This window comes from Thermobia domestica, chromosome 7, assembly GCF_964235325.1.
Source record: "Thermobia domestica chromosome 7, izTheDome1.hap1.1, whole genome shotgun sequence".
NCBI lineage: Eukaryota > Metazoa > Arthropoda > Insecta > Zygentoma > Lepismatidae > Thermobia > Thermobia domestica.
In genome coordinates this window covers 256,694,749-256,838,927 of record NC_137460.1, presented here as the reverse complement: position 1 = coordinate 256,838,927, position 144,179 = coordinate 256,694,749, and the positions used below count along the sequence as shown (strand labels likewise).

Here is a 144,179-nt window from a genome sequence, read left to right as displayed (position 1 = left end):
CTGAGACAAAATCGTAAATACGCCACTGACAGACGCACACAAGCGCTTTACAACATTACTTAGAGAAAAATGGCAATATGTTGCTTATTGTGACCAACCAGACAATAACAAGTCGCAAGTTTTTTTTTTTCTTTCTTCGACAGATTCCTGCTGCTCCATTGCAATCTAGAACAGAGTACCCCCTCAAATTATTTATGAGATCTCGAAAACCACAAGTGCTAGAAACGTGACGTTTTCACTGGTCGATTCCAAATTTTGTGTAGATTGTAAAGTTCTAATTCAAATTTTCAAAAACCGTGTCGTTATCGTTCTATTCAACATTTTAGGAACCGATTTGAGCACATAAAATTAACATTGTTGCAGGCCGAAACTATGGTGTTAGGCAACCAGTAGAGAAGTTACGTATGGCGGGTTGACAGACATTGTAGGCGCTTTGCTTCAACCTGAATGGCAAAACCTATTGCATGCTGGCAACTTCAAAAGCCTCAAAAGATGAAATGAGACGTACTCGGGCGGATATGGATTTATTAGGAAAAAAAATTTCCACTGGGTATCGTGTTACTTATACAAATTTGTTAGAAATTCACTCGAGCATCTATACATAGCAATTCCCTTCCTTTGTGAGTCTCCTTTCCTTTACTTGTGTGAGTAAGGAGATATGCACAGTGGGAAGGAGATTCATGGTCATAACAGAACGATGCGCTGAGTAGACAGTCCAGGCTCAGCTAGTAATATGTAATACTTTTTAAAGAATTTCTGTTTAATTTTGTTTCAATATTGTAATTTTTCATGTTTTCCTTTCTATCCTGCTGACTTTTAAGTTTTCTCTTTAAAATTTTCATATACTTTAGTTTATCTTAAATGTTTTACGACTTATTATAACTTTATAACAATCATTTACACAACTTCTAATTGTTTCTCTTTTAATCCTGTGTTGCTTTTGTATAAGGAATAGGTAACATATCTTCATAAACTGCCTCCTGATTAATAAAGAAAATATAATATTAATTTCTACAATTTCTTTCAATGTTCGAAATTCTTTTTATTCAAAATGTCTACTTCAAATGTCAATGAAGTATTACCATAAATGTCTCCGTGATTCTAACATTGTTTTCAAATAGTTAGTCCGCTGACCTAAAGATAGTGACAATGGCTCACTAAATCAGAGTGGCACCATCTTTGGTTCAGTGGACAAACTATTTGAAGACAACGCTGAAATTGCGAAGAGAGCTATATAATATGTATGTTATATCTACAGTAGTACCTAATGATTTTGTTACCTACTATATAATTTACAACACAATGTATGTGCTACTTACAGGAAAAGAGAAAACTAAATTTATTTACGACCAAAAATATCCACACTCCAACCAGAGAACTCAGCATCTCACTGAAATAAAAGACAGGAAAGAAGACGATAAATAGTGTTGCAAATAAAATTAATCAAACTTCAACCACATATATTTTTATTTTTTTTAATAAAAGCCACAATTCTGCCATAAAATATATCGCGATTTGAACATATCGCTAAATTCTTTCTATTACTACAAAATTGCCTAATATTATTATTACTTATAGGTCAGTGCTTTTCTTATGGCGATAATCAGCGGCATGCAGTTCTGATACTTTTACAGAAGTACTCGAAAACTTAAGATGTCTCTACTTATTGTTATATATCTTTTAAACGTTTGTTATGGAAATCTTAAAGCAGATGTTAGAAAACATCTGTTTAAAGAACACGATATTAATTTACCTCCATGTGTTAATATTTTAGATTCAAACTAGTAGCCGGAAAATCCCAGGCTGACATTTGGGAAAGCCAAAATTAGAAAGTTAGCACCAAGCCCGTATCCACGGGGGTGAGGGCTAGGGGAACGCCCCCCTAAATTTTTATTGGGATCCTAAAATTTTCACGGTAAGCTTGAAAATGAACTATGTATAATAACGTGATGAACTATAATATGCTTGGATTGGACCCCCCCTAACCTCTAAAGGCACCCCTACATTTTTGGGCTAGCTACCGGCCTGATTAGCATGGAAATTTTACATAAACACTAGGGGATCTGTTAGTGGTTTTCCTGAGTATATTGAAGAAAATGAAGTGCTTGACACGCTACATCCTCTAAATCAAACTTTGAGCTAAATTACAATATCTTATAGTAAATCAAAGAAGGATTCTCTCGGATGAATCTCAAAGTTTAACTATGATATTTCTCTGATTATACGGACAACTTTTGCACTGTTGTTTAGCAGGATAATATATTTAGTACAATATATATAAGGTTGCTAGATCTTACGTTACAAGTAAGTTTTACATTCCTGTAACATATTTTGCGTAATGTGCTTTAATTTCCCGCCTAAACAATTTCTACGATTTCTTTTAACAATAAAACAAATTATAATGCTAGACACTTTTAAAATATTTGTATAAGTTTGTGCGATTTTTCTGTTTCTTCTTCTTTTTTTAATTAGAAGAACTAATTTCTCGCACTAAAACGCATCAATTATCTAACTTTGTATTCAGATTGCCTTTTCACCTCAGTACTAATATGTTCCTTTTTATCTCGTATTTAACCGGCACTGTAATCTTATATTTAGGAATAATTTGGCCTTAGCCTCTTAACCTTTATCTGTCAACACCGTCTATATCATATCACAGCTTCGATCTTCTCAATATAATGATATCAGGAACTGAAACTACTATGAGCTAATAAAAGCAGAAAATATCGATGTCAGGAACACAAACTACTATGTGCTAATAAAAGCAGAACATAAACCACTATGAAGTAATAACAGAAGGAAGTACTGATGTCAGCAACAGAAACTACTATGAACTAATGAACAGAAACTACTATGAACTAATAAAAACAAAACTCTTAGTAGTTTTGAGTTTAGACATGTCTAGCAAGAATATTTTAGACCATTGTTTCTCAACTGCTGTGTTGCGACATATTGGTGTAACGTGAATACATGTCATATCTGTCGCGAGATTTTTAATATCTTGTAAGATCTTAAGCAAAGAAATTATCTTTAGCAGAAAATTAAAGTGTATCGCTTATCGATTCAATTTCACACTTGTCTTCCAAGTTTAGAAAATATTTGTGCACGAGCTTTCACGATAAGAATGATTTGAAACAATGAGATGCGTTCTCGCCATTATTGTTCAATTTTGTTCTGAAGTACGCTATAAGGAAAAATGAAAGACAGCAATGATCCGCGTCACGAGAGGCCCACGAAAAATGTATATAACATTTAAACCATGTTTATTATTGGGTCAATCAATGCGAAGCGATCGACAAAAAAGAAAAATTGCCACTCGACCATCTCCAAAAAATCTATTTTTTTCATAAATGTTTATCCTATATCAGAGTACTTCAAAACCACAATTAATTAGTTTTTACAACATCCCATGGCGATGCAACGGCTGCCGCCATTTTGTGTTTTCTTCGATTTTAGGCGTTTACGTTGTTTTGAACATCTCAGCATGCATTTGTCCTACGAAATTGAAAATTGTTGGACGTCTCCAACTCGTGCAGAGCTAAAACTTTGATCTCCTAACATTTTTGCCTAAAACCATTTGAAGGGGATGAAATCAGTGCCTACAATAGCAACATTTTTGGACATTAAAGACATGTTTGGGAAGAGGAAATAACTGACGTACAGGTCTAAATTTGTGTGTGCATGTAGTCCGGGGTCATAAATTAATACACAAAAATTTACAGACTGTAGCTGCTCCCAAAGGCCTGAAAAAAATCGTAAAGTTGGGGAATTATGCCAAATTAGCATATTTCAATGTCCAGTATCTCCAATGGGCCTGGATAAAAAAATCTGAAATTTTGTGACTAGTTAGTCCTTTAGTATACCATAACATACAACAAAGCGCGTTGTGCGTATTTGATCAGAAGGGGGTTAAAGTATTAAGTAATGACGTCATACTCTAGGAGGTGTTTTGTTCATAAATTCTACTGGAAATTTGTTGTGAAGTAAAATAAAGTAGGATGAATGGTTAGTCCAGTCAAGGCTTTCAAGCTCGTTTCTTTCCTCTAGCTGTGACACTTTCTCACACCCACAGCAGCACTGGTGAAGAATGTCGCTATCAGCAGAAAGCGAGAAAAGTCAAAAGACACCCTTGACAAAAAGTCCGTAAGTACTCCTTGCTCTTGTTGTTTGCTATATCAATGATACTCAATCACGTTTATTCTTGTTTTTTACTGTCAACTCATGCAGAAGACTGTTGTCCTTTCGTTTGATCTACATTCTCAAGTTAGTGAACATTTACTCGCTGTAAACACAGGCTGAGGAATGTAAACGTCATTACTTAATACTTTGACCCCCTTCTGCTCAAAAACACGAAACGCTCTTCGTTCTGTGTTATGATATACTAAAGGACTAACTAGTCACAAAATTTCAGATTTTTTATTCAGGCCCATTGGAGATATTGGACATTGAAATATGCTAATTTGACATAATTCCTCAACTTTACGATTTTTTCAGGCCTTTGGGAGAAGCTACGGGTCTGTAAATTTTTGCATATTAACTTATGACCCCGGACTACATGCACACACAAATTTAGACCTGTACGTCAGTTGTTTCCTATTCCCAAGCATGTCTTCAATGTCCAAAAATGTTGCTACTGCAGACCCTGATTTCACCCCCTTCAAATGGTTTTAGGCGAAAATGTTAGGAGATCAAAGTTTTAGCTATGCATGAGTTAGAGACGTCCAGCAATTTTCAATTTCGTAGCACAAATGCATGCTGAGATATTCAAAACAACGTAAACGCCTAAAATCGAAAAAACGCAAAGTGACGCCAGCCCCTATGTTGCTATGGGATGTTGTGAAAATTAATTAATTGTGGTTTTGAAGTACCTTGATATAGGATAAATATTCATTAAAAAATTAGATTTTTTGGAGATGGTCGAGCGGCACATGCTTGATCACTTAGAATGGATTGACTCTATTCCAGTGCATTGTGTAATGATTTGTAAAATGTAATGAAACCTTTCAGTTTTACATCCCACGGTTATGCCGGTTAGGCTAAAGAGACGGTGATTATGAGAAATGAATGAAATGGTGGAATGAAGAAACTAGGAGGAAACGGGAGAATCCCGAGAAAACCCACAAGTACGGTGTTTGTCCACCACAAAGTCCACATGGAGCGAGCTGGGATCAAACCAGGGACCCCAAGCACCGGAGGGGAACGCTTTACCACTGAGCCACCGCGCCCCCCGTGTAATAATTTGTGTATCTTCAAATGTTAATAAATGCTCTTTATTGTGTTCGCATAATCACTTTATCAATTTATAGTCTTTATGCTGTGAATCATACAATACTAAAACAGTGTTCGAAGTGTAAGAGTTCAGTGAACTAGTGTTGCCCACGGAATTAGAGAAATTAATCGTCTGGTCTCGGATTTGGAAATGTATTTCTTGCCTCGATTCTTGTCTCGTTCTTGAGAGGAGACGAGAAGGGCAGCACTATTAGCAATAAACTCAGCAAAACAAGTGTTTTCTCCTGTATAGCTGAAGTCACATATGAAACTTTTTTTTTTTTTTTTTTTTTGTGCTAAAATTCCATTCTAAGTGTCATAGTTATTGGTAACAAGTATGCAGTAAAAGTGCTTCTGTCGCCACCGTCGTTTTAGCAGCTGGTATGTAGATAATTGATGTGTGTTTGGTTAAATAATGGAAGCTGTCAGCAAATTGTTCTGTCGACACTCTGTCACCAGATTGTTTATAACAAAAGAACATTCCTAGTCTTATACCCATCTAAGGAAAGTAATTACGCTGCACAGTCGAACGAAAATTATTTTTAAAAATCCTAATTCCTTTATTTGTTTTACATCAGAAACGAAAATTCCCTAACAGGAAAATTAGATTTGTTATAAGAGTTATGACGTCATGACTAAGTAAACTTGGAGAATTAGTCGTGGAAATAACCTATACCTTTCCCTATAAAACCAAGAAGTTTGCTTAATTGCTTTCTTTACATATATTTCGAGGAAATTAAAAATTGATTTACTTGAATTGATCCCTAGGATTTACTTGAATTGATCCCTTGGATTTATTTGAATTGATCCCTTGGATTTACTTGAATTGATCCCTTGGATTTATTTGAATTGATCCCTTGGATTTACTTGAATTGATCCCTTGGATTTACTTGAATTGATCCTTAAAATATACGAGGCGTGTCCGGAAAGTAAGTACCACTGTTTATAAAATAACAATGTTTTGTTGATGCTAAATTTACTTTTACATGAAAGGGCTCACTTTTTTCGACATAGTTTCCACCAATGTTCAAACACTTGTTATAGCCGGTAACGAACTTGTACAAACCTAGGCCTACCTCAAAGAAAAACATCTCGCCAGTAAAGACAACCTGGTTTTGAATGCAAAAAACGTTACGTCGCCCGAAATTCATCGTGAAATTGTAGAGACTTTCGCTGAAAATTCAATGAGTGAGGGAATGATGTGAAAGTCGGTGAGGCTGATCATTGAAGAGCGGATAAATGTTCACGACAAACCACGAAGTGGGCGGCGTTCTGTTGTGACTAATGAGTTGGCGAGGAAAGTGGATGAGAAACTTCGTGAGAATAGACGGTGCACAATCACAATGCTTTCAGATAAGTGTATTATATTTGAGTCATTGAATGAAGAGTTAGAAAGGACACAAATGTTGAGTATTATATTGAGAAGAGCAGAAACATAAACACTGCGGATAACATCATGGAAAACGTACACTCATGTAGAAAATTATTGTCGCATGTCTGTAAATATGTTGTTGTAGGAAATAATTTGATAACGAATTCGACCTGTATTTCTTATAATTTTGTATGTGTATAATCGGTAAAGATATGTATGTGCCAAATTTCATGTGAAAAGAGCAGTAAATAAGAACAATAAAACGAAAATTAAACTTTCTTGTCCATTTAGCAACATTTTGTTTTAGTCATTCTAATTTTCGTATTCAGGGGCGGACTGGCAACCATAGGGCCCACCCTGCTAAACTGAAATGAGGACCCACTGTATAAAAATGTAAAAAATGTACTTGGCATTCTTCATATGCATTACATGTATATAAAAGTCTATCTTCGAATCCATAAATAGTATCCCATACAAAAGCATATATTCATACAAAAGCAAAACATTAATTACAAAAAATCTGAAGTAGGAACATTTTAATAGTAACTCATACAGTGTGTAATTGGCATTACCATTTTTATTGTAAACATCACTGGCGCAAATCCCGGGGGGACGAGGGGGACATGTCCCCCCAATTTTGGACCTGGGGGGACAGTCCCCCCAATAATCTGGCTTAAAAAGTGCTTTTTGGGATAGCTTGATGATTTGTCTCCGACTGCAACAAAGAAATGTGAGATGAAATTGATTTCTCTTGGCTTTTCCATTTTTAAAAAGAATCGTAATCTGTAGTATTTCAAATTGAACTTCGTGCTGTTGTGCGTTTAGTAGTCTCATCAATATGCATTAATTCCACTTCCGCTACTTGGGCACAAATTGGAATAAATGCCAGACACTAGCGTGCGCAGGACATTGGAAATGTGGGTGCCAGATCTAAAGTGCCACCATATGGAATGTCGTCCTCCCACCTTTTCCCCTAAGAAAAGATAGCATCATTACATCCGACGCTGCGCTGAGGCTCTCCCAATAATCTGATTTGAAAAGTGCTTCTTGCAGAAAAGTGTGATGATTTGTGTCCGATTGCCTCAAAGGAAAGTGAGATGAAATTTGTTTCTCTTGGCTTTTTCATTTTTAATAAAAATGAAGGCGTGCGACTGTGCGTAACGTAACCTGATATGAAATCTTCTCTTCTTTTCTCCCCTAGGCCCTAGCACACGAAGAATATACAGACTATCCAATGTCAGTAGAACCCATCTTTTCAGTAAATGGGAATTTTATCTATTTGTAGTATCAGCCTAGGCATCTACTCATGCTTCCTAAGCTAACTAACTCTATGGCCTATGGAACCCGGAGGTTCAATGCCCCGTTCACAAAAGCTCTCCACTGACTTCTATCCTTAGCCAACTGGATCGAGTTTCTACTTTGTATTCCTATTTTTGCGAGATCCATCTTAATATTGTCTTCCCATCTGAACCTAGGTCTTCCTAATGGTCGTTTTCCGATTGGTTTTACCGCTAACACTTTGAAAGCGATCCTACTTTCTTCTATCCTGGTTACATGACCTGCCCACCTAAGCCTCCTAGACTTGATGACCCTAACAATGTTTGGTAAACCGTATAAATTATGTAGTTCCTCGTTATAGTTCCGCCATTCTCCATTCCCATTCCTCTTGGGTCCGAATATTCGTCTCACGATCTTGTTCTCAAATACTTTCAGTCTATGTTCTTCCTTTAGAGTAAGCGACCCTGTTTCGCAACCATACAGAACAACAGGTATGATTATCGTTTTATATATTTTAGACTTCAAATTCCTAGACAGAATTTGCGACGACATGAGATTTGGACCGAATAGTAACACGAATTCCCTGCTTTTAGTCGACATTTAATTTCTTCGTGAATATGATTTTCGTCTGTTAATATTGATCCTAAATATTTGAAACTATCCACTTTATCAAAATAATTATTTAATATTTTAACGCATCCATAATTTATCGTATTACGGTCCCGACGCACTTCCATGTATTTAGTTTCCTCTGCATTTGCTTCTAAACTCATGCCCCTGCAAGCGTTTATTAAGATCTGTGCATTTTTTTCTATTATTCTCCTCTCATCCCCTATTAAATTTACATCAGCATATGCCGTAACCTGGTGAATACCGTTCAATTCTAGGCCCTGGTTGCTATCTTTGATTTTCCTTATAGAGTATTCCAGCACAAAATTAAATAATAATGGCGACAACGCATCTCCTTGTTTCAGGCCATTTTCGACGTGAAAGCTCGTGGCCAAAAATTTTACTACCCGGACTTTACTTTGGGATTCATTTAAACATGCCTTAATAGATCTAATTAGCTTTTTCGGTATTCCAAATTCTGTAAGAATGTTGTACAATGTTTCTCTCCTAATCGAGTCGTAAGCCTTTCTAAAATCAATAAATAGTTGATGTACCGGGGTATTGTATTCCCACTTCTTTTCGAGTATTTGACGAATGGTAAATATTTGGTCGATAGTTGATCGATTTCGTCTAAATCCACACTGATAATCTCCAATCATTTCATCTGCGTATGGGGTCAATCTTGCTAACAGAATGTTTGAAAGGATTTTATAGGATGTTGACAGAAGAGAGATGCCTCGATAATTATTACAGTCAGTTTTGTCGCTTTTCTTGTGGATTGGAACTGATTGATTCTTTCCACTCTTGTGGCAATTCTTCCTTGTTGTAGATAAGGAGAATAAGTTTGTGTATCTTGTTCCACAATTTTTCGCCTCCAGCTAATTAACTCAGACGGAATTTCGTTTACACCCGGATATTTGTGTTTCTTTAATTTCTTTATAGCAATTTCTACTTCTATTCGGTTGGGTTCTGGAATATACGTTTCTGTGGTGTGTATCTCCCTTTTTCCACGCACATTAGTTTTTGCTGCGTGTTAAGTAAATCGTTAAAGAAATCTTTTTATCTTTTTAAAATGCTATCTGTATCAGTGAGAACTGTTCCATCGGTTTTCTTTAATATAAGCACGAGGTTGATAGCCTTTCTTAAATTCGTTGATCCCTTTATACATGTCCAGAATGATTTTATTCTTAATACAGTGAAACCTGTCTTTAGCGGAATCGAACGGGACTTGCAAAAATTTCCGTTAAAGTCAGGTTTCCGCTTAGTGGAGGTAGACCTTTCCTCTTAAAAAAAAATACATGCTCTACGTACATTGTTCGATTGCAGTACTTCTTTCTTCTACGAATAAATACACAAAAAAATTAAAATGAATACAAAATATACTCTGCATACGTTTTCTTTATTTTTCTAATAGCCAAGCAGGATTTTCTGTGTACATTGCTGCTTGACTGCTTGACTTTCCGTATACACTTTAGCCTGAGAAATTATACTAAGTGAATCAGAATCATTTTTCCGTAAGGCAAATTTTTCAGTTCCTTTAAACTTTTGAGAGCATCTTGATATGTATTTATTCTACACTCTTCTTCGAACTCGGTATCGTATTCCTCTTCTTCCTCTATCTCGTTTTCTTCTTTCCGACATTCCGTATGATTTTTGATTAAGTTGCGGGGATTAAGGACAATTTGTGGGGGTGAATATGAGTAGTGGTTGGGGAAGGTAAACACTGTCCAGAAATGTTTAACAAAAGAACTAACATTTTATAGCAGACAGTGTATTGTATATGTCTCACAAAATGTCTAAACATCTTCTAAACGCTGTAGTCCGGAACTCAGAATTTTCCGTTAAATGTTTATTTTTCTTTCCGTTGTCCGCGTAACACAGTTTCCGCTTAATGAAGGTACTTTTTACACGTTTTGTTCTCCAAAATTCATGGGACCGTGAAATATTTCCGTTTAAGACAGTTTTCCGTTTAATAAAGGGTCCGTTGAAGACAGGTTTCACTGTATTATCTTCAAGTTCCTAAATTTTAGCTTTCAAAAAATTGCGTTTCTTTGTTCTAAAAGTTTTGGAAGTTTCCCGCCTGATGTCTACGAAATTTTGTGTGGTTATTTCATTCGGATTTTGTAGCCAACGTAATTTTGCTTATTTTCTCTTTCCTGCTCGTTCGAACCATGGTTTGTTCCTACGTATTTCCGCGTGTCCCAATTTTTCTTTTGAGAGAGGATGCTTCGTAAGCAAAGAATAGAATTTAATTACTGGAACATTTTTCTCCAGAATTTTAAAGTTATATCTGTTAAATAAAGAGTATATGACATGTGTTAGATTTCTGTAACGATTCCTTTAATATTATTGAGATCAAGGGGGCCGATCCTGGGAACTCGGAGGCCCCCAAAAGCTCACGTGGATTCCCTGTATTTTTATGAATATGAATTTTTATATGTATTTACTCTTGTTATATGTATTGTTTTATGCATTTTTTATGAATCCCCCCCCCCTAACGTTACTGAGAAATCGGCGTCCTTGATTGAGTTTTCATAATTTTGCTCAAAGAGTATTGTTGCGTCATACATAATTGATATTCTTTCTTCATAGTTTTGGGGAAGTCATTATTTATATTATTATAAAACAATTTTAACGTGGATCTTTGTGGATGCCTAATTAGAAACATACCAATTATAAATATGCATGTATTCAGATTTCAGAATGTGTTCACGGCAGTGATTTGTAATACTGATATGTACTACTACTTCATCTACATCACCTAATATATAATACATTCTACAACAGGTTCACCTCAGAAATCAGATTCATCTACCGTAATATGAGTTTCATCTCCCTTCTCTAGAATAAGCCTCAAATGTGCCCACCTCCCAATGTTGAAGACAACCAATGGCGTATTTAGGATTTTGTTTCGAGGGGCTATGCTCAACACAAGGAAGGAAGTGGGCAATTGCCAACCTGAGTTTGAGAATTTAATATAGTTTAATTTATGCATAAATTGAAGTTATAATGGCAAGAATTGCAGACCGATAAATCCTATGTGATATGATACAAAAATTTAGGAGTGAATCTAACCCTTTATTCTATTCATACAAGAAAAAGGAAGCATCCTCTTGGCCTTCCTTTCCCGGGCTAATTATTCCCCGTTTTGATTTTTTTTTTAATTCAAACATTTCCTTCTTTTAAAAATAACTAAACGATATAATTTTTCCTTTGTTGTAATAACTTAAGTCCTGTCATGTTGATATCCGCGCAAGTTGGTGTGGAACACCAGTTTCGCTTATCAATTCCTCTTAGTTTTGGGGTTACTGATGACGGCCGACTTAAATCAGAACTGACAATGGTCGATAAAATATGATAGACGAAATAAAAGAAACAGGAGTCATTTCAGATTTTGTTTGGAGGGGCAAGACCCCTTGATATAAGTAAAATTTCGCGTTTTTCACTGATTTACTATTATTCTATTGATAAAATCTATATACATCTCAAACTCAGGGGGGGCAAATGCTCCTTCCTGCCCCCACTAAATGACGCCCCTGGAAAGAAAGTAACGTCAAGAAAAAGAAACAGAAAAGTAGAAAGGACGAAAGAAAGAACAAAAGGACGCAGTTCTTACATGGAATGAAATTTGACAAATACAGTATTATTTCTGAACAAATAGCTTAAGAAAATGGAAAGTCAATGACATTCTTAGAAATGGTTAGAAGGATTATTGTTGTACGTGAAATGCGAAAAACTAACAAATTTATTTCAGTGGGAGCTTGAGCCCGATAGGCTCCTAAATACGCCACTGAAGACAATTCTGTCCATCGCTTACACATACACACACACACACACACATATATATATATATATATATGGGAACGGTCTTACTTGTCCCCCCCCCCCAATGTTGAAGACAGATTTGCGCCGATGGTAAACATACCCAATACCGGAATTGGTGCTTTCACTTATTTATATAGTGCTATTGTTTTTTTATGTAATGAATTTAAACCATTTATTTAAACAAATGAGTGTCATGTTTTAGAAAACTTGACCCGAGTCATTAGTCGGGTCGACGTTCAACTCGACCCGAGAAGGATTTACCCGAAACGGTGCATAAGAAAGTTGACCCGAGCGACTCGTGGCTAGAGCAGCCCTGACCCTAGAGAAGGTGACCTGACCCGACCCGTGTCTCAAGCAGGCTTGACTCGACCCCTGACCCACGAAAGCCTGATCTGACCCGTTTGAAAGCAGTACGCGGCAGCAAACAGTTCAGTTAATTTCGTGTTCGCCTCTTAAAGTTGTGTAATTTCAGGTAAAAATAGCCATAAAAGATAAGCTACAATTGACTGAAATCTCCAAAGACGTGGTGTATACATTATAATTTATAAACATCTTAGACAGAAAAAAAAAAAAAATACCTGGCAACTGCCCTGTAGTACTCGAATGAGTCACATCACGCTCATTTGTTTCTTGGGGCTTCACAGATTCAAATAGCCTACGTTGTTTTGGGTCAGATGCAGCTTTTTGTAAATCACATCTTCGTTTGTGTTCTCGCTTTTTAGCACCACTTTTATATATATGTATATAGTGTTGTAAATAGAAAAAAAAATTGTTCGTATTTTTTCAGAAATGTACGTTTTTTTTAGAAAAAAAAAACATTGCCTCTCGTTTTTTTTTCTAAATTTCGTTTTTTATCAAATAGGCATTTGTAATGCATCTTACGTCTATTTAAGTATGAAATATTTTTATGTAGATGTAATCACCGTAAAATGCAACATAAATGAAACGCTAGATACTGATACGCTACAAATATTTTACATTTTACATAAATACCATACCTATTAACAATTCGGGTTTCAGCAGTTTTCATCAATATCAACTAAGAGATAAAAGTAGAAATGAAATTTTGTTTTTTCGTGAAAGCAGGCCTTTAATAAGTACGAAAATAATGTCACGAACCGTATAAAATTCCAATAACTTGTCTAAGGATAAAAACTAATACTAATTTGCCTAGTAGAATTTTTCTAAATGTCATATATAAATAATTTGTCGACTAGATATATATATGATATGCAGAGCCGGCTATATATGCAACACGTGCATTTGCGTGGAGCGGCAAGCTTGGATGGTCCGGCAAAATCTGTCATAAGTATATTATTTAAATTAAATATTTCTTGTTGGAAACAGACTTCATGATGATGGTAGTTACATTTACTAAGCCGACCTTCTATTTGAATACTACATTCATAAATTATGTTAAGGTTGCATTAGTTTAAGGCCACATGGACAATGCTAAAGCAAATGGTCGAATAAATCCGAGAACAAATTGCTTGATTGTTGTCAAATGCAAGCATTCAGTTCTCGAATAGTAGTGAATATCTGTTCCATTTAGTAAGTTATCACAGTTTTGATATGAAACTAGTCTTGTTTTTGTCAGAAACAAGTTCGTTATCATTGAAGATAGAAACAAGTTTTTCTTTTTAAAAAATGTTAGAAGATGTAGAAGAAAAATCCAGAAATAAAGATAAAAGAGCTAGTTACACTGGAATTGCAAACTGATACATTAAAATTGAAGCCCGATAGTGAATTCTATAAAAAGGATTACCTCTGCAGGTGTGTTTGCTTTATCTTTCACTAACATAATAGATTAATATTTAAAGAAAAAAAACACAACGGGATTGCATTTTTAGTAAGTGTTTAAGCCTTTCTAAGTGCAACTGCACTTATCCTCACTTTTGTTGTTCATGCTGGAGTAGCATACCTAAAATCACGACTTTTAAGATTTGTTCTTTCTGGAGAAACGGGGAGGCGGCAAATTATGCCATTGCACGAGGCGACAAATTGACAAGGACCGGCCTTGATGATATGTATATAAAAGACATGAATATAGAATGACTCAATTTGAAGTAATACAGGGTGTTTAAAAATTAATAGTAGGGTTTTGAAACTTTGTAGTATCTATTACAATTAACTTACAATTATAAATATTATATCAAATGAAAGAGCAACTCAAACTGTTTTGTATGCATGCATGTACATGCATTGTTTCTTCCGTCTGCCGTTAGAAAGAGCAAGTAGCAAAGATGGAAACTAGAGAGCAGAAAGCTTTTTGTGTTTTAATAAAGACTGAATCTGTACAGTGCAACTGTCTGTGTGAAGAATATTAAGGAGACGCTTGCAACTACGTCTTTATCATTTGCAGTTGCTACAGGTCTAAAGCCTACAGACTACGGTTTACATGCCAATTTCGCAAGTGAAATATTCCTGCATAACAATGAAGATTTTCTGGATCGTGTCGTCTTCAGTGATAAATCGACCTTTCACCTAAGAGCTAATGTGAACACTCATAATGTTTACATCTGACCGTCAGCAAATCCTCAGGAGATGGTACAGTTGAAACGAGACTCCCCTAAATTGAATGTGTTTTGTGTCATATGGCGGAAAGTTTATGGGCCTTTCTTGCCTATCGACTAGATGTGTGCCGTGTGACGAATGAATCTCACATTGAACACTTGTAGCAAAGACTGTTTGAGGTGCTCTTTTACTTGATGCATTGCTTATAATTGTACGTAAAATGTAATAAGTACTACGAAGACTTAAAACCCAAAAATTTATTTGAAACACCCTGCATTTCTCACCAATAGTGTTTGAACTAAGATGAAAAAAGGAGAGAAAATTTTCCTTATAAAGTTATTGTTTACAACGATATTATTATTAGTCGAGACTATAACTCCAACACGAGTTAGTAGTCAAAAAAATGTAATCAAATGTATACTCGGTGGCTCAGGTGGCCAAAGTGGCACACACGGGTGTATCACTTGTTTAATCCGCTCCTGTGTGGACACTAATTAAGATATCGGGATATTATTCTTGCAAAATATGATTGGACTATAGTTTATCATATTAATTTATTTTTCTTCTGGTATCGAATTTCCTTCTTAAATTTCACCCCAGTCAAAAATTCGAGAATTTTCTAATTTCGAATTTCCTTTACTTCATTTTTCCCTGTAGCTTCCTTCGTTGTAGAAAGACATCCTTAAGAGTTGCCAGGTAGATACCTCGGATGGGTACCTGACTGTTGACATCAACTGGATGGGCCTGCACGCAGTATTGCCAATTAGGGAAATTAAAATTCTCCTATATTTGGGCAAAAAATTATAAATTTTTGTTTTTAAATCTGTACCTATACGTCCGAGTGCAAGTCAACTTACGCCAATCAAACATTTGTCCTTACTTAACAAACGCAAGTACAGATCGTTACAATGGGGTAATTAGGGGAACACATAAAATTCGTATTTAGCTTCTAACGCTTGATTTTCTAGTTTTTCCTTACTTTTCTGTTTACCGTAATATATGTTTGGTAATTACAAGCTTTGTTCCTTAAATATCGCCATAATACTTGTAGGATATATTAGTGGTGTACCAATGTTTAATTTAAGATAGTTTACGTCTGTCTGGTAGCAGTGTTGCCAGCTACAGAAAATTTTAATTCCAGATTTTAGGGGCAAATTTTGGAAAAAAAAAAAACCTTTTTATTTCTATTATTTTCTTCTTGTTGGCTACATTCGAACAAACGTACCAGTGCCTAACAGCCTCATCCTTAGCCTGCACAGCGCACCATAAAAAGTTTCACTAGAATGATTAGGGGAAGTACAGTTGAGGTTTATAATAAACCATGTTCTGGAAATGGTAAGAAAATGGTGAATTTACGAGGTAGAATGAGATTTTTTTTTTTTATTTTCATGCTTACTTTGTTATATATAGCCATGATACGTGTAGGATATATTCTTGAAGTACTACGGTTTATTTTCAGATAGTTTTCGTCTGTCTGGTGACAGCGTTTTCAGCCAAAACAACTAATTCCCGCTATTAGATGAAAAATTCGGAATATTTCCCTTTTCCCCTTTATTATTACCCTCTTACTGGCTACATTGAAACAAATGTACCACTACCTGAAATCTTCCTCTTTGCCCTACTGAACGCACCATAAAAAGTTTCAATAGGATAATTAGAGAAGCTGTAGCCCAAGCATATTTGATTTTTGCTTTTGAGGCTTAAAAAGTGTCAAAATTTCATGTGTATGACAGAATTTTTTCTTTCCAATCTTTGAATGGAAGCCAGCGACTTCAGGATTTCACTGTACCTTGTCAACGCACCAAAGATTTGTTTAGGTGACTTGAACCCATATAGCAGTAGTGGTGCTAGATACAAAAAAAAATTGAAATTCGGTTAGCGAACCTTTCATAAATTTTCACCCCTGCATTTCCCTCAATAATTTCCTACCCGTTGGCAACACTGCAATGCAAATTACAACACAAAGTAGCCACATCTATTTTCTAAAAAACAAGACCTTAACTATATCAATCGCATGAATAGTTTTTCAGCAATAAGTCCCTAACTGGAAATGTAGGAAAACGCCAAAAATGACCTGGGGACGAAAGGAATAATCACACAATTTTGCTCGTATAGGTACAAAGAAACAAACGATTTGTCAGTTACGAGGGCTTCGACTCAAGTTGTGTTGATTATTTCAATAATCTGGAAGATAAATCAATAAATAATAGGTGCCAGAAAAAAAAACTTCACAGAAAAAAACCGTTTTTTACAACACTATATATATATATATATATATATATATATATATATATATATATATATATATATATATATTTTTTACAGTAATCTTACAATCACCCCTACCATCCATACTGACACAACCACATTTGTCTTCCACGACAAACGACACGTAACTGGTGATCCAATAATTGAGTTGCTGCTATCGGATTTGCTCTTCGATGTAATATACAAATAAAACACGAGCCGAGGGCAGCAACTTCATAGTAATTGTTTGAGGTTTGTATAAAATAATCGTTGATAGTGGCGACTAATTTCTTTTTGCTTTACCGCACTGAAAAAAAAAACGAAGCCTGATCCGATTTCTTTCTTCGAAGCTTGGTCTGAGAACAATGCAGTTCAAAAGCGTTCCGGCTCCACCTCTACTTTCCACAATAACAATATCTACGAAACTATTGTTTCTTTAAAACATCGCCACTCGCCGGCTTGTAAAAGAACCGGAGTAGGCAATGGTATCCAAATCCAATAACAGCCTGAAATCTACTGTGTTTCTTATATTTAAAAAAGTAGTAGTTAACGTGCTCGTTTTTTAACAGCTGCTGTATCACAAACCCCGCAATGTTTTAGGGCCTGATTGTCTCGTAGACGGAACCTTTTCACGTCGATAAACGTGAAGAAGAATAAGGTTTGTTCATGAGTTTAACTTTACGTCTTTTTTATGCAAAACAGAAGTTTGCGGGAGTTACCCTGCCATATTTTTTATGCTGGTAGGTTTAATTGAGCACATCTTTTTAAAATTGGCCAGTCCACCCCTCTTCGTATTTATAATTTTTTTCCTATGATCTTTACCACAAATATACATTTCCCGATTCTACACATAGTATCAGTATTAAAAGTACCCTACAAAATCATTATCAAATTACATTCTTACAACAACATATTTATAGACATGTGACAATAATTTTGGACACGAGTGTACCTTATTCGAAATAATAAACCAAGGAGACTCATTGGAACTAATTAGTAGGAAAGAGAAATAATGTGATTACAAATAATTAATAAGATGTTAGACGGTATTGAAAAAGAAACTACTCGTGATTGACCAGGCAGAAAATATGATGGAAAGAAAATATCTCGAGAAAAACATTATATTAAAGGTTCATATTAAAAGTATAGTTAGTATGTCAAGACAAAGTTGTCTAAAGACCATTATGTACCGAAACTTTTAACCCATTTAGACCTAATGTCCCCAAATGGCAACATTTACACTTTGACTTGATTTACCAGTGAATAGTTCTCACTAAGTATAAAGTTCAATCTATTGCATTAGTGGAAAGGTATAGATAATTAAGCAACTAAGATGTGTGCATTGAACCGTCATTATCGTCTTCTACAATACATATATGGGAGGTTTTGCCCGAATGACGAAAACACTTCAAAGATGCGCTTAACCATGGGACAAAAGATGTTGCTTTTAGGTATACACTTACATTTGAATATCGTATTCCCAGGAAGGATCGTTTTCTCGATTGCACAAATAGAGCAAAAAGAAACGTCGCTGACAAACTAGGTCTACCTCGATTTAAATGAAAATTTGCCTACTTACTTGCAGATGTATATTGCATCGTGCATTACAAGGGCGTCAAGAAATGTGAAGAAACTTAACAGTAGAGTAATTGAAGAAGTTGGTCACGATGTCTGAGTCACACTATAATAAGAAATGACGATCAATTTTAGTGCAGTCAAATCTAAGAGGAAGGAAACGAACGGAAAAGTTGCTTTATATATTCACTATTTCCCATTGTCCTACATAAAGAACCACATCACAGCATTTCCCGAAGATTATTTTGAAATTTTATATTTTAATTAGCACTAATCTTCTCGAAGATATTTTTGAAATTTTATATTTTAATAAGCACTAATCCTCCCAAAGATAGTTTTGAAATTTTATATTTTAATGAGCACTAATCCTCCCGAGGATATTTTTGAAATTTTATATTTCAGTGAACACGAATCGTCCCGAAGATATTAATGAGCACTAATCATGCCAAAGATATTTTTTTAAATTTTATCCTTCCAAAGATATTTTTAGAATTTTATATTTCAATGAACACATATCTTATCGAAGATATTTTTCAAATTTTATGTTTCAAAGAGCAATAATATTAACAGTTATAGTGGTAAAAAAAAAAAAAAAAAAAAAAAAAACTAAAGTAGCGGACTTAACCTTAGCAGCATGTATACCATCCTTTAGCATGCTGCAAAGAAAAATGTATTATGCAATTTATATAGCCTTATGTATTGAAGCAAATAATTACTCCCACGTTTGACACTAAGGTATGTAACTGTAGAGGCTTGTGTAATATGTGATTTACTTAGATTTGCAAATCGTTCTCTTGCAAAAGACTTAACCATCCCTTTCGTGCTCACTCTTCCCAAATAGGAACATTTGCTGATCATACTTCAACACTCCTATGGAGTGCGTTGTTCCAAATGAGAACAAATGATTTCGCGCAAGCGAAATGTTTGCCAACATTAAAGACGTCAGAGAGTTATAGAATATATCGAAGATAAGATTGAAGTAAGAAAAAAGTAAATTTTAAAATTTAAAAAATAAGTTGTGGTTACATTTACGTATAGCAAGTGACTTACAATTGAATAAAGGAAATTGTAATGAATTGTATTAGTAACGGTAGAAACCGTAGACTGGTAATTCTAAAAATAAGTGGCTTCCCATTTACTTCAAGATTTTTACATAAATTTTGTTGGGACTACAAACATTCTATATTTTAGTCGTGTACTTCAAATTTTAATATTTCAGAGACGTCCATGTTTGATGGGATCAAGTTCCAATATTGTAGAACTACATTAAATTATAATGAAACGAACTCTTTCGCTCTGATGCCTTTATTTTCGATCAATCGTTTAGACTTCGTAGAACTTTGAGGACCGAACTGAGCAAACAAATTTGAGAAAGATCTAGGCAGAAAAGGTAACTCGAAATAAAAAAGTTAGGTAAAATTCCTGACTTTTACAATGTTTTAAATAGGTTTGGTACTTACATGTTAGCTAGAAACACGTGTATGATATGGTCAGGTTCTCAAGCAATCGCTTCTTCCTTGTTTTGCAGCAATTTCAGCTATTCAGCACCACTTTCAGAACATCATGCTCCAACTTTGTTTCATCGATACTTGCAAAATGTCGAACGGAGTAGATCCATCCTCTTTCTCCTCCTCTTGTTTATCCTAAAAGTTCAAAGTTCTTTCATCGACAAAACATATTATTTTTTATTTATAATTTTCTTTAAGTCTCTGATGAGGGTGGGTAGATTGATTTACATCAGACAATATTTTTAACATAAAGGCAGCTGATAAACACATGTCTTTTCCATCCATTTTGTTTATTTCGTCCTGTTTACGTCATCAGCAAGTTCAAATCATCTTCCACTTGTGTCAAAATCCACAGATTAAATTACAGTAGCTTCTTTTTCTCTCTGTAAATATGAAGGGTAAGAATTCCGTTCCTTATTTGCCCCACCGTACGCATATTTGAGCACAAGAAGCACCATTAGCAACCGCGGTCCTATAATTTAGTCACGAAGTCACGTGCCTTCCCAATTTATACAAAAAAAAAATAGTAATTAATTTAAAAAAATAACTTTGGACATTTATTCCTGTATAGCAATTAGGAACGATAAAACAGAAAATTTAGTTATTTAATATTGAATCTGCAACCCAGATTGATATCTGTAAGAGATTTAGCAACATAGTGAAAGTCACGATGCGCGATATTACCTTCTGTTCACGTGTTTTGGCTTGGATCTTTCTTACGCTACACAGCCTCACAGAACAATCTTTGCAGCGCCTGCCCTTACGTACGATATAATCACATTTTTAATGTGATTGGGAAAACGTGCTTTCTATCTACCTCCTTGCGGACAGAAGGAGTGAAGAGAACGTGGGCGGCGGATGAAGCTTCTGAGCTCTGTACTGGCTTTGGGCGTACAACAAATAAAGTGGGAGAAAAAAACTGCTTGTTGCCGAAATAAACTGACTCATATTGTTTCAAAGGCGAGATGATTCCGTAGTATGTTTTCGAAGTATTCTTTCGGATAATTATCTACAAATTATTATGAAAGGAGTGGTAAATTAGTTTCTTAATGCATTTTACAATTTCGAAATTTAGCAACATCTGATGTTGATTTACTTCTGAAATGTTACTATGTCATGCATGCGAAGTCACAGACATTTATGTAAATGTTAGACTTACAATTTAAATAAATAGTTATAAAACCAAGAGCGGGTAACGTTCATAAGTAGTAAAAAACACGTGTCACAAAAAAAAATATGGGCACAAGTCCTAAATTGTTGATCTTCTGCAATTTACGATTTGTGCCGTTTAGGACTTGTGTCGTTTCGAACTTGTGCCGTTCTATCCACTTGCATTACTTTTGAAATTTGCCACAGCCACACAAAACTCCGAGACAGTGCAGTAATAGCCATAGTCCCGTTACGAACGTAACTAATTCCAACAGTAACAGCTGTAATAATAATAATAATAATAATAATAATAATAATAATAATAATAATAATAATAATAATAATTATTATTATTATTATTATTATTATTATTATTATTATTATTATTATTATTATTATTATTATTCAGTTCTACATAAATTATGCCTCCCCGTACAGGCATAAACTTCGTCACTATCTCTTTCTATCAAATAAATGGTTATCCTACAGTATTATTTTATAAGGAGGTGATTTTGTGCCATTTCGTCCCACATGGGCAAACTGTAAATCCACTCTACTACTCCTGTAGTTTTCTACAATGACATTAAACGCTATTCGGGAGAAACGCCACGAGTGTCTACATAATGCGCTCATCCCTCATGACAACGCGACAGCACATACGGTAACGTATGCAGAATCTTCTGGCACTATGGGGATGGGAAGTACTCGAGCATGCACCCTATTCACCAGATTTATCATCTTACACTTTCGATCTCATACCAAACCTGAAGGAATAATGTCGTGGAATACTTTTTCGAACACGTGAGGAAATTTCCACAGCAGTGAAATCAGATTTGTTCATAGAAGGGCCGTGAGTATTCGACGTCTTCCGCACCTTCGGCAGTAGATGGCAGATTCTTTCGAAGACAAATTCGAAGATGTCACTAGTATTTGTTTATCCTCTTTACACATAATTGTAATTGGAATGGTATATAATATTGTAATTCGAGGTAAAATGTGTATAAATCGAACGATTCGTTTTTTCTCGTGCCATATCCTGATGGGGAAATGTATGTTCATCTAACTCCCCAAATATGACGTTTATATATGGACTAACATTCCATTTGCGTGTTTCAGAATTTATTGCTTTGTTCCAATTTTTCTGGGAAAAAAAAATAGTTGCTATGATTTTTGCGATAACCCTCGTAGCTAGGATGGAAGAGGTTGAGTTAGCATTGCTTGAACACGTGATTAAAGGAGAGAATAACTAGGTTACTTACACGCGATGTACTTGAACCTGGACCCACAAAGTGGGGGTGATGTATATATTTTCTGAAAACTTGGGTCAAGGTAAGATCAAAACCGGTTACCAAAATTGGGGAGGTCTCAAGCATTGCGGTTGAGGGCAACACGTTACTCATTTTTATTAACATCTTTAAGCGTGTTTTAAAGACCGTTGCAACCCCGAAAAATCGGAAACTGTGAGACAGATATGAAAACAAAAAACCATGTCTTTCATCATTTCAAAAGTATAACGTAGCAAAGTAAAATAAATTGTCCCAGGGTCCCCCGCAGAGTCCCAGACGGGGTCCAACTCAAAATTTTTAAATGGAAAGGGGAGTCAACTTTAATATCGTATGAAAGTTGGTGTTAAATAAAAGAAGATAAATCAAGTCGCGACTCTGTACGATAAGCCTGTGCAAAATAACGGTGGTTCAAAATATCAACACAATCTTCATTGCAAAGTCCATGGACACTAGTATGAATCTGGAATGGTGGAATAGGTATAGAAACAAAAACGCGGGTATGTCATTATTTCAAAAGTATAATGATTTAAAGTAAAAAGAAAAATGTTCCAGGGTCGCAAACGGGGTCCCAGACGGGGTCCAACTCAAAATGTTGATATGGAAAGGAGTTCAAATTGAGTATCGTATGAAAGCTTATGTTAGGTAAAGAAGAGAAAACAAGTCTCGGCTCTTGATGAAAAAGTCTATTGCCACTCCTATTAATCTGAAACGGTGAAACAAATACAAAAACAAAACAAAACAAGACAAAAACTGTAAGACAGTAATGTTACATACGTTTCAGATTAACCGTATCATTAATAACTCTTGAAATGAAATCTTTAAGTTTTGCGTCCCACGATTATGCCGGTTAGGCTGAAGGAGATGGTGATGATGAGAAATGAATGAAATGATGGGATGAATAAAGTGGAAGGAAACGAGAGAATCCGCAAAAACTCACGCACACGGTGTTTGTGCGCCACAAAACTCACTTTACGCGAGCTGGAATCCAACCAAGGACCTGCTGCACCAGAGGTGAACGCTCTACCACTGAGCTACCGCGGCCCTATTACTAACTCTTGTGCACTTACGTCTTATGTGCAATTTTTGTTGTGAAATTCTCTCTGAAATTACACATCACATTAACACTGTGAACTGAACAAAATTTCATCTATCATATTTTTACAGTACCTTGAGATTGATTCTCCGTTGCAAAAATTTCGTTGCGGAGACATGCACTTTAGAAGGTCGAACAGCGTTCCTGAAGTAATCCTTTCTGTTTTTCTCTTTCCTGGATACTAAGCAGCAGTTTCCAGGAGCTCGTAACTATTATTTTTAACTGAAAGAAGTAGTTGAAATACGAAAACGCAGAACCGGGCATCGAAGGCTGGATATTTGACATCTTGTAGAACCGTGTCTTCAAATCTAACTACATAAATTTAATCGATTTCATTGTTGAACGAATGGAGAAACAGTCTTATTAATTTGGTAGATCGTTAATCATCTGGTTTCTCATTAATTTGTTACGCGTCAAATGCTTTTGCTTAACTGAATCTATTTTTACGGCGTTAGGACACTGGGTGATCTTTAATTATTTTTGTCTATAGAACGAGTGAGTTTTCCATTGAGTTCATTTTAAGTTTAACGTCCCGTTCAGCAGCTAGGCTATATGAGACGTGGACCTACTAGGGTTGCCAACTGGTCGGTTTATCACAGGCCTGGCCGGAAATATTGCTATTATTTTAATTAAAGCCGGTGACCGTACAAACTTCTTACCACCCTTTTATGACTTTTTTTTTTTTCAAATTTGTATATAGTTCGAAGCAATTTCATCTAGTTCGAAGTAAGATTTAAACAGTAACTTTCATTCTGTAAATCGAAAATTCACCTTTCACCATCTATCAATGATTAATATATTTTGTTCATCTGTTTAGATAATTTTAAAGAGATGACAGGGACTGTATCAGGGAAAATTTGAAATTTACTTGTAAGAAATTTTATACTTTATTCAGAGTGAAAAAGGACTTCTTAAAGCAATTTCCTGTATAAGTTTAAAAAATAAATTTTCATTTTCCCAATCCAAAATTGAAGACCTGAATTGCAAAATATCCGAAGTCCACCGGAGTACTTTTTGTTTTTGTTTTTAGAAGACAAGAAGATTCTTGGCATGCTATTCTGTTTAGCTGAAATTATTTTGAAATAAACTAAATAATGTTCTCATGTTTGGGTCACGAATCGACCTTAAGAAGGGAATTTTATTCATTCTTACGAAAAAGTCAACAATGTAAAAGCGCAGTGATTTGATTGATAGTAGAATGCAAATTTCTGGTATACAAGTTCGTCGTGGATTCGATAGTTATGCGTTCAGGGGTGAGCCGGTGTGTGCCTGAGGAGTTAAACAAATATTGTAAGACAGTAATGATATCAAACTAGTTAGAATTGACTGATTACTGAATAAAATGAAACGACATTTCTATTTTTATGTTCCACGAATATGCCCCGTAGGCAAAGGGAGGCGGATGATTAATAAGAGTGAATGGTTATAATTGTTGTCACACCACAAACTCATATGGCCTGGGTTCGAACCAGGAACCCCTTGCATTAGAGGTGAGAGTTCCATTATTGATCCGCCGTGTCCTCTGATAATGAATGTTTGTGACATGTCATGACGAGTAATAAACACAATAATCTGCTCCAAGGAAACCAATCTATACGGATGAAACTTAACAAAGGGCTGAACTCTTTAAATGCTTTTTTTTTTTTTTTTTTTTTTTTTTTTTTGTGAACCTCCGAAAACATACAAAACTCAATCTTTTGCAAGTGTACTACCACATACCAAACATCATCTAGCTCTATTCTGTATTGAGAAAACGGATTATTCATAGCTTAATGTGATTCCAGCAAGATACGAAGTCAAATGCGTACAATGGGTATTTAGAAAATGGATTATTTACACTTTCACGTAATTGCAGCAAGATGCAAAATCGAATGCGAACACTATCAATTGAGAAAATGGATTACTCATAACTTCATGTAATTTACCAGGATCCAAAATGGAATGCGTACCCTGTGTACGGAGAAAATGGATTACTCACACAAGTTTCCAGGGATATGCAAAATTGAATGCACACTCTATGTATTGAGAAAATGGATTATTTATAACGCATGTGATTCTAGCAAGATGTGAAATCGAATACAAACACATATCAGACAACTCCTGTGAGCCATTTGTCAGCTACGGAAATGAACTTGCATGATAAAGCTTCGGAATAGATTTGTAAGATAGGAGAAATTTGTCTGGCTTTTGACCATAACTTGTAATACTAGCTGCGACTTTCATGCCACTGACAAGGCCCCCAGACAATTCTTACGGAAATTGGATTTCGGTAGAATTGCTTAACCCTTCAGAAGTCGCGTCCTAGTTTCGTAACTGAGAGCTCGCGCACGGTCTTTTGGACCGTGCTGCTAAAACTAAACTTAAATGAAAAAAATTAATGAAAATACTATATATATATTACCTTACATTATTTTTTAATGTATTCGAAGTTTATTAAATGATTTATTTTCCTTTCATACAAGAAAAAAATAGTAATTACAGTTTCCAATAATACGTGAAGAAAATCACCGGTATTTTCTAGCATTTGTAGTATGGAGCACAGAAATAAAATTCAGTACTTATGAAACGTTTGTATGCGAGTATTGTCTTAATTTTTGTTAGCATGTTGGACACTTGAGTGACCAATATTCTCAATAGTTATGAGAATATATTTCAAAATACACGCACTTAAAATGGATTAGGTAATTTGGAAAGAAAGTCAATGATATAATGATTCCATATTACTATTCCCTCAATAAACAAACAACAACTAAAGGAAAATGACAAGTCGTGGTGGCACAGTAGTAGAGTATTTAGATCTGGCAAGTGGGCTTCCTGGTTCCATCGCAGTTTCTGGCAAAATGGCTTTGTGGTTTCAAAAACCGTATGATCTAGCTTTCTCGAGCTTTTCTCGTTTCCTCGCACTTCTGTTATTCCACCATTATCATTCATCTCATCATTACCACCTTCCTAAATCTCGGTTCATAATTGTAACATGTTAAACTCAGAAAAAAAAAATAAAAAAAAATAATAGAAAGTTGTAACGTGTTTTTTTCGTTACACTCCCTAGTTCCGAATATAGTTTTAGTATTTATAAGCTACACACGATTATAATGAATCACACACCACGATTATGCACTTTAGGATATGTATATTTCACAATATATATCTATCGAATTTGACATATGAAAAATAATGAACATTCAATTCTTACAATATGGATCTTCGTTCTATTTTTTCTTCGTTACCGTATCAACGAGATAAACAGGTTGTCATAGCAACCAAAACAAGAAATATGTCGATAAAATACAAATACAGTACAACCCCTCAAATCCGATCTAATTGGGGCTGAAGCCTGTTCGGATTTCGGGGGGTTCGGATTACCCGGGAAATAATGTTAACCACTTATTTCGTCACTGAATTGGCGGTAAAACAACGACTGAGGTTAAACATGGTGGCCCAGTGGTCGAAAGGGCAGTGACCGTGACTGGCGGATGTACACTCATGTCCAAAATGATTGGAAAAACATCCGTCAGCCACTCCGAATGACGTGATGTTCATGCGACGCTGGCTTGGAATTGCCTTCGCGGGAAGATTTTCTAATCTTCGACAGTTAAAGAAAACTGACTTCAAGTGAAAAATCAGTGTTTGTTTAATCTTGTGTTGTTATTTTTCGTGTGAATCGTAATCCAGTTAACCTAAAATGATTTCATTGTTTTGGATTTTTTGAAATACGTAAGTAAACGTAAACTATTTCCTATTTTATCTAAATTTAACTGTATTTTATAACGTTTTGAATAAGCATTAAGTCTAAATATGTTAAAGCCTTAAAAAAAACTAAATTTGTGTGATTAAATCTTTTTTTTTTTTCATTTTCCAGCTGTAGTTTTTTTTTCCTGAGAACGTGTTCGGATTTGCCGGGTTTTCGGATTTCCGGGGTTCGGATTTGAGGGGTTGTGCTGTATTTAAATTATTTCCTTTTATATTTTCTTCTTCTTCTTCTTAACAGCTTGTGCCTTTCAAATAGCACTTTTGTCCCTAAATAGAAATAATATTGTGAAGAACATAAAAAATATACATTATCGTTGTAAAGTAAGTACAAAAAACAGTTAGTAGTTGTGAATATATACTGTATACTACATTTTGATCACAACTTTACATTTTGAATTTGGTTTTATTTCACTAGTGGTCAGTTTCAACTTCAGAATCAAGATTTTCAGACCTTTTACTCGTTGACAGTGATGATTTCCGGTGTTGGCATGACAGATAAAAGTCCCCAGGAGCAATGAAATTTACCCGAGATACGTTTACGATCGGATTGAAAATGGATCTTCAGTACTTTTGTAGTGTTACTTTCACCCCTTGTTTATTCCAAGTTACTACCTGCGTAAATATTTTGAAATTACAATTGCACGTGGAAGTTGTGTGCTCTCTACAGATATAGTCCAACATGCTATGCTAGGCACGGACGCATTATGGTGAAAATGTAATTGATGGGTCAATGAACATTTTTCCGGTTGCTGGATAGGTCGGCATGGACCAGTTGAGTGGCCAGCAAGGTCCCCCGACCTAACTCTACTGGATTTCTATCTTTGGAGGCACTTTAAAGCTACTGTCTATCAATGTAAAATTAATGACATTGGCTACCTCAAAAGGAGAATCGTTACGGCCTGTGAACAAATATCACCAGCTTTGCTTCGCAGAGTGCACAAGCACTGGTCTCACGGTTAAGGATACGCACAGAACAGAACGTTGGGCATGCTGAACATGCCATGTGATTGTAATTGTCTTATGTGTGTTAGCTCCCTCTTTTCCTGCATTAAAGAATATGTAATGTGAGATGTTACAAAGATTGTATTTCACTTTATTCTTTAATTTGAAACTTCGCACAGCACATTTCACACATAACATATCCTAAATCTATTTACAACTTTAAAACTGTTGCGGGTTTTGGAAAAATAACCTTACCGTTCAGTTTCTCTTTGAACGAGGATGTTGTTTAATATGTTACACGATCATGTTGCTACTTAAAATAAATAAGTTGATTTCAAGATGGCGGACGGCAACCTTAAACATGTCATAATGTTTCATCCCTCCCACCAGCATTGATCGCAATTGACTTCGGATCGACTGCAGTGACACTTTCTCGAATATTTAGCCCAGTCCAGATTTTGAATTTCACTTAACAAAATACACCCTGTTTCAAAAAGAATATACGTATTATGAAAAATTATTTTGTCGAAATTATCGATCGCTGCGCCTCGGCTCGGCTATTGGAGAAACGAATACATAGTCTAGTTTATATTAATAGCCGCTAGATGCAAAGCCGTTTCAGGTTGAGGTACCAAATTCATCCTCCGAATGGGTGGAACATTCGCAGATGGTATCGACAGTTTGTAGATACAGGATGTGTATGTAAAGGAAAGAGTCCTGGCTGTCCTCGTGTTCCTGAAGAAAATGTTGCATGAATTCAAACTGCTTTCCAACGTAGTCCTTCAAAATCAACTCGTCGTGCCAGTCGGGAATTACAAGTGCCGACAATAACAATTTGGCGTGTTTTGAGACGTCAATTGGTTATGAAGCCGTACAAGTTACAGCTATTACAAGCTCTTCGTCCTGATGAAAAACGCAAACGTGTGGCATTTGCAGTGCTTAAATTCGTGATGAAAAAGTACCGGGGCCCTTCCTGGCCACCTAGTATATATATATATATATATATATATATATATATATATATATATATATATATATATATATATATATATATATATATATATATATATATGTGTGTGTGTGTGTGTGTGTGGTTTAGTCAAATCTTGTAACTTAAATTCCAGGCACTTCCATATTGGGAAAAATTGTGCAAATACAAATCAAACAAATCTCATGACAACATAGTATTTTCACGTAATTTTTATGTAAATAATAATATCAAAATAGCTGAACTTACCTCTTATAAGACAATGGATGCAGTTAAGTCACAGTAGTTTCCAAAAAGCTTCCTTCGATTTGTCTTCCTCTGCCTCCTGTCTTTTCTTGCAACTTGAGAGGGCGGTGTTTCTTTTTAGGGATATCCAGCGCTTAACGTACGGGAGGGGATCCCAGTATGACAATGGCGGACCATTAATATTTGTTGTCATTAAAGATGACACATTTCCAACCGATAGCGCGTTTCTAATTGGCGTGACAACATTATTCATTACAGTCAGCATTGCTGACTAGTATCGTTTGCACACATTGCATTAGTACCTTCATTGCCTGGCTCCACTATCCTTAAAGTCGCGATAAGCTTCAATAGTTTCTCGAAACCACAAAGAAAACAATTCGCACAATTCTTTCAAGTGTTGTTCTCCATAATCGACATTAATATTTTCCGGCCAGTACTCAGGGTAAATAATCTTCATCATTTCGGAGTACACAATGTCCTTCTCAGTCAAGCACCTTCTGTTCAGGTTTGTAATTACACTCTCATAGAACTGCCCTTTGTTAATTTCCGAAGCGTTGTTTTGACTGCCACTCATTTTCAAGGGAACTCCTTTAAAATGTTTCTCTTTTATGGCTCTCTGTACTTCTCTCCAGTGTATGCCTCCTCTCTCTTTGTGGGCCTTAAACACCTCGATTGTTGTGTATATGAGTTTGTTTGCCTTCGGTAGGGCTATAGTCTTTTCTTGCAAGGACTCTGAAAAGGCTAGAAAGCTCACACAAGACATCCATCATTATTCCCAAACTTGTGATGAAGTGACTTTCTTCAAGCTTATTTGCTAGCCCTTGAAATGTTGATTTATCTCTCCGATCGCGATTTTCATCCTTAGCAGCATTGACAAAGAAATGATACAATGACGAATAGCCTTTCCACACGCGGACTCCACAGCTCGAAAACTTGATGCCACCCAGCGAATTGACAAAATTTTCCCCACTTTCGTTAGGTTGCTACATAATTGTTGAGCGCATTTATTTAACTCGTGCTGATTTTTTGGAGACATACTGAAGGTTGAATATATTTTATCAAGAAACGCTACAGAATGGTTTGTTGCTGTAACGTCATTCAATGCGTCGTGAACTGCAAGCTCAAGCCGATGATTTACGCAATGCCATGTTACAATACTGAGGCTCATAAATGACATGTTACAATAGCATTACTGAGGCTCCATCCGTACACAAACCAATCAAGATATCCTGGAGCAATTCTTTACTCAACCCTTGCTTCTCAAGACATTCCATGAGCTAGTTCTTAATATCAATCGCTTTGGTCCTTTCTAAAGGAATCAAATCGAAGAATATTGTTGTGACAGCTCCATCATTTATTGCACCTTGCAAATACACTATAAGCAAAGTTTGGTTAGCTACTGCGGTACTTTCGTCTAGAAGAATGGAAATTTTGGTTCTACGATCAATAATGCTATTTACAATTTTGTGTCTCATTTCTTTCGCGACATATGTACTATTTCCGTACAACTGACATTGCTCTGCAAAGTGCCCCCAATATCTAACCCGTTAAGCATTTGTAGATCGATCAATTTCGGATGATCTAAAAAAGCACGATTGTGTTTTGCAATGTGATAAGCAGTGCGAAACACGCGACACGTGACTTCCTGTGCGGCTGTATTCTTCTTCTCCATACCTTTCCGCAGTGGATCATCACTCCTTTTAAGAATTTCTTCCGCTTTTGTGTGTGCTTTTGAATCTCTACTCATAAATTTTCTTTCTGAGCTGTTTTTGCTGATCAGCTTTACAACGTCCCCCTCTAATACGAATCAAGGCTTTTGCCCACTCTGGTGCAACATGAATACCCTGCTCAGAAAAACACACGCCTAGAGTCTGCACTTCCTTACATGTCATGCATCCTAATGCCCCACTGTTATAAAATTACTAAGAGTATTTACCTTTAAATTGTAGCCATTGCTCATGTGTCCAACAAGCCGGTATGTCCTCCATTTTGTTTGATTCGTTATCTTTGTGTTCACTACAACTTTTTTGAATCTCCCCAACATTCTTATAAATATTTTCGGAAGTTTCAGAATTATTTTCACACACTACATGAACACTGTCATTACACTTTCGTTTCGCATCACTCACATCCGTGTTGTCCGAATTATTCTTACGTTTAAAAAATGTTCCAATGTACTTTTCCATTGTTGATGCGAGTAATTACACACACACACACACACATATATATATATATATATATATATATATATATATATATATATATATATATATATATATATATATATATATATATATATATATATATATATATATAAAACACTTGTCTTATACACAACAATGCGAGTACGAAGTCGACGAAACCTTTTTCACTTTGTTATTAAAATTAACTAGTTAAACTGTACTGTTGATCAGCTTCACGTCAGCACATGCGTCTTACGCCTATATTACCGAAATGTTACTTAACCAAATAACTACGGTAACGAAACCAAAATATCGCTAACAAACGCAAAACTATCGCACCGGACTAACTACCGTCGTCTTATCCTGCACTAAAGAGCGCAACTAACCAACTTTTCGGGTTGAAAAAAGAAAAGTTTCTAAATAAAGTTGTCAAATTATGGACATAGAACTCTGCATCCGTCAAAGACTAGCAGCCGCTTCTTTGTTACTTCAGAAAAGGACTTTATTTCGGGACAGAACGAATTTTTATTGGTTTCTATTTTTGCAGCTACGAACTCATGGAAATTTGGTGGCAATAGAGACAGGAAGTGCTGCATGGCCAATGATCCCTTCTCCACGGAAATGACCTGCCACCAAAACCAATATTGAAAATAAATATAAGGGATATCGGACCTTTCTTTTCGGTTTCTGTAAGGGACAATCTTCTCTCAATGAAGCCTACATTTGGCATCTATCAAGAAGGGGGTTTGTTATGAGGTTTTCATTTTCTACTTCTCTGTTTAGCTTTCTTTCTTGGACCTCTTGTTTATAAAAATTAAGTAGCCTCACATGGTTCAACCTTTCCATCCGACATGCTTTGATGTTAGTTTATAGAAACTTTTGCCAAAGCTGCCGTCACTTGTACACACACTACCATGCGAGAGGGGGAAAAAAGGTTACCACATAGCCCTCGGAAAATGTAAAATTGTAAATTGTCGGAGTGACCCCGCTTTCTTCTTCTCCCTTTTCAGTGTGTCCCAAAAGAAAAGAAAAAGAAAGGCATACATAAATTGACATAACCAAAAGAAACAAGAAGCTTCCTTGTATTCTGACTTCACGAAAACAACACCAGTGAAGCCAGAAAGGAGGTTTTTAAAAAGAGAAAAGAAAAAGAAGAATTAGCAAGCATTTGGCAAACCCTACGAATTACTTTATTGCCATAGAAATTATAGATAGTCAATTTTAAGTTTGCAAGATGAAATTTCCGCCTCTATAGCTTTCAGAAAAAGAGGAAAGGTAATGAGTACTCTTATTTCTTTTTTATTTTTATTTTGTAGTTCGTTTGAAGGCAGCAGAAGAAAGAACTTCTTAGTTTCTGTCTCTATCCTCCCCCAAGGATTTTATAGCTCAGCTATACCCCTGTTGAAAAACAAATAGAAAAAAGAAAACTACCAGCAGCGGCCGGAGAGAAAAGAAACTTGTTTCTGCTATTTTCTCACTCCCTGGTTGCCTCAATAATGCACTTGAATTTTACATTATGTGAGCCACCGAGCTACTGAAACAGTGACAAAGGAAAGTTAAAGTACGGATTTTATCAACATTATTTCAGATGCGGAGAAAGTTAAAAAAAAAAAGCAACGAGAAAAGATCCGGGGCTCAGCCCCGGAACCCCAAAAAGTAGCGGGGCTGAGCCCCGGTAAGCCCCGGCTGAATTTAACCACTGGGCATTTGTAACGAGATTCTGGATGCTATTGACAATGATAACACTTTTGCACAACGCATCGTGTTCAGTGATGAAGCGACTTCCCGTGTTAGTGGTCAGGTAAACAAACAAAATATTCTAATTTGGGGTCTACAGAACCCACATACAGTCATCGAACATGTACGAGATTCGCTTAAAGTCAATGTGTTTTGTGCGATATCCCATCTGTTTACGGCGTATTCTTCTTTAATGGAAACACGGTTAACAGTCAGCAGTATCTCGCTGTGTTACAAAACTGCTTGTTTCAGAGGCTGCACGAAGACAACTTCATTCTTCAACAAGACGGGGCACCTCGTCACTGTGTCGCCAAGTGCGTGAATGAAACTTTACCGAATTGTTGGATTGGTCGTCAAGGAGCTGGCGACTTACCATGTCTCAGCTGGCCTCCACGGTCACCGGAATTGACACCATTGACTTCTTCCTGTGGGGTTTCGTTAAAGACAACGTTTATGTACCACCACTCCCACAGAATCTGGAAGAGTTGAAGAACCGGATCCGTACTGCCATAACATCAGTGATGCAGAACATGCTTGCCCAAGTATGGGAGGAATTTGAGTATCGATATGATATTGTTCGTGTCGCTGATGGAGGACATATTGAACATCTGTACTGAAGTTTGAACTGTAATTTGAACTTCAGAGGTTCGTAAATATGTGTGTAAAATTTCAGATTCGTATGTCTTAAAGATTAATAAATATATGCATTCGAAATACGTTTATCTTTCAATTACTTCGGACATTTTCCAATACGGCGAACAAAGAAGTTGTAGGGTTTTAGTAGGTCATTTAAATAATCTTTACCAACATCTATGTCAAATTTTAACTTGTTAATAATTACTTCCTAAGTTGAATAAAACTGTAAATCAGTTTGACGGTAAATTTCGGAATTTCAGAATTTAGAGCTAAATATTTCTAATGTATGCGTTATTTCTGTATAAAAAATATTGTGTTATCGATGTTCTATAAAACGACACTAAGTTTATCTGTTTATGTTCAACCATAGCGAAGATATTGTTATTTTTATGTGGATATTGTTCATTTCGCACTTCCGGCGGCCATTTTCTAGTATGGCAGCTAAGGTCACGTGGGATTTCAGGGGACTTTTAGTATGTTGTTTAGAATATCATTCCCAACATCTGTGCCAATTTTCAGCTTATTACTAATTTGTTCCTTTCTTCATTAAAATTTCAGCTTCATTTACTCCACTATATGAGCTGTCTTTAAAGACATAGTAATAAAAGTATTGTAATAAATTAAGTACACTTTGCTCTCTAAAACGTTTATAAGTTTTAAAAACAATATTCTACTACGAAATTTTTTACAAAAAAATACACTTTTAAAAGACACTCTGTCTGGAATATTTTCAGCTATATTTTAAGATTAAATTACATGCGATCTATATATTTTAAGATTTCTTTCCTCGAATGTTGGGAAAGAATAAACATTACAAGAAGTTTTTATTTTACTTCCTACGATTCTAATACCGAAAAATGAATCTGTTTGTAGTTATATTATTAGTACAAACTTAGATTCGTTATTATTTTAACAAATTGTTTGCACAAAGAAATTTTAATATCCCACACATTGATACAGTTTTCTTTTCGACATATGGATGCAGTATTAGATCCCATTTAACTACAAAAATGCACTTAAAATATTTGCAGATGGAACCAAGCAGAGAAACACTGAGCTACTTGAGATGGAATTACTACTTCTTTATAAATTAGAAACGACTCGTAAGAAATATTCCATGAAAAAAAAAAAAAAAAAAAAAAACAAGTAAACATCGACAGGATCATTTCCATATTTTCATTTTTTGTTAATTGTCAACATTGTTTATACTTATTAGGATCACACAAACGCGGCGTAAAAAAGTAATACAGATCATCAACGGTTTTCAAAACTATTAAACTTTATACCAACACACTCTTGCTTGAAATGTTATTAGAATGCCAGACTTCCGTATTTTCAATAACTTGTGAGACAATGGAGCACGGTACCCGTTCTTGTTGTTCGAACTCCCTTTATGAAAGAACTAAAATTTCATGTTCCTTGAAGAACAAAAACATTAGTATCACAATGGTATTTTGAATTTTGGAGCTGCCTTCGTTTTGCTCCAAAGTGAATGAAAAGCTGCCTCGGTTTTCACGCAAACTCGGAGTACAGGCAGCTCCATCTGCCGCATTTCTTTGGAACTAGCGGGTGGAGCTGCTTCATTCTTATATCAAACGAAGCGCCTTTTTCTTTTGTATGTGACTGGATGTGCAACTCAATAGCGGCACAAAGTGGAGCTCAGGCACGTAGCCAGGATTTCGTAATAGGGGGGGTCCGTGACAAAATACTGTGGTTAGCAGACCACGGGCTCGATCATACTAAACTATTTTACTGGCAACATATGTTGGTCCGTTTAGTCTGTATTTGGTAATAGGGGCGGCGTGACATGAAGTACTGTGGTTACACACCAGGGGCACAATCCATCTAAACTATTTTACTGGCAACATACCCATATTGGTTTGTTAGGACACTAAAATGAGGATATGTCGGTAAGTATTTTAATAACAAACTATAAAAAAATCTCAAGTAAAAAAATATGTAAAACGTTTTGTAAAAGATATCATCTTCCGAGTGATTCGAACTCAGTTCTTGTCTTCTTTCTTTTTCTTTTCCTCATCTTCATTTAATGTCGTCAAGGATGACAATGAGATCTCTTTCGACAGTAAACACATCCTATAAAATGGATTAGTGTTGCCGAGAAACTGAAAATTTCTTCAACAAGTGTAACTGGAATCTATGTTGCCATGCTCATATTATTGGCGATTGGGAGCATTTTTTAAGTTCTACCTGAGAGTGTCTGTTCGAACCAGTTTATCGATCGTCATTTGTAGTCCATAGGATTAGCTTGGAACTAGATGGAATTCGAAATGCTCCATTACAATAATATACATTTTTAACTTGAATCCCCCCGTTTCCTCCACACATAGCTCCTCATAAGAAAGAGTAGCCAAACGCTTGCTGTGGCTTTTTATTTTAAATGCTGGTTCTTCTTTTTCTTTTTGTTTCATCCTTCCTTAATATTTTTTCGTTTCTGGTCTAAAGGGGGGGTCCGGACCCCCCGGACCCACCCCTTGGCTACGTGCCTGGTGGAGCTGCCTCCTTCTTGCACCAAACCCTTCAATTGTTATTTTCTGTCCATGCAATGTTAATATACAGTGATTACCAAGTCCCGTTACCCCTTATATTTTATATAGATAATGAATTGTTGTTTCTTATTGTTGCAGGTGCTCATATACATCTAAATCATGGCTGCTGAGTCCACTTACACCATGGAGAAACGGGTGGTAATAAGCACGTGGGCTTACGAACGACCCCATGCAGAAAATTAAATGTATATTCAACATGGTTTCTCTGTAAGATTTCAGAAATATTCCTCTCCAAAACCAACAATTTTACAGTGGGCAAAACAGCTCTTTGCAATTGGTTGCATAAAAGTTTACAACGATAACGTTGTTATGTTGTTGTATATAGTATTGACAATCTGTGCCAGCTTATAAAAAAACGATCAGAGGCGAATTAGTGAAACAGTATTGTGTGAAAAGAAAAGAAAGATACATAGAGATATCAAGAGATTATTCTTTTGTAATCAAAAATTAGAAAAAAAGAGTTGTTGCTATGGATGCATAATAAATAAGTGTATGTAGAGATAGACATCTTGTTATGTACGCTTCTCATGAGTGGATATTAAACTCAGTTAAGAAAGTGACAAAACGTATATGAGTTATATTATTTATGAAGTAATTTAAGTTTTATTCTTCTAAAATTGGTGCCTTAAACCCGGAAAATAAGTTTGTCGTTTAGAAGTACAGTAAAAACGGCCAACATTATAAGCGACCTTAGTGTGACCACTCTAAGAAGCGGAAAAGTGATACGCCGAAATATTATCATGAGTGTCGGATAGAAATACAACTGGAGAGCGGAGTACTCATCTAGAGATTAATCCCAACGAAAATCTTACTGACATTTTAAAAGATATAGCTCATCAAATTAGGAATCTTGACGAAAAGACTCAAGATCAAGCTCGAAAAAGTGAAGAAATCCCACAACAAATTAGGAATCTTGACGGAAAAGTGAAGAAATAGCACAACAAATTAGGAATCTTGACGAAAGAGAAGCTCGAAAATGTGAAGAAATCGCACAACAAATTAGGAATCTTGACGAAAAGACTCAAAACCAAGCTCAAAAAAGTGAAGAAATCGCACAACAAATTAGGAATCTTGACGAAAAAGAAGCTCAAAAAAATGAAGAAATAGCACAACAAATTAGGAATCTTGAAGAAAAACTAGACCGGAAAATAAGCCAACAAACGAAGGATTTTGAAGAAAAGCTAGAACAGTTAGAACAATGCAACGAAAACAAGTGGGAAGCTGTTCAGCGTCAACTTTCACAGATGAACCAGCATATTGTAGTCAAATTTGAGCAATATGACGAAAAGATGGAGAGAGTATCACAGAGAGTCACGGAATTTCAAAACTCTGTAGATCTCATAGAGGCAACATTAAACGCCCATGATACCCACATCCAGTTATTACAGGAGGAGGTTAATCTTATAAAAGAAAATTGTGTTTCCGAGAGTGCAACGCAAGACGGTGGATATAGGAACATGGTGGGTCCTGCATTTAATACTAGTGAACCTAGTCGCCATCCTAGGACGATGTTGGAAGTTAACGAACCTTCAAGTTGTGGAGAGGAAAGTATCGATAGGGAAAGAAGAGTGAGGCAGTCATCCCGGCGAAGCTCCAACAGGTATATGAAGACTATAACAGGTAAACCCATACGATTCAGTGAAGTTAAATCACTTACCAAATTCAGTGGCATACCGGAAGATGTACCCGCTAGGGAGTTTCTTGAAAAATTTGAGGATGAGTGCGAGCTTATAGGTGTAGATGAGTCGCAGTATTTAAAATTATTGCCGCATATATTGTTACCACCCTGTTTAACATGGTTCAAGGCTATCAGGGGTAGTCTTCATACATATTCTGATTTTAAGAATGCTCTATTATCTAATTACGAAAATGATTTCATGACAGCGAATAGGGATGCCATCTTGAGAACAAAACATTTTAATCCAAAATTGCATAGGAGTATTACGGAATTTGTAGCATCTACATATAATGAGTTGAGATCACTAAATCCAAATCATCCGGAATCTCGTATTATAGCTTCCATTTGAATCTTATTGCCATTCCGATTACAACAATTGTTAATGTCGGCACAATGCATCAACTTTAACCATTTAATTATGCTTATTCTAAGTTATGAAAGTCAGTCAGCAATACAGGATAATAGAATATAAGATAGAGGTCAGGGTAATTCTGGACGTAATCAGCCACAATATGCTTCTGTTCGTAATGTGAATGTACAACCTGAAAATTATTCCCATGTGCCTAGTTTTAATAATAGAATAAATACTTATAATCGTACCGGTAATCAAACACAAACCAATCACAGAAGTGATGTTAGGAATTTTAGAAACAGCAACAGAAATTTCAGTAGTAATAATAATTATCGCCGATTTTCATAAAATCAATTTGTAGATGGCAGGAATTCTATAAACAGGAATCAAAATATGGTAACAGTGCCTAATTGCCAAGAATGTACACAAGATTGTGCTATACAATGTTGTTTAAATGAACCCTTCGAACGTATAATTTGAACTATCAAAAAAGGCGTCTGATGGATTTGTATTAAATCGACCTTTGCTTACGTCTATGGTTATTATGTTCTTTATTCGAGTTATTATTAAAATGTATGTTAAGTAATGAAATTATGTTTTGGTAATTAAGGATTTTAAATTCGAACATCGAATCAAAATGTGTGTTCCATCAAAAGATCATAATTTTAATGTAAACGCATCAAGGTAATGACAGATATATAAAACAGATGCAACTTATTATATGGAAAGAATATGAATAATGAATATCGAATCTCTTAATTTTCCATGTTTATATGTTCTAATGCTTTCTGATCCTACTAATATTTAATATTTTAAAGATCTTTATTTGTGATTAATGTTGTTTGAACATGAAGGAAACTATTAGCTAGATTCAAATTTTGAATAGGCCCATTGATGATAATTGTAAATCGACGTATTAATAAATATGAAAAAAAATGTAATGTTATAATATATTGTATATTTGAAGAGTAAAATATTTGTATTAAAAATAATATTGAGTATATACGAGGGCTATTCAAAAGGTAGGTGTTTCATGATCTCCAACCCAGGGTTCTTTCCTTCATAGTGAAACTATTACAGAAGTCCCGTTCGAACGACATTCTACAACGATAACGTTGTTATGTTGTTGTATATAGTATTGGCAATCTGTACCAGCTTATAAAAAGGCGATCAGAGGCGAATTAGTGAAACAGTATTGTATGAAAAGAAAAGAAAGATACATAGAGATATCAAGAGATTATTCTTTTGTAATCGAAAATTAGAAAAAAAAAAAGAGTTGTTGCTATGCATGCATAATAAATAAGTGTATGTAGAGATAGACATCTTGTTATGTACGCTTCTCATGAGTGGATATTAAACTCAGTTAAGAAAGTAACGAAACGTATATGAGTTATATTATTTATGAAGTAATTTAAGTTTTATTCTTCTAAGTTAAGCCCCGCTCAGGACGACCACCAACACGACTGCATACGTTAGAGAATATCTCAATGAGTCATCTCCTGATAAATGGATTGGACCTGTCCTGTCCATTTACCTGCACCCTTGGAGTGGCCATCCCGAAGTCCTGATCTGTCACTTGCAACAATGCATTATGGGGGTTCATAAAACACAAGGTTATCATCACATGTTACGAGATAAGGGGGCGCGGTGGCTCAGTGGTAGAGCGTTCACCTCCGGTGATTGGGGTCCCTGGTTCGATCCCAGCTCGCGCCGTGTGGACTTTGTGGTGGACAAACACCGTGCTCGTGGGTTTTCCCGGGGTTCTCCCGTTTCCTCTCACTTTCTTCATTCCACCATTTTCATTCATTTCTCATAATCACCGTCTCCTTTAGCCTAACCGGCATAACCGTGGGACATAAAACTAAAGATTTCATTTCATTTCATGTTACGAGATAGGTGACGAACTTAAGGATGTTGTTCGACATGCATTTACTGCAATCACGCTAGCAATGTTAAGAATTTCACATCGTACATGGAGAAGAATTATACTCTGTTATGAAAACGATGGTGTAGATACAGACATTCTGGAATAAACGGTCACTACTGTAATAAACTACTTCAATTTTGTCCTCTACCATGATCCCACATTAATACAATGCGACCATCTATGAATATATGAACATGTGATAGAGGGTGACGGGAGTTTGTGATCATCTTATACATATCAAATCAAAAAAATGTGGTATTAGCCTTGAATGTTTTGTGCAAATATAATAACATACATCACTACTTTACCCTAATATTGACCACACATAAATAGAAAATTCATATTCTATAATCCACGTAAACACATATATTTTGTCAAGTCACAATCTAATAATCTTTTTCAGGCCACTAAGCATGCATCTGTACCAGAATCAAAATAGGAAGGTAATCAAACATAAATATTTGTGTAAATTAGTTCTATAAAGACCAGGAAAGAACAATTCTAAATAAAATAAAAGTATCCACTAAACTGTATTTGTTCTATTGATATTTGTCTCTTGTAGCCATGTTTACAAAAAATAAAATAAAATCAGTTTTACGTCCCACGCCTATGCCGGCTAGGCTAAAGGAGACGGTGATGATGAGTAATGAGTGTAATGGTGGAATGAAGAAAATGGGAGGAAACGGGAGAACCCCGAGGAAACCCACGCACACGGTGTTTGTCCACCACAAAGTTCACTTGGCGGGAGCAGGGTTTGAACCCGAGACTCCAAGAACCAGAGGTGAACGCTCTACCACTGAGCCACCGCGGCTCCTAGCCATGTTTACAGTAATAAGTGTTATTCTATATAACAAAACTAGTTTGAAGAATTTTTCAGTACTATAAATTTAAGGTCATTGAATTGAAAAAGCAGTTACTTTTTTTTTTTTTTTTTTTTTTTTTTTTTTACCAAGACTCTCATTCTGTCAAAATATTAATATTTTAGATATGAAGTAAAACATTGTGCAATGCTCAGAAATATGATCATTGAACTCTGTGGAAGGAGAGACTAAAAGAAAACTAGCCATGAATCATGTTCGTTGCCTTTTTCATTCTCTTAAAATGCACCTTCCACCTAATAAAATAATTTGAACTGCACTATTAGAACCTCCAAAACATTATAGTTAACTTTAATTTTGAAGAAACTCTGAAGCAAAATAATGTTACAGCTTACGGTACTGCCAAAGATTTACTGATCAACAAGCATATAAGCAAGTTATGTCGCTGATGAAATAATGGCCTCTCTGCTCAGAAAAATTTAAGAAATACTCTTGCAATTTATATATTTTTCCAATTGTTTTATTTAATAGATTTTTCTCTTTAATTTTATTTCAATACTTCCTTTTGGGCTTCATTAATTAAACTTCAGGTGAACAACATACCTTACTTTTGCTAAAACTAACAAAATTGTAAATATATATATACCAAGCTAACACGAAAGATTTTTTACCTCATGTGGTTGATGACGCACTAGTATCTGGTCATTAGTGCGTACCAGTGGTACCTAGACGTACCTGTCCAGGCGAGCTTTTTTCCATGCCTCGGAGACCTTGTCCGATGGCAATCGTTATGCCTTGTGACACGTGTAGAGCAGAGATACCTTTCTGGAACGTTTCTTGTATCTCATGGCGAAGAGATGGCTCTTGATGATATGACGACTTTCACGTCATTATTGTGAAGCAATGAATTGACGAATGATGTGCTTCATAGCCCATCCTATCCACCCTCATCATCCGTACAAGCGATAGCTACTCGTCATTAACGCGTTCTGCACCAGCACAGTTAACCCTGGCGACGGTAGTTTTGACTGAATTTACGTACTCATTGTACACTCTTAATACAATCCAGTGTCTGCACGATTTCAGAAATGAATGATCCATACGCCTGACAACGACTACCTAGCCGCAATCAAGTGGGATGAGGTCTCGTGTTTTACCCATCCTGAAGTCAACTGGTTCTCATAAACCCTGTACGAGATCTGAAGTCCTCGCTGTTACACACCACGCCCACCTAATACATTCATGAAGCTGAGCACAGCGCCATATCTTCAGAACGATAATTCAATCACTCATGAGTGTATATAAATCCTGGGATCTCCTTACAGAAAAAATGTCTTCCCACCGAACTCCAAATAATAGGTGGTCGGGGTATCAGACTAAGCGTAGAGTGATGGGTCAGAAATGGTCATATTGAATGAAAATCTTTGAATTTTATTACATAGAATTTGAAATGGGGCGAACACCTGATCAATGGCATCCAAATATTAAAGGATAATGAAAATGGATTGAGTGTAGTGGTCCAACTTTGAGACTTGGGTAGTTCAGACATCATCTGATTTCTATTGAGTCTTCTGGAGATATGTAAAAGATAATACTATAAAAGCATGCGCTTGCATTTGATTACAATATCAAAAAGACATGTACTCTCACATGTTACATCGTACTAGGAAATTTAAGTCCCACTTTCCATCCCCTAACAAACAAAAGCAGCTTTATTTTTTTCACTTCAATGAGATAAATGTACAATAAATATAACAAAAACTGTTTTGTTACAATTAATACGCTTTCAGCACATCATTAAAAAGAGAAAGAATCCATTAAGAACATACTCTACATTTCTAACTATACTCTATACAGTTCAAACACTTACACTACTATACACTAAAATGGTGAACGGAAATATTTTCTTACATATCACATGGTTCTATCTTATGTTCATGGTTTACTAGAAGACCATTCACGATATGACCGGCATTAGTTTCAGGTAAACTGCTAATCAAATACAACCATTGTAGAGTACACAAACGTCAGAGCACGGGGCACTGTCAAGTGTCCCGAACAATCTTAACAAATGGCCTTTAAACTAAAATATCCATTGAAGCTTTCGTGGCGACGTATTGCAAACAGGTTTTCTCGCGTTAGCAGCCAGGTAAATACTGTTGTATCTTGCAACGTTTCGAGGTCTAACATCGTTCTCATCTTCAGGCTAATATGTCGGCACAATAGAGTGCGTCGAATATATACTTCATGTGTGTGTGATTGGACTCTTCTGATTGGTGGTTGAAATGGCGGCTTCTGATTGGTACTTGAAATGGCGGGATATGTTTGGTATCCATATTTGACTCAGTTGGAATCTCGTGTCTCTGTTAAGGTCCGTTTCTTCTTGCGTGATTGCATCAGTTTCTTTTATTCTCCCATCTCTTGAACATGTTGCTATTATTTTAGTATGTGTAAATAAAATCACGCAAAAAAAAAAAAAAAAAAAAAAAAACGAATCTTAACAGAGACACAAGATTTCAACTGAGTCAAACATGGACACCACTCATACCCCGCCATTTTAAGTACGTCAGAAGCCGTCATTTCAACCATCAATCAGATGAGTAAAATCACACACACATGAAGTATATATTCCACGCATTCTATTGCCCTATCATATTTGCCTGAAGATGATTACAATGTCAGCCCTCAAAACGTTGCAAGATACAACAGTACTTACATGGCTGCTAACCCAAGAAGACCTGTTTGCGACCTTTAAACTACATGCCAAACAAAAGAACACATTACTGCTTCCATAGACACACACAAAATCTAATAGAAAGAAGAAGGAGTAAGTTGCACATTTGAAAAAATGTTCCTCCCTTTACATTTTTTGTAACTATTTTATCAGGCCTTGTTTCCATTTTGTACTAATACACAATAACACACTGAGCAAGGCTATGTGATAAAATGTAAAAAACACTATCACGTAACAGTTTCACTGTCTCTTCATCAGTCTTCCACTCCTTCTGGCTGGGAGTTGGTCCTCACTTATATACTCTCTATGTTTCCCGAGCCTTAAGAGAGAAGAAATATTGAGAATAATAAAAGAGGAAATGAGTGAAAAGAGGGGAATTGGGACAGTACGAAGGTAAGAAAAGGATTAGAGGCATTGTGGGAGAATGGATACTGCATAATCAGAGACAGGATTGTTAAAATGAAGGAAGTACTTAATATAGGATCTTGTTTGAGTCCGGTACTATCAGATATAATAATGAATCGATGGGAGAAGGAGACGATAGAAAGGAGGAGGAGAGAGACTGCTTCTTTTTTACCGTTATGTGGCAGCTGGAGAAATTCATAAGAGACGTGGAAGATGAAAAGAAAGGGATTAGACTACAAAATGAAAAATAAGTAGACAAGGAGATAAACTATTTAGATATGAAGATAAAGAAGTCGGAAGGAGGAGAGTTTATTACATCCTGGTAAAAAAAAAAAAAAAAAAGTATGCAGCGGGAGTGTATTGCCACAAACGAAGTGATGTGGATGAGGGTACAAAGAAGAATTTCATAAAAGGCATGGAAGAAAGAATAGGAGACCTAAACACAAATGAAGAACAAAAGAAAACAGATTTAAAGAAGTTCTGGACACAACTAAGGAGAAATGGATGCAACGAAGAGGATAGGGTCACAAGAAACATAGCAAGAGATAGAAAGAAAGAGGAAGAAGACAAGAACAAAAAATGGTTTGGAATAGAAAGCCTAGGCAAAGAAACAGAGAAAACAAAGAGAATGCATCGGAAAGCAGGAATTAGAACGTACAGGAAAGGAGGAAGCAGAATAATTGAACTAATCAGAAGAACCAGGAGAAAAGCAATGGTGGACAAAGATCAAAGGGGAAAAGTAGGATGCGCGGAGTGTAACAAAATTTACATAGGAGAAACAAAAAAGAAAATGCAAGAAAGGATAAAACAGCACCAGGATGATGTCAGATTGAAAAGGGACAACAATGCGATATACAAGCATCACAAAGAGAGAAACCACAGGATGGGGTGGGAAGGAGCAGAGGTCATAGAAGTAGAGAACAAAACTTTCGTGATAAAATGGAAGAAAGCCAGGGAGATTATGAAGGCAAGAGACAAGGTGATGAATTGGAATGCAGGATTCTCGATAAATAAAGAGTGGGAGAAGATTCTGCTTAAAGAAGAAGAAATGAATAGGAAGAAAACAGAAAGAGAAAAAAATTAACAAGGAAAATAAGGATGATTAGAAGACAGAATGTATTCAGCGAAAAAAGTAAACTTTCAATTGGACACGTGTGCAGCTAAAAAGTGAAAGTGAAAGCCGCACAAGAAGGGGCGGAGCCTAATTAAAAGCTGATCTCCGGAGAGTATATAAGTGAGGACCAACTCCCAAGCAGCCAGAAAGAGTGGAAGTCTGATGAAGACACAGTTATTGTGTTGAAACTGTTACGTTATATATATATATATATATATATATATATATATATATATATATATATATATATATATTACATATTATCACATAGCCTTGCTCAGTGTGTTATTGTGTATTAGTACATTTCTTGTACAAATATTCCAGTCACAGCTCTCAGTGTATAAAATTCATGTAAAATATGTTATTAATAACAACCTTGTAAATTTAGGAACTCTGAATTCCACAAACCCATGTATTTGTACATTAACCGGAAATTTCTTTTAAAACAAGTTTTCCTATACTTTAAACACTTACATCTCACTAGTCTGTTTTCACGTTCATCTTATAAACACATTTTGTTACACGAGAAGCATTGTCTGCTTTGACAATTTCCTTATTAATCAGTACTAGAAAAATATAGTTTGTTGTACTGTTTGCTCGAAATTCGTGTTAAACACACTTTCCAACCAGTCAGCTTCTTACATGATGAGCAATCACATTCGCAATTCCGATTTTTACTACTGTTTTCCTTGTGAGTATATATGTGTGCAAGAAAGGCGCATCTTTGACTGTATATGGCTTCACAAATATCACACACGTAATAGTTGGTCTGTACCACAGACCTTACACACCTATCCAGACATACTTTCCAACCAACGTTGTGATCACATTCAGCACATGTGCAGTAGCAGCAATACCTTCTCTTTTTTCTATGCCGACAAAGATGAATTAGCATCGGAGTTCTCTTTTTAAAGCCTAAATTACATTTTGGGCATTTGAATGGCCGCAGTTTAACGACATTCTCTCTATTAGATGGGTCAGCAGATTTAGTGACACTATCTCTACTAGATGGGTCAGCAGATTTAGCGACACTGACTCTAATAGATGAGTCACAAGCTCTAACGACATTCTCCCTACTAGACGAATCACCTCGTTTAACGACATTCTCTCTATTAGATGAGTCATTAGGTTTAACGCAGTTCTCCCTACTAGATGAATCACCTCGTTTAACGACATTCTCTCTACTAGATGGGTCAGCAGATTTAGTGACACCATCTCTACTAGATGAATCACCAGGTCTAACCACGTTCTCGCTATTAAATGGTAAACCATGTTTAAAATAAGCAATTTTTTCCTTAATACGCCTATATGAGTCATCAGATTTATGTACATCAGATTTATGTACATCAGATTTATGTAATTTTAAATGTACGTTCACACCGTAACTGTTGTCAAAAGCTAAATTGCATACAGCGCATAAGTATGCATTCTTAGAATGGATAGTTTGGAAGTGGAAAAGCAGAGCATTACGGTTTGCAAAATAATCTTTACAAGAATGACACTCGAATGTAGACATAATCTGGTCGTTTGATACACTCCCACACAAAGTTTTGTTGTGAACTATCAGCGCACATCGTTTCGTGAATGGTTTGCTACATGCTTTACAAACGTAATACGTGCTACAGAAGAGAGAATGCCGTTCGAACTGTTCCTTAGAAGCAAAGACACTCTTACAAATATTACAAAAATACAAACTTGAATTATCGAGAGGTTTGTAGATCATACAAGTAACACTACCATCTAACACGATGTCATTATTTGATTCATGTTGGTTATTCTTCTCCGAAAGTGATACAACAGGTGTAATACTCCTTGGGGTTACGGAGACATCGCCAACTTCATTATTCACTTCGGTTCTTGTATGCATCTGATTGTCCTCAGGATTACAAACTCTATTCGCATCTACCTGCGTAGTTTCGTTCCACAAAGAACTATTTGCTTTCCTCAATGCAGACCTGGAAAGTAAAAGCACAATATACAGTAACACACATATGAACCAGAGCGCAATTTATATATTATATACCAGTTGCTCTGTGGCTAAAATAATGGCATCTTTCAGGAGACCTAAAAAGAAGCAAAAATGTGTAGTAAACATAGGGCATAAAATGTCTATTTCCACAGTTATGAGTTGCCGAAAATGACGGAAAGTAAAATTTAAGGCCTGTTATACACTATGGAATAGATCCTAGGAAATCACTTACGATTTATCCTAGAGTCAAAATCTCAACGTGTATAGCATCAGATCGTATGTCATTTCCTATATCCTAAACGATTCTATGAGATTTTTCTTGTTTAGGGCACGCTCTATTCTGGAAAGAAAATTCGTAAGATTTTGATTTAAGTGACTTTTGTTAAGAGAAATCTTTTTTTTTTTTTTTTTTTTTTTTTTTTTTTTTTTTTGAGGTATGCAATTTAACAATATAGCGCCTGGTATTAATATCAGTAAAATTTTGAAAGAACATTTTACAGGAAATCCAAACATGTGGGCGCTGCACCCGTGAGTTTAATATTTCGTGAGAAATGCAGTATTAAAAGTTGCAACTCTCAAGCACGTAATCAGGTCAGACAGGAAAACTCTTCACGTGTTTGGCACAAAAGAGTAGGAATTTCAACGAGATATGTCGTAACATTTTTCCTAAGATATTTCCAGGGATTTTTCTCATAGTGTATAGCAAGATTATTGCTCCATAGCTCGAGAACTATGAAACTTATCGTGTTAAGGATTTACACAAGAACTAGTAGACTCTCTATCTAAATATTCATGTTTCAGAATCCTATGGTGAAGCGCATCGAATGTTATAGAGGAAGCTGGGTTACAGGAAGACAGTTTATGTACTAATTGAACATAACTAACTAATTAACTCTATGGCATATGGAACACGGAGGTTCAATGCTACGTTCACAAAAGCTCTCCATTGACTCTATCCTTAGCCAACTGGATCCAGTTTCAACTTTGTATTCCTATCTCTGAGAGATCCATCTTAATATTGTCCTCCCATCTGCGCCTAGGTCTTCCTAATGGTCGTTTTCCAATTGGTCTTCTAGTCAAGACTTTGAAAGCGTTTCTACTTTCTTCCATCCTAGCTACATGACTTGCCCACTTGACTTGATGACCCTAACAATGTTTGGTAAATCGAAAAAAAAAAAAAAAATATGTAGTTCCTCGTTATGAAGTTTACACCATACGCCATTCCCCATTCCCGTTCCCCTTGGGCCCGAATATTCGCCTCAGGATCTTGTTCTCAAATACTTTCAGTCTATGTTCTTCCCTCAAAGTAAGCGACCATGTTTCGCAACCAGTCTTATATGCAGATGATGTAAATGTTTTAGTGAAAGGAAGCACAATGTCGCAGCTAGAAAATAACTTCAAACTAACTGTAGAAAGATTGACAACATGGGCATCCAGTAACAACTTAGAGATAAATGTGGACCAATCTAAGGTACTATATTTTCATCTTTCAGCCAAACTGCTAAAAACTCCAGTAATAAAGAACGATTCTCTACTTTTAAGTTATTCCTCTTCAGTAAATCTTAGGGTTAATTATTCAAGAAAGTGTGGAAAGAAGATACTTTAAGCTTAAACAACACATTGTGCAGTCTAAATTTTGTTTTATATAAACTACAAGGCACTGTTTCTCGACACACTCTGCTTTTATTATACTATGGCACTTCTCAGTTTTGGAGTTATTTTGGGGGGAGCATCGCACCTTGCCCTAACCACCTTCCGCACACAGAAAAAAGTCATACGTATTATTTTTAACTTGAAACCAAGATCATCTTGTAGAGAAATATTTAAACTCCACAGAATTCTAACGCTCCCATCTCTGTACATATACAAAAGCATTATGTTTACTAAGACTAATTGGCATTCCTTTATAGTTACATCTTTTGAACATTTACATAAAACAAGGAAAGCTACGGATGTTTATGTCTCGCAACAAAATTATAGCTCAACTAGAAATAGTGTCTACAAAATGTGTGCTCTATGTGTACAAGGTTGTATAATCACTTACCCCAGCATTTTAAAAACATTAAGAACATAAAGGTGTTTAACAATGAGATGTTCAAATTTCTTGTGGATAAAGCTTATTATAGCGTTTCTGAATATCTAGATTGTAATTCTTAAGCTAAGTATATATTTAGGTATATTCTTTGGCACTGTTATTTTGTTATCGACTGTAATTTAATTTTCTTTTAGTGTTTTATTTTATCGTTTACTATTATCTTTGTAATTTGATGTATTATTTTCCGACGTGTCCTATGTGCTTAGTCTTCTGCAACCTCTATGTACAGAAAGGATGAAACTAAACTAAACTAAAGTAAGAAAAACAGGCATGATTATCATTTTGTATATTTTAGGCTTCAAATTCCTCGATAGAATTCGCGACAAGAGATTTTGAATTGAATAATAACACGAATTTCCCGCTTTTAAACGACGTTTAATTTCTTTGTGAATATGATTTTTGTCTGTTAATGTTGATCCTAGATATTTGAAATTACCCACTTTATCAAAAGTATTATTTAATATTTTAACGCATCCATAATTTGCCGTATTACGGTCTCGACACACTTCAATGTACTTAGTTTTCTCAGCATTTACTTCTAAACCCAAGTCACTGCAAGCGTTTAGCAGGACTCTGCACTTCTTTCTATTGTTCTCCTACCAACCCCTATTAAATTTACATCATCAGCATAAGCTATAACCTGGTGAACACCGTTCAACTCTAGGCCTTGGTTGGTATCTTTGATCTTCTTTATAGCATCTTCTTTATAGCGTTGAAAAATTTTGTGGCCCCTGATCCTAAAACTAACTAGGAACGTTCAAAAATTTTGTAGCCCCTGATCCAAAAACTAATTATTGGCAAAGATCGCATTCTTTTGATCCATTTTTCGATTTCCTAAAATTCTTATTATTGTTATTTAGATTCCCTATGCTAAACCCTTCACGGAGAGTTGATAGAATATCTTACCTCTGTAATATTTACCATACAGCACTAATAGAACACATTTTATTTTTTATCTCTGACAATTGTCTTTGCAACGGAATAGCTTTCGAATCTGCCAGTACGATCTGGACTCCCAAGAAGCTGCTCAAATGAAATGTACCTTAATTACTTTCGATGGTTTGTTTTCCTACCGCTACTGCTCGATCTAATAAAGTATTAGGCGAAAGAGTATGTAGTTTACTTCCTATTGTGAGGTACTTTTCCTAATCTTCTTTAATTTGTATCATATGTCGCTTCAGATTTTTGTTCTACATTTCTTGTATGTATCATACGAAAAACGTTAAGAAAGAAATGATTACTACTTTTTTTTTTTTTCTTTTGCCATACATCTTACATCCGGAAGAAATAGAGCTTTCGACAGAAAAGTGGAGAGCAACGTTTTTACCCTAGGATGAGTGACCAAAGCCAATAATAAGAGCCTTTCAGGCCTGCATTTGAAATAAACAGTTAATTTTTACTTGTACGGCCAGCTTATTATCGCTTTTAAATAGATGTTAAGACGCAGCAAAACACAAAATGCTCTTTTCTATAGTAATGTTGTCATATCGTTTTGCTCATGAGATACAAGGTGATTTTATAATCAACTAAGACCCTGACTCCTCTCGGATAGAATTTTTTCCAAAGCAACGTTAATTCTGAAGGAACTGGAAAAAATCCACCTGACTTATCCTGGGCTAGAAACCATGGCGGTGGGGGCGCTCGATCATTTACGAAGTTTACACGATTTCTTAGATCACCTCTAAGAAAATAATTGTGTCTATGCGGTCAAGATCATAGAAAGCGTATGCTAGGTATGAAAGTGACCACAATATAATAATCTTCGATATAATAAAAACAAAAACTCAAGAAATAGTCACAAACGAGGGAGAGGAAAGATTTCTATATATCCCAGATAAAATAAATTGGGAAAAATTTTGGAACGAAATGAAATTACCAAAAATAGAAGATTGGAGCAACCTAGATCAAATAGCCCAACAGATAGAGGAAGCAACAAAAAGTGCAATAAAAAAAATCAACTAAAACTAAAACAACAACCAGATTAGAAGTAAATAATAATACATTTTAGACAAACGAACTACAAAATTTAAACAGGAAGACACGAAAAGCGAGAAAATTATACCAAAATACTATAGATAATAATCTAAGAGAAAGAAGGTTAAACAAGTACAGAAATTAAAAAAAAAAAGAAAAAACTATCAAAATAAAATAACAGAAAGTAAGAAAAGAAGCTGGCAATCTTATATTGAAAAAATCTGAATATAGATCCGTGGGGAGAGCCTTATAAAATAATAAACAAAAAAAAAACCTATTACTCTTTCAACCTTCAGAAAACTAGACGGGACGTACACAAAAACTGGAAAGAAACAGTGGAATACCTGATGGACATCTTGCTGCCAAAAGACGATCAGCGAGAAGACAATGAAACACAGACACAACTACGAAATTTAATGACGGTGACTCCAATAAAAGATCAAAGTGAAGAAGTTAAGAATGAAGAAATAATAAATCACATTGAAAGATTAAAAAATAAAAAGACACCAGGTCCAGACTGCATAAAACCAGAAATTTATAAGAAAAACGCGGATAAGTGGGCACCATACTCGTCAAAGCTGTTTAATCTATGTTTCAAAAAAGGACAAATACCCAGAAGATGAAAACAGGCTAACTTAGTAATTTTTAAGAAATTTGGCGATAAAAAAGATGATCCGAAATCCTATAGACTTATATGTTTACTAAATATCATAAGCAAACTGTTTGAAAGAACAATAACGGAAAGGATTAATCGGACGAGAGTTTTAGAAAATGACTTATTACAATATGGTTTCAGAAAAGGAAAAAACACAGAAACAGCTATTAAAAGAATGATAGACCTGATAGAAGAGGGAAAAGTAGAAAAATATCAAGTAATGATTTATGCTGACATAAGTGGAGCATTTGATAATTTATGGTGGCCAGCTTTCTTCAACGAATTAAAGAAAAAGAACATCAGTAAAACACTGTATAATATAATGATAGATTATTGTAGCGGAAGACAAATACAAATACAAACACCGGGAGAAACCATTAAAACAATAAGCACAAAAGGCTGCCCACAAGGCTCGATACTCGGGCCCTTAATGTGGGATGTTACACTACAGCCATGTTTAAATCACTTAAATAATATGCAAGAAACAATCGGTGTTGTGGGTTATGCTGATGATCTGGCAGTTGTATTTTCAGCATCATCAAGAAATGAAATAGAAGCAAAAGGGAAAATAGTATTAACAGAATTAGATAATTGGTGCAAAGAAAATAAGCTAAATTTATCACCAAGTAAAACTAAATACACGGTCTTTGGTCAAATTTTAAAGAGGGATCCAATAATAAAAATTAATGACACAAAAATTGAACACGTAAATGAATTCAAATATCTTGGAGTATGGATTGATAAAAAATTAAACTTTCATAAACATATAACAGAAATAACAGAAAAAGCAAAAAAGGTAGCCAACAAATTACTAACAGTTGCAACAAAGGACTTCAGATTGGACAAGAAGATTTTCAAGTTATATAACAAGACAATATTAATGGCAATCTTACAGTACTGCGTGGGCATATGGGGACACCGAATTTTTATGAATATTAAACTAAAAGAAACATTGACAAGAGTACAGAGACTTATTTTAATAAGAATAAATAACATAATGAAGACAATCCCAGCCGAAGTACTGCAATTACTTACATATGAAGAACCGATACATCTCCAAATATTAAGAAAATGTATCAAGACTTGGATCCAAAATAAAGAAATGACGAAGATATTAGAGATCACAGGAGAAATACCAAGCTTCGATGAAGATATTGAAAGAATCATCCGAACAAAATGGGAAAAATAATGGAAAAATTCCAGGAAAGGTGCCAGGACTAGAAATATTATACCAGATTTAAAAACAAGAGAAAGGATGGGAAATATAAGTAAAGATGTGATAGAATATATATCAGGACATGGACCATTTAAAACACATTTTAAAAGACAAAACTTACGAAACGATGATAAAAGCTTTTGTGGCGATCTTCACACTCCGGAGCATATTTTCTGGTCTTGCGACAGATATATAACAAACAATACAATAAAAGAAATAAAGAATGAACTGAAACAAGATAGCATAAAAACGATCATAGAAGAAGAACAAAAACTAGAAAAATTTAGTACTCTGGTTAGGCATGTTTTGGAAAACCTTTGGAAAGAAAGACGAGAAGAAAGAAAAAGAAGATAAATTTTGTGTGATACACTAAAAATAAAAATAAAATTAAATAAATTTGATATCAAACAAAAAAAATCAGATCTGAGGAAGCCAAGAGCTAAAAACTTTATCTGTTTAGTGTTTTAATGTTAGTGTAGTGTTGTAGTGCAGAACGTGTAGTGTTTGTGTTCTGTCAAGAGGCAAAATTCAAGTCTAGATAAAAAGTAAATAAACAATAAAGATAAGTTAATATGAGAAAATTTTTGGGAAATCTGGAGTACCGATTTCCTAACAAACAAGAAGAAAAACTTTTAGGAAGTCTGGAGTACCGATTTCCTAATAAACAAGAAGGAAATTTTTGTGTTTTTACTATCATAACTATCATTTTTAATATCACTTTTATATATTATATTAATATTTTTTTTTATTTTTAGTCTCTTTTCAGCTCTGTCTCTTTTCAGGTTTTATGTCTGTGATCGTCTGTGTATGTACTTTTGTAAATAATAATAATAATAAATAGTAATCTTTTTTAAATAAAAGAAGAAAATAAGGCATGGTTTATATAATTAGGCACCATGCCCTAAAACAGAGCCTCACCTCAAATCTGTCGAGGACGAAAGCCGAATAGCAGAGAGAGAAAAAATGAAATAAAAGAGTATATGAGAGAGAAAAAAAAGGCAGAGGCAAGTTGCGACTGCCCTATAATAAGACCGTAAGAAATCGGCCAAGGCAGGGGGAAGTGGGGGCTTAAAAAAAATGCTAGGTTGCACCTATCAACATTCCCAGAGCAGTTCTCGACTAATAGAGTAATTATGAACAGTTTCCGTCAAGATCTTTTATGTACTATCAATAAGCTAGTGTTGCGTAAATAATGTAATATCGCACAGAAAGCTAGCGGAAGCATCTATCATCCAGGGAAAGGCTTCATGTTTTTCGAGTATGACGGCCGAAAAATCACTTGAAAGGTTTACTCGGAACCCTCAAAAAACTGTACGGATAGCTATAAAGGTATCCAAGAAAGTTCTGCCGCTTTTTGTGAAGGCCTATGTTCAATTGGCCCTCACACGGTAAGTTGAATGCGAATGGAGATAAGGTGAAGGTCAGTTGTTGGTGTGGGTATATCCAACATATTTCCTGATTGCGGCAGTTCAGTTACACCGTGAACTTGCGTAAGGACAGAGTCAACATGGGACTTCCACAAAGTGTCATAAGGGCGTGTATGCTGTACAAGTTCAAACTGGGGTCAAACGCTGCTACAGCGGAGCGGAGATATGCAGGCCTTTGCTGAGGGTGTCGTGACTATGCAGACAGTGAGTGCAGCGGTGGTTTAACAAGTTTCAGAACGGTGACGAAACACTCGAAAACGCACCACATGCCGGAAGACCAACACATGTACAAAATGAAGATGTTCAGGCAGCAATCGAGGTGAACAATGGCCAGACATGTTAGGAACTGAGACTACAACTCAGTGTGAGTGGAGAAACCATTCGGCAGCACCTCCATCAACCTGGGAAGCACTACAAGTTGGATCGATAGGTCCCACATGATTTGACCCCGGGTCAGAAGGCAACGCGAGCAGACACCTGTGTTTCTTTGTTGTCTCGTCTAAGGAGCCATTTCTGGACAGGCTGTTGGCATGTGATGAGAAGTGGGTCCTGTACGAAGCTCCACATCGCCGACATCATTGGTCAACATCCCATGAACAGGTTCCAAAACAGCCGAACACTGCACCAGAAGGTCCTCCTGTGTGTTTGGTGGACTTCTCGCAGCATCGTGCATCGGGAACTACTACCAGCAGGTCCAAGCATCAATGTAACTGTATACTGTCAGCAAGAGCCGTTTTCAAGAAAAACTCAAAACTCTGGAGCCAGCTCTTCTGAATCGAAAAGGGGCCCCTCCTGTTACAGGACAACGCTAAGCTCCACGTGCGTAGGATGACCCGGGACACCATTCTACGCCTTGGATGGGAAACTATTGCATCTGCCATACTCCCCGGACATTGCGCCGTCCGATTATCACCTGTTCCATTCATTGGACAATCATCTTAGAGGACGCCAGTTCAAATCCCTAGTAGAGGTTCAAAATGCATTTGATACCTTCTTCGCTTCACGGCCCACCAAGTTCCACCATGATGGAATCCATGAAATTCCAGAATGTTAGCAGAAGATCGTCGATGCTGATGAGGACAATTTTTGATCTTCCAGGTACCCCTTAGGTGACATATAAATGTTCGAAGGTGGTAGATGAAAAAGCGACAGAACTTTCGTTTACTTTTTTGGTTAAAAATTGAATATAACGGAGTCCTCAATAAACAGGCCTCTAGGAAACAATTGCAATTGTACCCGTTAAATTGCAACTGGTCTAACTGTAAAGTTTCATGACCTAACCAAGAGCCTGGCGCCCTGCGGTAGCTTATTGATTAAGTTTAATGGAGCTTTGTCGGAATAGATCATAGCATATGACCTTTCCTTTAAAACAGATGCATCCTCCCTGTTTGCAAATAATAATAGTTATATCTCTCCGCTTTCAGACATTACTGGAAGTACGAAGGTGGATAAAAACACATCATTCAAGACATGCTGCTGAAGACTTAGCAAGAGTGGACGTACTGATTAGGCATCCGTTTAGTAGCACGTTGGGACTCACATTGAATGTCACTGACTTCATTTCAGACATAAGTTCCAAAGTTTATTCATAATGTACCTTATTTTCACTTGTGGCAAATAAGTACCAGTCGAAAACAATATTTTGTGTACACCCTGTGTATTCAGAAAATGAATTATCCAGTTTCACGTGATTCCGGCAAGATACGAAATCGATGTGCAACCTGTCTATTGAGAAAATGGAATACTCAAAATTTCTAGTGATTCCAGTAAGGTGTGAAATAGAATGCTTACATTGTGTGTTGAGAAGATTGATTATACACACTTTCACGTGATTCAAACAAGATTCCAAACGAATGTGTACCCTGTGTATTAAGAAAATGAATTATTCATGATTCTACGTGATTCCAGCAAGTTGCGAAATCGAATTCAAACAAATTGTGCGTAACCATTGTGAATCATTTATCAGCCACAGAAATGAACTGCCACAATAAAGTTTTGGGAGAATTTATAGAATAGGAGAAATTGTGTGGGTTTTGACTGTAACTAGCGACTGACGACAGCTGCGAATTTTTTGATCTAGCTGAAATTTAATTTGCAAGAGGTGCTCTGTGGAATATATTTCATTGTGGGCCACAGGGACCAAAACGATCGTGGTAAGGCGGAAAAATATGCCTAAAATCAACCCTTACTTCCATTTAAATGAGCGAACACCAGCTACGCTATGTATATATATATATATATATATATATATATATATAGGGTGTAACTTAGCTAATCTAACAAACGTCGAGAAGTGATTCCTAACACTGAGATATGAACATACCAAAAAAGGACATATGAATATACCATATTCGGCATATTGACAGAGTTAACGAGTGTCGAAACCGTGGGAATAGTAAGTTCGAAGCAATAGATATCGAAAACCAATAAGTTTCGAAATGGCGGTCTATGAAGTCTAGGGGTGGCACTGGTGTTCAATACGTAGTTGCTCGGTTCACACACAGCTGGTGTTTATGTTCAAAACGCTACAGTACAAGAGTGTGGTCATTGTGTTGCGAGGGTTGAATAGGACAAGTGGCAGTGCTCGACTAAAACATGGTGCGTTATTCAAACCGCTAATAGGACATGTTATTCATGTACGATCGTGCAGATGGCAATGGGCGTGAAGGAACACGACTCTATCAGGAGCGTTTTTCAAACAAACTCAAACATTATGCAGTGTGTCTGCAGCAATTTATCGGCGCGTGTGTGAAGTAGAGACCATACTACCTGTTCATGTGGATGCTGATCAAATCGTCATGTAGGGACAGCTATTATGGACGAACATGTATTAGAAGGTGTGGACAATGAGCCAGAAACGAATACAAGGGAACAGCCATGACATGCAAATTAGTCACATTATTGCGTGGCGTGCGTTACATGAAAACGCCTTGTACCCATACCTCCTGCAATGGGTAGAAGGACTGACAAGCGGATTTCCAACCACGGTACGGTCTCCATGGTACGGTCGTCACTCATCATCAATTCCAATTTGGACTCAATTTATGATGTGGTATTGTCCATGATCAACTGATCAGCGCATACATGTTACCCGGAAGACTCAATGGAGCACAGTATTTGACTTTCCATCAGTATACACTGCCCGAATTAGTGGAAAATGTCCCCCTAGCGATTCGCCGCAGCATGTGCTGGTACATAAATGACGGGACTCCCGTGGATTTCAGTGTGGATGTCCGCCGATGGTTGAACAACTTTCCAAGACATTTGATCGCGCGTGGCGTCCAATGCAATGGCTTGCCCGTTCTCTGACCTGAATTCAATGGATTTTTATCTTTGGGGACACATTAAAAGTGTGGTGTATGCTACTCCTGTCAACGATGTCAAGAACTTGGAACAGCGTATCCATAACGCCTGTGTAACTGTCCAACATGACCAAAGTATCTTCGAACGGGTTCGCCAATCCATGATCCGGCGTTGCCATGCATGCATTGTTGTACCTGGCGGACACTGAATATTACATGCGATGTGCCTGACGAACGTACATTTGTCTCTCTCTGCACGTCGATTATCTACAGCTTCGAAGCTACTGTTCCTATGTTTTCGGCCCTTGCTAACTCTGTCAATATGCCCAATATGCTATTTATTTATATGACCTTTTGTTGCATATCTCTGTGTCAGGAAATCACATCCCCACAATTGTTACATTAATCAACTTATACTCTGCATATTTACAGTCATGAGAATCATGAAACTTTAGCAACTTACAGTTATAGCCAAAAAAGTCAATAGTTGACTAATTTTTTAACTTTCGAAAAATCTTAATTTCTTCTTTTCCAATTAAGATAAAACCGTCTCTTACGAGGTAAAACGAATTTACCCGGAGTTCGTCAACAGCTCCGTTGGTGCTAAAATAAATTGAATTCGATTACGTGTCAACTTTATGCAAAGTACGTCATTTAGCAAATAGTGTCCCATTCTAGCACCGTCAAATTTTGATCTCCCTTTACCTGGACAAGCATTTTTGGAACATTCTCTGAATCAAAATTTCCTGATATTTGATCAAGCGAAGATAGTATACAATTGTATGTCATACATGTGTCCCATGTTTTGTGACACCAGGTTATCAATAAATAAAACCTTAATAAATGGCCTGTTAACTATGTACAAATTTACAAAATTTAAAACTTCTATGTTATTTGACTTGTCAGATACACTTAGTGAGATAAAAATGAAATTACACTAGAACATGTATTTTTTCAACACAATGGCCTCTCAGCTAATTCAAACGTTAAATGGTTCGTTTGGAGTTTAACGTGCTTTATGGACACCGACCTTACACGAGATGTAGACCTAAAGCTACGCATAGAATTCTAACCACGTATATCACTTATTTAATATTAATACAAATGAAATACAATAATGTATAGTTTTATTATTTTATTACAAATTTACTGTACCATACAAATAACTATACACAAATATCTGCCAAAATATTGTAGAGGAACAATGATTGTTTGATATACGCGACACAAATACATATACATTACTTATATTCACAGGGAAGAAAATGAACATGTAATAGAGATTCAAAACTGACAACAAATTATACTTAACAAGTGTCTACTGTAATTAATACGAAACACTACATTCCTGTTATAAAAAATTATTGACAGTCAGTAACCTGTCCCTAATAACAAAGGAGCGTTTTGTTGTGACCAAAATTCATGAAGAGGTCTGTATTTTAAGGTCTCTGATACGGCGTAGGTAACGAACATGCCGCATAAGAACAAAGATACATGATTCAATCCAGAAAATTTATAGTGCATTAGGTAGCGTTATCAACCGTAACTGCCAATAAAGTTTCTAGAAAGATTTTACAGATTCGGCACGAAGGGATATAGCCTAATATTTTATGATTAATTAATAACTGAAACTTAATTTTTCACCCAGAGAGAGATCACAATTAGATACAGTTCTTTCCAGAGTTGAGAATAGAACGAAATGGTTCCACACCTTGACTACTATGCTTGCATCAGTACTTTCAATGAAGTTACATCATGAACACAGTGTATATATCTTTAGCAAGAAAATTTTCGTTTCATTTACTGACAGCTAGGATTCTCGTTGTTATATGAGGTACTGTCCTTTGTTATCAAGGAAACGCCTTACAGACACTAACTACCAGATAAAAATAATCGAAAGATCGCTTGTTTTCGGACAACATAATAACAAAAATGTAATAAATTAAATATATTTCGCTTTCAAAATATCGTTTATAAGTCTTTAAAAATATTATTCTACTACGAAATTTATGAATCACACTTTTAAAAGAAGCTCTCCCTGCCATTCAATCAAACTGGGATATACTCAGTTATATAAGATTAAATTATATGCGATCTATATATTAAAATCTTCCTCCCTCGAATGTTCGGAAAGAATAAACATTACACGAAGTTTTTATTTTACTTCCTACAATTCTAATACGGAAAAATAACTCTGTTTGTAGTTATATTATTAATACAAACTGGGATTCGTCATATTTTTAGCAAATTGTTTGCACAATGAAACTTCAATATCCTTCACATTGATAGTGTTCTTTTCAACATATGGATGAAGTGTTAGATCTCTCTTAACTACAGAAAGGCACTTAATGGAACCAAACAGAAAACACTAAAGTACTTAGGATAAAATTACTGCTTCTTCACTAGAAACAACTCCTGAGAAACACTCCATGAGAAAAATCAGGAAAAAGACCGATACGATCATTTCTATTTTTACTATTTTCTCTTAATACTCAACACTGTTTTTTTTTTTTTTTTTTTTATTTCTTAGCGTCACATAAAAACGCGGGGTAACAGAGCAACAATATACATCACGTTTTTAAAATTATTATTTTTTATACCACTACATTTTAGTTCGAGGCTCTGCGTATATTATTACAATCCCAAACCTGCTTATACTTGGTAACTTGATACACAATGCACTACAGTACCCGTTATTCTTGTTCTAACTACCTTTAATAAAGAAATTAATAATTCACCTTCTTCGTTCAGAAACAAAAATATTAGCTGTGTGGAACAAATTAATTTTCCAACGATTCAGCGCCATGTGAGTCCTATGCAAACTTATGACCTAGACATAATCGGTTCACTACAATGGGTAACTCGGTGTGAAGATTTTATTAGCCACGTAACTAAAAAGTGATACGTGAAAGCTTTTCTTTCCGTTTGTACTACATTAAATATCAAGGAAAACAGAATCATATTATCAGTTATAAACTTCACATGACACAATCACAGTATAAAAATAAGGTAAACTGCATTCAGTGAGAAGTAAACCACAACTGAGGGTGGCCGTACAAAAGTTTCCCTACTTTAAATAACCGACGAAAAGTGCATTACGAGTGAATAACATTAGAAAATTTACTGATCTCAATTTTTTACAATTTACCCGCATCAACTTTCAATGCAACCACGATAGTAAACATGGTATCATTGAGGAAGTACAAATTGGTTTCCTAACCTCACATTGATTCGCATTAAAAGGAATTTAATGATTTCTAAGTGTGTAATTTGTTACACCGTAACTATGTCGCCTTATAAGTTTGAAAAAATTAACGGAGCCGAAAGCTTATTAGACAGTTGAATCGCAGATGTCCAATGTGACGTGTTAACAATGTAAATGTCAGACCTTTCTCCTCTTAAAGTTTACCTTTACATGTCCTAGCAACCTTCTACCGGTGACAAATATCCATTCTGGGATCTTTCAAAAATGCGTCGTCCGCCGAGTTCCAACTTATACACTGTCGGGAAATTAAAACAAGTCTAGAACGCTGGGTTCGGCATAATCGTATTGCATGGGAATCTCTGAATTGTATTGGATGTTACTGAATTGGTAAATAATAACTGACCAATGACAGCTGAATAGTAAATGATGAAGATAATGCATTGAGTCCAGTTTTCAAGCTTCTATATCGTTCAGGCACCGTATGGTCTATCTTCTTTTGGAGATATGTGAAACTTAATACCATAAAAAGCTTGTGCTTGCGTCATATGATTTCAAATGCCAAAACGACACCTATTCTCGATTGCTATATCGTACTACAAAATTTCAGTTCGATCACTTATCTTGTAATACAAAGGTAGCTATCTCGTAACTAATTACCAACAACGTAAAATAAACCTAAAAGAAGGTGCTTTGTTACCACAGTTGCTCAATCAGTATTTCATTAAAAAGAGACAGATTAAATTAAGGACACACTGTACATTTTTAACTGTACTCTACAGACAGTTCAAATACTTGGCTACATACTAAAATAATGGTTAATGACAATCTTTTCTTCTACACAACATGGTTTTACGTTTCGATTTTCGCTGCAAGACGATTCACGATGTGCACCGGTATTAGTTTCAGGCAAACTGGTAATCAAATACAACCACTGTAGCAGTGTACAAACATCCGAGTACGGAACACTGTCACGTACTATCTGCACTTTGTTTTTAAAATGTCCCGAAAAATTTACAAAATTGAGCTTTTAAATTATTTGCCATAGAAAAGAACAGGTACTGTTGCTTACACAGACATACAACATACGATATAACAGAAAGAAGAGAGAGCAAGAACTTTTTAAAAAAAAAAATTCGTCTTCCTTTCACAATCCTTTACAGAAATATTCCAGTCATAATTAAGTGTATTAAATTCTTATAAAATGTCTGATACGACATAACCTTGCAAACTGACGAACTCTGAAATTCAGGAAATTACGGGTTTCTATATGTATCGGAACCTTCTTTGAATACAAAATTTTCTACACTTTAAACACTTACATTTGCATTGGCCTGTTTTCAGGTCCCTATTATGAATAACACACCTTGTTAACGGAGCTGCATCGTTTAATTTGACAATTTCTTTATTATCAGTACCAGAAAAAGACAATTTGTTGTACTGTTTGCTCGAAATTCGTATTAAACACACTTTCCAACCAGTCAGCTTCTTACATGATGAGCAATCACATTTGCAATTCCGATTTTTACTACTGTTTTCCTTGTGAGTATATATGTGTGCAAGAAAGGCGCATCTTTGACTGTATATGGCTTCACAAATATCACACACGTAATAGTTGGCCTGTACCACAGACCTTACACACCTATCTAGACATACTTTCCAACCAACGTTGTGATCACATTCAGCACATGTGCAGTAGCAGCGGTACCTTCTCTTTTTTCTATGCCGACAAAGATGAATTAGCATCGGAGTTCTCTTTTTAAAGCCTAAATTACATTTTGGGCATTTGAATGGCCGCAGTTTAACGACATTCTCTCTATTAGATGGGTCAGCAGATCTAGTGACACTATCTCTACTAGATGGGTCAGCAGATTTAGCGACACTGACTCTAATAGATGAGTCACAAGCTCTAACGACATTCTCCCTACTAGACGAATCACCTCGTTTAACGACATTCTCTCTATTAGATGAGTCATTAGGTTTAACGCAGTTCTCCCTACTAGATGAATCACTTTGTTTAACAACATTCTCTCTATTAGATGAGTCATCAGGTTTAACGACATTCTCTCTATTAGATGAGTCATCACGGTTAACATTATTCTCCTTACTTGATGGTTCATCAGGTTTATCTAATGTATGAATTTTTAGATGCTGTCTCAAAATATATCTACTATCAAAAGCTAAATTACACACTGCACATAAGTGAGGATTCGTTGAATGAATGTTTTTGTAATGCCACAGTAGAGTATTGCGGTTTGCAAAATACTCTTTACAAGATGAACACTCGAATGTAGACATAATCTGGTCCTTTGATACACTCCCACACAAAGTTTTGTTGTGAACTATTAGCGCACATCGTTTCGTGAATGCTTTGCAACATGTTTTACAAACGTAGTACGTGTAACGAAATAGAGAATGCCCTTCGAATTCTTCCTCAGAAGAAAAGATACTCCTACACTCATTACAGAAGTATGGACTTGAGCTATCGGGAGGTTCGTAGACCCTAACAGTAACACTACCATCTAATGCGACCTCATTATTTGATGTACGTTGGTTATTCTTTTCCGAAATGCTCCTTGAGATCACGCAAACATCATCTTGATTTTCCTCTGGGTTACGTATATTATTGGCATCTGGCTGCCTGGAAAAGAGAAGCACAATATATAATATCTCATATGAATTAGAACGCAACCTGAAATATTATATATATGAACCTGAACATGCATATTATTCTAATAGCAAATTCAATACGTAACACTAAAAAATTACAAATATACAACCTTGACTTCTATTACTCCTTCTACAAACGTTCATTGACATACGTATATTTAATCAGGATCGCAAACTAGGAGACGTCATTTGCTAAACGGCTCTTTCCACTCATTTGTTTCAGACATTCATGTTCTTGACAGACATGCATTTGTTTCAGACATGCATGCATTTCAGACATCTTTGAAGACGGCATGTCAAAGAGAAAAAAAAAATCTACGGAAGAGTACATTGTTAAATACTTAATGAATTCTTATTTATTGAGATGGACTTTCGAGGTCTATCAATTTCAAATGGTTCTGATTTTAGCCCTGAAATAGGTGAGTGAGAATGTACAATAAAACCTGTTAACTTGGCCACCTGCTCATCTTGGCCTGGTTTGTCTTGAACCTGCATTTCCCCATAAGACATTCGTTACTTATTACTCTGTAAGTTGGCCACCTGTCTATCATGGAAGTTGAACACATTGAAGCAGTTTACTATATGCTGCTGCTGATGATAAATTTACCTGTGTACCTTGGCCACGCAAAATACCGTTTTGTTATTTTGCTCAACTGCTTCATATTCCCATATGAGGGGCAGAAGTTCTATATTTGTGACTGGAGACAAAGAAGCGTGCATTCCCACGATTTGATCTTGGATGTCAATGACCAGAAAACTATCCTGATAAAGGGGTGAAGGAAATTATGAATAAGAAAAAGCACGTACAGGAATTCAGAAAATGGTTGTACGTATTTGTTTACCCCGTCTGTTTTGGTAAAGTCATTAGCTATATCGGCTTCTCTCATCAGTGGAGAGCTTTAGTAATTGCGGAAAATTCTCAAGGTTAAAGCTAACCATCTGAATTCTCAACTATTGGCATCTGACGGCTTGAAAGGTAGCGAAAATTTGAGGTATAAATTCCCGTAAGATTTTCCCAAAACATACATACATTAAACATTCTGTAGTATTTTTTCTTGTACTCTATATAGTTATGATTACTATATACATTACTTAAAAGTACCTGTCGTGCAATTCCTTATTAAAATTTTACAATTAAGCGATACTAGAAATCCTATTCTAAAAATACACCTATTACACTTATTTTCTGTAAGTTGGCCACTTTTCAACGGAACCAATGGTGGCCAACATAGACAGGTCTCACTGTAACAGCAATGCTAAGGTAAAGTCGGAGAGAACAGAATTTAAGACGGTTAAGCAACCAATTCGTGGAATTAATATTACTGTATTACACAACTGGCCTGATAGAACAATCTTTGAAATTAACACAACTGCATTATACACTTTACCTGATGCAATACGTATGTTTTAACTAATATTTTAAGCCAGAGAGGGAATGAGGAGCTTCCCCCTCTCAAATATTTAGCAAGAACAGGTTGTGAAAAGAGACAAAATCGATCACCATAAAAAGAAACGAGAAAAGATAAGACAAAAGAAGGAAAAACATATTTACGATCCTAATTAATACTTCCAAGCAATCATTTTTACTTGGATACATTTTTTTTTTTTTTTTTTTCGGAAAGCGGGTAACTAGGTCTTACCAACCGTGAAAACAGAATTTTAAAATTCGAACCGGAAGTGCTCGAAAAAAATTCGCAAACTTCAACTTTTCAGATAAATTAACGTTCATTTGTTAATTTATGTACAAAAAGATACGCATACGCAAACCAAACTATAATAAAATATAGTTATTTATATCCCTATGTACATAGCGCAACAAGAATTATAACTCTACCTGTCTCCATAGCTGAATGGTGGGGCTCCGAACTTAACCATTTCCCATGTCTTTTACAATTCATAAATTGTACTCCCCGTCTTTGATGGCCCATTACTTGGCGGGAAATTTTTTTTCGATAAAACAAAAAAAATATGGGTCTCTTAAAAATATGTCTAGTTGTTATAAAAAAAGTTTCAACAATATCTGAGATGGTGATGGTACATGCTCTGCCTGAATTGAGATGGAAGGCACCATAAACACTTTCAAAATGGTTTTGCCTATCAACGTCATACAGCGTGCTTGATGATGAGTTATTATGGACATGCAGTGGAAGATCCTCAAGATTGGAGGGAGAATCTTGATCTCATCAAACTGTGGAAACTGTGGAACTTATTTGGACCTTAATGCCATCAGTTAAGTAGAACTGGTGAGTGAAAATTCATTCTTCTTGCATGAACGGTATATTGACTCTGAACATCATCATTTTTTCATTGAATCTGAAACACATTTCTTAAACTTTTCAACCTAGAAGCCTAATTTTTATTGTAACATTTCTCAAGAAAAAGTTACTCCGGAAAATGAGATGGCAAAACTAAATATTCTATTGAATTTTGATATGGCTGCCATCCAGCTAGAAATTACATGTGCTGGTCTCGCGTTGACAGCAGCCTATTCAACGAAGGTAATGGTCATATAAAGAAGCTTTTTTGTGCTTCGTATAATGGAATAAGTTTGTGTTCAAATATTTATGGAAAGTAAAATTAAAAATAAGTTTTATAAAACGTGTGATGAACGAGTTTGTATGTAGACTGTAAATTGTGTACAAATGTACACATAATATTCAGTGAGTTTAGTTAAGGTAGTTTCAAAATTTGAACCTGTTATTTCTTTTCTTTAGACATACTAGCCATTTTAATTGAACTTACTGAGTGCTGGTGTGCATTTGAACACAAGGAACTGGCTCATTTGGCATGATTAATCTTGTTTTGGGGAAACTTCATTTCAAATTAATACCATAAAACTGATGGAAATTCTGTACTGTTGTTCCACAATTACTTTTCATAACTACTTTTCACTATCAAACCTGATAACTGATGCAGCGCGACCTTAAATTCACTTTTCGGAAACAATTAGGAAAATCTGACTTCTTAAAATTATACCTATGTTTTTACTTCCTGATACTTTACGCATGTTAAAATTTTATTATAATAAACTACGACTTCGAAAAATATCTCATATTCCAATTATTCTACAAGTTCACCTCAAACAAGTAATTTACGATAAACCCATTAATAGCACGATTAATTTGTATGCTTGCCTACGGGGAGCAAGTTATATTACAGCATATATACAGATTTAGCCAGGGCTGAAAGCGTTCGAACATTAAATTCGAAGTGGTAGATAATCGATGTGCAGAGAGAGAGAGCGTACGTTCCTCAGGCATTACAGATGTTTAAAGTGTCCGCCATGGACAGCAATGCATGCAATGACAGTGCTGGATCATGGATTAGCGAACCCATTCGAAGATACCTGGGTTATGGTGGAAAAATACACGGGCGTTACGCTGATCCAAGTTGCTGACAGGAGTAGCATACACCACACTTTTAATATGTTCCTACATATAAAAGGTCAGTGGATTTAGGTCGGGAAATTGGACAGGCCAACGCACTAGACCGCCACGCCCGATCCAACGACTCAGGAAGTTGTTCAACCACCGGCAGATATTCAAACTGAAGTGCGACGGAGCCCCACCCAAGCATATACCTCATTTTGCGGCGAATCGCTAGGGGAAGATTTTCCAGTAATTCGGGAAGCGTATCCTGCAGAAAAGTCAAATACTGTGCTCCGTTCAGTCTCCGGAATAGCATGTATGGACCGATCAGTTGATTATGGACAATACCACATCACCATAAATCGAGTCCAGAATGGTTGATGAGTGACAACCGTAACAAGGGTGTGTGCATCTGTCCACGTTTGTATGTGTGTTATGCATGTTGACGATACCATCCCTCCCAAACGTGGCCTCGTCAGTGGACAGTACTGATGCCTGAAACAACATGATGGTAATGATCTGTTGAACGACCATCGGAAGAATGCTTCACGTGGTTGGAAATCCGCTTGTGTGAGTCCTGTGCCCTTTGCAGATGGTATGTGTACAAAGCATTTTCAAGTAACGTACGTCACACATTCAAGTAACTAAAATACGTTTCACAGCTAAGTTCCTTTGTAGTCGTACCTGGCTCATTGTCCATAGTTTGTAACACACGTTCGTCCATAACAGGTGTTCAAACACGATGGGGCTGACCAGTATGCTCATGAGCAGATAGTACGGTCCCTATTTCACATACGCGCTGATAAATTGCTGCAAACATCCAGTACGATTATTGGTGTCTGTTAGGAAAACGTTCCTGATAGAATCATGTTGCTTCACACTCACTGCTATCTACGCAACTGTACATCAATAGTAGTTGACCTGTTCGCGGTTTGAATAACGCGTCATGTTTTAGTCGACCCATTCCAGTTTCCTATTCACAGCGCAATGACCGCACTCATGTATTGTAGCGTCTTGAACACAAGCGCCACCTGCGTGTATGATGCGAGCAACTACGTACCGAACACCAGTGTCACCTCTAGAATATCTAAACCGCCATCTCAATTTATTGGTTTCGACCGTTTTGAACTTGTTGTTCGCATGCTTTCGGCCCTCGCGCCCTACCAATACGCCCAATATTCTACATATTCATAGGACCTTTTGGTATCAGAAATCACGTCCCGAAGTTGGTTACATTAAGTTACACCTTACACATATATATTAGGGTGTCCCTTATGTACGGTAGTTTCATATTACAATACACACACCCCTGAAATGTAATTTATGTGACCGTAAATACGCATTAGTGAAATATCAGCGCCTTACGAGAACGTTAACCCATGCCGACTTGACAACTAATTCATGAAATATTTTCACATTATAATATAATTTAGAATGTCTAACCGTGATAACGAAGAAACGAAGGGAGAAAAAGAAACGAAACTTTGCACGAAGCAACTAGAGGAAAAAGGAGACGTGCCCGTGTATTGACGAACATCATCGGATGAAGTGTTACCAACCCAAGAGAAAGTTATGTTTTTTGTAAATCGAATGATTTAATTGGGTATCACCATTGGAAGCAACAATGAAAATAAAGAAAAAAGAGAAGGTAAACGCAGATCACTGTTGCAAACTTTTCGAGAAATAACGTGAAACATGTTAAACGCAAACTCTGTTAGTGCACGTAGTGTTGCCATCTTTTACAAACCATACTTCTCAGCTTTAAGAAGATACCGAATATCAGTCAGTACGTGACTTACGGATCTCGCGTAACTACAGTACTGTTCCTCATGCTCTACCGCCCTGCATTATAATTTTGAACCACACTGCACCAGTGATCTTTTTCGAACTTAATTTTTCTCTTTTGTGGCTGGCAACAATGTTCAACAGACCCTTCTAGACTTGAAGTCAGCGTAGACAGTTCTCGTCAATACTTAATTTAAGGTGTACAAAATGTTAGCACCTACCTCTCTCCCTATGTGCGCCAACGGGGTTTGCATTTAATATTTTACATTTCTTGGAAAGTTTGCAACAGTGATTTGCGTTTACCATTTCCTCTGTCTTTTTCCAATGATGATATCCGATTTAGGTCATTCGATCTAAAAAATAATTTTCTCTTAGCAACATTGTTCATCAGGTGATGTTCATTAATACACGGGCACGTGTCTTCCGTTCTCTAGTTCTTCGTGCAAAGTCTTGTTTCTCTGTCTATTTTGGTTTCTTCGTTATCACGGTTGGACATTAAAAATTAGATTATAATGTGGAACCGTCATTTGATGACTCGTCAAGTCGGCATGGGTTAACGCTCTCGTAGGGACCTGCTATTCCACTAATGTGTGTTTACGGTCACATAGAATACATTTCGCGGGTGTACGTATTCTAACACGAAATTACCTTATTTAAGGGACACCCTAATATATGTATATATTACATCACTGCAACGATTTTTTTATGGAATTGCAGAAAGGTAAATACTGTATAATGAAATCTCTGGATAATGGACACCAATGAAACGACTATGGGTCAACCAATTTTAAATTACCCAGCCAGTTGCCAACATTTATTTAATTTTCCTGACTTATTTTATCATGAGTTCCCTATAGGTAGATAGTCACAAAACACTGTTTGAAAAAAATTTGTATGCCATTTTTTTTTGGGGGGGGGGGTAGCCAGTTTTAAAATGGCAATTGGGCAAATTTTAATTTTAAAAAATCATGTTTCCGGAAAGTTTAATTGCCAAGCTAGTTTTAAAGATATCAGAATAATTCAAAAACCAGTGTGTTCAGTATGAAATGAACTTCAGGTATACATTATTTTAATATTTTTATCATGCAAGAGAGTCAATCAATCTCTTTACTGTAAAAACTAAGAAAAAGTCTATCAATCATTAATTTTGAAGACAGTTAGTTTTATGAAAGAAAGGAGACTCACTAATGATATGTTATTTTATGTTGAATACTTATATAACTACCAGTAGTATAAGTTTTAGTGTTGAGAATGCACTCCTTTTTCTTCTAGAGCTCTTCCAAAATGGTCGAAAGCTTTTAACGTCAATTTTCAGTATCTAAAAAGGACTGAATGAAAATAACTGAAATTCTTTATACCAGATTTTCTCAACATTCATGGAACCCTTTCACGTCCAAAATAAAATGGCGGAACCCACGAAAATAGTATTAAATTATTCGACAATTTATAATAGTAATGCCATTTATTATGAACAAAGTCTTTGAACAGAAAATCACTATTTTTTTAAGATTTGGTATTATTATGTAAGTTAGCATCATTCTATTTTAAAATGCAATAAATTTAAATTACTGTAAATATGATCACTTTTAAACTGTTTTATATGCACATGAAAATCTAGGTTTTCACAAACACTTCAAAAATAACAAATCACTGTAAATAGGAAATTTTGTATGCACACGAGAATCTAGTTTTTTTTATAAACACTTCAAAATATTACTGTAAATATGATCACTTTTACACTTATATGCACATGAGCTCATGTGCATATAAAAGTGTAAAATAATCATATTTAGAGTAATTTAATATTTTGAAGTGTTTTTGAAAACCTAATTTGTGAAATGTGACCTGAAACCTAATGTGACATGAGAATCATTTTTTGTACAAAACATACCACATGTGCTGTGACCTCAGTGGGGGGAGTGGGAGTGTTTCTTGCGCCTGCAGAGTTCTTTAATACCAAGTTTTATGGCGGAAAGCTGCAGTCTCACATCTAGTTTCGGTGTTTGATTTTAGTGGACGCATACGCAGAAAATACAGTTTCACATAAATAAGTGCTTACAAAAGAAAGTAGCACTTCAATAGTTTTCTTCGATAACCCGAGTATTGTTTTCTCAGCTGGCACCAGAAGTCTATTAACGGCAGCTTCTTGAACTGAAGTTGACGGGATGAAACGGACGTCAAGTCCATTAGCTCCTCGTATTCGTCAACGGCGAGGCGAGGACGCTTTTCTTGGAAATCATATGGATTTTTTACCCACTGGTATTGATGATATCCACTTTCTTTTTCTGGAAAATACTGATTTACAGTGTGCTGCAAATTCCCAAATGTTTCAATAAATTCTTTATTAATGTATCGAATTCTCCAAGATGCCGTTCGTTCTCCTCAAGGAAATCTTTCAACGCAGGAAACACGTCATATTCACACTCAGTGATCTTCTGCTCTTAAAAACCGTGATTTTGTCCTGTGCTGTAAATATATCTGCGTTCTTTTCTTGAAGGGACAAATTGAACTCATTTATTTTCACGAATATGTCAGCTAGACAGACAAGCATAAACAGACACTGTTGATCACTTAAACGTTCTTGCAGCTCGAAGTGGTGATTGATGAAGAATACTCTTACCTCATCTCTAATTACTCAGGTTCAGACTCCAAAAACAACTTCCGAAGGACCAAAAATTCAAACAAACTTTTAGACGAGATAGAGACTTGCCAATTTTTTATTCGCCTCCTCGAGGTCGGTTTATATGGAACCCTAGGAAATTGTGAGGAATCCCTGGGTCCCGCGGAACACACATTGAGAAACACTGCGTTATACAAATAGGAATATCTCACCAAAAAAAAAAAAAAAAATATGACAGACTCAACTACATTTAGAGTAATAGAGAAGTGAATTTCAGTAAAAGCGCTATCCTTCTACAAGCTCATGCAGTGCTAAGGTAGCAAACTAGGGCTTGAAATTATTACAATTGACATTGGTCGAATGACGTTTAAATCATTACAGACAATATATGATCAAATATTTCTATTTTTAAATAACAATGGGCAGTGTTAACAATAGATGAGAGTTCTAGTTCTTAAACGTAACGATACATTTTACTGTACTACACTTGCGTACAGTACACAAAATAATGTTTTTCTATGTATTTATATTCAAAACTTTAACATCCTGCCAGCTGCAATGTTCATTCGTGAGTTAAACAAACACCATATTTCATTGCATAGCTTATCAGTTACGTTGTGTGTTCTACCAGACACTGTTGTGAATTCCAATGAAGTCACTTTTCGTACTATTTCATTCGCAGGCACCCAAGCAGTATCATTTTTGGAAAGTTGAAAGGCAGTTCTTGGTCCAGAAGGGTGAAAGAAATGCTGCACCAAAACATCATTATCTTCACTTATGTCTTCAATTTTTCCAAACCACTACTTCTCATCATCAACGCTCACCTATTATTAGCACTGCCCATTGTTTAAAAATAAAAATATTTGATCATTTATTGTCTGTAATGATTTAAACGTCATTCGACCAATGTCAATTGTAATAATTTCAAGCCCTAGTTTGCTACCTTGGCACTGCACAAGCATGTAGAAAGGTAGCGTTTTTACTGAAATTCACTGTTCTATTACTCTAAATGCAGTTGAGTCTCAGTCATAATTATTTGTGACATATTCCTATTTATATAAAGAACATTCTGTAAAATTTTCAGTTGTTTTCATTCAGTTCTTTTTAGATATTGACCTGAGAAAATTGACCTTAAAAGGCTTTCGGCCATTTTGGAACAGCTCAAAAAAGAAAAAAAAAAAAAAATGCATTTTCAAGACTAAAACTTATATTGCAGGTAGTTATGTAAGTATTCAACCCAGAAATAAGATATCATTAGTGAGTCTCCTCTCCTTCATAAAACCAAAATTAATGATTGATACACTTTTCCCGAGTTTTTACAGTAAAGAGCTTGATTGACTCTCTTCCATGATAAAAATATTAAAATAATGTTTACCTGAAGTTCATTTCATGCTGAAGACACTGGTTTTTGAATTATTCTGATATCTTTAAAAATAGCTTGGCAATTAAACCTTCCGGTAATCACGTTTTTTATTAAAATTTGCCCAACTGCCATTTTAAAAATGGCTACCAGAAAAAAAAAAACCCTATGGCATATATTTTTTCTGTGACTGTCTAACTATACGGAACTCATGATAAAAAAAAAAAAAAAAAAAAAAAAAAAACAGGAAAATGAAAAATGTTAAGCAACAATTTTGATTCAAATTGGGTGATTTGAAATGAATTAACCCCTATTTGTCCGTAAGTGAGAGGTGTCCGTTAAAGGAAGGTTAAAGAAATTTAGATTAATCACAGCTTAATGGATAACTGTGTGCTGCAGTATGCAGTACATACTGTCATATAATAAATTTGCACATAATAACTTTAGTTTTTATATTAAAAAAAAAACTTATGCATTATTATGTGCAGAGAGCCATAAAATATTAAAATATGCAGACGCAATACATTGTAAATAAGTAAACTGTATTTTTTAAAAGTTAGGCTGTGCATTGCAACTTAAACCCATTTATATTAACTATTAGGGCTTGAAATGAAAACATGAAACCCCATTTAAACTACAATTTATTATGACTGAATTTACAATAATATAAAAATAAATTTTTAAAACTGTAATGTACAGTGGGTCACTTGTCACAGGAGACTTATATCCACAATGATGAATAGCTCTTTTTTTTTTTTTCATGCATGCCAGATGGCAGAGTTTTGCTGAAGCTCCTCCCCAAAGTTGGAAAAGGTATATTATAGGAAAAGAGAGGGTACTTACACGGCAAGCGTTCCAAACTCCATTGCGGTTATTGGTGATTTGATCCAGAGCGTATGATTCGTTGATGTGAATTGTCATCCTCCATGTCTCTTGCCCGTGCTTTTTATACTTTTTAATTTTTGTGACGTATTACCCAGAAAAATAAAAAAAAAAAATTGTTTTTCAATAAGTGTGCTGCTATATTTTTATCTGGGAAGTTCATACGTTTGTTATCAGATGTGTTTATGTTTTGAAAAAAAGTAACGGGCCGAGAAGCTTACGTAGAGGTCAACTGGCTGTTGTTGCTCTTGATGGGAAAGTTTGTTTTCCTATTTACATAACTAACCTTGACCATACGTTGTCACCTTCTATTACTATCTTTACCTTTTGTGTACGAAAATATACACTAAAAATACGTTTTTAATAATTTTAGTTTTTATATTAAAAAAAAAAAAAACAACCTTATGCATTATTATGTGCAGATTTATTATATGACAATACGTTACTTATAAATGTAAATGTAGGCTATTATCCAAATACTGCAGCCAATGTTCGAATTACTGGGGGAATGATGGTGAAATCCCCCGCTGTAAGGAAACAAAGTATTAGTGAGAATGTGTTTATATGGGCATGTTCTGTAACATATAATGCTTGTGATAATTTTCTTCTTAAGTATCATACTGCAAGTGAAGTCAGGCTGTGAAGCCCTGTAGAGTGACTAAGCTCTTTTGTGTCAACTGCAAGATCAAGTATTCTGTTTGGTCTCGGGATTATCTAAGCCTTTCATCTTGACAAATGCATGCAAGAGCTAATACAGGATGTCCACACAATTTGGCGGGAAAAAAAAATCCCTGACTTTCCACGAGCAAAGTTCCAGATTTCCCTGACCACTGAATAATTTAAAAATACACAAAAAACCCTAGCCTCCACCTTGTTCTGTTTCTTTCTTTTTATGATTTACTTTAATCCAAAAGAAAGTAAATTTACAATCATATGCATTAGGTCGATATTATACTTACTATTTCGTAAATTCAATAACTGAACAATGGACCTAAATCGATTTTCCCTGACTTTCCCTGATCAATCTGCAATTTCCCTGACTTTCCCTGATACATTTTTACTTCCCTGCATTTTCCTTGACTTTCCAGAATGTGGACACCCTGTAATAATTGTTGAGAGGATCTCTGCTGCCGATCCTAGGTGTTGCTTAAAGGAAAGCATACCCATTCCTTGCTGCTGCTGTTGCAGCTACTTCTTGTAAATCTATGGGAACCCAGACGTCAAACGTTTCCACCAATACGGATCTTGTTTCCGCTCGAAATCCAGAAATTCCGACCCCAGTTGCATCGACGAGCGAATCCCCCAAAATCCCAAATGTTTCTTTTAGTTGTGGTCTTTGGCGAACTCTAGTTCATTGCCACTCACCTTATATGCTGGCCTAAAATTAGCCAGTACATACGCCAGCTCCTCAATGATACGATTATTTCCCCGAAAAGAGCAAAATCTCCACCTGTTCATAAGCCGCCTAGAGTTTCTTTGAAATCTGACATGGTGGAAGAGGACCTGATGGATACTGAGCAGACGGTAGTCGGCCTACATGGTAAGGTTTGTCTCTTGTTATTATTAAATTTACCTATTTTCTTTATTGTTACCATAACTATTTATTGTTATATATTTGCTACTCTCATATATGTATTTTATCTCTTATGTTTTTATTTTTAATTTGCAGCATTTTCCCTCATATTTTACTGTATTCATTTTAAAATTTTATTTAAGGCAGTGCGTTTGAGAGGAGTCGTGTTGATTTTGACGGGCAAACAGCCTCGATGCTGACGTCCCCACTAAAAGTCAATCAATCAATTGATTACCTTAATGGCTGTATTAAAAGTAAAAGTAACTGAATATGAATATTCAACATTATTTTTAAATACTGATTAAATAATACTTTTGATAAAGTGGATACTTTCAAATATTTAGGATCAATATTAACAGACGAAAATCATATTCACGAAGAAATTAAATGTCGACTAAAAGCAGGGAATTCGTGTTACTATTCGGTTCAAAATCTCTTGTCGTCGCGAATTCTGTCGAGGAATTTGAAGCTTAAAATATATAAAACGATAATCATACCTGTTGTTCTGTATGGTTGCGAAACATGGTCGCTTACTCTGAGGGAAGAACATAGACTGAAAGTATTTGAGAACAGGATCCTGAGAAGAATATTCGGACCCAAGAGGAACGAGAATGGGGAATGGCGGAAGCTTCATAACGAGGAACTACATAGTTTATACGGTTTGCCGAACATTGTTAGGATCGTCAAGTCTAGGAGGCTCAGGTGGGCAGGTCATGTAGCTAGAATGGAAGAAAGTAGAAACGCTTTCAAAGTCTTGACTGGTAGACCCATAGGAAAACGACCATTAGGAAGACCTAGGCGCAGGTGGGAGGATAATATTAAGATGGATCTTGCAGAGATAGGAATACAAAGTAGAAACTGGATGCAATTAGCTAAGGATAGAAGTCAGTGGAGAGCTTTTGTGAACGCGGCACTGAACCTCCGGGTTCCATAGGCCATAGAGAGAGAGAGAAAGAGAGAGAGAGAGAGATTTTTAAATACTGAAAATGTACAGGGAGTTAATCAATCACGATGTTTGTGATTTCTTGGCGAAGAGCCTTCAATAGTTGTCTGCCGTGTTATCCTGCGACCGCTAGTTTCTGATGGAAATTCGTTTGTAACTCTTGAATCAACTAAAAAGATTTATTTTATAAATTGCAGAAAGCATTCTGTGTGCTAAATACGTGTGAGCTAAGAATAACTACTGTCCGTTATGAAAAGGTTACTCCAAGATGGTCCGTATTCGTACAAGAAAGAGGTTCTCCCTATAATAATACATGCCGGGACAAAAATGTCACTACTATGGTGTTTTTAAGGGACAAAAAATGTCCGTATTATGGAGGTGTTCATTAAGGGACAAAACTCTGTTTTATGGAGTTGTCCGTTAAAGGATAAAAACAGTCCGTATTATGGAGGTATCTGTTTGTATTATGGAGTTGTCTGTGAAGGGACAAAACTGTTCGTATTATGGAAGTGTTCGTTACGGAACAAAAAATTGTCCGTAATATGGAGGTGTTCATTAAGGAAGGTTTCACTATATTAATGGAGTAGGATTATTAAGTGTTTGATTGTTTTAGTGGCATAGTAAAATGTAAATTCGTCTGATAATGAAGTAAAGTCATGCTGCTTTACGAAATACGGTTTAGAAGCTATTAAGTACTTACTGCACGGAACATGGAACTACGTAAAATGATTTTTTAACACTTTTAAACTGTAGCATTTTTTAGGTAAATTATAGACTTTCAGTTAAGTAGCTACAGCATCCCTATTTATTCTAGGATTATGGTTCGTACCCCATTCTCTTCAGAATAGAACAGGATTCTAAACGGCATTATTCACATTTCCCTATCATGTCCCTGTGGCGGGAAATTTTGAGAAAAATCGGGAATTTTCTGATTTTAGCAAATTCTGAGTCCCCATGGACACCCCTGTGTTAACGCACAGATCTCAAAATCAACTAAAAAATAGTAAGGATGTACTAAATGTGTATACAAACTTTCAAGCTTCTATCTTGAATGGTAAGAGCAGAGAAATATTTACCAATGAGCTCCACAATGCCCCAGATTACTCAAAAAGATCTGGATGTATATAAAAATTTCCTGAGACAACAATATATATCCTAGGGTCATGGTTCGTACATCATTCTCTTCAGAATAGAACAGCCTTTCAAACGGTACCATCCAAATGGAATCATCATATAGCTCAGGCGGGAAAATCGCAATAAAAGGATTTTTTTTTTAAAAAAAAAAACCTTCCTTTTACCTTTTCACCGCTCTGGACCCCCCTGTTTTAACGCAAAGATCTGACAAAATCTGAAAAATACTAATGGGTGCACTAAATGTGTGTGCAAAATTTCAGTCCTCTAGGTGCAAAAGTAAGCCCGCCAAAAAATAATGAAAATAAGCCTAAAAATTTCCTTTGTTTCAAGTTATGACGTCATCACACCTTGAAACCATACACAACCTGTTCAACAATGCATTCATGCTTAAAAAAACAAAGAAGTCTGAAGTAAAAAGGTGTATTGGTACTTTTTTAATCGAATAATGAAGACACTACCCTCGTACCTAAAAGTAGGCACTAAAGCGTAGAAAGGTTAGTACTATAATGTCCGACGGAAAAAAAAAAAGAAAGAAAGAAAAAAAAAGTAAAGCAGTAATAATTTTTGAAATTTTAAAGAAATACTCCATTTTAAGCTGTACAGCAATCTCCACCCACGTTTATCGTATGTCAGAACGGTTTGAGACCAAACTGGTAAACGGCATTATGAGATTTACGTATACTAAACACCACTGAAGTAATTGGATGTAACACTTTTTCTACAGCACTTTTTCAAAATAAAACCTGTTTTGAAAAGAAGTGAGTTTTGTTTCATCGTGTGAAAATACGGGTAGACTTCCAAACTGAGAGAATTCAATACTCAAACTTGAGGTGGTACATCTATAACTACTAGTTTCAGTTGAGTTATAAGATCGAAGATAGAACTTCTTCCTCAGACGCTGAATCCATATCAGAAAGCCATTACTAGCCATGCTTTACTGTTTTTGTTCAATGGCATTAAAGGATGAAACTGGAAATGGTTAATTTGAACGACTTGCAGAGTCAATAGAGGGTTAAGGAGGAGACAAAATCTACTTTTGGTAAGCTGAATCGCTTGCAAGAAAACTGCATCTCGATATATTTTACAGCTTTTACTCTACGGAAATGAATATTGAATTCGAACGTACTAGTAAATTTCAACTACTTCCGGTTCTGCTGAAGTGTTGCGGTTTGTAATCATATTTATTGTTGAAGACTCTAAATCGTTCGCAGAACACTACTCGTCGCTATCTAATACCATCTTTGTTCTATGGCGGTAAATGTTGAAATCGTAAATGGTTAATGAACCACTTTCGGTTTGAATAGAGTGTTAATGAAGAAGATGAAACCTAGTCTTGGGACGCTGAATCAATCGCAAAAACTGCATCTCGATATCTTATATCGTTTTTGCCCTATAAAAATTAGAATTGAAACCGGAAGTAGTAGTGAATTTCAACCACTTCTGGTTTTAGTAAGTACTGCAAGTTGAGACGATATGCTCTCCTGAGACATTGAATGGATTGCAGAAAACATTTTCAATTGCCATTTTTGTTTTATGACGATGTGTTGAAACCGGAAATAGCTAATTTGAACTACTACTGGTTTGAATACAGTGTTAAAAGAAAATAGCTCGATTGCAGATAATCAAAGATGTTACTCATACATGTGGTTCTATGTGTTAATTCAGTATATTTGCCATATGAAATGAAATGAAATCTTTGAGTTTTACGTCCCACGGTTATGCCGGTTAGGCTAAAGGAGACGGTGATAATGAGAGATGAATGAAATGGTGGAATGAAGAAAGTGGGAGGAAACGGGAGAACCCCGAGAAAACCCACGAGCACGGTGTTTGTCCACCACAAAGTTCACTTGGCGGGGGCTGGGATCGAACCCGAGACCACAAGCACCAGAGGTGAACGCTCTACCACTGAGCCACCGCGCCCCCTATATTTGCCATAGTACGTGTGGCTTATTTATGTGCGAGTGACATAGTTTGTTTGCGATATTCTATTATGCAAATAAAATGCTCCCTTAAAGTAATGTCTACTGTATATTAGCTTTTCTAATGTGGGTACAGTAGATTTGTTCCCTTAATTTCACGTATCTAACAACGCATAATTTTGGATAATTCGAACTTTTCTTGTGTTCCTTTCGACTTTAAATTAAAAAGACTCCGTTGTATATGTATACACTCACTGTTATCAGAATAGTTGAAACATTACAGTTGGAAACACGTCAGATGTCTCAGTTGGCAAAATCAGGCGGCGAACACACTGCTTGGTTGTTAGTGGTGATGTGTTACGGCAAACTGTGCACTACGTGAGAAACAGCAGAACGGCAATCTGCAGTAAACTGTGCATATACTGTTTGTGTAAATTGAGCGAACTCTTATTTTCAGAAGGCAAATTCTTGGCGTTCAGTTATGTGGTGCAAGAGTACGAAAGTGGCAAATGTGCTGGGTGTGTCGTACGCAACACTGTCCAAGGTGATGAAGCTTATAAAACTCACAGCAGAAACACATTCACGGAGAGGAACAGTGGTCGAACGAAAACCTTCACTGACAGGCAGTAGTGGATTAAAGGGGGACTTTGGGCTGAAGTCCTTCCCCCCTTCCCAAAAAAAAATATCAGAGCAAGAGGAATTTGAGATCATTCTCACTAAAAATGCTGAGCATTTTGCTGAAGTGATAAATAAGTTTTCTTCTGAATTATGGAAATGATCGAGGTTCCTCTTGTGTTTGGCTCTAGGTATTAACTGCTGGTCTTTTCAATTACGACTCCGATGGCCTTAAGAGCCAAATCGCGAATTAAATTGTAAACAGACACCCACAGAGTAGCAGTGGAGAACTTTTGTTTAGTGATGCTAACTGAAGAATTTTTGTACTAATATCTCAAAAGTGATTCTGCGAACTTCCGTTCTGTAATAGGAATGGCCATACCCTAATATCCGAACCCCTCATGCAAAAGACATTTAAAGAAATCCTCTTCCATACGCTTTATTGGGTAGTCAAATAACAATTATTTCGATTTGTCTTCCTTTAATTTTGAAAAGACTGATGTAGTTCCTGTAGATATTTGATACAGTTGGACTTGTAAAAAGAGTTGTTTTCGTGAACCCAGAGCCAGCAAAACAAATTCACTCCTACGTGAAACGGGTTGTAGCCAGTATTCTTTCAATACATGTCAATGGTATAAAGTCGAGCGTCGCTTTCCGCCCATGCACACATTTCAGCCCGCCTTACCTTTGTCACTGTCACTTCACTTGTTACCAGCAGTTAATAAACACTAAGCATTACATTATTTTGTCTGTTAGTTGCAGTGTAATTATACTTTTTCGTGTAGTGTTATGTTAAAGACTTCAGCATTAAAATGTCAAATCCGAAGCGCAAGCAATTGCTGTTTTTTTTTTTTTTTTTTTTTTTTTTTTTTTTTTTTTTTTTTTTTTACAAAAACAAAGAAGCAGCAATGAAGATGTGTGTGAATAGTGACCAGTCGTGAAAATAAACTTTCCGGAAATGAATGAGTAGACAGAAATCAGTCACTGGCAATAATATCAGCTGACCTTGAAACTAAATCTATGAACGGAGTACGGTAGGTGATACAGATTCATTGCCCGATGCACCAGTGAAACTAATAGACAAAAATGATATTGGAAATTATGTTGGTACAAATTTATCTCCTGAAGACAGGTATGTGGCACTCACTAATTGATAGACATCTTTTTTTAAATTTTTTAGTTTTACGTCCCACGGTTATGCCTGTTAGGCTAAAGGAGACGGTGATGATGAGTAATGAATGAAATGGTGGAATGAAGAAAGTGGGAGGAAACGGGAGAACCCCGAGAAAACCCACGCACACGGTGTTTGTCCACCACAAAGTTCACTTGGCGGGAGCACGGTTTGAACCCGAGACCCCTAGCACCAGAGGTGAACGCTCTACCACTGAGCCACCGCGGCCCCTTTAGACATCTTTTATTTCATATTATTTCCCATTTATTTTTGAATCAGGGCAAAACCGCAGGTTCAACAGAAAATGGATCTCTGACTACCCGTGTTGTCTTACAGTAAAAATAGGTGTATTTTGTCGCGTCTGTGACTTGTTTAGTTCGCAGGAGGCTGGAATCAAACGGAAAACACCTTGGAGCTTTAGTAACAACCATCTTGAAGAAATATAGAAAATCTCTTGTATATTTTCGTGATCATGCAAATAATGAGTACCATAAAGTGATCTTTTGAAAAGTAGAAACTTTGTGGGAAATTACGAAAATTCCTGAATGCTCAGTGAACATTCAGTTATATTCTGAGTTATATATAAACTGTGAAAACCGTAATCGTCTCATACCTACTACAACGAAAATTATGCAGTGTGGCAGGGAAAACGTTCCACTGCAAGGACAACATGATGATGAGAACTTCTATCATCAGATGACGAAACTCATAAAATCGAGGAAAAATTTCGAGCTTTCCTGCGATTTACTGTTAATGCAGGAGATAAGACAGTTGGAAAATTATTTAAGCACAGCTCCTAAAAATGCACAATTTTTGAGCAAATCAATTTAAAATGATATTATACAACGTTGTCGGAAAATATCAGCGAAAATTGTCAATGATATAAAGAAATCAAAATTTTTCTCATTGATTGTAGACGAAACTCACGATTCAAGTACAACTGAGCAAATGAGTTTTTGTGTTAGATATTTAGATATCGAAGACTTTAAGATCAAAGAAATGTTCTTAGGGTTTATAGTAGCACACAATGTTACTGGTGAGTCTCACTAAAATTTTCTATTAAAAAATTAAATAGCTGAGTTTGGCAAATTTGAGAGGTCAAACATATTATGACGGAGCTGCACATGCAGTAAAGTTTAAAGGAGGTTAAATTTTTCGTTTGCATCGATTTTCTGTGATTTTATGGAGCGAATCGCAATGCGATACTGCTGTATATCTGAGTTGTTTCCAACTTGTTGCCACGTGCGTTTTGTGATGACGCAGTAGCGCATCCCCAGCAGTGGATAGCTGCGGAACCTAACTTACTAATTCTACTGAAAATTGAGGACAAAGACAGACCACTGCTTGAATATTCCAAACAAACCTGTTTATTAACGTTATTGGCATTTTTATTTAAAACCACTAGCGAACACAATTAATAAATATACATTGAACTTACAAGCTGTTATTTATAGAATAAATTTAGAAAACAAATTTATGGAAGATGCTACAGATTAGGAGAATTACTTATCAAGCATATGGAACACATTTTTAATACTTCAAATTACTCACCTAGTACTAGTGTTCCCTCCAATTTCTCTTCTTCCAATATTTCGAATGTAACCTTCTGCCATTCATCCTCAGGGGCACACAATGGCTTAAATCCTCTTCACATTGTCCTCTTGTGTGTCAACAGCGATAATTACATATATTAGGTAAATTTTATCGACACATTTGGTCGCTTACTTTTCACAACAGTAACGGTTCGCTCTTATTTTTTCAATAATATTTGTATGTAGTCTTAATGTTAGTGAACTAAGTAAATTTACTAACAACCTTTTACAGTTGTGTTTTAGGTGTCCGGATTCTTCTTAGTCAGCACGACGCCATAACCATTCAACAGATAATTCATATCGCTATGTACACACTATAGCCAGGTTAAGTTATTTTTCTAATTTTTGTAACCACATGTAAACCATATAAATTAGAGCGTTTTATACGCTCCTACCAATAAGTGTGTAATAAAGCTTTTATTCCTTATATATATAATTGTTAATACTACCATCCCAATCCCTATCAAGGCTTCCTTTGTCGGTTTTTTTGTTCTTTTGAATTATGTTTCAAATATATTTCTTGTAATATTGGAGGTAGCATTGTCCAAAACTTTCAAATTCTGTACCAAGTGTTTAGTAACTTGTAGATGCTTTGATAAACCTGATATAACTTCTCTGTCCTCTCGGGACTCTCTTATGTGTTCTTTTAGCCTAATTTCAAAATTTATTTTTGTCATTTCTATATAGTTGCCATCATATGCACAAAAAAAAAAAAAATCTCGTAAATACCGCTTGAAGTGCTTTCCTCTGTAGAATAACTTTTATATTGGGTTAATGACCGTTCCATTTTCCTAGGGGGGTTTAAGGCTAACTTTAAGGGTATGCTTTTTTGCTATTTCCTGTAATTTTGAACGATATACTTAGAGAAAGCGGGAAGGAAACCCATCGACAGGTCTTTTTTTTTTTTTCCTATTCTTTACATATTTGTAATTTGCTTAAGTTTCTCTAGAAGATTTTGAAATTTATGAAGGTATTTTCCTCTAGTTCGTACGCGAACTTCATTTCTGAATCTTTATGATCTTGATTTTGGAAAAGAAAGTGCAGTTGATCATTCTTGTACATCACAAACGAATCAACAGCATCACCAATATATTTAATATATTTCAATTCAGGATTATCTAGTTTCGCAATGAGTAATCACTATATTAGCCAATAAAAGAAATAACGGACTACTACTGAGAAGACCGTCCCTTTGCCAATAGTAAGCCATTGTGTGCCTCTAAGTATGAGTGACCGAGAGTTCCATTCAAAATTTTGGACGAAAATTTAGAGGGAATACTACAAGGTAAGTAACTTAAGAGATTACAAAAAAGCATACACACAAATATTAAATTTTTATAGATATACCTGGAGCATTCAACAATTTATAATTGCGTTTCCTTTCTTAAAATTTACAAGAATTGAAAATAGTACATTTTTACATTGTATACCTGTGCACAGAAAAACTTACGTTATGTACTGTAATTTATAAATTTTTCCTTCTGTTTTTGGTTAAAGTTGCGTGATTAGTAAATGGACATATTAGAAAGCATTTCCTGTATGTTCCCAAAATTAATACAATTTTAAACCAAAAATGAAATAAAGATCGGCTGACTCGTAGTCACGCTTTCGAGCTGCTTTTATAGTGCGGCAGCATATTTGCGAAGAAAATTCATCATTTCTAGTAAAAGAGCTGTTTAAGAAACGGAAATGGAGTAAAATGTTTAATTCATTGGTTTAATGTCTATATTGTCTGTCAAGCATATATTGACTTCTGTAATAAAATTTCGTGAGCAAATATATATATAAATTCTTTTGATGTTCGACGACGCGCTGAGGCTAGAAAAGCTATTGAAAAAAGTAAGAACTTCTTTCAACGGAGTCTCTATGGGTGAATCAGTCGTGATAAACTACAAATTCGCATAAAATTTTGACAACGGAACAAAACCCATTCCATTTTCTCTTTTCTTTCTTTTTTTATTATTATTTTTTAAAATAAAAAGTAGGATGCTTGTACTTTCACATTTATAAAAACTGAAACAACATAATAAGAAAATAACTCTAGTTCAGCAGTTTTTCCTTGAATCTATGTATTTTCTCAGAACCAGAGTACAATACATAACAGCTCTTGTAGCTTTGTTCTTCGATCTCCCATTTTGTACAGCAAATAAACTAACAGTTACCCAGCTCGAACTTGATCAAACGGAGAAGGACAAGGTTTTTGTTATCAATCTACCCGATGGTCAATTATTTTAGCTGGGCTTTTAAACTTTCTTCTTTGCGAAAGCATACTAACAATATATGTAATACTAAGCAGGAAGTGCGATCACACACAAGTTTGACTAGTGTGAAAGATAAATTCTATATTTTAGCTGCGTGAAACACGAGCACTTCGATAGGATAGCAATGAACCAAAATTACACCATTCTCAAACTGACGGTAGAGTAAAACACTGATATTAAAAAGTTAGAACAAAAAGGTGTACGCAACTTCCTTTTCCTAGCACGAGGATTCATTAAGAATATTTCATTAAAGTTCTTGCGTTATGGCCTATCACCTCTATCCGTGCACATTTTGTTTAAAATACATTACATATTTTTAAAGGTTACATCTATTATCAATATTCCTAGGGAAATCGAAACGAAAATACTGCGTGTCTCTTTTTGGCCAAGCAGCTGAAATGCATGGTCTTAGGCCTGATTCGTGCTGGGAGCTAATGCATTTTGATGATCTAGCGTTAAGTGTACATATCACGTCCGCGCAATAAAAACGAGTGTCAAACGAACCGAACGAAACTAATCAGTCAGGCAAACGACAAATACAGTATTACGCAGATGTAGAAGATATGTTATTAAAATGATGTTAATGTGACTGACATGTCGAACTGACATGTTATATCTTTTAAAAGAACGAAAAAAAAAAAAATGAAAATTATAATATGAGGTTAGTTAGTAGCGTCACGCTAAAGTTACTGCCACTGCTCAACCAATGGTTGGAATCCATGACGAAAGAAGTCTGCCTGCGATGCGAAAGAAGTCGCCAACCGCACGTTGCATCGCTAGGTCACATGGAAGTTCCCTGCCAAAAAGCGATTGAGATATCAGAGACGGGAGAAAGGAGTTCACAATGTTTATTATGGACAGTGAACCGTCCTTTTAGGCTATGCATTGAAATACATACGTAGGCGTGCATTAAATTGAACATTACACCACCGTGTCTATTGATCATCACTGCTGAATGCTGGCAGACAGGTTTGCAGTTAATTTCACGGAGTTCAACATTGTGCCGATTCGCACTGATACTTTGTCTTCAGTAGAGAAAGACGTGATGCTACCACAGATCACAATAGTAGCAACAAAACTTTCTGTGGTTGCAGGGATGGGTTTGGAAACCTTCCTGAACATTGATCGCGATCCAAAAACTGTTCTGACAGTTTATTTATTTATTTATTTTAAATCAGAAGTGACAGTTCGATAGAGGAAACCTTCCCAGCTATTCGATATACTCACGAGAATTGCACACCTCCAGACAGCGGTCCTTGTTGGCCAATGCAAACTCATGTGGCAACCGGAAGTCCAACTTTTTCACCTTACCGATTGTATAGATCCGCCATAAAACAGTAATATGCTGCATGCTTAACTTGTTTGTAATTGCACAAGTCCGTTTCTATTGGTCCTAAGAGCACACTGTCGCTCGGTGGCGTGGACCTAAGTTTTCAGTGTTGTCACGGGTACGAAATTTAACAAACCAACGGTGTATGGTGCGTTCATTGACTAACTGTCCCAAAGTCAGTTTGAGTTTTCTCGCGGTTACATGTCCAGAATATTTCAGTTTGAATTTCTAAAAGAAAACCACTCGTGACTATGTTTTCCATGGTGAATTTTCACATGATCCTTATCAACATTACAGTGCCTCCTATCTGACTGGGATCTCAGCCTGTTTTTTGAACGTATGAGGAGTTTGTGACGCAGTACATATGACCATTGGTTAAATTATAGAGTGATTTCCCACCAGACGTAAAAGTGAACCTTTCGATCGCACCAACCTAATTGATACGGGTTATTTTAACGACATTAGGAAGCTCATCTATGTCATGCTGGCGAGCTTTCCTGACATCATATTGTTCTGTTTCTAACGGCTTTCGTATAAAATGCACCTATACAAGTATTTAAGGAAGGTATGTATTCCATTAAGTGTAATGATATTTATCAAGCTCCTTCATGAAGAGAATATGACAACGCTTTACGTTTGGCTGGAATTATTTACTACTATTTTGTCTTCTCGTTTCAGACAATCTTTCATACAAGAAACTCTCCTTACGCAGCTGTTTCATTGTTTAAAAAAAAAATCAATTTCCAAATGTTTATATATATATATATATATATATATATATATATATATATATATATGTATATGTATGTATATATAGTCATGGAAAAATCAATAGCAGCTCTGCAATTTTACGCATTTATAAGTATTTCAAATAAGTTTCTACCTAAACATGCATAAACATACAATGGTATATACAACAAATTAAAGGAAATTTTATATAGAATCCAAATATACTCACAGAAGTTACGAATCTTTACAACAATTGATGATATTCAACAAAATATGACGTCAATTATTAAGTGAAGTGAAAGTAAGTGAAGTTAAGTGAAGTTATGTGAAGCCTACCCAATTGATTTTGGCTAACGCTAATACTGACTGGATGTCCACGCTTAGTAATAACGTCTTTGCATCGTTGTGACATGGAGTTTACTAAGTTTTGAAGTGTCTCTATTGAAATGCAGTGTTGCCAGACGTCGTTTATTGCTTGAATTAATTCAGCTCTCGTTGTAGGATGTCTTGCACGAACCTTATCCATTTGCCACGATGACAGGGGGCAGAATCGTCTTGAAAAACAAAGGAACCACCGTTGAATAAATCTCTATCCGTAGGTATTATTGTCGTTTCAAGAATATAAGTTTGTGCATTAGCAACACCATCACAAATGTGATTTTTACCAATTCCACTAAAAGAAAACCGTAACCAAATCATTACACTGGTAGAGTACCTGGAAGTTTTTTACAGTACACGCAGAATTAAGTGCTTTACCAGTCATGCGATAAACTCTAGCGCGTGAATTGTCATAAATGGTTATTTTCGTCTCATCACTAAACAGTACTTTGCGCCACTGGTCAGTTGTCCAATCCTTGTGAGTTTTGGCCCACTCTACGCGCCTTTTACGTTGTTCCGGTGTAAGATTTGGCTTCCTGACAGCTCCATGTGAACGCAAACTCATTGATTTTAACCTGTTTCTCATTGTTCGCGGACAAACGTCGACACCAGATGTTTCCCTTCAACTTCTAGCAAGATTTGCTGATTTCCTGAAATCCGTCTGCAAGACACAACCGTTACAGTGCACTGTTCTTCCTAGGCAAGGATTTCATTTTTCGACCACATTTGCCAATTCTTTCACTTTTTATGCACCCTGCTTCCCGAATTTTGGCCAGCTGCCTACCCACTGTACTTTTATACAGTTGCATAATCGGGCTATTTCAGCATTAGTTTTGCCACACTCACTAAATGTTTTAAATGTCACTGTTTTACCTATGTCGATGTCCGATATCAATAATTTAGAAACGGTAAATCAATATTTATGGGTAACACTACCACTTTCGAATTTGTCAGTAAAAGTACCACTACTAGAACACACAACTACGTAACCCAGGGCACCTACACAACGAGTAAGGAAGCAGAAACCATACTGCACGCTTGTAACGTGGATTACCTTAATGAGCGCGGACCTCATTGACAGCAACATCGAGTCATCCATTAAACGAACATTTAGCATGACGGATTTGTTTCCTTTTCCAAACATTTTGTTGAATATCATCAATTGTTGTAAAGATACGTAACTTCTGTGAGTAGATTTGGATTCTACATAGAATTTCCTTTAATTTGATGTATACGTCATTGTGTGTTTGTGCATATTCAGGTAGAAACTTCTTTGAATTCCTTATAAATGCGTAAAATTCTAAAGAGTTGTTATTAATTTTTCCATCACTGTATATATATATGCACAGTGTAATATAAATGCATGGGCAAAAGTGAGGAGGTGATTGCGGACATCCAAGTAAGTAAAAACGTTTCTATAAACATGGGTCCGATGCCACTTCGTTTCCTAGATACAGGGTGTTCAAATGTCGAGTCACAGTCACTTTTGGACATGCATTTATCTTACACCCTGTATATACATGTATGTATATATGTATAGCAAGAGTATGCTCCGTGGGTCACATTTCCATTTGCAACGATCTATCCGAGTGCTCCCTCTCTCTACAGAACGAGTGAAATTACACTTGGACCAGATGGCAGCTAATTTGCGCAAATACTGTGGTACTGATTATGTAAGTACGTCGATAACTATATAACTGCTGTATAATTACTCATATCTTACGTACTAAACGTCACTTATCTGCATGCCTATAATAAATAACTATCTAATGAGTAATTATATACTTACTTGATCACGCTTATCTAACATACTTATGGATATTCACCTCTACTTGCTACTACCGCTTATAGTCTTAACTTACCTGCACGTTTACGGATGTCTAAATTTCCCTACTACTATCAGCTACAATCTATAACAGTATCCTCTAACGTCGACGTACAACTGATATTCACAAATAAAAGACTGAACATAGCCTGCTATGTCGCCACTGGGGCTTGACCCCAGAAAAACTGTGCTTGCTATAAGATAGAAGTTTTCAAGCCCGAAGAAATGAATAAACATATGTATCGTAAGGATTTCAAAATCCGAATTTTTCCTATTATAAATTTCTAACACCGACTTGCTTTCCTATATAACATTAAAAGAAATAAATAAATGTTGAAATTGAATAGAATAGCGAAACAAATATATCCATTATAATTCATGCATGCGTAATTATCAATGAACAACTAATAAATGAAGTTTGTAAACAAGGTTAAGTATTACAGCTTATACCAGGTGACCAAAACAGTACGTGCCATTTTGCAAAACGTCTCTGCTTTTCCCCCTCCAGCAATCGGAGATGACGTAGATGGTAGGTGTGTGTACTCTTGTCTGAAAGCTTATTCAGCGGCACGTCTGCTACCGTAGAGAACACATTGCATTTAGTCGTGGGAATTGAGATATTCAGTGCGAACTACGGCTGTATCAAACCCAGTGGGCACAAAAGGCACTGAAGCAGCAAGAAAAATTTGCTCGGCATTCGGTGAGGCTAGAGTTAGCGAACGAACCGTACGTAACTGGTTTAAGACCTTTTCGACTGGTGATGAGAGCCTTGAAGATAAACCTCGATCTGAAAGACCAGAATCACTCCAGTTGAACGTAGCTATTGAAGAAGATTCGAGGCAGACATGTCAGGAACTCGCTGAACTGTTTGGGGTAAGTGATGAAATCATTCGTTTACGTTTACATGAGCTTGGACGATCGTGGAAAATGAGCAAGTGGGTCCCGCACGAGTTGATTGCCGCGAACAGACTCCAGCGGCTGAACACTTGCTCATCTTTGCTGAGTAGGAACAAAACTTATCCACTTTTGGACCGTATTTTGACGTGTGATAAAAAGTGAGTGATGTACGATAACAAGGAGCGCTCGTACCATTGGTTGCTACACAATGACTCAATGCCTCTGTCTCCTAAACCCAATATCCATCAGCACAAGATAATACTGTGTATATGGTGGACTACTGCTAGGATAATGCATTTTGAGTTTTTGTAAAGTGGTAAGACTATCACAAAAGATGTTTACTCAGCACAACTGCAAATGGTAACTACCAACTCGCCCAGAAACAGCCAGCACTCGTGAACAGAAAAGGGGTTCTGTACCACCAAAACAATGCGAAACCTCACACAGCAGGGATGACACTGGAAGCGATCTCGTAACTTGGGCGGGAACTTTCGGCTTACCCTCCTTATTCCCCAGACGTCTCTCCATCAGATTATCATCTCTTTTTGGCCATGGACAATTACATGCACAATAGGCAGTTCAAAACTCGGGAAGAAGTTGAAAACGCATTGCCGCTTTCTTTTTCTTTTTAGTTGCAGGATACAAATTTCTACAAAAATGGCATGTATGGATTTGTTCGTAGATGGGACAATGTTGTAGAAGCGGATGGAGGCTATTTTCCTGAATAAATGTTGTGTAAACCCCTTATATGCGCGTTTTCTTTTTTATGCTCAAACGACACAAACTTTCTTGATCACCTGATAATACAGGTAAGTATTGGCGCAGTTTTATTAGTATTACTTTTAGATATTATTAGTACAGGAAACTTAGTTTTAGTTTTAGATTATCTCTGAAAGTAACAGATAAACTTAGACATTTGTAGCGATACAGGTACGTAAAATTTAGTTTGTAAGCGAGCACGTAGTAACAGCAAGTAGAAGTGAATATATGTAAAGATGTAGTTAAATAAGCATGGTCAGGTAAGTATACAAGTACTCATTAGGTAGTTATTAATTGAAGACATGCAGGTAAGTGGTTTCGTAAGTAACAAGTTATAAACGTATATTATTATACATTAGTTATAAACGTAATTACATAATCAATAGACAGCATACTCCCAACCACAATATATATAGTTAGGAATTAGATTTCTGGGCTTCCGGCAGCTATGACCATCAGGGAAGACGTCCCTGGGTGACCATACTATCTGGGAAATTGGAGAGAAAAAAGGAAGGAAATGGCCTGGAACCATTATGTTAGGCACCACCCTAGCATTTGCCTGCTGTCAATGAGGAATATATACTCCCAACTACAATATATATAGTTACGAATTAGATTTCTGGGCTTCCGGCAGCTATGACCATAAGGGAAGACGTCCCTGAGTGATCATACTACCTGGGAAATTGGAGAGAAAAAAGGAAGGAAATGGCCTGGAGCCATTATGTTAGGCACCACCCTAGCATTTGCCTGCTGTCAATGAGGAATATATACTCCCAACCACAATAAATAGAGTTAGGAATTAGACTTCTGGGCTTCCGGCAGCTATGACCATCAGGGAAGACGTCCCTGGGTGACCATACTATCTGGGAAATTGGAGAGAAAAAAGGAAGGAAATGGCCTGGAGCCATTATGTTAGGCACCACCCTAGCATTTGCCTGCTGTCAATGAGGAATATATACTCCCAACTACAATATATATAGTTAGGAATTAGATTTCTGGGCTTCCGGCAGCTATGACCATAAGGGAAGACGTCTCTGAGTGATCATACTACCTGGGAAATTGGAGAGAAAAAAGGAAGGAAATGGCCTGGAGCCATTATGTTAGGCACCACCCTAGCATTTGCCTGCTGTCAATGAGGAATATATACTCCCAACCACAATAAATAGAGTTAGGAATTAGACTTCTGGGCTTCCGGCAGCTATGACCATCAGGGAAGACGTCCCTGGGTGATCATACTATCTGGGAAATTGGAGAGAAAAAAGGAAGGAAATGGCCTGGAGCCATTATGTTAGGCACCACCCTAGCATTTGCCTGCTGTCAATGAGGAATATATACTCCCAACTACAATATATATAGTTACGAATTAGATTTCTGGGCTTCCGGCAGCTATGACCATAAGGGAAGACGTCCCTGAGTGATCATACTATCTGGGAAATTGGAGAGAAAAAAGGAAGGAAATGGCCTGGAGCCATTATGTTAGGCACCACCCTAGCATTTGCCTGCTGTCAATGAGGAATATATACTCCTAACCACAATATATATAGTTAGGAATGAGATTTATGGGCTTCCGGCAGCTATGACCATAAGGGAAGACGTCCCTGGGCGATTATACTATTTGGGAAATTGAAGAGAGAAAAGGAAGGAAATGGCCTGGAGCCATTATGTTAGGCACCACCCTAGCATTTGCCTGCTGTCAATGAGGAATATATACTCCTAACCACAATATATATAGTTAGGAATGAGATTTCTGGGCTTCCGGCAGCTATGACCATAAGGGAAGACGTCCCTGAGTGATCATACTATCTGGGAAATTGGAGAGAAAGAAGGAAGGAAATGGCCTGGAGCCATTATGTTAGGCACCACCCTAGCATTTGCCTGCTGTCAATGAGGAATATATACTCCCAACTACAATATATATAGTTACGAATTAGATTTCTGGGCTTCCGGCAGCTATGACCATAAGGGAAGACGTCCCTGAGTGATCATACTATCTGGGAAATTGGAGAGAAAAAAGGAAGGAAATGGCCTGGAGCCATTATGTTAGGCACCACCCTAGCATTTGCCTGCTGTCAATGAGGAATATATACTCCCAACTACAATATATATAGTTACGAATTAGATTTCTGGGCTTCCGGCAGCTATGACCATAAGGGAAGACGTCCCTGGGCGATTATACTATTTGGGAAATTGAAGAGAAAAAAGGAAGGAAATGGCCTGGAGCCATTATGTTAGGCACCACCCTAGCATTTGCCTGCTGTCAATGAGGAATATATACTCCTAACCACAATATATATAGTTAGGAATGAGATTTATGGGCTTCCGGCAGCTATGACCATAAGGGAAGACGTCCCTGGGCGATTATACTATTTGGGAAATTGAAGAGAAAAAAGGAAGGAAATGGCCTGGAGCCATTATGTTAGGCACCACCCTAGCATTTGCCTGCTGTCAATGAGGAATATATACTCCTAACCACAATATATATAGTTAGGAATGAGATTTATGGGCTTCCGGCAGCTATGACCATAAGGGAAGACGTCCCTGAGTGATCATACTATCTGGGAAATTGGAGAGAAAAAAGGAAGGAAATGGCCTGGAGCCATTATGTTAGGCACCACCCTAGCATTTGCCTGCTGTCAATGAGGAATATATACTCCCAACTACAATATATATAGTTACGAATTAGATTTCTGGGCTTCCGGCAGCTATGACCATAAGGGAAGACGTCCCTGAGTGATCATACTATCTGGGAAATTGGAGAGAAAAAAGGAAGGAAATGGCCTGGAGCCATTATGTTAGGCACCATCCTAGCATTTGCCTGCTGTCAATGAGGAATATCTTACTCAGGATGGCTAGCCCAAAGTTTTTTTTCGACCAAATATCTCCTACGGGAATCGAATCCAGGACCGCTCACACGGAAGACGAGTCATAGTGAATGCGCAACGTGGAGCAACTACCACACTATTTAAAGTAACAATATTTTCATTGTAAATGGCGCAAATATATATAAAACTACATGAACTGACATAAATTAAAGGGGTACTTCCGGTTGATGTGGAAAGTTCGAATTTGGCATAATTGTAACTTTCCGGGACAAACCCACACCAAAATTGCCAAAAATGAATATTTTTAATTTTTAGGGGATATAAAAAGGAGATGACGAATTTCCCCATGTTATTAAAATGGGATTTTGTCGGATCTATTATCTCATGTTTTAGGTACTTGGAATTGAAATAAAAACTTGAAATTCGGTATGATTGTACGTTTTCGTTAGCATGACCTAAGTACAAATCAGTAAAAATAAAAATTTCCAACTTACGGGTGGTTTTATGGAGAACTGAAAAATCTTTCCCATGTTATTTATATGGGACACCTTTTACACCCCTGAATTATGACATTTGACATGATTGTAGCTTTTCGAGGCTAACCGATAGAAAAATTGCCAAAAGTGAATATTTTTAAATTTTAAAGGATCTAAAGGGGGATGAAGAAATTCTCATGTTATTTAAATGGGCATTTTCTTGGGATATAAAATCTTATCTTATAGATAGTTGAAATAGGAAAAGAAACTTTTGAAATTCGGTAGAATTGTGGGTTTAAGAGGTGCGAGGTCGTAGACCGAGGAATGGAGGAGGTTTGGGGGCGAAGCCCCCAGCTGGACAAATTTGGAAAATATGAAGAACAAATTCACGAAATTCACTGTTAATGTAAAGCCTGATAGATAAGAGATGCGAGACCGCAGGCCGAGCAAACGTGGGGTCTGGTGGCGGAGTCCCCAGCTAGCCGAACGCTAGTATATATATATATATATATATATATATATATATACACGTTGTAAAGTGGTGCTTTGTATAGGAAATTTGCTAATTAAACTTTGGAAAAGAAGTGCAAATTTCAAATGTAAATATTCATACAAAAGTACAAAACTAATTACATTATACACGTGGACTTAAATTCACTAGTATTACAAGGTTTGCCTAAAACTAAGTCTCAGAACATAGTGTTATTAAAGTTACAAGGTCAGAAAACTGTTAAAGCAAGTAACATTTAACATTTCAATTTTTTTGTCCCCAGTGAGGCATCTCCGTTCACTAACGTTCATGGTTATATAGTTAATGTACGCGACTCGGGTGCGAAAGACCTGGGTTCGATTCTGGTGAAAGCTCATGTAGTCTAGAATCCACATTAAGCTGTAGGTTGTAACCCCTCAAGGTTACATAAGTACTTTTGTCCCCGATTATACAAAGCAAGTGAAGGAAAATTTCATTGTAATATAATTTATTTTCTATTTATGCTCAAAAGACAACTTGATACATATCTTTTTCGGGATTAGTACTGAAACTGTTTCTGTGTGCTGGTGAATGTTAATGAGAAAGAATATATATCTTAAGAACACCACAGAACAAAGAATGTTTTTTTTTTTTTTTTCATTCCAATCGTATTTTTCATGGCACTAAAGAGAAGTAGGCGCCAGATAGCAATATTGCCAACAGAAAATTATTGGAACTGAATTATTGTATTTCATATGTACATCTAAAACTTTCAGTGATTTTTTTTTAACATTTCCACACAGTGAGTTAGCGACATTTTAACATACATGAGAAATCGTGGCAGTTTTTTAGGTAAGAGAAATCAAATATTTCAGTTTAATACCCAACGATTATGCCGTTTAGTCTAAGGGAGACGGATGATTAAGACAAGTGAATGATGGAAGAATTGGAATAACGAGAATGTGTGAAGAAATCGGAGTACCCCGAAAATCTCAATGACACGATGTTGTCCATCACATACTTACTTGGCTTAAATTCAACCAGGGAGCCCACGCACCAGAGGTGAGCGCTCTATTACTGAGCCAACGTGTCTCTACTTTTTAGACAAGTTATCAGGACTGAATACTTTAGCTGGAGCATATTTTACTTATCTTATGTATGGAATACTACATGGTTACTCTGACTATTTAAATAGTGTTGCCAACCGTTCGTGACTTTTTTATTCGGAATAGAGGCGCATAAGACACTCTGAGAAAACACTCTTTGCAGCAGTGCGCAGTTATACCTCGAATAAGCAACCTCGACTGGTTGTTCTTTCTTATTAAATGCGCACAGAAAACCTCGGCATATGATTGAGTTATAGTACATGTAAAACCACGCTCAGTAATTGGAACTACCATTTTACTTACAGATTTATGTAATTCCTGAATCTTTAGAGTTCCAAGCTTTCGACTCTTTCCTGGAGTTTTGGTCACGGAGGTTAAAAACAGGAAGAAGAAGAACAATCAAGAAATAAAAAAGAACGGACTTAACCACGGGGAAGAGCTGTGTTGTACAAAAGACATGTTGTCAAGTGCGTCACCGATCTGCACATAATGTTGAAGCAAACTAGAATATGGCGGAGTCAATTTGTGCGCCTTTCCTGCTTTTGTTGGAAGGTTGCCAACTCATTTTTATTATCATGCCAATGCTGTGAAAATTCTGTGATAACCGCCTCCCATTCGTCACTCAACCATCCTGTGTCTAAATTTAATTTCTTTTTTTTTTTTTAATGAATAAATAAGTTTTCAAAAATCAATTTCTCTACTTCATTTTTTACTTCCAAATAAAATTTTTGAATCTTCTACATTTCTTTTCGTTTTGCCTATATAACTCTCTTGGCAACTGCATTTTGTTTCGTAAGTACCCAATTCTTCGTTGGGATCCGTGATGTCTCTTAAGTTGGGTGATGTTCTTTTCTAAAGTTTTAAGTGGTATTAAAGATGTACGGAAACCGTATTGTGTATAGATTATATTTAATGCAGTTGTCAATCTCGGAAAAATAGGCAATCCAATCCATCTTTTATCCTTTATCGGATTCGGTTTATCGGAACGTTTTTTTTTTTTTTTTTTTTATACCAATTATTTAATAATGAGGCTGGGCACCCGTTCAGACTACCCAGTTTCATCAGGTATTCAACCTCTGTAAATCTGTTTTGAAGGAAGTAAGACGTATGGCACGCAAAAAGAAATTCTTTCAAATATTTGCTTTCGTACCTGCTGAATGTGCAGATTTATAATGAATGTGCTCTGTACCTGCTGTTGGTTTATGGTGCACACTGGTGCTGAATTTGTTGTTATGCCTTCTTATATTTCTAAGAACGTAAGACTGCCGTCCTTTTCTTTCTCAATCGTGAATCTCAAATTCTAATTAATATTATTTAATTCTTTTAATAAGTAATTCAGTTGTGAATCGTCCTTGATATGTTGACGGTGTACTTTTCTTGTACAAGGACGATTCACAACTGGATTACTTATTAAAAGAATTAAATTCCGGCATTCCAGTTACAAAATATTTTTACACGCCTTGTTTGAAAGAATCTTGTTTTATATTTGTAATACGTTAAATATTTCGTATTAGCACTGGAAATCCATACAAAAGTTTGGCTCAAAGAATGATTAGAGACAGAAAATGAAGACTTTAAACTACTGTATCATAAATATTGCTCACAAATTGCTGTATCAGTTTTAATGTCAGAATAATTTTAAAATAAAATGAATATTATATACAGTAAAACCTGTCTTCAACGGACCCTTTACTAAACGGAAAACTGTCTTAAACGGAAATATTTCACGGTCCCATGAATTTTGGAGAACAAATCGTGTAAAACTCCCTTCATTAAGCGGAAACTGTGTTACGCGGACAACGGAAAGAAAAATAAATATTTAACGGAAAATTCTGAGTTCCGGACTACAACGTTTAGATGTTTAGACATTCTGAGAGACATATACATTATACTGTCGTTCTTTTGTTAAATATTTCTGGACAGTGTTGACCTTTCCCAACCACTACTCATATTCACCCCCACAAATTGTCCTTAATCCCCGCAACTTAATCAAGAATCATACGGCATGTCGGAAAGAAGAAAACGAGATAGAGGAAGAAGAGGAATACGATACCGAGTTCCAAGAAGAGTGTAGAATAAATACATATCAAGGTTCTCTCAGAAGTTTAAAGGAACTGCAAAACTTTGCCTTACGAAAAAATTATTCTGATTCACTTAGTATAATTTCTCAGTCTAGTTTATGCGGAAAGTCAAGCACCCAAGCAGCAATGTATAGAAAACCCTGCTTAGCTATTAGAAAAATAAAGAAAACATGTGCATAGCATATTTTATATTCATTTTAATTTTTTTGTGTATTTATTCGTAGAAAAAAGAAGTATTGTAATCGAACAATGTACGTATAGCAATATATTTTCTCAGTATGCCCCTTTATAAGCATGTATTTTTTTAAGAAAGGAAAAGTCTACCTCCACTAAGCGGAAACCGGACTTTAACGGAAATTTTTGCAAGTCCCGTTCGATTCCGCTAAAGACAGGTTTCACTGTATATATATAAATATATATATATATATATATATATATATATATATATATATATATATATATATATATATGTATGTATTAACTTATAAGACATATCCTTATTAATATATCATTACAAATAGTTAACTACTGATGGCAAATGCTTAAATGTGTACCTATAAATGGATAACAATTAATAAATATTGCATTATAAGCACAAAGTAAACACTTTGGTATTGGAATTATTATATCTTCTTGATTACCTTGTTCACCTGGAAAGTCTACAAAAGTTAGACGATTAAGAGCGAGCAGGAGTGGATGCAGTGAGTATTGGATTAGCCCTTAAATGATCCTCGTTTCTTGAGGTAAATTTTAGACTTTCTGTCAAGCAGTCATTGCTATTTATCGTAAATTATGGCTCATACCTCCTTTTTTTTTTTCTTTCCACAATAGGGTCATTCACGTTACTTCAGCGAGGATTTGTCTCATTTGACACCCACCTGTTTCAGAATGTAATAAAATGTCATGTATTTATGTAGTTTATAATGCTGAATCCAAAACTGCAAACCGTTTAAAAATCAGTTCATTGGTTCTGGACTTATGGACCTTTGATATTGAAGCCTGTAACGTGAGAAATAGCAGTCGCGAGAGCGAACGTCACATGGAAAAGAGGGTGTAACTATTCAACGCTAACGTAGAAACATGATTTTTTTTTTTTTTTTTTTTTTTTGCTTGTTTGTTTTCTCTGTAAATGTACTTTACAGATACATAAAAGATATTCTCGCAACGGTGGAAGGAAAAAAGAAAATCATCAGTAAGTTAAAAAAAAAAAAAAAAAAAAAAAACTACAGATAAAAACGCCTAACACTGTGATTGCAAGAACGCATCAGCCCCCATTTCAATTTGCATGAAATTTTGTGTGAAGAACCGTACTAACATACTCATTAAAGAGTAAAGAAAAGGTGATGGGCAATTCATAACCATAAAAAAATAAATTTGTGATCAGTAGAAAATATGCCACATGATGCTAGGCGAGAATTATCCTATAACTGGTATTAGCGAAAGCATCCTTTAAATACCTCCTCAAGAGATTCGCAATATTACACTTGGTGACTTAGTTCTTTGTCTTTCTTTATTTGATTGAAAAGAATGTTCTTAGACTTTATGTAACATCCCAGATTAACTGTTGTTTGGAACATCTTCGAGTATAACGTTTATATGGAGTTTTGTAGATATAATGTGTGTTTACCTTGTTCAGAACTATCTAGAATGTTCTACCTTGGTCTTGAACATTCTATAATGTTCGTCCTTGTTTTTGGAACATTCGAGAATGTTCGTCCTTGGTAATGCAGACTTTATAACTGGAGGAACTGATTAAAACAATCACTGAAATAATGACCAAACTTTTTCCACTTGCATACATAGCAAAGCAGCAATCTCGTTACCTAAAATCTAGACAGGAGTATCTACCAGACAAAAGAAGCATTGATACTGATGAACTTTAGTGAAAATTATTCATTTGTCATTCAAGATGAAGCCCAGGAATTCCACTGGACCAATGGCTGTTGCACACTGCATGCTTGTGTTCTTTATTTCAAAGAAGATGGTGTTCTGCAAAACGGGAATTTTTGTATTTTAAGTGATGATTTAGATTACGATGTCCCAGTAGTATATTCAATACAGCAACTTTGACAAGTTTCATAAAAAGCAATATCCCACAAATGACAAATACTGAGTATTTTACTGACGATTGTGCATCACAGTATAAGAACTGAAAATCATTCTTTAATTTGTGTCATCATGAAGCAGATTTCGAATTAAAAGCCCGTTTTATTTTTTATTTATTTATTTATTTTTTTTTTTTCAAACGAGCCATGGCAAGTTACCCTGTGATTGTATTGGTGGAACCCTAAAGCGAACTGTAACTAAAGCAAACCTTCAGAGAACTGTCAGTGGACACATCATAAATGCACAAGCAATGTACAATGTACAGCTATTGCAGAGACTTCGTTGGTGGCATTCAGTTTTATTTTATAGTACAGGAAGACATGCTAACTATTCGAGAACAGTTAGCAGACAAGATTTTGGCTACAAAGACAGTTCCAGGTACGAGAAGTTTCCGTTGTTTGCAGACAACTCGAGATTCTTTTCAAATTCGTGACTGTGAACAAGGAATTCTGTCTGTCAACCAGATTTTCAAGGGATGGGCCAGTAACTCCAATACCGTGAAAAACATTACCAGTAATTTGGAGTACATAACTATATTGTAAAATTTCTTGGGTAGAGCAATATAATGTACTCGGGATTTGGACTTTCCCTTCACCTTTTTATTACAAAAAGTCTTTATGTACACAAATTATAATAAGTATTCCTCTAATATTTAGGTAAGATTAGATAGGAGCCCCGTGACCAAGCGTCGTGGGCTTTGAGGTGAGGTACTCTTGGTGACCAAGCGTCGTGAGAGGGGTGTAGATTAGGTATCTCTCGGTGACCGTGCGTCGTGAGAAAGAGCAAAGGAACCTGGTGACCAAGCGTCGTGGGTATAAGGATAGGTACCTCTCGGTGACCAAGCGTCGTGAGAGGGGTTTTAGGTGTTTCGTAATTTAGTGTGTCGAATTGATTCAGATTTTGTAATTGTAAGACAAAGTCGAGAGCTACGTCCTGCAGATACATAGACAGCCGTGGGGAATCAAAAATTGTCCGCTATAGAGAGGTTTCGATATTTTCTTACATAAATTAGGAAATAAGATAATATGTAATTACAAACTATTGAAGGTAATTTATCAAACCGTTCTATGACTGTGGGCATGTCGACATCTGCGGATTCTCCACAAATAGATTTGAAAGAAATTTTGTGTCTAATCCAAAACTTCTCTAACCACTCGTTCGAGACCTTGAAATCTGAAACATTCATTTCTGTTGCTACCTCCAAATTCTTAGCTTTTAGCATCGACCCTAACACAGGATTTTTTTTTTCATTCCGCACTCTATAAAAACATTCACTTGCACACCAACTTTGTAAAAAGCAATGAGACACTATTTTCATTGTCATTTTCACACCACAACTTATTAACTTGTCTTGGTTTTATATTATCTCAGGTGCTTGTGTTTTACCGATACAAAAATTTTCAGCTATCCTTTGCACACCTCAGTATTCTTCGAATATTCAATCAATTCGATTTTAACATTAGCGCTTCTCGTGGCATTTCGAAAGCTCACAGCAACTTACACCTTATTGCTTATTCGATGCAGAATGACTTAAAAAGATTTCCGTCTACAAATAGAGGCACTAAGACAATGTGCGAATACGCGGACAAAAAATACCAAACGTCTTCTGCTTGATTCCAGCGGAACAGTAGAATGACGGGTCATCCCAAATGGTAGGCAACTGTCAATCACTTTTGATCCTAAAACAGGTTGGGTGGGAGTGGAATGCAAGCAAAGGATATGAGGGTGTTGTTAAACAAAGACGCTTCATCTGAGTTTCTGAACAGCCCGTTGACGAGGAAAAATGTTATTACAATGCTTCCTTGGTGGTACATGTATGCATTTCTGAAAATGTATTTTTTCTGTACTTTTCAACTTTTTTCTAGAGAAAGTGTCCGTAATATGGAGGTAAATAATACCTATAAGAGACAGAAAAGACTATCCGTGTCCGTACTAGAGAGTGTCCGCTTTAGAGAGGTTTGTCAACATGTTTTTTTCCTATTACAGTGTTTGGGGATTACAAAATATGTCCGTTATGAGAGGTGTTCGCTTTACAGAGGTGTCCGTTAGTTGAGGTTTCACTGTACAGTACATAAAGGGAAAATCAGGGAAATTTTCCGAAAAAATCCCCTTTTGAAGCCTTTGAGCCCCTCGGACCCTGGGGTTGACGTAAAGATCTCAAAAAAGATAAATAGTTACAGGTATACACAACGCATATGAAAAATTTCATTATGATATCTTGAAAGCGAAGGACGGGAATTATTCTTCACAACTGCCTCAAGAAAAAAATCTGATAGCCCCCCACTCCGACCCATTTGGTGCCGCTGTGTTCTTTGGTCCATGTCTGACATGACCCATAAAATAAATAAATTAATTAATTAATTAACTAGCTGAACCTGCGCTCTCTACACAGCGCATCATTCACATATGAGCATAAATATCCTTCTCATTCCTCACAAAATCTGCACATGTTCCTTTACAAACACGAATAAAAGACATCTTGATTAAAAAAAAAAAAAAAAAAAAAATCGGCAAAGCGTATCATAAAGGGGAGATTTTATCGATTATTTGTTTCTCAATATCTCGCAACGTTTGCAAGATTTGAGCCAATTTCCTTTTGGAGTTTCTAATTCATGCATGACCAGTGTTTTCTTTCTTCTTGCATGTAGTATGTAACAAGCAAATACATTACATACACAATTAATTATAACGGCAGTTATATATGGTGTTCATTGGGCAAAACTCTCCAAAAATATTTATCTTAGACTGGAGAAAGGGTTATCCTTCCTTCTTCGTTATTATTTGGCCATGAAACAAACGCCTGAGACATATGCAACCCGTATATACAAGTGTGGTGTTGGAATGTATAACGCATAGGATATACTTTAGTTTTTTTTTAATTTTAACGCTTCCAGTGTACCCTAAAAAATGTAATAATAAAGAAATAATTGCCACGTTTTTTTATATATACCGTATATATATTCAATTAGAACTGGACAATCTACGCAAAATTTCTAATCGATCAATGAAAACGTAATCTTTCTAGAGCCTGTAGTTTCCGAGATCTCATTGTCGAAAGGATTGACCACAAACATATAAACGTCCACAGCATATAGTTTAAAAGAAGTAAGGAGATGGAAGCACAATTCACGTGCACTGATTTTACAGAAGGCTTATTAAAATACAAAGGCCTTAAACAATAATTTGATATCATAAACTGTATGAAAAAGATCTAGTTAACTAAGTTATTTAAAGTACACATACTTAAAATGTTTGTCTCTGTTAAACGTGAAATCACACAGAGCCGTAAATGAAAGATTTGAAAGCCGAAATTATAAGTTGGAGCTCAAGCGCTTTTAATTGCTATTGTGGCATTTTAATAGATATATTAACTAAAAAATTGCTTAAAGACCTATTATAAGACCTAAATAAGTGATTAAGGACAGCACTGCTATATGGATCGTATAAGAGTTAGGAATCATATTTCTGGGCATTAACCACCTATGGCCTTTTTAAGCCTGTCAGGTATGAGGGATGACAATATTCGGTGATGAAAGTGGGGAAGTAAGCAAGCAGCCTGGGGTCTTTATGTGAGGTGCCATGCCGGCGAAGTGTCGTCAGATTGAGCTACAAGTAGCGGAATGGTGTTTTTTTTTTTAGGTGCCCTTGCTATCAAAATTTTAAATTGGGCGACACGTTACTTTTGGACTACTTTTAATTATATGCGGGCTATAACTCTTAAGAATGAGCTACTTTCTTATTTTCATATATGAAATCACAAATTATTAGTTTTATATAATACAATAAAAGTTTTGTTTGCTGAATATTGTATTGATAATGAACAATAGTTTAGTAAAACTAACATGTTTGATGCTGGTTTAATTCTTGTTTTAGTACTTCTTAATCGCCAGATCTGACACTATATTTTTGTTTAGTTTATGCTGTTGCAGTATCATTGACCGTGTTGATGTCTCAGGATGGCTAATAATTGTACGGAGTTGTATAATCGCGAACATCGCAAGTTTAATTGTGTTCCTCTATTATCCATATTAACATAATGAATAAGTGGAGTGAAAATAAAATCTTCCAAAATTCATGGCTGCCAGATAAAGAATTCAGTAAAGACGTGAGAAATATCAGTGAAAAAGCGTATTGGGATTTGTAAACGTTGTAAAGTGTATTTAAGAGTCTTCATTCCGGTGAAATTAAAATACCGCTAATTTTACAGTACTTATGTGATATCTTCAAATAGATAAAAGATAATCGAAATATGGAACAAGAGCGCCCTAGACAATATTATTTTGCGTGAGTTACCGTTATCACAAGTCACCTAGTGGCTTTTCGTTTTCAGCTGTTTAGAAACGCGAAAATAAATGATGATTTTCAAAATGGTTCGAAATCGAAAGCAGATAAGAGAGTCGTGATAACAGTTTCTTATGTAAAATAATATTGTCTAGGGCGCTTTTGTTCCACATTTCGATTATCTTTTATCTATTTGAAGATATCACATAATTACTGTAAAATTAGCGGTATTTTAATTTCGCCTGGATGAAGACTCTTAAGAACCTACAAAACTGACCTAAACAAATATGTCTCCTTGAAAATCAAAAAAGTCGCCCATTATATATTATCGCCGTCCACCCAATCCACTCCACACTCCAGTTTTATTGCTCTTGATGTAGTATGGAGTTTTGTGTAGCACACCACAGCCAATTGTCTGAACTGCGGTCCCGTCCTGACAGTTGCCAACCCACATACCTGACGTATTTCCAACTCTAGCTGTTTCTATTAAATCGATGTATATGGCTAGTAAAAGTATATAGCTGCAAAATAATTTATATTTATGTTCGGGCTACAAATGGTTCAAATCCGCTACTTTTAGAGTACAATCTCGCTACTTTTTGATCTTCGGATCTGGCACCACTTTGCCGGCATTTGGCTAGTAGTGTGAATAAGGAAAAACCCAGGAAAATCCTGTGATGATGGCTCGCCTAAAAAGGCTTTTACATCTTTTAGACTGAGTGTTCCCAATGGGAATCGAACCGGAAACCGTTCGAAACAAAGACTAAAGCTACGCTAGAAGGGGCATTTTAGATTAAAGACTAACTAACTAACTAACTCTATGGCCTATGAAACCCGGAGGTTCAATGCCGCGTTCACAAAAGCTTTCCACTGACTTCTATCCTTAGCTAACTGCATCCAGTTTCTACTTGGTATTCCAATCTCTGCGAGATCCATCTTAATATTGTCCTCCCATCTGCGCCTAGGTCTTCCTAATGGTCGTTTTCCGATTGGTCTTCCAGTCAAGACTTTGAAAGCGTTTCTACTTTCTTCCATCCTAGCTACATGACCCGCCCACCTAAGCCTCCTAGACTTAACGACCCTAACAATGTTGGGTAGACCATATAAATTATGTAGTTCCTCGTTATGAAGTTTCCGCCATTCGCCATTCCCGTTCCTCTTGGGTCCGAATATTCGTCTCAGGATCTTGTTCTCAAATACTTTCAGTCTATGTTCTTCCCTCAGAGTAAGTGACCATGTTTCGCAGCCATACAGAACAACAGGCATAATTATCGTTTTGTATATTTTAAGCTTCAAATTCCTCAATAGAATTCGCGACGACAAGAGATTTTGAACCGAACAGTAACACGAATTCCCTGCTTTTAGTCGACATTTAATTTCTTCGTGAATACGATTTTCCTCTGTTAATATTGATCCTAGATATTTGAAACTATCCACTTTATCAAAAGTATTATTTAATATTTTAACGCATCCATAATTTGCTGTATTCCGGTCCCGACGCACTTCCATGTATTTAGTTTTCTCTGCATTTACTTCTAAACCCATGTCCCTGCAAGCGTTTAATAAGATCTCTGCATTTCTTTCTATTGTTCTCCTATCATCCCCTATTAAATTTACATCATCAGCATATGCCATAACCTGGTGAATACCGTTCAACTGTAGGCCCTGGTTGCTATCTTTGATTTCCCTTATAGGGTATTCCAGAACGAAGTTAAATAATAATGGCGACAACGCATCTCCTTGTTTCAGGCCATTTTCGACGTGAAAGCTCGTGGACAAATATTTTCCTACCCGGACTTTACTTTGAGATTCATTTAAACATATCTTAATTAATCTAATTAGCTTTCTCGGTATTCTAAGTTCTGTAAGGACGTTGTATAACGTTTCTCTCCTAACCGAGTCGTACGCCTTTCTAAAATCAATAAATAGTTGATGTACCGGGGTATTGTATTCCCACTTTTTTTCGAGTATTTGGCGAATGGTAAATATTTGGTCGATCGATTTCGTCTAAATCCGCACTGATAATCTCCAATAATTTCATCTGCGTATGGGGTCAGTCTTGCTAACAGAATATTTGGAAGGATTTTATAGGATGTTGACAGAAGAGAAATGCCTCGATAATTATTACAGTCAGTTTTGTCGCCTTTCTTGTGAATTGGAACAATGATTGATTCTTTCCACTCTTGTGGCAATTCTTCCTTGTTCCAGATAAGGAGAATGAGTTTGTGTATCTTGTTCCACAATTTTTCGCCTCCAGCTAAAATTAACTCAGCCGGAATTTCATCTACACCCGGAGATTTGTGTTTCTTTAATTTCTTTATAGCGGTTTCTACTTCTATTCGGTTGGGTTCTGGAATATACGGTTCTGCGATGTGTATCACCTTTTCTCCACGCACACTAGTTTTTGGTTGCGTGTTAAGCAAATCGTCAAAGAAATCTTTCCATCTATTTAAGATGCTATCCGTGTCAGTGAGAACTGTACCGTCTAATTTCTTTAATATATAAGCACGAAGTTGATAGCCTTTCTTAAATTCGTTGATTCCCTTATACATGTCCCGAATGCTTTTGTTTTTACTATTATCTTCAAGTTCCTTAATTTTAGCTTTCAGAAAATCGCGTTTCTTTGTTCTAAAAGTTTTGGAAGTTTCCCGCCTGATATCTGCGAAATTTTGTGTAGTTATTTCATTCGGATTTTGTAGCCAGCGTAATTTTGACTGTTATCTCTTCTCTGCTAGTTTTATGCATTCCTGGTCGAACCACGGTTTGTTCCTACGTATTTCCGCGTGTCTCAATTTTTCTTTTACTGAAATTTTAATGCTATCTCTAATTTCAATCCAGGTATCCTCAACACTAGTCCCCTCCGAATCTTCTAAGGCCGAGAATCTATTCGAAACTTCAATCTGATATTTCTCTCTTACCTAGCTCTCTTCCAATTTCTTTAAATTGAATCTCTCCGTTTTCGGACAGGACTTCCATTTAAAATGAGCCATTAACACACTATATGATACATTTCATTTGCAATAGTTGAACGTAAACAAAAGATACATTCAAGCATCTGAGTTCAGTTGATTTTGAGATTAATGTCCCGTTCAGCAGTGAGGCTATACGACACGTGGACTTACTGATTAACGTGGAATCCGAACCACATGAGCTCGCGCCGGGAATCGAACCCGGGTCTCCCACGTCATAGGCGCGTACGCTAATCGCTTAGCCACGAAGGAGCTCATTCAAGCATCTATTACTGATGGAAACTTCATACGCATATTGAAGTTGTAATTGAGAATATTCATAATTCATTTTCTAATGAAGTTTGCGATCACTAATACAAGCAAATCTCGTTAATTTGAACTTAGATAATTCGGACAGAAGTTTATTCTTCTTGAAAACTGGACTGAAACCACTAGAACCAGATGATAGTGCTCTAAGAGCACTGCCAAAACGATTTTTTTTTTTAATTAGTTTTTCTTATTAACTTCTACAGGCTTTATAGCAATTATTCTATATACTTTATTATTGTACTCATTAAACAGTTCTTGTAATATATCTATCCATTTATGATTTCCTTGAGTAACTCAATTTTTCCACATGTTTTGTTTAGTTCTGTCAAAACGTTCTACGATAGGTTGTTTTACGAAGACACATGCTCAAAATGGAGGCGATGAAGTAATGAAACTCCGTGAATGAATCTTCTGAATTTCCCAAAAGGGTTGAAAATTTCGGTTTATGAATGTCAACCAAATGTCTTTAACGGAAGTACTTCACACAATAAATGGAATTGCAGTTTTGTTCACCGTATAAAAGCAATTAAGTCGAAACAAACGAAGATCACAAACTTGTTTAAATGAGAATAGACAATGCATGTTCTGTGCGTTAATTCAGTGTATGTTGTACTTACTTAACCCTTCGTACACCAAGGTGAGTTAAAAAAATTGTCCACACTTTTACTAGAATAAGATCTTTTGTGGATATTTCTTTAATATAATGTCATATGTATCAAAAATAATATACATTTTATTTTCTGTCATTCAATACTTTTAATTTCTAGAAAATAAGCCAAATTAAAAAATATATATATATATATATATGTGGTAGGCCCTCTGTTAGTGTAACGTGTAACCGTGTTACCATAATGTGCATCCGGTTATTTCCAGTTAAAGTTGAAAATTCTGATTCCAGACATTGCTACAGGTACAGCTGACACAAAGCGTCGTACACATAAACGGAAGTGACCTGCTGGTTTCACATTGATGATATTAAAAGTAACAATGTCCACCACAAAAATCATCATTTTCTGTCCCAGACAACGTAACATTATTCTCTATTCTGCGCCTTCAGTTGTCTATGATTATAGTTAGTCCAAAAGAGAGAAGAATTAAATTTTCTGGGACACAAAATGAAGATTTATGTGGTCGACATTTCTTTAACCCTCTTTTGGTGTACGTACGCTTAAATGTGTTTTACAAGGTACGTGTGGCTTAAATATCATTTGTTTGTTTGCAATACTGAATCACGCAAATAATATGTTGTCTTAAGGGTAAAGTGTACTGCATATTAGTTACTTTTTAACTTTTTATGCTTGATATAGCATTCAGCTTTAATGTCTCCATGAAAATTCCATCGATACAGCTGCATTAAGGTGTCCGTCGTTCACATAGAAATATTGGGCTTTCTTTTGAAGAAAAAAAAAATAATAATAATAAGAAATCCGAGATAGATAATAATGTTTTTACGGCCCATATTAAATCGAAACCTTGAATCCATAACGGCACTAGCTATATCCACTCCTACTTGCTCTTAATATCAATTAATGTTTTTCACTGTTATCGCGTTTACATGAATACTGACTAAATATTGGTAAGGAAAGTTAAAGAAATGTAGAGAATAGACCTACCTTCCATCGCGTCTCCTCGGTCGAGTTCCTAGCACTTCAATATCTCCATCGTCATCGGAGTTCCCATCTTCCACCAGATCAACGGTCTCGGGTTCTTCTGGAGGCGGTGGTTCAACCTCTGGGGATGGGGCATCGAAATCTTCTAGTTTAGCATTCACATTAATCAGCTCACTGATGGCTACACCATTTGGAGAGAAGATATCTTGACGAACACGGATCTTCTTCTCCCCTTCAGTTTTAGAACTGCCACTTGTGGGAGAAGAACTGTTGTTATTTGTTTCCACAGCCGCATCGTCCTCCACAATCATTAGCAAAGGATCATCCGCGTTCGAATCGCCTTCATGATTCACCAATTTGGGTTGTTGCGTGGTTGATGCGGGTACTGAAGATTTCACAGGAGACGGAACTACATCTGGAACTATTGGTTTCTCGGTACTGTCGGTTATATCACTGGTATCCATTTCAACATCACCCTCATTGTCATCAATATCCATCGGGATTTCTTCCGTTTCCGCACTTTGAACGACCGTATTTATCTCAGGTGTCACATGTTCATTTGTGGTAGGAGTTTCGATTTCAGGAACAATTACATCCGTTTCTACGGTAGTGTTTCCTTCATATATTTCGTCACTGATTCCATTGAGTTCAGGTATAACTACTCCGCTATCATTACCAATTCTTTCATCATCTACACCATTAACAACGTTCGATTCATTTTCGATTAGTTTGGGAACAAGTCTTTCAATATTGTTTTCAACTAATGGATCACCTTCTAAAGGAGTCACAGGAGTCATACACTTATCTGCAAGATTGTCCGTTACTTCGGGCACAACAGGCACATTATTATTTTCACTACATTCTCCATCCTCTCTAACAGTCTCTTCGTCCTCCTCCCCGCCTGCGACCTCTGGCACAACAGCCCTTTCATTACTGCCAACTTCTTCACACTGAACAAAAGCGCCTTCCAGAGGATCTCTCTCCGTTTCATCAGGCTCCTCTAGCTCTGGTTCAAGATCATCTTCCAGCGCCTCATCGAGGGCACAGTCGACAGAAACGAAACCAATGTCGTCGCTCATTGTTTTTGTTTAGTGATGGAATTCACACAGTCTCCACCTATTAGATCGCGAAGCATCTGGAATAAAAATTAGGCAGAAAAATATTAGATATAAATTCTTATTATCACTGGTACAATACACAATCTCTACTGAAACTACGGATTACCCCGATTAGGAAGATACATAAAAAATTCTAGAAAATTACAAAAATTAAAGTCCTCAACTGATTTTCATGTTAATATATAATGAATCATGAGCACATTGGAAATACAGGAACTGCTCAAGGAAAGTTTACGGATGAGTTGGTTCATTTTCATTATCACTTCACAGTTAGCTCGCTTTCTACACGCTTTCTGGGAAGTTTCAGGTGAGAAGAGCTAAGAGGACAATGATTTATATGAGAAGAGGAGATAAAGGACAAAAGACGAGCTAAGAGGACAAGGACTTAAGTGAGAAGAGGAGCTAACAGGACAAGGACTTAAGTGAGAAGAGCTAAGAGGACAAGGGTTTAAGTGAGAAGAAGAGCTAAGAGGTCAAGGACTTAAGTGAGAAGAGGAGATAAGAAGAATCTTGGCAGAGAAAATACTAAACTACAAAAGATTCGTTCTCAGCTTGCGCTAAGTGGGCTTTAAGCTGAAGAAACACAGTATGCGTGGATTTTCTTGGGGCTGTCCCATTTCCTACCTTCCAATTTCTTCATTCCAGCACTTCCTTCATCATCATAATCACCGCCTTCTTTAGCTTTGGCGCATAAGAAAAATAACTAACCACATAAAGAAAAGAAGAAACAATCGGAGTCATTGAACAACTTAAGATTATTACGCTAGGCATACGAACCAAGTGTTTCCTCAAAATGAGAAAATTATCTTCAATTTATACAAAACTAGCGAAACCAATCTAATCACTTGGAAGAAATTGAGTAATGTTTCTCTTTCTCTCTCTTTTTCTGTACATTTGTGGACTTAGTGCCTTCAATGAGACACTAAACAAAACATTCTGCAATTTCAAATTCCCGGATGCTGTGGGGCTATAAAAATGAAAATAAAAAGGAAATCTTCAAGTTTTACGTCCCACGATTATGCTGGCTAGGCTAAAGCAGACTGTGATTATGAGAAATGAAAGACATGGTGGTATGAAGAAAGTGGGACGAAACGAGGGAACCCCCGAGAAAACCCACGCACACGCTGTTTGTCCTCGACAAAGTTCACATGGCGTGAGCAGGGATCGAACCAGGGACCCCACAGACAAGAGGTGAATGCTCTACCACTGAGTCATTTTGCCGCCTGGGTCTATAGAGGCTAGGTTATACGCCCTTTTCCCTTGGACTCCAAACTTAGCAGCACTTGAGTGTACTTTACAATAAACAAAATAACACATTGACATACCAAAATATATATACCGAGTGATGCAAAAGTCGGTATACGAGTGAGAATATCGTCGGTGTATAAACCAAAGGGCGAATATGAATTCTATTAATATGTTATACTCGCCCTTTGGCTTATACTGACGATATAAAGGAATGATACTGAATAGGAAATGTGTTATAAAATTGACATTGCATTCTTAAGCTAAAGCTGATTGTCCCGGGGTGTTGATCAATTAGTCAGGACTTCTTTTACATACAGAAATTATTCTCATATAATAACTTCAGTAATTTTTTTCGAAAACAAAATTTGTAGATGCTGGCTCCTATGAGTGTGTTTGATGGTATGAAAAAAAAAATATGTCAAGTATCCTCAGTGACTACTGAAGATAAATTATAAACGTCTTGTTAGTGAATATTTCACTAATTCAAAAATTCAGGAATATTTCTAAAACTTTAAGGATGAATGTACGGTTAGCGTTAACATAAATCCCAAGGTTTGGAAACTGCTCCTGCCACATAGGTAGATGTCGAACCATTGTGTTTACACCTTAAACGCATCTTAACAGACCGGTAATGTAACTTTTGTGTGGACACTGGGGGACATAGAATTATCAGAATGAACTATATGAAATGAAATTTGTAGTTTTACGTTCCACGATTATGCTGCAGGCTAAAGGAGACGAATGATTAATGGAAGAGACTGACTAGAAAATAATTGGTGGAATGAGAATATGGGAGGAAACGGGAGAACACCAAGAAAATCTACGGTATGATGTTCCTCACATATTCGTATAGCCCAGAATCAAACCAGGGACCCTCAGAACAAACGCAAGTAGTCTACCAAGGAGCCGCTGTGTACCTCAGAAGTGAACTATATTGTGAAGCCAATAATTTTAATTCAATTCTTACAACTGTGCTATGTACAATCCGCGGCAAAAAACCTGCAACATGAGGATGTAAGTTTATTGTGAAACTACGCCTAACAGCACAGGGAATGAACATAACGTCTAAGTGGAACGAATCATGCCAGGATAAACCTCGGCCTCCTCCCGTGCACACTTATTTTGGAGCAAAAGACTTCCGTCATTTCACAATAAACTTATATGCTCATGTTGCAGGTTTTTTGCTGCGGATTGTACAATCCACATCTTTCCTGATTCTCAGTGCATATGTTAATATAATTTTGTAAACTTTATACAACCTGTTCTAAAAATGATGTTCAACTCCATAATCGAGAATCCTTGAGTTTTACGTCTCACGGTTATGCCGCTTAGGCTAAAGGAGACGGTGAAGATGAGTAATGAATGAAATGGTGGAATGAAGAAAGTGGGAGGAAACGGGAGAACTTCGGGAAAACCCATGCACACAGTGTTTGTCCACCACAAAGTTCACTTGGCGGGGGCTGGGATCGAACCCGGGACCCCAAGCACCAGAGGTGAACGCTCTACCACTGAGCCACCGCTGTCCCAACTCCATAATCGTGTTTCGGCTGGCGGGATGTGAAGCCATAATCTTCAAAGTTTAATTATTTAAAAGCGTAATTTTGGAAAACAAGTTTTAGCTATATTTTAAAATCTTATTAATCTAATTTCGGTTGTTATATATTTGTGTGTATCACAAAAGTATGTCTTATATTGTATTCCAATGTGGTAACTATTTTGTTACGTTATTGATAAAACATTGTACAATCTGTTTGTAAACAACTACACAACCGTCGAAGAGCATGTTTAAAAATATTTCATTTTAGTGTAATGTCAAAATAAATTATGTCAGGGAGATTTTTGTTGATCAAGATTTCCTTAAAAAAATCTTGAAAGCACGTGTAAAAGTTCAACCATATTAAGGAAATTATATTACTGCAATTCAGCGCTTTCCAGTAGTATATAATCAGGGTGGATAAAACGTGTTTTTTTTGTTTTTTTTTAATCATTTTTGTTGATTTTTTTTAAATTTAAATCAAATCTTTCTCCTCCTATAATACAAGTCGCAAACTGAAGAAAAAAACATTAGGAATTAGTATTATGTTAATTATGCCATTTAGGTGAAATGATTGGGGTTGAAGTTTGAATTAATCCCCAATCATAAACCTATTACAATCCCAAATAATGTCTCTTAAGCATTAAGAAAAAAGTATAGCAACGTTTATAAAAATTATACTTTTTTTTTCTTCTTCACAAAAGTTACTGATATTTGGCAGGAATATATTTTTAAAAAATTGCAACTAGCTTGGGGTACGAAATACATATAAAATACGTAAATTTCGCCGAACGTTATAAAATCTTTAAAAAAATAAATACATAAAAATACAAATAAAAAAGATTCGGAGAGGGAATCGAACTCATCTAAATACGCCCCTATTATCTGGGAACAAATACAAAAGAAGTTTTGTTTTAAATGTCGATATGATTTCCCCGATGGAATAGTTAACGATTTAAAACCCAATGTTACCAAGAAAGAAAGAAGAAAAAAAAAAGAAAAAAAGGATTTCCCCGTTACCTGTTCAAAACGGATTTTCCCTAATCATCCTCTGCATGCAACACTCGTTTTCCTACTGTGCTATACATACATTTGAGTCTCATTGTATTATGATTATTATCTTCCATAATCGAAGAGAACAAACAGAATTTTACTTATTTTCATTTTAAATTAATTTATTTCTGAATTTGATTTAAATTAACGATTTTTATTTTAAAAGAATAAAGTGTTTTAAATCTTGATTTAAATCAATCCATCCTGTATATAATCCACAGGTTACTTCCTAAATAAGTGGTAAAATAAATAGAAAAAATCGGACAAATATCTATTCAAAAATACATCGAAAAACTTCGTTTTACAAACTAGTACGTTTACTGTAATCTTTAAAGTTTATTAGTTTAGAAAACGCTGAGGCTAAATACGTTCTTCCATCATCAGTTAATCTATCTTTCAACCAGAAACCTGCCTACAACGATTTAAAGCTTAGTACACACATCTAAAATAATATCAGTACACAAACAACACAATTCACACTAAATTCAGTTTATTATGAATACACATTTAATAATTCAATTACATGCTTTTCATTTTGTCACAGTTCTGTTTAGCCATTAAACAAACAGTTGATGATCTCTAAATCATCAACACCTTTCGCTTGCACATCATAAGTGTGTCAAAATATACTGTTAGTTCCAAATACTACGAAGTACAATCTCAGTTACCTACAACTATAGAGTAACTACATCCTACAACACAATAATAATAATAATAATAATAATAATAATAATAATAACTCTCTCTATGGCCTATGGAACCCGGAGGTTCAATGCTGCGTTCACAAAAGCTCTCCACTGACTTCTGTCCTTAGCTAACTGCTTCCAGTTTCTACTTTGTATTCCAATCTCTGCGAGATCCATCTTAATATTGTCCTCCCATCTGCGCCTAGGTCTTCCTAATGGTCGTTTTCCGATTGGTCTTCCAGTCAAGACTTTGAAAGCGTTTCTACTTTCTTCCATTCTAGCTACATGACCCGCCCACCTAAGTCTCCAAGATTTGACGACCCTAACAATGTTGGGTAAACGGTATAAATTATGAAGTTCCTCGTTATGAAGTTTCCGCCATTCCCCATTCCCGTTAATAATAAACCAAGTTTACAATATGTTGCATGGCATGACAACTTTATCAAGTGCTCAGGTAGGGTTTACTTTTTTTAATTATTGTTATTATTATTAAACGTAATTCTTGGTCACGATATTCATTAACACATTTTGTCTGTTTTTTATATTCATGATAGTAATAGTTGTATAATTTGTAATTTTCTTGCTTCATTTTGATATATTCTGGTTACTGATACTTTTAAAGTCATACTTCTTGCTTTATTAGTACTATTTAGAATTCTAAATGTAGATTAACGATATAAAAACATCAATATACCATATACGCTCGTGTAATATCCGCACTTTTTTTATTTTTATTTTTTTTTTTTTTTTTTATTATTTTTGCTAAAATTGCGACACCAAAACATGGGCTATGGACTTACACTGTTCGCTCAAAAGTATGTACTTTCCCGTCATTGATTTTTTTTATATAAATTGCACTTCGAATACCCTATGTAATACTAGTATTAACTTAATGAAAATTGGTATAATCCAAATTGTGATTGTTTAAAATCAATAAACAATTTTTAAAAGGCTTTTTTTCACAAGCTTTTAAATCTATACCAAAAAACAACTGAGAATGCTCCAAGAGTATTGCCAGAACGAACTTAAAAAGAATGGAGATGGAGCGGAAAGGATAACTGTGATTGTTCCTACATATAAAAGCACTTTTTTTTTTATCCGCACCGTCCTCTGTTTAACGCAAAAAATTCGCAAAATATCATCTCTCTCTATGACTTACAGTTCCCGAGATATGGCTCCTTAAATCTCCCGAAATCTGATACTTCCTGGCCAGTATCTCGGGAACGGTATGAGTGACGCCAAAAATTCCATCACTTCTTTAGATAGTTTTTGGTGCTTTATCGAATGGAGAGCTCAAAATTGAAAAATTCGCAAATAACAGACACACACACAGACATAGAGAATTCAGTAACGAACTCTCGAAGTTCGTTGATAAAAGAACAAATAATCGTAAATCATATTTTCAAGTAAAAGAAACGTGTAATTTTTAAGATGTCGGCATTATACGGATCACTTTCTTTTTAATTTTAAATTTATTTTGCCTTCCATTTTGGTGTTTTATTTTGCACTGCTAATCTTTTGTAATGCGCCATAAGACTTGTGGGGAATTATTTCAGGAATACTGTGATGGAATTTGTGCTCTGGAATATGTAGATGAACGTCGCAATATAATTCGATAATCTATAAGAGTAAAATTGAGTGATCTGTACAATAAATAAAGCAAAAATAATCGATAAGTGAACGGATCATACTCTAATTATTGACTCAACCTCTCTTTGGACAGAGCTTGGGTATTTATCTGTGGAAGTTGAATCAATTATTGTAAATATTCTCTTCCTACAAAATACATTGGAGTAAAAGAGGGTACATGCTGCCATCTTTAGCCGACAGTCGAGTCTTTGTTTCATTACGTATATCTGTATCCGATAAAACTTAAGACCAACCCCTCCTAAGTAAAACCTAAAACTTTGACATTTCTGTGCTGAAATGCAAGCCTTGCATTCATTTTTTGAAAGCACGAACGTTGTATGTATGCTGAAATTCATTTAGGGGAACTTTCGGTTACTCAAGTCCTTTTAAAAAAGTTGAAATTGCAGGCTTTCCAATGCTAATGGAAAAAAAAAAAGGAAAAAAAAAAGAAAATTCATGAAAAAATATAGGATGTTTCGTGAAGCTGTGAAAATGAATTTCAATTATCGAATAGGTAGAAGTAAAAAATAATCACATGAAAATTACACCAATTGTTATATGAACATACATTCTACTCTAAATATAACTAAATGGGTAATTATATCGTTGCAAAATTTTCTACGAGTTCCTTAGTGTTTTCGCACGTAGCTCACTAGTACTAAGCAACGACCATAAGGAAAGAGTAAAAAGGATCTGCATCAGAACATCAGTGTTTACAAGTATACATCACAGTTTGTGCGAAAAATATTGGTACACCTAAATAAATTATTTATAAGTCTTTAAAATCACTACTATATAGAACTTTTTAATGAATACGACGAAATTAGTTTATTTTTTGTTTCATCTTGCAGGTGTATGAATACTTGTTTGCACTAACTGTATATTGTTTGGTGTAATTGTCTTTAGACAATAAGCAGAGGACGGAACACAAAAAGAGTCTCCATTCAACCATCCTACTGTGGAGACAAGACGCCCCCAACCACCCACATCTTATTTCCTTATGTTATTTTTACAAGTGGGTGTAGCAAAACCACAAAAATATGGGTGGTTTCGTTAAAAATGTACGAAATATAGGAGTTTATAAAAAGAGACGCAAATATGTAGGAAAAATAGGAAATATAGGAACACTGGTAAGCCTGAAATTGATGGACTCCTCTTTCTGCTAAACTCGCTTCCTCCTCCCCCTACACGCATTCTCTCTCTCTCTCTCTCTCTATCACTACAGTAACTTCAAATACATTTCAAAATGTGAGTAAAATCCGAAAATATCCCAGAGTTTTCTCTCAGAATTATCAGGATTTAAAATGAAAAATTTCGAGATCCCTTTCTTCTCACTTATTCTGAAATATTTCAAGCTTCCTGGTTTGGCCGACGTCAAACGTGAAGCCTACAGTTTTAACAACTCTTTCTTCAATTTGCAATTTGTACGAGAATTTTTTTAAGTGGTGTTGCATTTGTGCTGCCATAAACTGCGACAGATTGTACCCAACTTCCTTTATAAGAAACCAGTTCAAGCATTGTTCCCAGGCTGATTGTTGACCGATTTCGGAGTTGGTTCTCCAAAATGCATGAAATGAAGAGAAGTGATACTAAATTGAAGTTTTTCACTATAATTAACATATTTAATTATCACAACGCCGTTGTTCAGTTCGTCTTTATATTATTAAGAAATCGCGCTAGTAACATGAGGGTTTACACAATAAGGGCATTTTAATTATTTGCAGATTCTTTTTAAATATTATTCCGCAAAGAGACAGAACAAATTATGTCTCAAGAAACACGGTACCCTTTACGGTATTAGTTCTCAATCTTTCATTGTCTGACGATACATTTTACGGAAAGACAACATCACCACACTCCTTATTTATTTATTTATTATTTTTTGAACATTATAATAGTGTCAGACCACAAGTTTCCATGGAGTAGTGACTATATAGTACTACTGAGCATTGGTGCTGCAGAAAGTGTTGACAGTATAGTCGAACTCAAAATTAACTTTATAGTAATTAAGTAATTAACTTTATAGTAACTTCAAGATTTTCAAATTCTAAAATTTAGCAACATACCCTTCAGAACTGCCTGACATACCAGTGTATCGCGACACATCCCCCGTGAACGACTGCTTTAGGGGATTCTATTTTTAACAATAAACTCTCCAGGATTTAACTCATTATTTTATATCATTCTTCTTGAGCTGCTCAGGTTACATTTTTTTAGACATCGTATATATTACAAGATTCTTTTTCGTGCAAACCTATACTATTCCTAAAGTGGAATTTCTTAATTTTCCGCTGGTTTTCTAAAGAATTTATTTCAACTCTAGCCGATACACTCAGGAATTTGTAGGAAATTCTATTGTTTTTCATGTATTAGTAGTTGTTGTATTATATTTAGGTTAGAACGGAAATATCATATTGCTCATCTATTTTATAATGGGTCATGTTTTTATTACACAGAGCTTGATTTCTCTATCTTTTAGCAGTGGGTTCTGGCTTTGTAGAACGCATTGGCCATCTTCAAGACCTCACAGGTATTGACAAATACTAGGGAGGGTCTGAGAAATTATGGGATACCGCGCCTGATTTGAGTTTCCACCTCTGCCTCGCCAATTTCAACTTTTCCTCAACTTAACTATTAGCATATCGAAACTAAAACGTATTGACTTTCACGAAGAAAAAAAAAAAAAAATCACAAATACAGCTAGGCCTATTTCGCAACAGTGGTCTGTCTCATCTTGGAACAGCAGCTGCTCATTTATGAAATGCATCTCTGTCCTTCGATGGAGTAAAATAGGGTCAATCCAAATGAAATCGACCAATGATGGTTGCTGACAAAATTTAGTTTTTGATTAATTTCTTACCTAAGTTTGTACCATATTCTGGGAATTCAAAACGGGTATTCATTTATCTTTTAGCTGCGCAGGTTTTGTCGTAGCGGCCATTTTATAAAGGCGCCTGAGCATATTTTGAACTTTTCAGAGGATTCCGTTAAACGCTGTAACTTTTTAGGTTTTAAAGATAGAGTTAAAACCAAAACCACATGAAAGGTAATGGAATGGACAACATTCTGTGTTCTGTGGACATTAAGACGTACTTTAGAACGTCGGGGGAAAAAGCTCTGAACACTGATGTTGGAAACCTAAAAATGACCGTTTTGGAATGTACATATTGAAATGAAATAAATGAGACTCACTTTCAATTTTTTGTCTACGTAGAGACTAGATAATAGACAACGTCCCAAACAAGTTTCAGATCTGAGAACCATATACTTGATTTTTTGAAAATTTTTAAACATTGCAAATTTTCGAAAATCGTGTATTTTCACTATCAAATATCTCAAGAAGGACGCAAGTGAAAAATCTGAAATTTGCACAAAATACACGACAGGTTTGCGGAAACAAGTGGGAGAAATTGCATTATTGAGACTTGAGTGGTTTCTGAGTTATAAGTTTTTCTTTTTTTTTGGGACTTAATATCATGAAGCGCCATGAGGCGTGGATATAAAGTTTGTAGCAAAAGTCAAAATAACACTACAGTAATGTTAAATTGGTAAAATATGCACAATTTATGAATCATATCTTGTACTGAAAAACGAAACGCGTCTGTTATTTCTTTTCTCCTATAGCACTGCTGTTAAGGCATCAGTGAGGTAAACAGTTGACTAATTTGTGTACAGGGTTTGGCACTGATATTGAAAGTACGAACTGTAGGAATTGTAAACTCTGTGGGTGTGAGTTTCCGGAGAACCTGAGGGATTGGCACACACACCTTGTTATTCGTAGATAGTTTAAAAGAGGTTCTTGGGTTATGGGGATGGACAAAGTGAACAGAAAGATCGTCCTGACTGGTGTCTTCAATTCTCCCCAATCTGCCATTTCTCGTCGTAAATACAGATCATGGTATCATTAGGTGCAAATGATAAACATGCTATATTCTGGAAGTACTGAAGCACTGCAATCAGTAAATTCATCTGGTTGTGACAATTCATAACATCTGATTTGTGTCTGTGTCTGAGGTACAAATCTATGATATGATCTGGTATTGATAATTCTTTTACAATTAGCAAATCTCGAATTTCTTGCTGTTTGACAGCACTTCTTCTGATGATACAAAGATAAATTGTATGCCTGAGATACTATCAACACAAAACGTGAACATCTGTTCAGCTGTTAAAATTTCGAATTTCACATCACTGCAACAACTTATAACTCAGAAACTACTCAAGTCTCAGAGATGCAATTTTACCCACGTGTTACTGCACAACTATAGTCTATTTTAGTTTATAGTTGTGCCAAAAGTTTATAGTAGCTGTTCAATGATTTAGCAATAATCTTTCGGATACAACCAGGGCGGATTGATTTAAATCAGTCTGATTTAAATCACGATTTAAATCACTTGATTTTTTAATAAAAATCGTTGATTTAAATCAAATTTCGAAATAAATTAATTTAAAGTGAAAATAAGTAAAATCCCGTTTCAGTTCAGTTATTTCGATTATGGAAGATAATAATCATAATACAATGAGACTCAAATGTATGTACAACACAGTATGAAAACGAGTATCATGCAGAGGATGATTAGGAAAAAACCCGTTTTGAACGGGTAACGGGAGAATCCTGCTTTCTTCTCTTCGTAACATAGGGTTTTTAAATCGTTAACTATTCCAACGGAGAAATCACCATCGACATTTAAGACAAAAATTCTTTTATGTCCACGTCTATTTGTTTGTTTCCAGATAATAGGGGCGTATTTAGAGAGGCCCGATCCCCTTTTCGAAACAAAAAATAAATAAATAAATAAAACTTTAGGCGAAATTTATGTACTAAATACATAGAACGAAGTTAATCGGGATCGTAATACGGCAAATTTTGGATGCGTTAAAATATCGAATAATACTTTTGATAAAGTGGATTCTTTCAAATATCTAGGATCAATATCAACAGACGAAAACGATATCTACGAAGAAATTAAATGTCGACTAAAAGCAGGGAATTCGTGTTATTATTCAGTTCAAAATCTCTTGTCGTCACGAATTCTGTCCCTAAAATATATATTCTTGTTGTTCTCAGGGTGTCTAACAAGCACGCGTAATCAAATTCCCTAACTTTCCCTGACAAAATTATAATTTTCCCTGACTCTGTCATTCTTTTTTCTTAGTAACTCATGAAAAGCAACTTATATTTAAATCATGAAAATGAAATCTTTCAGTTTTACGTCCCACGATTATGCCGGTTAGGCTAAAGGAGGCGGTGATGATGAGTAATGAATGAAATGAAGAAAGTGGGAGGAAACGGGAGAACCCCGAGAAAACCCACGATCACGGTGTTTGTCCACCACAAAGTTCACACGGTGCAAGCTGGGATCGAACCAGGGAACACAAGCACCGGAGGTGAACGCTCTACTAGTGAGCCACCGCGCCCCCAACTTATATTTAAAGTGAACTGTAAGTTTTCACCATTGTTTATATGCTTATACAATATTCTACAAACCTCCCTCTACAATATTCTACCTGTAATTTATGACTATTTTAGTAGCATTTCTTCACCCCTCACAGCCTGGGAAAGATTTTTCCCTGATACACAATGAAATTTTCTGACATTTTCCCTGACCCTGCAAATTCCCTGACTGGTAGACACCCTGCTACTGTATGATTGCGTAACATGGTCGCTTACTATGAGGGAAGAACGTAGACTGAAAGTATTTGAGAACAAGATCCTGAGACGAATATTCAGACCCAAGAGGAGCGGGAATGGCGGAAACTTCATAACGAGGATCTACTTAATTTTTACGGTTTACCAAACATTGCTAGGGTCATCAAGTCTAGGAGACTCAGGTGGGCAGGTCATGTAGCCAGGATGGAAGAAAATAGGAACACTTTCAAATTCTTAACTGGAAGACCAATCGGAAAACGGCCATTAGGAAGATCTAGGCGCAGGTGGGATGACAATATTAAGATGAATCTCGCAGAAGTAGGAATACAAAATAGAAACTGGATCCAGTTGGCTAAGGATAGAAGTCAGTGGAGAGTTTCCGTGAACGCGGTATTGAACCTCCGGGTTCCATAGGCCATAGAGTTAAACAGTTAATTTTGGGCGAAATTTATGTACTTTACATGTATTTCGTGCCGCTGGGTAGTTTCGATGTTTTAAAAAATATACTCCTGCCAAATATCAGGAACTTTCGTGAAAACAAGTGTCATGTTGATAAACGTTGCTGTACGTTTTTTCCTTAATGCTTAAAAAATGTTGTTTCGGATTGAAATAGGTTAATGATTAAGGTTTAATTCGAAATTAAACCAAAATACTTTCACTTAAATGGCATAATTGTCATTTAATATTAATTCCTAATGTTTTTTCTCCAGTTCGCGACTTGTATTATACGAGGAGAAAGATTTGATTTAAATCAAAAAAAATCGATTTAAATAAAAAAAAATCAACAAAAATGATTTTTATTAAAAAAAATCATGATTTTTTTCCACCCTGGATACAACCCTGAATACCATTTTATACAAATAATCAGTAGCGGATTTAGAAAAGTATTTTGAAAGGTGTTTCTCTGATTAATGTTTCTCTTTTTCCCCTAAAAATCTCTAATTTTTATTTGGGAGGAACTTATGTTTCCCAGTACAAGCATATTAATATTTCGTTTCATTTGTATACTCAACAACAATGTTCCGGATACAATCTTGAAGACCATTTTATATGGCGGATTTAGGAAAGTATTTTTTTTTTAATTCCTAATTTTTAACTGAGGGGCACTTGAAGTTCATGAGTAAAGGTATAACTAATATTTTGTTTGTTTTACAAATTCCGTAGTTTCGGGGAACATACTTCAGTTCGAAAGACACTACTCACCTTAACCTCCTCGTAAATCCGTCATTGCTGGTAATTAGTAATAACAACGATTTAAAACCAATATGAAAGAAAGTCGGGCAGGACTCACAGTATATGCACAATCTCTATTCACAGAAGGAATTAAGAAATACCTTTTGTCAGAATGGACGAAAGCAGGATTGAGTCCTGCACTTCCCAATAGAAGCGCAAAAGCTAACCACTCACACATGTTTGTTGTGCAGTTGTACTTCACATAAATGTTTTTTTCTTTTGAAAAGGGAGAGTCCGTAATGATATGTTGAATTCCTCTTGTTAAAAATTCAGAAGCCTTAAGGACTAGGTACACCGTGATGATGGTTATATACTCTTGGACCTTGGAAACCACACGCTCAGACAGGGTTTGCCCAAGTTGGCCCAGTCCGAAACCCCCCTGGGTTTTTGAGCTCTTTTGTTAGTATATTGTTGGTACAACTAAGGTAGTCACATTGAAAGTCATTTTTATCAGATTTTGGTGTTTTCTTGGGCGAATTAGATGCTTTCGCGTTTATGTATGCAACACCTTTCAACGTAAGACCTTTAAGAAGTTCTGAATGAGTAAGAAACCTTACCTTATCTTGAGATAATTATAGAACAAATTAATGTATGGATTATGCTTATAGCATGTTTGAAGTAAAATATGCAAATTTATATTGTAGAAAATACTTTCTGTGAATAATGTGCTCACCAACTCGGCGATGCTGAGGGACGTTATCCCTCATACGTTTGACGAGTTTAAGGCAATAGATGCCGATACTATCAATAAATATGTAGTCCATTAGTAAAACTATTAGAAATATTTTTTATTACCTTTGATGGTAACCAGGGACGTAGTGTCCATTAAGGCTATAAGGCTTAGCCTATCCATTTATTTATACATCAGCCTCAAATGTTGCTTTGGGACAATTAATTTTATTAAAATGGATTTATTTTTATAATACGCTGTTTAAACATCAAGCGAGTTGAAGCGAAGCTTCTGCAAGAACGCATTGAAGGCTTTCGGCGGCTAGCCTTCCGCTTCTCTCATGGAATTAGGAGAATGGGGCGGTGACAATCACTTTCCCGCCACCCTCAGCAGACGAATGTTGACGAAAGGCTAGCCTTTCGGGTGTTCGGCGAAAGAAAAGCGACAGGATGCGGTCTTGTAAGAAAGTATAGAACAGAGACTATGAAATATTAGAAGCTCACATTCAGTAACGAGTTCTGACCAAGTAAAAAGAGACAGAGAGAATAAAAATGTTATGTTATCATGAATAATATTAATACATCAGGGACCTTATTGCGTACTGGTTTGCGATATCACAGCGTAAAATTTACATTTTAGTTTTCGATAATTGGCATAGCAGTTATAATTGCTTGTTGTATTTTTTGCGTTGCGTTGCTATCCGCAAGTTTTTCGAAGATCGATACTGAAGAAGACCTCAGATGAGGTATAGTTTCTTTCTTTCTTTTTCATACTTTCAATCTAAAAATAGCTTTTTCTGAAAAAATTATCAATTGACTGTGAGCTACTGCTCCACTGTTTTCCATTAGTATGATATGTGTTGTTGTGGGTGAAGTGCTTAAGTGTGTCAATGATTTGGGGAAGTTACACTTAAGATCATTCTATAGCTATCCGTTTTTATTTGTTTCTTTGAAACAGTAATACAGTGTATGTGTGATATGCGAGTATCGCATATGTAAGGAAACCGAGTGTAAGGGAAATATTAAGCAGAACCACTCTTATACTTTTTCTTGCATTGTATAAAAATATATGGCATGAATTAGCATTTTTCTATCAAGCATTACAGCGTAGTCAGAACACTTAAGACGTGATCAATTAAATAAGGGCGGGATAGTTTTTTTTTTTTCGTGGGGGGGGGGTAACTTAAATTCACTTTACACTCATATATACATACAACAAAAATTGCAAGTTTCTGGGGATTGGGCCCCTCCTAGCCACTAATCTAATTTCAGCCTACCCATTTCAAAACTTCACGCTACGTTACTGATGGTAACACAAGTATTCTTCAGTAAAATTTGGTTTTCCAACAAGTGCAGTTTAGTTCAGTTATTTGTTGCTACTCTTCAAATAAGCATTCTGTAGAATCAACACCAGCAATAGTGTAAAAATTCTTGTCAAATTTAAGAGCTTAATATTCGGAGTTCTGAAGACTACGTAACGCTTACTATTTCAGTGGTTAATTCAAAATTGCGTACTAGTTGAAGTCTCGATGTGCATTTTCGAAAAAAGAAAAAAAAAAGAGAGAGGAAAAGAGAAAGAAAGAAACGTCGTGAAAGAAGTGTTCGGAAAATTCTCGCAATTGAACGCATAAGGCATCGAAAGTGAATACTTCAACAATAAAACTATTTATTTTACGCTGGAAGATATTTAATTTCATTTAAGACATTTCGAAACACTTACTTTATAAAATATGAATTATATCTTTAATTGTCTTAAATTAATTTTCTGGAAAGAACCGTCTTGCAACAAGTGCTAGGGAAATACCCGTAATGACTGACGGACAATTCCTATTTACAAAATAAATTAGTAATAATATTGTAATAAACCAGCAAGTGAATAATCGAAGATCGTTGTGTAATAACGTCCAACACGGATTTGTACGTACATGAACATGCAGCCACTGAGCGCAGTGTATAAAGTGAAATAGGATGAATCAGGATATACGAAGGTAAAGACTGAAGATGCAGAATCATTGAAGTGTTGGTGAAATTCTTACAAATTTCTGAAGTTGTTACAAACCGTCAGCACAAGAGCGGTAAGGTGGAGAATAGTAAAGTAAATTAAGGGACCAATCACAAATTTTTGTATCATGAAAGAGGGAGTGGGCGGTGGTAGAGCGTTCACCTCTTGTGCATGGGGTCCCGGGTTCAAACCCTGCTCCCCCCAAGTGAACCTTGCGATGGACAAACACCGTGAGCGTGGGTTTCCTCGGAGTTCTCCCGTTTTCCCCCACCTTCTTCATTACACCATATCATTCATCGTTCATCACCGTCTCCTTTAGCCTAGACGGCATAATCATGGGACATAAAACTCAAAGAATTAATTTCATTTCATGTATCGTGAAAGCAGTGATTACTACAATCCTCGTATACCCACCATCGCTGACGCGTCTGCTCCCTACAGACGCACTCCTTCGCTACCGCTCGGGGCGCCCTGCTGCACTCCAACCCTGACTCGGTTAGACAGCATTCATGCGTTTTAGTGGACACCTAGCACATATTGGTTGGTGATTTTGCAGAAGTGCACACCTCAAAAATTATCGCTGAAGGTACAAAAAGGAATGCAGAGAGAAAGAAGTATGTATTTCATGAATTTGTCCGTATAATCAATGCGTACGCTTTTCTCAAATTTGAATTCTGAAAATTACAAAAATTTAGCAGTAAAAATTGGGGGTCAGAGGCCAGTATTTTCTATTGATCTTATGCGGCAAGTATTACATACGGCTCTGGCTGATATTGAAACAAAGAAATCTTCATTTGTCCTATGTTTAGCAGAAGGGGTCCAGTTGTTTTTTCGGGTTAAGTTTAGAGTTGTTACCCCTCCGCTTTTTATAAAAATCAGAAAAATTTACAAGAGAAATGAGGTAAGAAATGATAATTTGTAGTTTTTATATGATGTTTAGGAATGTAAGTTCGGCAGGAGAGTTAGGTTTAATACGAGAAAAGATATGTGGAAGTTAGTACTATTTGCCGGATGCGGAAGGTTTCAGCAGCATGGTAGTTGTAAACTATGGCGAACATGTGTAACGGATGAGGAAAAATAATGAAGAAAACCTTTTAAATTTTTGAAGCACACGGAGTACTGAAGTTAAGTGAAATGTAACAATTTTTAATACTTTAAGCACTGTTTTTTGCATGTTGCAAAGTCCAAGGGCACCTTCAGACTGGAGGGGCAACTCTAAACTTAAGCCCTTTTTCTAAAAAAAATGTTACAATATTGGTAATTTCTGTTCACATTCGGTTAGTTTAGTTTATGTTATATCCGTGTAGGGGTCCCACATAATTTTCCAAAAAATGATAGAATTTCGCTTTTTTCTACTAATATTAGGTTACTTCAGGATAGTTTATGTTAGGTTAGGTTAGATTTGGTTACGTTATGTTACGTCTAACTACTTGTATTATACATTTCTCCTGTGAATTTTGTTTTTTTTTACGTGCTTCTGGACCCCTTGTACTAAACATACTCCATTTATGCACATACATTTGCCAACGTACCTGCTCCCAAGGGACACACACCCACGCACACACCAGGTATTACTTTCGCTTGTAGTGACCACCTAGCACGGGGTGAACGTGTTTCGACATATGTAGCGAAACATTTCTGGAACAGTCATACCATTCGTATCTGCGAGGGTAAGACAAGCTAACTATTCAGCTATTATGGATGATCTCATAACTCAGAACTACGAAAAAAGACTTGGAAATAAGACAATCTGTCAGGATTTTTTGACTGGGTGTAGTAATACTGCGAACGATATGCACACAATACTCCAGCGAACTGCTACGGCAGGTGACCTTGATGTAGTTTCTTCCAGAAATCAGGAATTTCGCCAATCCATTCCTTCGCTCAAATTACATTACAATCTTTGAAGAAGTCTCTAACAAACATACATTAGGTGACTCAGTTTTAAATGAGTATTTTTCATTCTGTTCAGGAATGCGCCATCACAATAATCCTTGCACTAGTGTCAAAAAATAGAATCTTTACCTCTGACTATTAGAAGTTGCTATATTTCACTATTATGCATTAGTTAATCTTAAGCGTACATAATAAACGCGTCTATTTATCTTTCAAACCTTTTTCTACTTACAAAATGGGTTTTGACTCATTTCCCGCTTATTTCCGTGTCGTAAACATCCTCGTCCTCATTGTCTCGTCACAGACTACAAAGAATATGCGTACCTTTCACAACATCAATTCTAAACATATCTCTGTCTTGAGCGTCGTACAATAAACCAAATTTACGTTTGACGGTGTGCCGAAGTTATTATAATGGACTAGAAAATTCTATGATCAAAGGCCTGATTTCTGTTGTTTGCTTCAAAGAAACCCAAAATTTGGTTTTATTTTGCGATAGTCGGCATTGCAGTTAAACTAACTTATTACATTATTTACGTGGCGTTGTGATTCCGGAATTGTGTAACAAAGGCTGCTGAACACAATGTAAAAGTTTGAACGTTTATTTGCGATTTTCGACATAGTACTTAAAATTGTTTGCAACAAAATTTGCGTGGCTTTAAAAAAACTGTCGTAATGTTGAAAAATTTACGAAGAATACTACGGAGTGAGATTCGAAAAAAAAAAAAACAAGATATGCTAGGTGTGACAAAAATTCATTGTTCTTTTACTATTGATCACACATAATCGGAACAAATTAAACAATGTTAAAAGACAAGACATTGGGCCTCCTTACATAGCAGTTTTTATTACGTTTATTTGCATTGTGTTCCGGTACATTTCTTTTTTGAAAACAATTACGCAATAAGGCGCATTAATTCATGTCTCCAAGACATTTATAATTTGAAGACGTGATTCGGGAAATAATTTCATATCCACAGGATTTCAGTGATTGTACGGTACTCATCATGTTGCTGCCAGCTTATTTGCAATATTACTCATCAGCAGTGGCGTATTTACGATTTTGTTTCGGGAGGGGCTTTGCTAACTTTCGGAGGGGGGGGCTTTGCCTGGAAATGTGAAAATTCTGCAAGATATTTCATTTACTTTACTATACTAAGTAAGATTTCGGGGGGGGCTTAAGCCCGGAAGCCACCCCCCTAAATACGCCACTGCTCATCAGTATTACTCACTCCCTGTTTATTGAATGCTCTCTGAGGAAAAACTTTTAAAATCATCATTTACTCGACCTACGTACAGAAATATTCCTTTCCAATCTTCGCAAAAATGTTGTGTTTAACATTGCAACTAGAACACAAACACTACACAACTTTGCGTAACGTTGACAAGAACAATTACGGAATGTGCCAAGATATCCCAACTTTCGCATACTATTTCCCGTCACCTTTGTATGTTTGGAGTGTATGTTTGTTGGTTAAACAAATCTTGTATTTCATCTTTGTTTTCCAGAAACGATATACATGTTTATGTCGTTACTCGTTGGTCTGAACTGATATAAAAAAGTTCATATTATTATTATTATTATTATTATTATTATTATTATTATTATTATTATTATTATTATTATTATTTGCAGGATAGAGAAAAATATGCACTACGAATTCATTAGTCCTTATGCAGAGTCGTTTTGGCGTATGATTAGCGTCATAGTAAAAGCCTGACTACTGCAGATAACATATATTAGTCGAACTCTTTAGTATGACACTAATCATGCGTCAGAATGACTCTGCGTAAGGCCCATATTGTCTGGATCTACCGAAATTTGAAGGATGTCAACATTTTTAAGTAAAAGGAGTAAAGAATGCGTAAAAGGAGAAATCTAAGTACTTGAGAAATGAAATCTTGCGCAGAAAAGAAAAAGAAGGATGGAAATTTTGTAGAACGTTCCATGACTAGTGCAAAGAATCAAAGAACTGAAATCAGATTCTGAGAACACGAGAATGAAAACATTTTAAGAAACGAGATGATGCGATAGGCATGAGTAGTATCCACAGATATTGATCAAAATCAGCTCTAATTCACTATGGGATGGCACATGATTTCATCACCTGGTATGACATTATAGGGATCAATGTGCTCTTGATTTTGACAGGCGTGCCTTGGCCATCCAACTATGGAAGGGGTACAAAGGACCATCATTCTTAAATTTTAAAAATTGACAAAATTAAAAGTTTGGCATGATAGTATGTACCTCTGTATATTCGTTTGGTGCATCTCGTTCCCTTTCATGGGGAAAAGACTGAAAAAATACAAATTTGGTACTTGATATATATTTATTTTATTCTCTTATTTTATACTTATTTTATTCTCTTTGATGACAATTTATATTATTATATGGTGATATGTTTTAGTAGGGAGATTCATTCTCTTTCATAAGACATGGACACATTGATGCATTCCATTTGAATTTCAGGAGGAATACATAGGATCACTTCTTAAATGAGGAAATTATCAAAAATAAATTTTAAAATGTTTTCTAGGACTCGAACATATACTTCCCTAAATTTGCTTGGTCTTGCTTGTCCCTTCTATGAATAAGAAATTGTCAAAAATGTATGTATTTGCAACGTGTTTGGTTTTCGTTCTTCGATCAAGCTTCATTGCATTATATGCTATCATGAATAGACACATGAATCAATTCTCTTTCAAAATACACTGTTATTTTGGTGAATTGCTCTTAACTTTGCGAGCGGTAGAAAAACCAACTTAAATCTAGAAATTCTGGAAAAGTAAATTTTGGTAAATGTTATCGAGGATTCGAATATATACATAAATTGGTTGATTTAACATTATCCTTGTGCGAATAAAAGACTGTCAAAAATATATGTAAGCAACTCGGCGGGAAAGGACCCTACTCAGAGCTTACGGAAATACGGTTTCCGTTAAATTGGCTGGTATTGCAGTATGTTGTGTATTTTGGTCCCCTGATGAAAAGTCTCAATGTGTACGAAGCCAGAAAACCCAACGCTTTTGAGATATCTGCTAATTGTTATCGTCACTTAAAGGCATAGACTCCCTCGTAAACTGAATATAATAATTAGGTCGTCACTTTATTTATGAAGCATGAATAAGTCTGACTAGGGTATACTAAGCTTTTCATGTTAGCTGATTCCGAATCCGAGGTCGGTTACCCTCCATCACGTCAGGTTCAAGGTCATTTGAAGGTCAAATCGAGAGGGAACGTTGCAAAAATCTGAACAGAAAGTACATATTATTTCTGAGTCGCTGGATCTGATTATGTCATTCACTTGACCCGACAAGATCATTTCAAGGTCACTGCAGGGTCATTTGAAAGTCAAACTTAAAAAATTCGGTGGAAAATCTAAAAGAAATCATAAATAGTTTTTTAGGGTAGGACTGTGGATTCCGAATCCACAGTCAGTGTTAATTGAATTTACAATTAATATTGTCCATTTAGTTTTCCAGTCAGTCATTTGCAGTGTCTCCTTCTCCAATAAACATTTGTTCTGCATCTCATATCTCATTCTTGAACTTAAACCTCCATATTTTATGTTCATTTCCATCCTGTTCACATTACGATTACCAGCATCTTGTATGTATTCTAGTAGAGCTCAACTGGGGTATTTGATTTGTTGTTGATGTTGAGCCTATCCTAAAAACCATAGGACACTGGTTACATGTGCACAACAAACTAATGTCCTAGCTCCGGACTTACAAGTACAATAATACCGTAGTATCGGATCATCTTCTACTTTCATGGCGGGCGATTCATCATCATTCACTGCAAAGCGTATTCAAAGCTGATACCGAATAGCATTTCTACATCTTGAAAGAATTCTAAAACGTAGCAATCCTGTCTTAAACCTATTTCTATCAAATTGAAAAATGTCACCATTTTCATGGTCTAAATAATCTTGTTTACGAGTATATGAAGGTTCTAGTTCAATTTTATAAACACCCAACTTAATTCAACTAAGAAACGCAAAATCAAATTGAAGGAATTATGGGATATCGGCTTCAGTGATGTCTTTACACGTAGCACTTCGCCTTGTCAAATTTATAATTATATTTATATTTATTGTAACAACAACACAACAGGCGTTCTGCCCATTTACAGTGTTTATTTACATATATGGTGAAATGTCATTATTTTTACAGAAGAAAAACATATAGAAATTTTTATTGTTTAATTAATTAACATAGCTCCTCATACTACAAATTGTATTCTTAAACACTTTTTCAGACATATTGAATACGTCTATCACTTCACATTTTTCTTCAATATTATTGTAGTAAGTGCTCATTCTCCATAAAGAGGATTTATACAGGATGTCAGTACGTGCATTCTTACAGTACATGGTACTACTATTGCTCAACCTCGTTCTAGACGTCGGAACATGCAGAAATATATTAGAACTTAGTTCTATGCAATAAATTTTATTATTTATTATTTTATGTAGAAAAACTAAATCATTAGCATACCTAAGTTGCTCTAATGTCAGTATATTGAAATTGTTTGTTAGTCCTGGGTATGATATTATTGCAGCGTACAGTCCAGTTTTTTATGCATTATCCTAGTAATCTCAAAAACTTGCACTGTACTGTTTCAACCATTTGGATATATTTGCATTATGATGAGTCCAAATAACAGAAGCGTATTTCAGTTGGGGTCTGATATACGAATAATGTAGTTTCAAATTGTCATGTGAGCTACGGAAGTCTCTGCTTACACGACAAACAAATCCAAGACTCTTATGAACATTGTTTGCAATAGTTTCGATGTGACTTGCGAAAGTCAGTTTTGGGTCGAAGGTAACACCAAGGTTTTTAACAGTTTCCGGCCTACAAACGTTTACACTCAATAGTATAATCATTATTTAAGTATTTTCCTTTTCTAGTAAATGTAATAGCTTTAGATTTAGTTATGTTTAGACTAAATTTATTCATGTGACACCAGTGTTTTACATTTTCCAAGTCTTCCTGGAGGTTTTTACAGTCTTCAAGTGATTTAATTTGAGCATATAATTTTAAGTCATCTGCAAAGAGTATGCGATTTCTTGATGTGCTTAGTTATGTCATTGGTATTAATGAAAATAATAAAGGTCCAAGGTTTGATCCTTGCGGTACTTCCGATGTAGCATTAAAATCGTTGGAGATATGACCTTTGTAAGCTACATGTTGTTTACGATCACGTAAGTATGATGTGAAAAGTACTAATGCTTGCTTAGAAAGATTCATAAGAGCTAGTTTTTCAAGTAAAATGCCGTGGTTAACTAAATCAAACGCCTTCTGTAAATCTGTATAGATTACATCCACTTGCCCCCTTTGTCTAGTTCTGAAGCTATAAAGTTCGTTATAATTGACAAATTAGTTGAAGTGGATCTTTTCTTGGGAAATCCGTGTTGGTATACAGAGATGCTGGATCTAACATGATTAAGTATACGATTGTGTATTATATATTCATAAATTTTTGCAAATGGAGATAGCTCACAGGTTCATGATTGTAAACAGGCTTAAAATAATTTGCAAAAGCCTCCGCAATATACCTGTTACACTGTAGATTTTCACCATTATACATAAGGGGACCATTAGTCAAATGCCTTGTTTTATTTTTGATAAAATTCCAAAAGTTTGTTCGATCATCTGCTATGCAATTCTCGGAGTTAACTACAAATTCTTTGTATGCTTTCGCAATTTTTGACTTTACCTACTTCCTGAAATTATAGAATTTATCACAATCATATTATTGTCTATAGTGTTCTTCCACTTTTGTGATAGTAAGAGTTTTGTTTGATTTTTCGAATTATTTCTGAGTTAAACCAGACAGGAAAGATTTTATTACTGTGATTATTTTTAGTTGGAATAAAACTAACTAACTAACTAACTCTATGGCCTATGGAACCCGGAGGTTCAGTACCGCGTTCACAAAAGCTCTCCACTGACTTCTATCCTTAGCTAATTGCATCCAGTTTCTATTTTGTATTCCTATCTCTGCGAGATCCATCTTAATATTGTCCTCCCATCTGCGCCTAGGTCTTCCTAATGGTCGTTTTCCTATGGGTCTACCAGTCAAGACTTTGAAAGCGTTTCTACTTTCTTCCATTCTAGCTACATGACCTGCCCACCTAAGCCTCCTAGACTTGACGACCCTAACAATGTTGGGTAAACCGTATAAACTATGTAGTTCCTCGTTATGAAGCTTCCGCCATTCCCCATTCTTGTCCTTCTTGGGTCCGAATATTCTTCTCAGGATCCTGTTCTCAAATACTTTCAGTCTATGTTCTTCCCTCAGAGTAAGCGACCATGTTTCACAACCATACAGAACAACAGGCATGATTATCGTTTTATATATTTTAAGCGACAGAATTCGCGACGACAAGAGATTTCGAACCGAATAGTAACACGAATTCCCTGCTTTTAGTCGACATTTAATTTCTTCGTGAATATGATTTTCGTCTGTTAATATTGATCCTAAATATTTGAAAGTATCCACTTTATCAAAAGCATTATTTAATATTTTAACTCCTCCACAATTTGCCGTATTACGGTCCCGACGCACTTCCATGTATTTAGTTTTCTCTGCATTTACTTCTAAACCCATGTCCCTGCAAGCGTTTAATAAGATCTCTGCATTTATTTCTACTGTTCTTCTATCATCCCCTATTAAATTTACATCATCAGCATATGCCATAACCTGGTGAATTCCGTTCAATTCTAGGCCCTGGTTGCTATCTTTGATTTTCCTTATGGCGTATTCCAGCACAAAGTTAAATAATAATGGCGACAACGCATCTCCTTGTTTCAGGCCATTTTCGACGTGGAAGCTCGTGGACAAAAAATTTCCTACCCGGACTTTACTTTCGGATTCATTTAAACATATCTTAATTAATCTAATTAGCTTTCTCGGTATTCCAAGTTCTGCAAGAACGTTGTATAATGTTTCTCTCCTAACCGAGTCGTACACCTTTCTAAAATCAATAAATAATTGATGTACCGGGGTATTGCATTCCCACTTTTTTTCGAGTATTTGGCGAATGGTAAATATTTGGTCGATAGTTGATCGATTTCGTCTAAATCCGCACTGATAATCTCCAATAATTTCATCTGCGTATGGGGTCAATCTTGCTAACAGAATATTTGAAAGGATTTTATAGGATGTTGACAGAAGAGAAATGCCTCGATAATTATTACAGTCAGTTTTGTCGCCTTTCTTGTGAATTGGAACAATGATTGATTCTTTCCACTCTTGTGGCAATTCTTCCTTGTTCCAGATAAGGAGAATGAGTTTGTGTATCTTGTTCCACAATTTTTCGCCTCTTTTTAGTTGGAATACGTTGTTTAAATACGTCATCAATTAATTGATAAAAAGTTTTTACAGCTTTATTTACATCATTTAAATATGAAAGGCAATTCCAATTAACTTTCGAAAGTTCTAAATATAATTTGTGATAATCGGCTTTTCTGAAATTAAAATCAGATGATCTATTGTTTACTTTTCGTTTCGGAAAACGTTTAACTGGAAGCCAGATAATTAATGGGAGATGGTGATTGTCTATAGGTACCAGTGGTGAATTTTCAGGGTTTATTTCAATTTCGCATACATTTGAGAGTACTAGGTTTAGTGTACAGTTATTGGAACTTTGTATATTATTATGCATAGTTAAATTATAGAATGACATGAAATTCAGGAGGCTTTTATACTTAGTTGAGGAATGAGTGAAGTCAAACATAGAATTGTTAATTTCCGGTAGGCTAAAGTCCCCAATACAGAGAATAGAGCTACCCACTGGGCAATTACTTTCAATGAAGTGATAGATGTTTTCGTAAGTGATTATTTTTGACTCTGACCCTATATACAAAGAACAAATATACACAACTAATGATGTGCTTATAAGTTTGATTACAACAGTCAAATCCTGCATCATATGAATTAACAAACTGAACATTGAGGTCTGAATGTATTGCTATTATTACACCCTCCTACCTTTGATGTCCCAAATAGTTTCAAGTTTCTGTCTTGACAAAATACCGTGTATCTGTCATCAAAATATTCAGAATTATAGTAACCCTCACACAACCAGCTTTCAACAGCTATAATAATATCTTTATCACATTCTATAAAAAATTCAAGTAGTACCAGTACCTGTGCGAGAGTCTTGGCCTTGGTCTTGGTCTTGATCTTGGATCGGGATTCCTGGTCTTGGTCTTGCATGCAAGAGTCTTGCAGAAACTGCAAGATCAAGACTCTTGAGCTAATCACTAATGAAAACCGTTTATTTTGTTAATAGAATAATAGAAAACTGGATAAATTTGAGACAGTTAATTGTGGAACGTTCTTCTTATTACAATATTTCTGAGGATGCTTAATTTACTAAAAAAAATGTACTTAAGCTTTCAGGCTGAAAATTTTTCGTTACAGAAAAAATCGTTTGACAAACTTTGCTTGCAAATTTATGTTTCAAAACTATGTTTTGACTTTTCTTTTAATTTGACATTTTGGTTTTAGAACTTTGGCACTGAATTTTTTGTTCGAAAATTTCGTTTCAAATTTTAGTTTGTAATCTTCATTTGAAAATTTTTGAAATGACTGAAAGATTTTTAGTTCGAAAATTTTGTTTAAAACTTGTTAGGAAGGGAATATTTTGTTAGAAAAATTTAGATCAAAAATTCTTTTTGAGAACTTTTTGTTTGAAATTTTCGTTTGACTAATATTGTAATCACTGAAAATTTGGAAGATTTTAGTTTTGAAACTTGTTTAAAATAGTTTTAGAACTTTAGTTTAATAACAACCCTTTATTGTGTTCATTGAATCTGACCAAAGTTTTGTTCCCAGATATGACCCATTACAAACTTCTCTAAATTTTTGTTTATGTAACTTTGACCAAGCTTCGTTCCTATGGATGAGTATAAAATTACAAAAAGTACCACTTTTCCACGGTTTTATCTTCTAAGGTGATTCGTTATAGACTTGTAAATAGATTTTTGTAGTGTGTGAAATTGACAATTTTTGAAAGTTCAAACTCAAGGTCAGTAGAGATGTCCCGAACTAGCTTGGTAATTTTAACATAACCAATTCATATCGTTATATTTGGATTCTTTGCTATGTCCCTGAATTTCAATCATTAGGACGTCATATGAGCTCTTTTGTATGACATCAAAGTACCTATTATTTTATTTATGCTAAAAGTTTGTTAAAATACATTTTCTTAAAATCTGATTGGCTAATAGTAAAAATGACTAAAACGCTATTGGAGAATCATGATCAATGATCGAGATAACAATGAGTTATCAGCAAGAACTTAGAAGTTGCGAATGGTTTGAGCGATTTTTAATGCTCAGCGTTCATCTGAATGAAGCAAACGCTGAGTTCAGTCTAATAAACGCACAATTGGAGAAAGCTTATTTTTTGATGGTACAGTACTGCCAGATTTTTAAATCTGAACTGCTTTCCTTGTTTAGAAACAGTCTGTTTTAAGAGATTTGTAAAATTTTTAAAGATAGGTTTTGAAGTTTTTTCAGTGAGTGCAGAAATTTTCAAACTAAAAAGTCAAACAAAAAAATTTTAAACTAAAATTAATCAACAAATATTTCCAAATTAAAATATTCAAACAGAAGTTTTAAAAATTAGATTTTCAAAAAATGGAACCAAATATTTGATATAAATACAAAAAATAAACAATTGCTTCAAACTAAAAATTCAATAAGCGGAAAAAATTTTAACAATACTTTTCAACGAGCCCGAAAGAAATCAAATTAATGTTTAAAACAAAATTTCCAAACTAAAATTTTGAAAGAAAAATTTTCAGTAACTGTAAACATTTTCCAACTAAAAATTTAGCAATCATTCTTAAAATTAGAGCCCAGTAAATATAAGAAACTTGAAAGTAAAATTTCAGTAAGTGCAAAAGGTTTCAACTAAAATTTTGTGATATATTTCCTGAAACTAAAAATTCAGTGAGAGCAAAAACTTTTGAAACTGGAATTTTGAAAGAAATGTTTGAAACAAAATTATGAAAACAAAAATCAGACTTTAAGAGATTGCAAACTTTTTAAAATAAAAATTTAAAACTAAAAGAAAGAACTAAATTTTACAAAACTTTTCAAATTAAAATGTTTCAAAAAATTTTAAAAAAATTAAAATAGCAAGTTTGAATTAATGCAAAAGTTTTTAAAGGAAAATTTCAAGGGAAGAAAATTTAAGATTTTGAAAGAAAAGTTGTCGAATAAAATTTTTCAGCAAACTTTCAGTTAAATCAGGTTGATTCATTTAGCAAAAGAAAACATTGTGAAACAGGATTGTAATCAGGAAAACGGTTGACGATTAACATTCTGAACTTTATCCAGTTTTCTACTATTATATTAACAAAACAAACTGTTTTCAACTATTCAACTGGATCTATGATCTTAGACTATTTGTCGTAACTTTAAATCCTAAGTTTCAAAATGTGATCATAAATCAGGAAATCAGATTTCACCAAAGATACATTTCCACTAATAAACTTAGAGTATGACTTAAACGTAAAGTTCAAGATTTAAAATATAGAAGTTGTTGTTATTGTATATCAATTGATTTAAATATTACATATCAAATTGTAACAGCTTGTAATTAGTCCGTTAAAGAATTAACGATTAAATTAATCAATTAAAATTTTGTTAAGTTTTAATTTAATCAGTTAAATTTTCCAGGAATTAATTTTGAATTGATTGGCAAAGAAGAATGGCAACGATCCTTATTTTTTCTTGGAAACTGAATGAAATTGTTATTGTTTAGATTTATAAAACGTTGCAGTACTTTATGGGTTAGAACTTCATTAAGTCACACTTTGTCTTTACTTATGCTAAAGAAATTTGTGTAGTCACTAATGTTTGATAAAGGAATAAAACATCTACAAATAAATGCATATATTTTTCTAATAATTATTAATTTATTGCTTAGTATGAAAGTCAATAATTTCAACAAGTCTTTTCCTCTTCTGATATTATATCTGCACTTATCACAAAAACTACTCCACCACCTCTTTATATACCAGGTTTGTTACAGAAAAACGTTATATTTTTAAGTAAATATTTCAGAGTTAAATTCACCTGCTTCTAACCATGTTTCTATTAATATTAGGACATCATATTCATGTAAACTAGCTAGTAGATTGATCCTAATTTTATCTCATTCTGTATTTATATCCCTAAAATTTTTGTAGTAAACATATAAAATATCAGAACAATTCATAATTACCTCACAGTTACTATATCATCGTTTGTTTCATGTAAGAAAACATTTTAGTCTCCTGCAGATTTTCTAAATTTAATTATTCCCGAGTGATATATCGATAAAAATGTTCATTTTGTTTTTTTGTATTTTTCTTGGTTGTTCAAATAAGTGCCTTCAATATTGTTAATCAATGATTATTTTTGTCCTTTATTTCACGATTATAAATTTTACAATGATTCCCAGAAAAGTCTTATTCGAATGTTTCTTTAATCTATTAAATGCATCTACATGATCTACTTTTACTTAAATATCATTTGCTCTTCATACATTCTTTACTACTTTACATGGATTTTCTTTCAGTTTATCAGGAATACCATATGTTTCGAGCGTATTTTCCCCTTACTGATTAAGATCATCAAGTTGCAGCTGAGTTTTTATCAATCGTTACTTTTGCACTCAAACTCTCTACTTTTACAACACACTTATTTATTACTTTTGCTTGTTTTATTAATTTAGAATTCTCATCCAGTGTCTTATGAGGAACGTTTAGTGATTTTCTCCTTCACGTTTAGTCTCCACAGTTTCCTTTATTTCAGAAATCTCAACCTTCAATTCTTGCTGAAAATTGAAAACATCTAATATAATAGGAAAATCTTCCCTTACATCTATATTGCTAGTATTTACCATACTATTGCTAGATTCCTCAGAGTTTATTCATCTTAGCTAATTTTTATAATTCCAAAATTGTATCTTTTGCCTATAATCACATCACATTTCCCAGAAATTATTACGGTCTCTACATATATATTACTGTATACATATATATTATATAATTTACTGGGAAAACTTATGCTTAGACTTTACAGCAGCAACTTAATATTAGAGATTACGAAATAAACAATGCCAACCATTTATTTACAAGTTCGTATTAATCTTGCAGTGTTTTTCATAACATATCAGTAATCCATAATGTATACTGAGGAAATGTCTATGAATCACATCGTGACTCAATTAAAATATTTTTACATTTCGTTTCCTCTGTAAGTAGAAATTCCACATGCACACATAGTCTACCAATATATATATTTTTTTTTTTTGTATTCTTCCAATATGTACTGATTTCTCTCAATATGTCTTTGAAGATCGGATTTAGTTCTCATTCGAACGTTATGTGTTGTGGATCCTACTGTTCCGACACCACTTAACTGTCGGGATAGAAACGAGAGGCACCTAAGAGGTGCGGGATAACAATACCAAATTTATAGCAATAAAGCACATGCTAAATGGGGGCGACTCCACCACTAGCCTTAGGCATCTAGAACCACGAGCAAAATTAGACAAGGTAATGAATATGAATTTAGTGTTAAAGTAATTTGAAAATAACCAATGCATTTTCATTGAGAATTGGTAGCAATAAGGGCATTAAGGAATAGATTGTAGAGTAAAGGAATAGCAACTAATTTTGAACAGTCTCACCCTAATTCAAAGTAGTTCCAATCTTCTCCGTCTTACTCATAGGTGATGTTTAGGCGCTGTCCTCGAAGTTCCAGTGACCTGCAGGTTGGGTTGTCCTGATGAAGTCCATGATGAAAACTTGTCCGACAATCAACCATGGCATTGAATGCCGGACCCCAAAGGCAGGGAGACTCCGATGTGTCTCGCGTCGTGGTTGAGATCCAAAGACCCAGATCGTGCTCTCTCAATTGCTTTTGACCTGACTGTCCCTCTGACGTCAGAATGAGATGATGGTGACACCACAGAGTTTCCTGAGCGTGGTCGATTACCCAAAACTGACATTGACCAAGTCCATGTTTCTACATGTCGTCGACTCAACACAAAGTTCTCAAACTTGCTCCTGAGATTGCTTACGTTGTCAGGTAAACGAACTAAAAAGAGAGAGTCAAAGTACTTACTTCTGTATTTATTACTTCCTTGTTGTAACATCGTGTCGTGGGTAAACGAACGAAACGGACAATGTCTTGCAGTAGCCTGACTATGAGGGGCCAATGAGGTCGAACCAATTGAGAGAAGCAATTGATCTAACAAAGCAAATTAAAAGCGTCGCGTGTGAGACTGATTGGTAGGCAAAAGGTAATAGGAAGTTGCTACCAGTGTTTATTACAAACTACAAGTACAAAGACTTCCTCAATAACAGCAAAGCAATAGTTAATTTATCTTTCGATGTAAAGTCAGCAAGCAACGTACAACAGAATATTGGTGTTAATAACATCAGGCAGTGAACTCTTGAAGGCTGCTTGGCTTCCATTGATGGGTGGTTGAATTTTCACATGAAATAAAGATGTCCTAGCTTGTCCTGACTTCATATTCCGTAACACTACGTTAAGCTGTAGGTCCTCGTTTCATATAATCCCGATTAAGAATGGGATAGGAGACTCTACGTGAAATTATTATTATTATTATTATTATTATTATTATTATTATTATTATTATTATTATTATTATTATTATTATTATTATTATTAATTCACTCATATAGAGTGTTCCATTCTTCATCATCACTATATGAAAACTAGGCCTACAGCTTAACGTAGGATCCACAGTAGGATCCACAAGTTTAAAGTGAAAATTAAACACAAGTCTTCATTGTCAAAGGTACATACGCTAATCATACAACCACACGTAGAATTATTGATAATAGTAGTAAGAATATTTTCTACTCACAAATCTTGTTCCTATTTTGTATAATACGATTCTCCTCTTCTTTCATACCACTAGAAAAAGTTCACTACGTAATCACTATGAGAGTCATTTCACGATTAGGGTCGAAATTGATGTCCCTTATAAAAATGTCATTTAAAAAAAATAGGACTACGATATAGTTTTTGTGTACATAAGTAACAAATGTCACACCAAATTAGAGTCCATACTTAAATTTGAATTATTCACTTTTACTTTTTTTTAAAAAAAGTAATAATTCGTAAATGTCACTACCATAACAGTCCCCAACAAGTACGTAACATTCATTGTTTTTCATAGTACTTACAAGTGCGATTTTGTTTGTTTTTTTATGTGTTTAGAGAACATGAGCCCATTTATATAGATGCATAAATGCTCCCTTCTTTTATCTTCATTTAAGGTGACTATTTCGTTACGAAAGTAGTGTATCTAGATTTTACTGTCACTGCCGTTACTAGTTACTCTTTTGTTCTTAAATCTTTTCGGTTTTGCAATATTGCATCCGAAACAAATTTGCAACATGTCTTGTATCCTTTGCATGTGTTGTAGGCACACGGGATCAGACTAACGGCAGTCTGAAGAATTTTGTCTCTGCTTTTGTCTACAGGTGAGTTATATTTTCTCATAGTCACTACCGTTACACAGATTTCTGCTATAAAGATAATATGTAACTGAAATATTTAGCTTGCGTTTTGTAATTCTTTGAGATTAGTTTCTCCCTTCATTTATTTCGACTTGCCACCTATCCAACATTTTTGTAAAATTTTTATAATACAAAGAAACGTCACTACCACAACGGTCATTACCGTTACGTGAAATTTCGTTACGTTTATTAACGTTACACTTAAACAGACATTTACACAAACATAACTAAGTCATGTCAATATTTTTGGCCTAATACAACTGCATACTGCTAATTTGCTTCATCAGCAAATCTGTATTATTGTATTATTATTATTTACTGACTGTAATAATAAGGGCTTGGAGTGATGTAACACAGAAGAAAAATTTCCCACTTTTTTGTTATTTGATTAAACTATTCTTATACCTATATATTTTGTACTCCTTTCTTGTATCTCAGAAGAGTAGAAAAACGGTTGGGTTTATAAATACTATAAATAAGTGAACAAACACTAAAATAGCTTATAATTTTATTTATGGGTTACACCACTATTTTTCTGCACCAACCTCCTGATATAAAAGTACTATATTATTACATATGTATCACTTTATTCTGTCAAAAGTTTTCTTATAATTGTCATCTTGTGTGTCGTTAGTGATAATCGTCACAGTTACGTCATTACTATCCCAATAATATTTTTTTTGGTCTAAATAAGCTACCAACAATTATTAATACATTTATATTTTTGTTGCAAAATATTTTTACATGTAGGTTTGTCAATTTATAACATACTACTGCCTTTAAAACAGGAAAAAATATGCAGTTTGAAAAAGCGTTACGGTAATGACAAACAAATCCAATAGGTTTGGAAACATTGTCGCGTATTTCAAAAAATATAAACGTTCCTGCACTGCCCTGAATAAGGTATATTTGTTACATTATATGTGACATATTTACGAAAAAAAATCATTCAAAATTCATTATATTTTTCAGATTTTGCATCTTCAATTTCGACTCTAACCCTGAAACGGCCCATGAACACAACTGAAATACCAATATTTTTATGTGTACTTATACCTATTATACTACATAAACTTCAACTTGTTAACGGGATCTCATACGATTGCATCGCCTTTTGTTAAACCGAGAAAATAACCAGTGACGAAGGGCCGTAAGAGGCCCTGAGGCCCGGCATACCCATTTACTTTCAAAAATTATAATTTATAATTAA

The 144,179-nt window shown here is 35.6% G+C and overlaps 1 protein-coding gene across 3 annotated transcripts; it reads right to left on the bottom strand.

Annotated features, from left to right (window-relative positions):
* Positions 1-46,054: 46,054 nt before the first annotated feature.
* On the bottom strand, positions 46,055-128,906 carry LOC145690848 (uncharacterized). 3 transcript variants are annotated; one of them, XM_081766207.1, is made up of 3 exons: positions 128,632-128,906; positions 109,685-110,816; positions 46,055-47,756 (listed from the first exon to the last, which is right to left on the bottom strand). In XM_081766207.1, the coding sequence occupies exons 2-3, from the start codon at positions 110,758-110,760 to the stop codon at positions 46,358-46,360; spliced, it is 2,475 nt and encodes an 824-aa protein (XP_081622333.1). In that variant the 5' UTR covers positions 110,761-110,816; positions 128,632-128,906; the 3' UTR covers positions 46,055-46,357. The 3 variants fall into 3 exon arrangements, with proteins under 3 accessions (XP_081622333.1, XP_081622334.1, XP_081622336.1); XM_081766208.1 differs by lacking the exon at positions 128,632-128,906 and adding an exon at positions 128,036-128,608; XM_081766210.1 differs by lacking the exon at positions 46,055-47,756 and adding an exon at positions 62,770-64,282 and having other exon boundaries at positions 128,632-128,888.
* Positions 128,907-144,179: the final 15,273 nt, after the last annotated feature.

Excerpts from the sequence above, each read along its gene's own strand:
- LOC145690848 (XM_081766207.1), bottom strand. The coding sequence starts at position 110,760 with ATGAGCGACGACATTGGTTTCGTTTCTGTCGACTGTGCCCTCGATGAG. Across the intron at positions 47,757-109,684 it reads CCGAGGAGACGCGATGGAAG|GTCTGCATTGAGGAAAGCAA; the intron begins GTAGGTCTATTC and ends TTTACTTTCCAG.